The following is a 135,530-nucleotide window of genomic DNA, read 5'->3' on the forward strand; positions in this document are numbered from 1 at the left end:
CCTCCGTCGCCGTTGCCCGCTGTCGTCACCATTGCCAAGCCCGCCGCAGATGAAGACGAAGATGATGTTTAATTTTTCCTAAGTTAGGAAAAATTAAACATCATCATAATTGGTTTAATTATCCAATTAATTAAACCATTAGTTTTTATTTTTTTTGTTAATATATTATTAATTAATAATATTTAAAATATATATTATGTTTTTGATAAATTAATATATTTATTTATTTATTATGTATTTATTTATTTTTTATTAAAATAGTGAGTTTTAATGTTAAACTATATCTTATGTTATTACAGAATAATTTATTTATTTATTATATTCACTTATGTTATTTTTAATTTATTTTAAATAATTTATTCTAGTCACACGTAATTTGTATATTAATTTATAATAAACTATAATCATTAATTGGTTTAATTATCCAATTGTTATAATTAATTAAACCATAATTATTTTTTAATTTATAATAAGTTATAATCATTAAGTAATATAATATAATTTTTCATTAATTAAGATATTAATATATTCTAATACTACAAGTTAAATCACTTATAAGTGTAGTAACCACACTTATTTTTGTTAATTATATATTTAGGTATATGTTCTATTTAAGTATATTATAAAATGTTACTTATTCTCTTTTTTATATCATATTTTTCATTTGGGGGCACTAACACTGGAATCTGTTTTCCAGCCACTTAAACTCGTCTATACTAACACCCAAACATGAGTTGAAATAGAAGCAATTCATCTCACTTCAATTCAATTTTCCACTTCATTGTGGACTAACCCCCCCATAGTATCACAATAGGACATCTACCGAGTTGAGATATCCAACCCCCCATAGTATCACAGTAGGACATCTACCGAGTTGAGATATCCAACCACACAAATAGAGAGATTGGTAAACAAGGAGCAACTAACATAATTTCGTGAAATCAAATATACACTGTTAGAAATTATGTTACAAGGACAAAATTACATTAACACATTCAATAAACGCAATCGCTTATGTACAAGACAGTCATGAACAAAGAAAAGAGATAGGTGTCCAGCTGTGCCAATGGATGAATTGCGCCCATAAAAATGACTGTTCCAGTGAAAGTACAGGGACTAGACATGGAATGGTTTCCGTGGAGTAGGAGTTCTATTCTCTAGAGATTGTAATCTTTGTTTGAGATGAAATACCTCCACCTGCAATCCAGAGTCCATGAAACCAATAAGAGACATAGCAGCAAATATTCTTTGATCAACTTTTGAGGGGATGCAATGTCAGCTTGAACTTCATCGAGACACTTTTCTCACAACTAGTCTCATCTGTGACAAAGTTTTCGATGGCAATTGGTTCTTCGTTTAACTTTATGACCCCCAGAGCAAACCAAAGCTAGGAAGGTGGCTGGCCAGTGCTGATTCTAGCATTGGTAAAGCAATATCCTGTTTTTTGAAGGATGAAAGTTTAAACTTTACATTCTTTAACCTAATGTCTGGAAACAGATTGAACCCTCTTGGCCTACTGTTCTCCTAAAGAGCAGAAGAGAAGATGGTTGAATCAGTCAAGAGAGGAAAGCTTTCCTCTCTTGGCCTACTGTTCCTAGAGAGGAAAGCTGGAAGTTCACGAAGCCACACTGGAGGAACTCAAATTTGTTACCAGGAAAATATTAACCCTTGGGTCTAAATAGAACATAGCAAAATAATGAATCAATAACATTAGAGAGCTTGATCCTATCACCAAAATAGCTGTACCTGAAGCTGGAATGCTCTTGCTCTTTCTCCAGCAAGCACTCCTCTGGTTGAATGCAGTTCCTGCACCATGCAAATGAAATTGGATGGAATTTCACTGACAGAAAAAAGAGAAGGCAGCAAGATAATAAAGAGTATAAATGAATGAAACAATATCCATGTTAAAAACCAATTATTTCAAATCATTGTAATTTAAAGATATAGCAACTGTTAATCCCTCTAAAGCGAATGTCATGTAACCGAAGTTAAATCATCTGCAAGAGATAATCCACCAATGCTTTCAACATTTGGGAGGCTGATGAGTTGGTTAATTAATGGCTAGAGACAGTAACCCTCTTTGATAAGAGCAACATCTCTACTCTTTTTCTCTCACTACAATCTTCCAAATTTATAGATTATGATATTATGTAGCAGAGAATGTCATGTACCTTCTGAGTATCATCCAAAACTGCTTTCAGGAATGCCACATCATGTTCGAGTCGTACGTTATCCGAATGGACAATATTGGACAAGCTGTTTGCCTCTTCTTGTGCAACTTCCACAGCTGCCAGTTTCTCTTTGAGTAGCTCCATTTCTTTCAGAGCATCAGCAAGCCTTCTCTCTGTCTCCAGCCTACTCTTAATAGCAGAAGATAGATTCTTCTCCACAGTTTCACGATTAGTCAAGGCAGCATTCAGTTGCCCTTCTAGCAGGCTATTCCTTCTTAGCAAAGCTGCCATTTTGGTTTCATATAATCGGTAAACGTTTGCAGGGACCACTAAGCTAGAAGCTTTATTACCATCAGTGTCAACAGGTATCATGTCATCATCTGAAGGAAGGTTTTCATTTGCTTGCTTTGTATATGTTTTTGAGTTTTCTGGTTCCAAAGCAAATGCAATCTGCTCTCCCAAAGTCCCAATATTATCAGTCTGAACACCTACATCTTGTGGTTTACCTCTTGGCTCTACTACCTGAGATTTTAAAGTGAAAATTCACAATGACATATTGACAGAATAACTAGATTTAGAATGACAGGATGTATTAGAGCAAAAAAGTCAAAAGTTTTGCAAATATTTTTAAAAATGAATCAGCAAAAGAAAAATGTTTTACCACAACATGAAACAGTTACCTGTGAGGAAGGAGTGTTTGGGACTGGGACATCTTCTGCTTCCTTATATTTATCATCCTCCAGAATCTTCTGCATTTTAAGAGTTGAATTGTACTCTTCCTCATGCTGAAACTGCTTGTGGAGTGAAACATTAGAATTTGGGTTTGCAGAAAATTCTGAAAGAGATCTCCTAGCAGAACCATGGTGTTCCACACCGGCAGCTAGATTTTTTGTAGCAGCAGAATCAATGAGACTTCCTGAGACACCATTATCAAGATGAGAAGCAAAGTCACAAGTAGTTGATGAACACTTCTTGAAAAACAAAGGATCTTTATCAGGTATAGATTGCAGACCCAAAGATTGCTCATTCTTTACCATCGCCAATACTTCAACCTGGAAAAGAATCCATAGTTATTATAATATATTCACTACTTTGATGGAGTTAATGTTTCAAATTTTCTGTTTATGGGTATCCATTCACTAGCACAAATAACAGCCGAGAAAAACATTAAGTGCAACAGGTGGATTGAGCTTTTGGTTCAATGACCATATGATCTGGTTTTCTTCAAGGAGGTCTTTGATTCGAGTCACATAGATGGGGTAACTTAGATATGTGTATTTGTATAGCCAATATAAAACAAGCAAAATAAACTCTATAATACCTGATTTGACATCTCCTTCTTATTCCCACCGAATGCAACAAGAAAAACCCTATCTTTATGTTGGATGAGCTCAAGGCTAAATCCCTGTATGCATCAAATTTACTTCTTTTAGTGACCTTAATTCTATGAAATGATTGCAAATTGGAACGTCTCTGTGCAGTGCCATGCAGGACAAGATTGGCTTTTGTAACATGTCTTACTTTGTTGGTGGTAACTGATGAGGGAGATGATGTTACTGCCATACTCCATTCGACCTTTAGAACATCAAAGACCAAGGTTTCTGAATGCCCTGTACAAGCAAGAGATCATGTAGATGGATGAGAAATTAACAGCAACTTTGGCAGATGACACCACTGGCAGCATATTATAAAGCACACTCCTAAAGCAGTTAATGTATCTCAGTTGTGTGCTACAGAATAAGAATTGCCTTTTTATGTGGTTAAATAGTTAGGGATCACCTAACAATGATAGGAATGCCATCTCCAGTGGTCCTGAAGGTCCATTTTAGAATATTGACAAGTTATGTTGACGGAATCTCTGACAGTAGAAAAACTCCGTAGAGAATTATTAATATTTATGCTGTTAACTCTGAAAATTGATATTTAGCAGCTAATCTCAACCTAGCATAAAGGGTCATATTAAGTAGGCTGACAAGCTGTAAAAAACCTTTATACATCCCAAAACAATTAACTTACTTTATTATTAGATATAACAATCATCTTCAATTGGGTTACATCTAAATACTATTTTTCAAGTTTCAGACCTATCCAAAAGTATTTTTAAGAAAAAGTTATTTTTTGACAGAGATTATTTTCTAAAATAAAATTGAAATCCCAAAATTTGCATATATGATTGGTAGCATCAATTTTGTGCTACAAAATGCTATTAGAATTACATATGATTTTTTTATTCACAGCTTCTATCAAAATAATAGGGTGTGTGACTTAGTACAATGACCAACAAAATAATTTCTGTTGATAGCATTGACCTAGTGAGAACAAAAAGAAAAAAGTGAGACTAGAAGCCAACAGCGATCTAAGCCCTAAATAAATATTCCTTTACAGGAACAGAATAAATAATAACCGTTGCTGCCTAGGAAAAAATTTCGAGATGAATTTAAAGAGATGCATTGAAATGGTCAGTATACAAAGAGGTTTAATTAAGGGGAGACAATCAACAATTCATATGTTCCTTTTTCGCATATGACAGCAAGCAACCTCCAATAAGCAATAGAAGACTCCTGGATATGTCAAAATTTTAGAGCTTTGATTTAGAACAAGAAAAAAAAAAAAAAAAACTGGTCAGCATTTCACACGCATCTGTTTCTTTGCATGATTTGAGACCTACTCTTTTTCCTGCTTCCACCCCCTGCAATGTACCATTTAGAACCAAATAGAACTCCACGGCAACCAGCTCTTGGTGTTGGGTGAAAACCCTTGGTCTTAATTCTGGACCACACCATCTGATAAGAGAAGGTGATATATCAGTTATCTGTTAAACAACTTACAAGAGACAATGGCAAAGAAAGAAACTGAAAAATGTCAACAAGTGCAGCCCGTGAATGTCATACTGTTTCAAAGTCAAGTGAATACAAGTCATTAGTGACCCTAGACTTTGATGCTCCTCCAAAGATGAGGAGAACTTTATCTTTATAAAGAGCAGCAACATGGTTGGATCTTGGAGATGGGCCAGTTCCTCTGTATATTAGTAGAGACAGCAGGATAACTAACTGGATCAGCTCAAGAACGGCAAGCAATATGCAAATTGCAGAACAGTGAAAAAAATCATAAAATTCCACTCACGTGCAGTGCAGAGGAAGCCACATTAGAGACTTGAGATCAAACATATGCAGATCATTCAGCTTCCGTCCTTTTGGGTCTTCTCCCCCAAAGAGAATCAACATTGAACCTGCTCTTACTACAGTGTGACAACTTCTGGCAACCTTAAACAGAATTTAGCTTTAAGTTATTAATTACCAATCAGTAGAAAATACAGTTCGAGGAAGATAGAAGGGATGGTAAGAAAATTTTTGCTCTGAACTAACTGAACCATTCCATTTATTTATTGACCATAAAACCAATTCCGAACCAAAGCTAACAATTTCATGATGGGCTACAGTATACAAATTTCCCCTTTTTAGTTTCATTAGGTGTATGTTTTTTTTTTTTTTTAATGATGCTGAATTTTATTAAGACAAAAGGTCAAGAGAGAAAATTTGTTGCCGTGTTTCTTTTTTTGAAATGATGCTCATTAGGTATATGTTAGACAATAATTCTACCGGAATATCTCCTTTTGCTTCAACATGTGACCAGCATTCATTCTCCGTATCAAATGCCCACACTGAACATCAGCAAAGTAAAATGACATACTTCAGTGTCAGCTAAAGTAAATGGAAACTAGATAATAGTAATTGAGTACCATAAGTGACCAACCTGTGATCTTCTCACTTGGAGGGTCAGTTTTTCCTCCAATCATGAGTACCTTTTTCCCCCAGGATACCTACTAAGGCAATAGGAAGACAAGATTTAGGCACATTAAGTGGTGCAAATAAAAGTTGGTGAGACAAGCTAGATTCACATTATTCTAGCTCCAGGAACAAGAGAGAAGGTTATTGACAGGAGAATAAAAAAGGTCAACAGATCTAATGACATGTTCCAGTTCTGATCAAAGGGGAATAAGAACAGTCAAGAGATGCCAAAAATGGGAATGGCAGGAAAAAGTTTCAGAGAGCTCCAACTCAGAGGCCAATAGCATAGGAAATACACCAAAAACTTCAGCAGCTTCACAGTCAATTTTCTTGAAGAAAGACTCCCAATCACGCTTCTAGCATCTGATCAACAAAATGCAAATAGAGGTACCAGCAATTTACATTTGAATGATCTTAGGCTTGTTCTGCTAGGCATGTCCAATTGTCCATTACTTAAACATTGGCTTATTTGCAACTACCTTCAATCTGTAGGTACACAAGTACTAAGGGAACATAGTATCCTAGCGGTGCATTTTTACCCAGCCTCCCGTAACTCATACTGAGTTTCGTTGTTTAAATGGTTGTGATGCCTGGCTCTACAAAGTTTCAACTTGCCACTTGATGTTGTATAAAGATAAAAACTATAAACTACGGAGAGAATGGAATGATAGTATAAAGATAAAAACTATAAGCTATAAAGAGATGGGAACAGTAGTATAAAGATAACAACTATAAGCTACAAACAGATGGGAATGATGGAATTCAGATCAGGACAAATTTATACCAGGCAATGACCTTTACATCCAGGGATTTTCAGAGGAAGACTAGAAGGTGAGAGGTAAAACTTTGGAGAAGCAGCGGTCCAGGTAAGCTTATCAAAGTTAAGGACCTAAAAGAAAATGTGATTGTCAGAAAAATACACAAAAATAATATTTTGTTCAATTTGAAAAAGAAATGATGTTATGGTTATGACCTGAACATCCTCCAGCAGTCCATGACCAGATTCACCACCAACAACAACCATTTTGCTTCCAACCACAGCTGTTGCATGCTATTAAATAAACTGATTCAGATATTTATAACGGAGTGCAATGAGAGGGAAGAACCTGGTTAACTTGACTAGTTATTCAAGTACTTATGTAGTTAATTATTCCTGAGGCCGATAATGGACCAGCATAAAAAATCAATCTTTCCTCGACAATGCAATTATCGAACAAGAATATTTTAAGGCACACCTTGTTATCCAAACATCAAGAAGCTATGCAACCTTAGGAGATTTTAAATACGCTCATAAATGTGAAAAGAGTTATTTCAAGGGTAAAAATGGAAACAAGTTATCAGGCCTAATGGCCAACAAGACTGATTACATTGAAGCGAGGTGAAGGCTTCTCTCCCAGAGTTGACAAAACCATCCAATTCTCCGAGTTTCCAGATGTGCAGTTACTAGGATCAAGCTCAGATGACAGGCACTGCCAGTTATCATCATCCAAAGGGCTATTTGCTGACACCACATTTTCTCCCTGCACAAATTCAGGAGATTATATGGACGCCTAATACCATACAAGTACAAAGAACATATTATCTCAAAGGTTTTACAGTGGATTGGCTTAGTCTTTTGGGATGTCTGATGGGACTTTTAGTTCCTTGAGTAGAATCTGCAAGTTGAACTTTTAGCCTGAAAGACAAAATTAAAAAGCATATGAGAGAGAGAGAGAGAGAGAGAGAGAGAGAGAGAGAGAGATGGATTACATGGATAATGTTTCTAGAATACACTTAAGCAACTGCAACTATATATTCCATTGTTGGTCAACAGTATATTGCCCAGTTAGAAGATTCCTGCTCACGTTGATGTTAGCTTGATTTCCATACAAGAGACAGTTTCCCTAGAATTTTATCCAGAATATCTTTTCATTCATCTTAAACACATTGAACACTATGGGATTCATTTCATCATAAAACACACTACAGTTGTCGGTCCCCAAGAGAATCGACTCTAAGTTAGTGAGGGTTAGCAGAAGGGAGTTTTATAACTAAAAAAGTTGACAAACAGCTTCAAAAAGTAATAGGGATTGAAAGAGGACTTCATCAAGTAGCTTTTAAATTGCATGACTAATATATGCCAGATAAATTATACATTTGATTCAGTACATGTATAATGTAAGCTAGATGAATTACACATTTGATCTGTTTAAAATTTCCTGAATAATTATTTTCTTCTTTTTGATTCCTCTACACAATGGTTTCCTTCATCAATTCTGTTATCTTGAGTTTAATCTCAAGTACGATGAGAAAATACTAAAAACTGAGTATAGATTTCCAGAAAAAAAACTGACTTCAAAATATGAAGATGAACACAAATGAACCAACAAATAACTATTATTGTAGCCGAATTCATGTCAGGAAAATGCAACCAAAATGGTATAGATTCAGTAAAAAGTCATAAGTCGTGTTTTCTTCAGATGTTTCTTTCTTCCTATTGTCTTCAGATAAGACTTGTGCTCTGGATATATTATAATGCAAAAATAGAGTTGCATCTAGCAGGATATGATACAATATATGATTGGAATGCCCCTTTTATTTTCAAAAATCCTCTCTCTACGGAGACATGTGTTTGTAAGTTATGCTCTGAACAAAACATGGTAGGGCTAGTGCACAGGATATGATACAATGCTAGATTAGATTTGCATCTATCAGGATGCAATATAATATATGATTGGAATGTCCTTTTATCACTAAAAAAATTGTCTCCAGGGAGATTAGTGTTTATAAGATATGCTCTGAATGAGTACAGCTAGCGCACAGAGAGTAAATTACCCACTAAAAGGGAAGTGAAAGTTCATTCTAAATTGATTAGGTATCTCAAGAAATTTTAGGATTAGTATGAGCGTAGTGAAAGTGCCATGGAAAGTGTGGAATTACTTGATCTATTCAATTAAATTTAAGGTTGAAATGGGGGATATGATCATGTCACCTTATTTCACTTAAACTGTCTCAATAGAAAGTGAACGTGCACCCCTTTTGCAGAGTAATTTTTTTCTTTCATTTATGCATAAAAGAGATACTGTGAATTCTTTTAGTGAAGTGAATCCCCCTCATGCTTTCTCAATTAACTAACAAAATAATTTTATCTGCTTCCTAGAGAAAGTGAACTCTCTAGTTAGTCTCTCTTTGTAGCCCTATCTCTGAGGGGTTCACAACCGTCATGGCGTCATAATTCTTGCAAAATCAAACGAAGAAATGTAACTGCCGATAGTCACTCAAGCGAGCTGAGACCACATCCTAAGCCTAATGTGGTATGCCCAAATTTCTTCTCTACTGGGAATCCCTCCCAAATAGATGATCTATGCAGCAAGACGCGAACTTTGACATTACCACCGATTCAGCTGCATTCTTCATTTTACTTGGCAAAATAACTAAATGGCTGTTTCACCACTTCCAAAGAGACTTAACACTTGAGAAGAGGTTTCAAGTTTTGACTCCTCCTACAACTTTCTGTTTCCACCCAAAACACTTAGATACACGCTGGAGAGCCAAAATGACACTCCAAGAGGGGAAAACAAAACAAAACAGATAACCCAAATATAAAATATCGAGGCAAAAGGATAGATACCCATCACCTCCCTATCTTAATCCGCCGCCGCGAAAACCCAAACATCTTCACAAGAACACGGCCTTCCGCAGCGAAAACCACTTTCATGCAACAGGAAACAACAGCATTTGCCCAGAAACCCTAGAAACAGGTGTTCAAATCTAAAAAAAGAAAGGCAACACGGAGGGCGTCAACACTGGACACAAACAAACACCAGCTAGTCGGCTCAGTCACCTAACGAGGAAAAGAGACGGACGGAGCTGGCGATACCTAACAAAGATATCGGGATCGTCTAAAGGTCTACTGACAGACCACTCCCCTGATTCTCCTTTGTATTTTCTTCCCAAACTCTAACGCGTGAGGATAAGGAAATGGACTGCTACTGAATCAGAGACGGTGGCAGAGACTCAGATGGAACACGGATCAGTTAATAATTTTCCATTACAAAAGACGGTATTCATTGTTACGTACGTGAGGCAGTGAGGGGCTTGGCTCGGGGTTTTTGTCTTCCATCAGGGCTGCAGAGGACTCATCTCATGTGGTCCTCGTCCTCGTGGTGTGTGTTTTCCTTGTTTTTGCATGAAAAACAGTGGGTCCAAATTGGTGAGTCATCGTGAAAGTCCGCTCACTCGTTTGGTTTTACATCGTGGCGCATTCCAGAGAGGAGTCCCGAAAGTTATCGGAGACGAGTCGCTTTTGAAAGGAATACGAAAAAGATCTCATAAAAAGCCTACCTACTGATGTGATCAGAGTGTGGGCCCAGCCTTTGGTCCCGGTCACTCGGGATTTTTGACTCGCTGAGTCGACACTCATGTAGAAAGGTAGTTGAATCACGGGCAAAAACGGTAAAATTCCATATGGTAATATAAAAATCGGAAAGGGTGCCAAAGTCCCAAGTCCCAAGACAAGAGCATCCCAGTCATGTTAACTTTTATGAGAAACGTGTCTGCTGAACCTTTATGGAAAGGCCTTAACCATTCAGACCAACCCACAAATTACGGAAAGCATCATATACAAATGGACTTAAAATATTGGGCCATGAGTCTTCAGCCCAATACGTTGGATGCTAGATGCACCATGCCCCAATCTTCGTTATTGGTTCTTCATGTGACTAATGGCTGGGCCTGGGCTCAAAGAATGAGAAGCAATATTCATGTTTACGCGTGAACATAGGCTGAGATATTTCACTAATTTAACGCACAGAAAAGGAGACCAATAATAAAATCTTTTAAAAGTAAAAAACAGAAAGAAAAAAAGAAGACATTAACCTGAATGCCGTCAATCAAGTCAAACCCAGTGCGGCTCTCATATCTTTCTGCACCCATTCGCTGCTCAAATTCCCAAAAATTTGAGCGTACTTCTATACTGCTGATACGTGACCTAGATTACTAGGTCGCCGATCCGATTGGAAAGCCAGGCCAATGTCCCCTCGCCCTCGGTATTACAGAGACACGCGTGCCAATGATCGGCCGACCGTGGGACGTCGCCGGACTTATGATGAGAAAGACGTAACTCGGCTGATCTCCGCCAGATCCGACCCATGTTGTCTTAGATCATCCTGTCTCCGAGGTTGGCTCTACTGTTTCCTTTTTTCTAATCTATCTTTTTTTTTTATTTTGAAATAAAAATGCGACGCTCGTTTCAGATCTAACAATCGAGAAAAAAAAGAAAAAAGAAACAGACTGAAAAACGAGTGGTTGCAGTTAACGAGGCCACTGCTGGTCGGATGTCTTATTAATCGATCCGCTCGTCTCCGAGTGATGAGATTGAGTGAAACAGCTTCTAAGGATAATCACTGAGATGATGCAAGCCTGAAGCCTGAAAAAAATGAAATAAGAACTTCAATGTGTTTTTTTCTAGTTACGTTGGGAAGACATTCGGTAGTGATCAATATTATGTTTACTGAAAATATTTTTTTAATTGGAAATTTTTGCCGGAAAATTATATTATTTTTAGGTAAAATTTTTCAGCAAAGACGGGCAAGAAAATCATATGAAAATTTTTAAATAAGTATTTGACAATGGATGCTTTTAATACTTTCCACACAAGATAATTTTTATGGTAATTTAATATTTAATATTTTATTTTACTAGAAATTCATCAAATAAGTATGATAATGTATGCAATTGATTATTAACTTCTATTTATTTCACCAGAAAAATACACTAACAAGTCCATTTAATTTTACTTGGAAATTTCTAAAATTTTCTATGTAATTTTTGAATAAGTCACTAATAAAATTTTATTTAAAGATTTTTTGAAAATATGTATCTTAGGAAAAATATTTCTAGCTTTTTCTAGGATATAAATTTCCAATCAGGGACACAAACAGAGCCTCAATAATTGGTTAATCTGAAATAACTCTATATGAAAACATTTTTCCTTTGATGGCAAGGCATCAATGTCGTCCCTATGAGAGTGGAATCTCTACAAGCCAACTCCGAGGATGCAGACAGAGTAGAAAAAGAATAAAGGATCAAGAAGGATCACTCAGCCCTATCTTATGTGACACAAAGTTAGAGACGGTTTTTAGAGTTTGCTTTGTTGAAGAGGAGAGCAGACAAGGTTTTGGGGTTCATAAGTTGGAACCATAAAAACGGCTGGGTAGCAAGGTTTGTCATGATTTTTCCAAAGTTTTATCATTATCAAACCTACATAGGGACTTGGCTAGTCGAATCGGAGGTTAACTGTCCTCAAAATTGATGTTGTGTAACGAGCAATTGAATATGACTTGGATGGTGATTGGATGTGACATGAGGCCGAAATCAAAGTTTTGATCTAGAAGAGGTTAGTCAACTTGAATCAAGAGATGAATTTAAACCATATTACTCAATTATCTTCTGACGTTGTTAGTGGTGCACCAACGCCTGATTCAATAAATCAGATGAATCCAAAGATAACACCCACGGTTTAATTTCCGGATTTTAGATTCCATAATATTTTGCGAATCATCAGGATGAAACGAGCGGGACGCGTTGTCGCAGGAGGCCGAAATTTTTTTTCTTTCTCTCCTTCTCGTTTCTCCCTCTCTTCTCCCTTCCGGTCTATCCTAGCATCTCCATCACAGCACGCCGTTGTACCTTTCGGCCTCCCTAACGTCGAACATTGTCTTCATCGCATCACCACTTCCATTGCAGCGCCCCCTCCATCGTTGCCCTAGCAGCGCCCCTTTACCTATCAAACCACCTCTCTTGCAGCACCTGTGGCATAGTGGCGTCTTTGTTGCAACCCTCACAGTGCCCCCCCAGGTCTGCCTCCGTCGCAAAGCCCCTGTTGTAGCACTGTGAGGAAGATGACGCCGATTTAATTTTTCCTAAGGAAAAATTAAACCACTGGTTCCGCTCGAGTCTCAAATCGGACCCACCCGAGTTATTAATACTACGTAAAAATCCATCTTGTGTTATTAATAAATATTATTTTTATTTATTCATTATATTTATTTTGGTTTAATTAATCCATTTTTATAATTAATAAAACCAACGGTTTCAAATTTAACAGAAAAATATTATTAATTAATAATACATAAAAATATATAGTGTGTTAAAGTTAGCATTTGATTAATTCTTTTTGTTTAATCATTCCTTTTTTATTTTGAAGTATATCATATGTTATTAATAAAATAATAACTTAATTTATTATATTCATTTCTATTATTTGTAACTTTATTTATTTTTTTATAATTAATCTAGCACATGTAATTACTATATTAATGTACAATAAATTGTAATCATTAAATAATATAATATCTAATTTAATTAATCAGTATATTAATATATTTAAATTATACATTAAATTACTTATTCATGTAGTAATCATGTTTGTTTTACCTAATTTAGGGTTTAGGTATGATGCTTTATTTAAGTATATTATTACAAGTTACTCATTCTCTTATTTTTTATATTTTTTTCGTTTTGGGGCACTAACACTAGAAACTGTTTTCCCATGCACATGAACTCGTCCACACTAACATCAAATTTGAAGTTGAAGTTCATGTAGATGATTGAAATGAATTTGACATTGGTTGACTGACTAAACCAACCCCCCCCCCCCCCCCCCCCCCCCCCCTAGGGGTACATTTTGGGCCACCCTAAGCTCATCATGTTATAGGGGGGGTTAGTCAACTTGAAGGACAAGATGATCTTCAACCGCATAATGCCCTTCAACACTTGAAGTCGTTAGTGGAACGCAGATGAAGCTTCATCTCGATGCAGGGGATGAAGGGGTCCTTCATCTCCATGGTTTAATTTCGATCATGTGGAAGAAGGCCTGGTTTTGATCTTCTTTGAATTGAAGGACGGGCGACGCTCGGTTTTTCCCCTCTCTCTCCTCGTACCCCCCCATCGCGCGTCGTCATTTCTCATTTTTTCTTCCTCTCTCCCGCACTCCCTCGCTCGTCTCCCTGCGTCCCCGATGTCGCTGCTGCCAAAATCGATCTCGTCCTTCGTCTCCGGCCACCGTCTCAATTCCCTCTCGCCTCCGGCCTCATCTCTCGATTTTCTCTCGACCTCACCCTCTCTCTCGCACCCCCGCTCTCGTCTCCGTGACTCCCTCTCTTCTCTCGGACTCGCTCTCTCTCGCTTCTCTCTCTCTATTCCCTCCCGACCTCCCTTTCTTCTCTGTCTTCTCCCTCTCTTCTCCCTTTCGACTTCCCACTCCTTTCTCTCTCTGGCTAGTCTCCTTTCCCCGAAAATACCTTCCGATTTTGTTCGATTTCCCCATTTCCATTTCGATTTTCTTCGATTTTGGACATTTGGGCATCAATTGCTTAATATCTACTTCGATTAGGCATCGATTTCACCCTTCGACTTCGGATTTCCCCAAATTTCAGAAGGTATGCCTAAACCCTATTTTTTTTCATTAAATTAGTGTTTTATTTTATTTAAATTTATTTTCAGTGCGTAATTGGGGGTTATTTGTGCATTATTTTGGGATTTTGGGTTACGATTTATAGCCTAAATTCTTGATTCGTGTATGGATTATTTTTAGGGTTTTGCTGCTCGGTATTTAAGGGTCCAGTAATTAGGGTTTAGGGTTTATGGTTAAGGATTTAGGGTATTTTAAGGATTAGGGCTTTTAAGGTTTAGGGGGTTTAGGGTTTTTAAGGTTTTGGGAGTTTTGTGTTTTTAAGCTATAAGGTTTTTTGGGTTTATGGTTTGGAATTAGGGTGTGGGTTTAGGGTTTAGGGCTTTTAATGTATTAAGTTATGGAATTAGTGTTTAGGGTTTAGAGTTTAGTAGGTGATAGGGTTTTTAAGGTTTTGGGGGGGGGGGGGGGGTTTGGGTTTAGGGTCTGGAATTATGGTGTAGGGTTTAGGGTTTATGCGTTATGGAATTAGTGTTTAGGGTTTAGAGTTTAGTAGGTGATAGGGTTTGACTTTAGGGTTTGATGGTTTATGGTTTAGGTTTTATTAGGGGTTTTTTAGTCCAATTCAAACAAGGCTAAGTCGCCTACACAGGCGTCCATTAGCCAACGAAACCCGACCCCCATCACTAACGAGGTACAGTTCGTAGTGACTGCGAAGTTATATAGGGTTCTACCAGGGGTGTTCGGTGAATTAGGACTTGATGTGTGTATTTTCTCATTGTTTAGTGTAAATGCAGTAGTGAAAATAGTTTAATTAATTTTGAAATGTTTTAGAATGTTGTTGAGGATTTTTGAAGTGCTATGGAATGTTTTTGCCATGTGGTGAGGAGATTCAGGTGTTATACATATCCACCACATGGTATTTTCTTTTTTTTGTGATTTCAATTTAACCCTTCAGCTTTGATTTTTCTCAAATTCATAAGGTAAGTCTAAACTCTATTTTTTTTTATTAATTTAGTGTTGTATTTGATTTGCCTTATAGACAGCTACTTGTATCCTACTTTTGATATTGTTGAGAACTTGTTGCTAATGCCATTTCAACCATTGTTCTAAGATTTTGTTTTCCAATCTTATTTTTTTGGAGTATGAGACTTTTGAGTTCGGAGGCCTGCTTGAGAATGTCTCATCAGGACAATATTTATATCCCTATTCAGAATTTTTAGATTGTTAAAAGTAAACTAGTAAATAATTGGCCCTTTTTTTTTTTTTTACCATAATCACGAATTTATTCTGGATGTTCTTACTTGCATGTCAGGGCAATGCGGATGATGTAACAATTGCAGTATTGAAGGATTTGCCTCCTCTACAAAAGAAAGATCAATCAAGGGGAAGATTTGGAGATCACTTCATGGGGGGAAATGGGCGAGGAACAACTAGCATGAAGAGAAACAATTATAATTTGTAATTTTATAATAGATTTATAGTTTTTATTTGGGCGATTGTAAATTGATAGTGATATTTCATTTAATTTTGTTGTGTTTGATTATTGTATGGAGTTTATTTATAATGTTATGCAGTGTATGAAGTGTTTAGACTATTTTATGGAGTGTATATAAACAATTCCATGGAGTGTTTATGGAATGTATAGACAATTTTATGGAGTGTTTATGGACTGTTTATGCAGGTATTATGTATATTGATTTTGCCCAATTTTAAGTAGAGGTCATGCCGAATTTTATACAGGTATTATATACATGGATTATGCTCAATTATGTATTATATATATAGGTTATGCCTAATTTTATGTAGAGGTCATATCCAATTTTTTGTAAAATGTATACAGACAGCGATGATTGCAATGGTCTTGAGGATGTGGGTAGCCAAGTAACATGCTTTCAGAGGCAGAGTGCATTAAAATCCACAAGAACCGCACAATTTCGAGATGCCATATCGACTTCCATGTGGAACGATAAATGATGGTTGTATTTTATTACTTTTGAACATGCGTCGTTTATATGTAATAAACTTGTAACTTGATGATTTTAATAATTAAAGGCACGAACTCGTTATTAGAATAATTTTTTTTAGGTTATTAATAAAGTTGTATATGTATTTATTTATTATTTTTGTTCAATTTTATTACTATATTAAACTTCATATTTAAGTCTCTGGTAAATAAAATATAATTAAAGTATGCATTTGATTAATTAATTATTTTTAATTTTTTCAAAATATATTATTAATTAATACCATGTAAAAAATTTATCTTATGTTATTAATATAGTACTTTTTTATTCATTAACATATTTATTTTTTATTTACTCTATTGTATTAGTGATTTAATAGTGGTAATTAAAATATTGTTAACTCAAACACTTGGTTTAATTAACTTATTTTTATAATTAATAAAATCAATGGTTTTAAATTTCGAAGATGAAGATGAAGATGAACTTGTCCACACTAACACCCTATTTCGAAGATTTCGAAGATGAACTTGTCCACACTAACACCTATTTCGAAGATGAAGATCATGTAGATGCATAAGATGAAGATGAATATGAAGATGAAGATGAAGATCAAATTTCCAATTTGTTGACTAACCCCCCCATAGTTTTATGTAACTAAAACCAAACCTGAATTTTCAATTGGTTGAGTTCAGTTTTATATATGGGTTCGAGCATGGGTTGGTCATAAGTTGAAAACTGATACCGATACCTCCTCATCTCAATATAATAATTTATAAAATAATATAAGGCTTTTTTTTGTGCATTAAAATAAGAAATTTCATAAGATGATAATTGTCAAAAATAATTGAAAATAAAAATAAACCTGTTTTCATGATATAATATATTTAGTATTTTTTTTTGCAAAATGTTAGTATAATATAAGAAAAAACACCTTGCATATCTAATAACCTTTTGACTTAACCAATTTTCTTGTTCCAATAAATTGGAGTACATAAGAGAACTTATAAAGTAAACGAAATACAAGTTATGCTCATTTAAAATATAGGTGCAAGGTATGTTTACTTGATCAAACATTTTCATAATCTTTTCATAGTGATTTTATACTCTTTCATAAGAGGATAGTTTAGAGAAACAATATGTTTCTTAGAACAAGTCCACAACAATATTATGTTTAGTTCATTTAAGCATAAGAAGTCCATGATACTTCCACATAATATTTCGATAGCTAAGTCAGTGTGTATGCACCAATATGAAGTGAAAATATTTTATTTGACCTAATTTTTCTGTTGCTTGTCATCTTTGACGAGAGAAAACAAATTTCGTCTTGAGGCCTACTTTCCTATAAGTACAGGTTCAAGTGATAGAAAAACCGGTTTCTTATTATCTTATTATTTTTAATAAGTCATATGAGAACAATTTTTATATACAAAGGCCATTATCTCTCAACACTTTTCAGTTAATTTAAAATGAAATTAGCCTTTTTTAGAATAATTGGTTTAGGCCTCGTGATGTTATTAAACCTGACCTGATCATGGACTTGACAAGGTAACATGGTTCAATTATTTTATAAATAAAAAATATGGATTATTATTTTTATGACACTAGTTTAATTTTTCCTCGTCTTCCTCACGGCGCCTTGATGCATCATCTTCTTCACAGCACTGATAATGGCGAGAGACAACGGCGGGCCAGCAAGGAACGACGACAGAGGCGGCGCTTCGACAGTACGCCGAGAGGGAGGTCGAGAGGCTCTGCGATAGAGGTTCGACCTCCCGTGCTTTGCGATGGCGGCTCTGCGACGGAGGCCGAGAGGGAGAAGATAGAGGGGAAAAAATTCGAGGGAAGAAGGCCGAGAAGGGAGAAAAGCCGGCAGGAGAAAAAAAAATCGAGAGAGGAAGCAAAATGAGGAAAAAATTTCGTTCAGGGGGAGGGAAAAATGCGTCCCACATGAGATTCATGTAAATGATTCATAAAATAGGTATGAAACACAATTCTCCTGTTTTTGCCTGAAAATATTATCTGACATAATTCGAATGAAGAGGAGATTATTTTGAACTAAGGGAATGAACAGAGTAATGTAAAAATAATTCATGTCTGATTATTTTGGACTAACCCCTCCGTAGTGGAGGCACCCATATCTATGATTTCATTTCAATTTGCCTTCGTTGTCCTGACAAGAAAAATATGAGAGATGCATAAGTTTCAGTCAAAAAGCTTTTAGGTTTATATAATTGAGGTTGTATTATTATAGACTTCAAATATATAGAGAGAGAGAGATCGAGAAACTTGTCTGGAACAACCACAAAATGTCTCTTGCTCACGAAGGCAGAAGGAACACCCGTGAGCACTAAGAGACCCAATTCAAGATACTTCCCGCCACGTGTGGCCTGCGGTCAGGAAGTCTCTCCATTAACAAATTCTTTCTTGGATGTTGAAGATGCCGCAGACATATGCAATTTTGTCCCTCACCTTTTTCTTTTGATAATGATCAGGTAAAAACGAAGGTGGTGGTCACTGGTCAGGCCCTAAGAGGTTCTTCAAGGATTGCTCTAATCCTCCCTTCTCTCTCTCTTTCTCTCTAAAGTCAAGTCATAAAATGACATGATCACATCCCTAAAACCCGGACGACCTTTGCCCAAAGACAAAGCCGTGTCTTTTGGAGTCTGTGCCAAATCCCATTTCACTCAGCAACTCCAGGTTCGGGAGACCAGCAAAAGGCAAATCACCCCACTTTCTTCATTTTCCGTGAGCCGTTTTACTCATTATTTTTCCCCCATAAAGAGTAAAGATCTTCTAAACATCTTTTTAGGACTTGACTCGCCTTTGAATTTGAACAGGAATTCAAAGGGCTTTTCTCTTGGGAAAGACCCATCAAACTCTTCTGCTTCTGGGTTCCTCCTGTACTCACTAAATTAAGCAATTCTGCAAGTGGGTTTTTCTTTTCGGGCACCTTTCTGTGGGAAACTTGCTGCGAGGATCGGAAAGGAGCTCATTATATCTCCCCAGCTCCAAACCCTGAGTGGGGAAGTCAAGGGTCAGAGATTCCAATCAAAATCTTTGTTTGGTATTTGTTATTTTAATTCCTCTTTTGTTGTGAAAAATTAGGAGATGGTGATGATTTTGTGGAGCAGTATGGAACCTGAGAATTGCCAGAAATAAATCAAAGAGGTGGACCCATTTGAGTTAAAGCTTTGTTTGTGTTGTTCCCTAGGAGCAGAAAAAACAATGTTTCTGGAGATTGGAAAAGGAAGGATGCCATAACAGGTTCCATGTTTTTCATTTCTTTGTTGGCTTTTAATCAAACAGATCTGTGTTATATTTATAGTTCCATTGCTTCTTCTTTTGACCTCACTTCATTGACCTTTTTCCTTCCTTTTGGAGGCCACATGCCCCCTCTACTCACTTCACTTGACTAGAGAAACCAGGTCCTAATAGATTCAAATTATAGGCAGAAGCACATGGATAAGATTGAATCAGTCACTCACCACTTGCATCATTCCTGTGAGACATCAGTAGCCTGAATCCATCTCTATCTCATAGACTTGATGTAAAAAATCAAATAACTATTTCAAATAGTGCATTGGACAAACAGAACATGAGTCCAACTTGGAATTAGAAATTGAATCAGGGGGGCCATTGAGGTCTTTCCTGCAATGAAAACTTGCCTACACAGTAAGACAATAACATGAAGAAGATAATTTTGATAGATTAATTATTAGTAGTTTCAGACCTATCTAACTACTTCCGTTGAAAATCTAACCCAGACAAGAATTCGAAAGGAATTCTCGTTGATTACTTTTGCTTATTTCTCGGACACAGTGTGATTATGATGTAAGAATGCAGAACTGCTCACAGGCTCCTGTTTGGATTTCAACAAATAGTTGTTGTGCCAATCACTAACAGACTCAATTGGAGCAGAATGGTGACCTTCATTGCGATAATCTTCCCTGAGAGTTAGAAAAACATCGTCAACAGCATACAATCATTTGAATTTCACATTGAGAAAACAAAAACAACAGAAAAAGATAAACTTCTGCGGCAAATGGCAATAAAGAAATAGAGAAAAGCAAGGAGGGTCATCACTCGGTGACATCTCGGAGTGTCCTTTCTGCTCCCCATCGTGATCAAACCACACTCATTTAAAGCCCCCTTCCGAGCCTGTTCACTCAAACCCAAGCTCATTTCTGTCAACTTTCCACTTCAACAAATTCTCCTAACATTCCTTGCTCACCATCATCTCTGCACCACCTCCAGACACTCGGAAACAACCCATGGAGCCTGAAATGAACTTGTCAGCTCAAATGGGATTCACTCTGATCCACTCAAGCCCTTCCCCACCTTACTCAAACGAGAAGAAAGGCAGGAGAAAGCAAGGAGAGCCAGGGAGGTATCTGGGTGTGAGAAGGAGACCCTGGGGGAGATACGCCGCTGAAATAAGAGATCCTTCAACCAAAGAAAGACATTGGCTCGGCACATTTGACACTGCACTTGAAGCAGCACTTGCTTATGACAGGGCCGCACTCAACATGAAAGGCACCCAAGCAAGAACAAACTTCGTTTACGGTGACAGCTCCTTTTACCCACTCCTGACTCCTTATGAGACTCAAATCCTCACTCCACTCCCACCACCTTCCTCCGTACTCATGGCGCCTCCGGCCCAACCAACTCTCGATGAGAACAAGCCATGCGAGACTCACAAAAGCGTTACCACGGATACTACGCCACCCACCTTTGATACTGACGCCTTTTTTACTTCCGATCCCAGCTCTGGTTACTTGGAAAGTGTTATACCTCAGAGCTACTTGAAATCTTCATCAGGTACCACCCATTTGGGCAGCAACAGTTGGTCTAGTAACTTAAGCGTCCAAGAGCACAGCATTTCCACCGGCATCCCAACTCTTTCTCCGAATTTTCTTCAAGAACAACCCGACGTTGCTACATCATTAACAAGCAGTAGTATTTCGAGTTCTTCTGATATAGGAAGCTATTCGGCTTTCGGTGGACTTACAAATACTTTCTGGGCTGATGACCTCTGTACGGGTAATGTCCACCCGGTGATGGATGAAAGCTTAATGGGAGCTCTCAGCCCATTTCTTCGGACTTCTGTTTATGGGTTTACGGCTCAGGATTCAGAGACTTTGTCCTCATCTGTTGCTTCTGTAGGTGATGTTATTGACTTGGGTTATTCACTGTTCTGAAGCTGGATTCAGAAGTTGTTTCTAGTTGAAGCAAAGACCCATTGACATCATCCTCCCTGATGTTTAGCTTTCTATATATAATTTTATAGTTCTTGTCTTTTACCTCTTCTCCAGTTCAGGAGCGTGCGCCTGCGGGTATTACAAATTGGAAGAGTACTGACTCCACTGTTAAAAGGAAGCCCTGCAATTCGTTGCTCTTCTTACTTTTTGGTTCTTTTGTTCTGGTCATTAGAAGCTTCTCTGATACTGGAAAGGCAATCTCTATCTTGCTCATACTGATTGCTAGGATTCTTTTTTGTTTCTCTGTGATTGTTAACAAACCATAATGCACCCTCATTACTATCAATCTGACTCCCACATCTCTATAAGACTACATCTCCAGTCGAAATCTCTTTCACTCTAACTCCTGTACGGATCGAAAGGTGACTGCTCAAAAGCTCTTATTTGAGATACCCATTTTGAGTCCACCAGAGGGCTATAGGAATCGCGCATGGAGTGACTCATTTTAGATCATTTGAGAATCAAGGCTTTCTTCTTGGATGATTCTAATTAAGAAGAGCTTGATGCATTATGGGCTATCGTCAGTGAGATGGACATCGAGCTAAGCTTGATGGGAGTTGAAGTGCACCTCCTATTAGGACAAATGTGAATCAAGAATAGCTAAAACACAGCTTGCTTGGATAATGAAAATGGCTATCACATGACTTCACAATCTTAAATACTCCGAAGATACGTTTTCATTCAAAAGCAAGAGACTAATGCTAAGTAAAACTTGGAAGCAACAACCAAACCTAAAATCACTAGTCTGGCTTCCATCTTGTACTAGTCTTCCTTTCTTCAGTCCTAAAATCACTAGTCTTGCTTACATCAATTGTTAATGAAAATTGTAGAGTTTCTAGTGATATTGAAACCTTTGGTAGATAGATGGTTTATAATTTTGTAGATAGTAAAAAAATTCTAATGATCAATGCTTTATTTTAATTACACAAACTTAATCACTTAGGCAGAGATGACAGGAAAGTGAAATTGAAGAAAGAACAAGAAAAGCTTTTGATTTAAAAAAAAAAACAAAAAACAAAGGTGAGTTTGTGAACTCAAATCTACGAGTTCTCAGCATTAATGGTGGTATTGAATCGAACTAAGCTTGAACTTGTGTAGGTTTTGAGCATGGTTTTACCTTAAGACTTCAAGCTTGAGCTCGAACTCAACAAACATTTAAAACAAAAAAAATCACAACAATAAATAGAGGGAATTTGGTAATGAATTTAATACAATTAAACCGTAAGTAGTCTAAGACTTTACAACAGAGCATACTAATGTTACAATATCCAGCTTAATAGATCTAATACAAAGAGCAAACTTTTCCATCAATAGCTTTTTATTGCATTGGCAAACAAAACATCAAATGTTGAGGGACCCAAAAGGGTTGAACTGTCGAATGTCTTTCAGGTTTCAAGTAAATAAAAGCAATCATTAACCAACTAAAGAGGGAACTAATGAAAACAAATAGGATAAAGGGTATTTGCGAAAGAAAATCTCGAACTTGGTTTGTTATATTTAATGAACCTTATTCTAAACTTGAACTCGAGCCAAACTCAAACTCCAACGGGTTGTATATTAGTTTGGTTCAATGCGACTCGTCCTCAACATGATCTATTCTTGAAATCCTGAGTTTTTTTCTTTCCCAAAACAACTCTCTATCAAGCAAAGCTATCTTTTTTTTTTCTTTTCTTTTGTTATTTCAGTCGTTTAAAATGTTAGGCCAAAATTCTTATTTCCTCAACTAACCTTGTCAAAGCAAAATTTGTTATTAAACTTCTTCATTTATCTTTTCTAAAAGGTTCAAAGACTACAGGGTAATATGGGGGTTGAATAGACCTGTCTATATCATCCCTGAGAGGAGCAGGTCAAATTCCTTGTTTAATATGCACCATATTCATCCCTATGCATAAATAAGTGAATTGAGATCTCAAATTTTAGAAGGGCCATAAAACCTCTAGCTTAGATTTAACTTAAATAAATGCTAAGATACATGCAATTTTACCCTAAAATAAATGCTACTGTAAGTAAGCAAGCAATTTTCCTAGGTTATCTCAACTCGACTCTCTTTGTATAGGAAATCTTACTAAGCTTTTTGAGATTTTATAGCTTTAGTTTTGGGTACCCTCAATAATCTACAGTTGCAAGCAGAGAAAAACATAATGAAGCAGGAGGAGCAAATCAAGAATAATAACGTTGGAGGGCTTGTTTTATTTAAATAAATATATGAGCTCTTATCAAGCGTTCGTTACACATACACAGCACATTGTTCATTCATCCCAGACAAGGAAATCCCCTCTGGATGCGGTATCTCATCTTGTTTGGTCAATACAAGTGTCCTGCCAAAAAGAGGGAACAGGAAGGGGCTTCCTATCCCTTTCATGTTGGGAAAATAAAGCTTGGATTCTCCGATTATGAAGCCTGTTCCCAATAGAGTAATCGTGGGGATAAAAAGGAAAGCCAAAATAAATAAATAAAACAGTAAAACATGCTCACACTGTAGGGAAAGGGAGGAAAGATAAGAAAGAGAAAAGAGAAAAGAGAAAAATGTGTGATCACTGAGAACATGTTCAATCCTTCGTCCTTGTAAAGGACTGGTGCATAAATTGAGACTGGATATAATCAAGCTGGGGAAGATTATGGTTTTACCTTACAAAAGGAGTTCTCTACAATAGTTATTGAGTGAGGGAAGGCAAAGGTAGACAGGTGTTGCTATACCTTTGGAAGACAGACGGTTTAGCTTATTTCTGTGTTGAAGCTGTTGGCCGCAAACAACAATTGTTGGACCCGGATCAGGGAATAAAGGAACCTTGAAAAATGGAAATGGAGTTTTGAATATGAGATTGTACTAAGTTCCTTGCGTGTATGTCAAAAGTTTTAGAGCATATTTGAGGTTCTTGAGAATGGATCCAAAATGAGAAACTCAGAAGAATAAGTTCTGGGTCCTATAGTCGACTTGAACTATGAACTATGATTTTCACTGCCCTGACTACCACCGGAAACACCAGAGATCTGACCAGAGTGTTGACCATAAGATTGAGAAAGACTGCCACCACCCTTGGAGAAAATTGAGCCTACTGAGCCACTAGATGTATTTTCTGCCGATGGCACTCTAGTTGAGAAAGATGCATCCTTATGGGATATGCCAGCAATAAACTCAGGTCTTAGTTCTGACGATGAAGAGGATGGGGCTAGAGTGGCCAGTGATGAACCAGCAGGATAAGGTGTTACTGGCATATCAGCAAGAGAGGATGCAGAGGGGCAGTAACTCAGTGTTCCCATTGGATGGTCAAATTTGCATGTCGGCCCAAACTTACATACCCCATGTTGCGCATAGTAAGTGCAAGGAGGAGCACCCTGTCAGACAACCAGCATATAAGAAAACATATGGCTTTCATATAAAATTTTGATGAAAAACTTACAAATATCTAGCTCATCTCAATCGCTACAAATAAACAATAACTACTAACTGGTAAGGTAAATACTCATGAATTGAGAGAAGCATCTATTGCAGGTCAATTTTCAATCATTTAACACCATCACATTCTTTGAGAAATCGTTAAGCTACTTCAACATAAATATGAGAATAAAAGTGAGAACCACACAGCACAACTTTGCCAAACCAAGCAAAAACTACAAGAATTATTACCTACTACCAAAAGAAAAGAAACCGATAAATAAAAAATAGATACTAAATGAATCAGTATCATCACCGTTCTTCAATACATCATAATATGGAAGTCATCAAAACTACATGTGCATCTCACATGTTATTTCATGCAAGCATCATTAGAAACTACACCAGTTTAATACTGAATGCCTGCTTTGAGAGTTGATGCTACTCCTACATCGTTCTGCTGGGACAATCATGAAACCCAACACCAGATTCAAGGCCTGTGTTTAGAGTCAATGCTACCCTACGAGTTCACAAGGAACAGAAAATTGTATTATGGGTTCTACTTCCTAAGAGCAACTTTCAAATTCTACATTATGAGACTTTGGATATGGAGTCAAAATAACAGTCACAAGACATCTTCGAAAGTCACAGCCAACCACTTCTTGGAAAAGCAGAACATTATCCAGTTTCTCAATAACCATTCATCTTATGAATTTGTCTTGTGATTGTTTTTCACTGGGCTGCACTTTTTTCATTTCTTCTCATTTCCTTGACTTTTATTATTTTATCTTCTTCACTTTCTTTTCAATCATCACTTTTCCAGCACAAATTTGTAGTTATAAGGAAAGAGGTAACAAAATGCCCACAAAAGAGATCCCTGACAATCCTTGGTGAAGCATGTATCTGCATACCTCATAAACAAGTAGAACAATTCCAATGGAAAAGTTGAACAAGGCAAATTCTAGATGTTCCCAACCAAAAGATGTTGAGTTTATGCTTCTTCCTTCAAGCATGATTCACTCATAAAAAAACTCAAGACTGGAGACACATGGTAGATGTCATTTTGTTCTTCACAAGTTCAGAGATCAGCTTCTGCTTATACAAGCAAATGAGGCTGACGTAATGGAGGTCAAATCTACGCCATCCGTTACACAATAAACATGGGCTGAAACCACACCGTGGAATATAACCCCAAAATCTTGATCTAAACCACAAGAGCAGAATCAAAACCCTCGGCCCTATTCCATAAGAGAGACTCTTCAAACTGGCAAACACCATCAGACGACAGCTAAATCTGAGACAAATCAAATTTTGACACCACCAAGTCACTGCTGCAATGTTGTTACTGATAGAAGTTCAAGGAACATCTTAGATAAAACTTTTTGAGGATGAATCAATGTCACACTCAACCTTTTTTTTGTTTTGTATTTTTGAACGGCCTTACTCAGCCAATTTAACTACCAACCTGAAAACCAAATGAAGAATGAGAGTTTCAGATTGACTGCCAGCATATATCATTTATCGAATAATTTTTTTTTTTACTCTGTGAGTCCCATTAGGAGCCATATATGACATCCATTTTCATGCTAAAAGTATTGCACATCACGGCAAATGGAGAGAAAGAATTTTAACATAGGTCGGACCAGAAGTCCATAAGAAATGATGATAAAATGTACCCATCTAATAATCACAATATTCAACCAATCAAAATATCAGAAACCAATTGAAAAAAAGAAAAATACTTCGCACAAAAAATTACAAAGATAACTGCAGCAAACATTGTATCACTTTGATTCACACTGAAAATACATGCAATTTAATGATAGACATGGGCAAAGAAAAGAGCATGTGAATTTTAAAGAAGAAAGTTCAAGGTGAATTTCACATAAATAAACACGAGGTTAGTACTCTGGATAATAAAAAATTACATCTGAAAACATTTACACACAATAAATTATAGTATTAAAAGAATATTTCTTCCCCTTGTTCTAGGAATCATATTCCAGTTATGAGTAACCTTTATCTTCAATAAAGCTGATACACTTGTTAAAAAAAAGATGCATTTAAATTTTTTATTTTGGCTTAAGAGCAGCTTCCCCAAGGAGAATACACCTTTTCAGCATCCATATATAAAATAATAAACTCATTGACTTCGTAACAGAATATGTAAATTGTCAGACACCAATCAAGGTTTATGCCCAATAAATATGTCCAGAGAAACAATTCCAAACAACCCAGCACTGGAAAATAAATAATTAAAGATCTAGCACAGGTAAATACAAACCAGCAGAAACAGAAACTCTAAAGCTCAGATCAGTATAATTATTTGAAAATAGAGCAATAAATTGAACCTCCAGAACTGGATTTTCTTTCTTCTATTATGTAGCTAATCAGTTAATGCAAAAAGCAGTAAACAGTGATGGTTTGCCTTGGACAAGATAATAAACAAGCAACAATCCAAGCTTCACCAAGTTTACTTCATTGGAACTAGTGAATTTACCATTTCATGAATCCAATCTGCAAGGATTCAAAACCTATAGATATTGCATAGAGTTGTTCCTTTTATGTAGACAGAGACAGTCCTAGATTCGCTAGCATGTAGAAACTGAGTGCACAAGGCTATTTCATCCATTGTAAAATTAGTAAGAAGCTCCCAACATTTGGGTTCATCAAACTTGGAACCTTTTGTTCTGGGTTCATGGAAAAAGGGTAAAATTTCCAGAGAAGCAATCTTGCTCTTAGAGTTAACCAACAATATCTGATGCAACCAACTTACACTTGGGAAGACATCCAGCAAAAGATGTTAAGATATTCTTCCCAACAAGTTCCACTTAAGTGAATCAGCAGCTAAATGTTAAGATGTAGCCACAAATGAAGAAGTAAAACTACAATGTAAAACAAGTTCCGCTAATGGACAAAACAGCAGAATAAATACAGCCATCCTACAGGTACTTCAAGCACGAGAGTGATTAAAAGTCTGAAACAATATGTCAGACAATTTCATTTGACAATTAGAATATATGCTATATAATACCATTCTCTGGCTCATTTTCAACAGCTTCTGCAGGTAAGAAGGTGGGTATGTATAACTACTAAACTTGATGTTCATGTAGTGATCGTATTCAACCATACCTTCCTGATTGAACCCACATATTCCGTTCTCCATCACTAGTACGAAGCCATAACTATCTTTCATAGACAAATATTTCTCTTAGCTCTACGACTGTCTTCTATAAACAAAAAGATCTCATGGCTCTATGGCTGTCTTCTTCTATACAAAAAGTCACTTCCTTCTATGCATAAAAGTTTGAAACATTACTCGTGATGACGAGTCATGATGCTTCATTTGATTCTCTTATAAACAAGCATTTAGTAAAATATTCATAAACTTGGTCAACTAGAAAGCAAACCAGAAACAGAGGAACCATGATTCTACAGTTCAATGTTCTCAAAATCTAATATGCACATGTGCAGGTATCTAATATCTTGGGATTGTCACAGAAGGAGATATCAGGACTCATGCAACTTGTTGCCATAATGTGAATGCATAGAAATGAAGTTTAGAACTAGACAGAGTGGGATTTAGCCCATTCTTAAAAAGCACAACAAAAATTCAAGTCATGTTTTCTCAACTATTAAAGTATTATTTTTATACTTTTGCAATAAAATTAAGCATTCACTAGTTCAGAAAAAAAAACATTTTCCAATTATTCAAGTATCATCAAACATGACCAACAAAAGAAAAGAAAGCATGCACTTAAAACTGTTCACGGAAAAATAAAATTTATTCATGTACCACAAGAAGAAATTTGCCATACTTGAGTACATTAATATCTCATCTTCTGAAAATATATGCATACAATTGAAGAAACAAATGATATTAAGACAAAGGAAGGCATACCGGCCGCAAAGGTAGACCCATGGGGCTAAGGACACAGTTCGTTTCTGGCACCATCCAATCCTTTGGATGATGGTATCTACATGAGGAGCCAAATTTGCAGTCCCCTGTTCTCATGTAGAATTGGCACTCAGGTTCCCCTGGTCTTTCTGGGAACATATTTTCTTTTTGCCCACTACTTGAAGGTCTCATAGTTGAAGATGCTTGTGAATAAAGTCCAGTATATGCAGAAGCAGAAGCAGATAGTTGATGTGCTAACCCAAACGGTGAAGCTGTCATATGTTGTGTACTTGGAGAAACTACTGGGCTAACAGGAGGCTGTTCCACAACATGTAATGGTAGTATTTTTTCATGTCAAACATAGCAAATAGCAGAATTTTATAAAATAGGTTGCAAAGAATTTAGGAGAAAAAATCACCACTCACTGGATAAGTTGTCCAACCAGGTACAGGGACCACCCCTGGGGGAAGCAGAACTGGACCATAGGGTCCCTGCACATAGGACCCAGGAAGTAGTGGTGTTCGAGCAACTTGCCAGCTGGCTACTCCGCCATATTGAGGAGAAGGAACAGAAGCAGACTGCACCGTGGGATAAAATGCAGGTGCAGGAGCTGGCACGGTGAATCCCGATGGTGGTGGGTGATGGAATTTACATGTTACACCAAACTTGCACTGCCCCGTTTTCACATAGTAGGAGCACTCTTTCTCGCCCTAAATAATACGAAAAAGCAAAACTTGTCAATAGAACTAGAGGAAAATCAAATCCATGCAATAACCTCAGCATTTGACTACACTGAGTTACAAGAAGCAATAGTCTTCTTCAGAGAAAGCTTTGAATCTAAAAAAGAGACACAAAACCATGCTCAAGCTTTTAGACAAATTGTTAAATTCAATGAAGTTAGAACAGAGGTTGAAAGAATTCAGACCGGTCGTAATGGATATCCATAATAATTTAATGACACAGGACTGACTGATCCACCTCCAGATTTGGGATGATGGTATTTGCACGAAGCACCAAATTTGCAGGTACCAGTCTTCAAAAAATACTGCAAGTTCATACAGCTGATTAAGAAAAAAATCAATAAGAAAACAGAACAGGAAAAAAACAGAATTTTTTATGTTCACATTTTCCTAACCACTACAATACCACATTGTTCAAGATCAAGCACCAGACTAATGGGTAGTAAAGCCTTAAAAAGTGATAATTCAAGCATGAACAAACAATGCATACATATTACCTGACATACAGGCTGACCGACCCGCTCTGGGTACTCCCCTCCCTGTCTGACAAGTCCCGTAACCTAACAAAAACATAAAAATCCAAACTTCACATAGAGTTTAGGTCAAACTTATAGACTGCTCTGAAATTGGAGCTCCATGTGTCTAAATTAAGCACATTTCGCAGACTTAAAAGGATGAAGTGGCAAATACACTCAGATCAGACATTTCAGGCGTTACGCCTGAAAGGGAATTAAAGAGGGAAAGAGATTACCTGGGAACGATCAAGCGGGTGGTTGAAACGACACCTCGCGCCATATCCACAGAATCCAGTTCGCATGTAATAGAAACAATCCGGCTCTCCCGGGCGCTCAGGATAGGAATCTCGGCCACCGACAGTCAACTGCAACATGGATTCTAGAATGCAATATAGAATAAAGGATCAAACATCTCGTAGCAATAAAAACCCTAAATATTATAGGAATGAAAAACGTAATGGGGCTGACCTTCAAGGCCAGTCTCAGCCGCCGGGGCATTCCATTCCGTGGGAGGATCGGACAGCGACCCCTCCGTCGCCGGGCGGTTCCGTCCGTACATCTCCATAGTGAGATGGGTGGAGCCGGCGCGAGACGGAAGGCGGAAGAGTGACGGTGGAAGAGTGTGCAGCCTGCGGTTTTCTCTTTCACCTTTTTGACGCGCGCAATTTACAGATTCCTGAATCGTCCCGAATGTCCCGCGAGATTCCGATCGGAGGGGAGGATTGGCGGGGGCGCGGTTGTGCAACGTATTCGCTCTTCTCCTCTTTCTCTCTGCCAGGTGGATACTCTCCCTCTCGCTCTCTCTTCTCTCTCTGTGGTCCGATTTGAAAGCGTATGATCTTTGGGGCTCTTTCTCGGCCCCTTTTCGGTTGTTTGTTCAGTTTTTATACCCGCCAAAGCCAGAATTCGCCTGTGTATATATACTCCTCCCAATAAACTAATACCTCCCTTTTGGAATCTCGCGGAAAATTCAAAATATGCTCGCAATTTCACTGCAACACTGCCCTCATCCTTTTCTTAATTCACCTCGTTGCCACTGTCGGCTCTTGGAAACCTTTTTTCCGCAAATCTACCGTCTTGATACTCCATCAATTCAACAAGAGACGGCAGCAGCGAAGAACTGTCTAAACTCTAAAGGCTCTAAAAAAAACACCTTTCACTGTCAACAGTCACTCAAACACCCTTCCCTCTCTCTCTCCACTCAAAAGCTCTCAAAAGTGAAGACCAACCAGGGCGCCATGGTGTTCCAGAATTGGGGTGACCGTAGTGGAGATTGCTTTGGTCATTTTTAGAGTTGCAAAGGATGGGACTCTCTGAGTCCAAAAGGCGGAGTAAGGGCGGGCATACCAGTGACTGAGTCACGAAACCATGAATCGCGTCTCTGTCCTAGTGAGTCACATCATTCTTTCTGATCAGAGAGAGAGAGAGAGAGATTCATTCCTTTTTGGCCTGTGTTCTTAGCCAAGCAGTATATATAGCTCTCAACTACCTAGTTGGGTTCTCCATTACACAAAACGGCACGGCGAGTACAGTGAAGTCCTTCAGATTGTTCACTAAATGGGACCCAAAACAACAAAAAGCCTCTCTTCCCCGCTCGCCACCCTTGATCACTGTTTGTTTTTTTGCGTAGGAGGGTGGAAGAGATAGTTCTTGATGAAGACGGGGATAGTGAGGTAATTGAAGTCGGCAGTGAAGAACTTGGAAAATCCGGAGACAGGCGCGGAGAAAGCGGACACGCGAGGCGTGACACTTTGCGGACTACGAATGAGGGGAGGGCCACGTAAGAGAGGAGTAGGTCCGGGTGGCGGTGTCCATTAAATAACCGGAGAAACCGCGTGGGGAAGCTGGGCGTCATAGCCAGAGAAAGGAGGGGGAGAGGCTGGTTGGGAGAGTAGGTGAGAATCTAAAGCAATGACTCTCTAGCGTATGTCTTGTAGGGAAAAGAAACAGACAATATGCGTGACATTTAACTCGAGACGGTCATTGGCGCTGGTAACTTATCATGCCTTCCCAGCCATAAAAACTAAGGCAGAGATATGGTTAGTAATATTTTAAAATTGATTTTCTCTATCATTTTCTCGATCATTCTCCTAAATAACAGAAAATAACTTTCTCTCCCATTTTCGAGCTTTGATATTTCACTTCGAACAAGAACTACTTACTGTCAAACGTCTAGTTAATACAATCTAAAAAGACCGATCTGTTAAGTGCGAAAAACCAAGTATCTAACCCATCAATGGACCAAGGGTGAACAAAACCTAACCCAAGACGTAGCTCTGACACTTACTACCATTGTTGCTTAGGTATTTTTTCACTTAAATAAACCTATCATCACCACATAACTTCTAATGATATAAATATTTAGCTTTGTCACCCTTTTAATTTGCAAATGTTTCAACTATCATTGTTACTTTACTTTATTTTCTTAGTTTAGTTATGGGAAAGGTTGCACCTACAAACTTGTATTTAGCGGATTTAATTTTATTCGATTTACTTGATTTTTTATCTAATTTGTCTACAAATATAATTAAAAATATTTTACTTGACTAGAGACATAAATAGTTTTACTTATTTATCTTTAAATATTTAGTAAATGAAAAGGGTGTTCCTTATGACATTATCCAATCAACATTTATTGAAAAGGGTATTTCTGTAATTAGTAAATATATGTAAGGGAGATGTACTAATTCCATAATCCAAAAAATTATCTTAATTTTAATTTTTTAAATATTAAATGCTTAAAATATTGAATATAAAAAAATCTTAGGTTATGATCCTTATGGATTAAATAATATTTAATTTATTATTACTTAATAGGAGAGAAAATCTCCAATAAAATATCATAAGTTTGGATTTTGAAATAATTAATTTTATTAAATTTCTATAAATCATTAAAATACTCAATGTTTTAAGTAATAAAACTTTAAAAATTATTTAAAAATAATATAATCAATAATAATTTAGAGAACAATAATAATAAAAGAGAGGGGTAGGCCCTGTTGCTAGGCTCCACTATTGAGAGGGCCTTCCCCTACTTGAGTCCCCTTTAATGGTCACCCTTTATATATTTGCAAAGGACAACAAGAAGGGTATGGGGAAAGGGTGGAGGAGGGCCTCCCCTGCTCATCTTCTTGTATCCCCCTCCCTTCTTCTTCTTGGCTTCTTTCCTTGAAAGATAGATGCTTTAATCAAACAATGGTACGTGAAGTTGCATGGCCTTGCATGGTATGACAAGGACCAACTTTCTCATCCCCACCCTGAACTCAACCCGTATCGTTGACCCAGTGAGTTGATGGGTCCAATTAGGGGGAAGCCGGAACCCGACCCGCAGGATTTTATACCCATAAAATCCCTACTTAAAATTTAAATGATATATTGGTAATTAAAAAAGTGACTTTTTAATGGACTTTAATACCTTGATTTTTTAAAATAAATCCTAAGTTTCTTTCTTTAAAACATAGATATTAAATTTTATTGGAAGGATATTTATGGAAGAAAAAAATGGGTTTCGAAAAAGCCCGATTTGCCCCTTATCCCACTTTCCCTTTCGAAACCCAAAATTCCCCAAATCTTGTCGTCCATCCTTTCCCCAGTCAGTTGCCTTCCAATCGATTTCTCGCCATCCGTCCCCTCCCCAATCGTGCCGCCACCGCCCGCCACCGCTAGGTCGCCGGTTGTTACAGAGACGGTAAGTCCTTCTCATTACTCCTCAAATATCGATTTTTACCTTTTATTTAACTTCCATTCTAATATGTTTAGAACCCTAGCCGTACTTTTTTCCCCTCATCCTCGTCCATTCTTCTTGAGGGGGCGGGGATTGGTTGGTTTTCCAACCCCATTCGGGTTTTTTTCGGGTTGGGCTTTTGGGAAACCCAACCCGACCCCTACGCAACTCTAGGTCCAATCAAACCATGTTCAAGTGGGTTTCATCAATATTACAACCTTGTTAGCTATTGCCACTGACTACTCTAGAAATAATTCTTAAGGGAAATAGTTTTGGTAAAAGCATTCAAATACATTTATATTTCACTATTCTAAGGCTTCAAATGAATGATTTCATTCAAAAGTATGAGAAGAGACAATTAAACCAGTCTTCCTTTCTTGCTCCTTGATCTTTCAAACCACTACTTTAATTTGTAACTTAATATTCAATCTTTGGAAAGGCACTATATCTAAATAAATTGATACAAGTTGTGACACCAAACTTCTATGTTGTTATCATAATAATATGAAGATTTCAAATGTACAAAAACTTTGAATCTGCAGTGCATTTGGTTGTTTTATGACGAGGGTTAATCTAATACAAAAAACCATTTGGTGCGAAACATGTGAAATGGTTATCTCAACCATTCGATTATGACCAACGGCTATCTCAGTCATCCGATCATGATCGGACGGTTGAGATAGTCGTTTCGCATGTTTCACACAAAATAACTTTTCGTATTGGATCAGTCATGGTTCTATAAGTTGCAATTCTACTTGAACTACCCTTTGATAGAAAATTGGAAGGTTTTCATTTTAGTTTGTTTTTAAGTTTTAGAGCAATTCAAAATGAGACAAAGAAAGAGACAAATCTAAAAGAATGCAAGAGAGACGAGCTCACTTTTTGGAATTGACTGATTGTCTTCCTCGAGAGCGTAGCCATTGGGGGTCCCCCGCTTGTCCAAACGACGAATAATTAGAATAGCAGAAAGACAGGAATAAACATCTTCAGAAGCAAAAAAGGCAAAGTGGTCTCCAAAAGAAGCATAGCTGCCGACATTTCTTCGATTAGATTCTTCCATTCGTTTGATACTCATTCTCTGACCTCGGAAAACACTCTTTAAAGATTAAAGAAAGCTTAAAGCCTTAAAAACCCAGATGGGAGTGTCCAGTTCTTCACAGTTGGTCGCCTTAGAGTAAAAAATAGGGTTCAGCTTAATGAACTGACTGGGTTAGCAACTTCTAAATTGGGATGCTTGTAGAGGTGTTTTCTGCATACTCCATCCTCACTGGGGCCCTTCCCTTGACGATGTCAAATGAAGGGGGGACAGGGAACCCTTCTTTACTTCATACACGAGAAGGAGAAGGGGAGGAGGTCCTTTCTAACCCCTCCCTCGTCCAGAAAAATTTTAAATTAATCAGCTCTTTTGTATCAGACAGACAGAAAGAAAGTAGTCTTCCAAAAGCTCAGTTGCAGGAAGTTTGAAAGGAGTGAAAACGTTCAGCTTTTAAGATGAATGAGGTAGAGATATAATTTAATATTCATAAAGAATGAGCTTATTGCAGACATTACTTTTGTTGGTGAATTATATGCATGGAGTTAAATGGAGCAAATGGACCACATCAGCTCCTTGTCATCTTGTATGTTCTTCACAAAATTTATGGCCTGTACCCTGGGCTGCAAGCCTTAATGATTTTGAAAAACAAGCTGGCTGCAGCATCAAGCGACAATTAAACACCACCAATTCATGTTTGTTTCACTCAAGTCTCATAAAAGTGAGCCTTAAGTTTCTTAGTGGAATCCGAGGTTCTTTCCTAGTCAAGCATTAATAGTAATATCTCAATTAGATTAAACAACTTTTAATGTTGTTTTTGTCTTGCATGTTACGATGCTTATGATCCATGGAAAAGTTCTACTGGTGCCAGGTTTTAGATCTTGTCTTTAGGGAGCTGGAGTGGTAGAGGCACACCACCTGCAACTATTATGGCCATTATGGGACCCCTGCCTTCTATTGTAAAGCTTTCAATGGCATTATCTTAAAAATTACATCAGTTTGGTCAAATATGACAGTCTTTCTACTAAGGATTAGACATCCAAAATCGATGTTTTTATAGAGGCTTATCATAGTTAGTACTAGCTTTCTGTGTGAAGTTGGGTCCAAGGTTCATCCCAAAATGACTAGTAAACTTAAGAAATTTTTTTTTTCAACTAATAAACTCAAGATCTTTATACTCACTAATCTATGTAGAACTATTACTTAACACTCCTCCTTACATGTAGGTCCTTTTTTGTGGTTCTACATGTGGTAATTTGGGCGGATGCCTACATATGAATATCTTCTCCGTTACCATGTGAAGTTGGATCTAAAGCCTATGTCCATTAAAATAACAGGTTTAACTGAAATACGGTACAAGGTTGTTTGGTAGTAGTACAGTTAATTCTAGTTCTGAGATTTATAATGAGAGAGACTACTAATTAAAGATTCAACTGACTCAATAACAACTAGTCTTCATCCTTGAGATATGAATGCCAATATTGGTTGAGGAACTAATTTGCAATTAGTATCTATAAACTCTATATGCAACAGCATTAAGTAAGGAAGCTACCATTCTTTTGCTTGAATTAATTTTTAAAACTAACAATAGTTATGAAAAAAAATTAGTGTTTTGACACCTGAAAGCGTGCCCAGAATATCTTGATCCAACTTCTCTCCGGCCGGAGTCATGAATCACCTCGGCAAGTTGGAAGACGATCAACCCGTGAAGTCTTTACACAGGCAGTTGATCTCATCAGAGGCTGTAAATGGTCATTAAGGGGCAACAGAAAGAAGGGCTGGAGAGAGACTGAAACGACAGGCTGAGACTTAATCCGAAAGAGACCCAGTTGAAATTCGACGCCTCTGAATCTTATCGTGATCTATTTTCTTCAACAAAGACTGCAACCCCTTGTCCTTCCATTTCAGCTCGCCGCCTCGTCGGGCAGGAACGTCCAGGACTTAAGGAAAAAACTGCAAGGTTGTTGGTCGTTGATGACATAAGAGACGGAGACACCTGGTTCAGGTTCACACGGGGGGCTCCGGCGATTACGACAGGGCTAACGGAGACGGATGAAAGCATGGAAATTGGAATGGAAGTTTACGGGTTCACAAAGGTGACAGTTTGAACAGTTGGGGAATTTTTCAAACTACGGAGAAAAATCGAGGCATTGAATGTCAATGTTGAGACCCAGATATGAAACAATTTAATCAGTCAAACCTCGTTTGAACAAAGCAACTACTCATTTAGACTTCTACTCATCATTTTGTGTTCTTTCTTTTAGGATTTAGGCCTTCAAAAGGCATAATAAGAGAAATTAAGCTGTGGGTTGGAGTCTGCACGGCCTGAGCATTGAAGTTTTTTTTTTCTTAGAACAGTTAATATTTACTATTTTATTGTATTTTATCTTAAAATTTTGATTAAAAAAAAAATCAAATGAACAAGTTCTTAATCAATGAGATCACTTTATCCGTTCCAATCCAAGATTAAACAAGTTGGGGACGTTTCTCCATCGATCGGATACCATTTTTTGCTATCTAAAATCTTGAGCTCACTTAGTGGAAATGTTATTCTCAATAATCAAAATAAATATCAACCGCTTTTTATCTTTTATGGGATAAGATCTTAAATTTCACAACTTTAAAAAATTCATCATTATTTTGAAAAATTACCACATACTCTTACGTCTAAAGATTTCCATCCTCATTTTCATGAAAATATTAAAGGTGAAAATATTCTCATTCTCCGATTTATCAAGTTTCTAGACTTTTTGTCTAATTTAGATCTAGTATAGTTTACATATGATAATACTTTTATCTTTAGGTGACCATAGGACTTAATAACAATCATTTTCCAATGGAAACACTTCAAATATCTTAATATCATCTTAGTAGCTTCAAGAGGTATCTTTTGTGGGCGATCCATGAATTGGATGACCACACTGGTTGAGAATGATATATTAGGACAGGTAACTATAGTATAGATCAATTTTTCAACTAACTGATGATATAAAGTCTTATAATTGAGTTTATCACTATTCTCGTTGTGAAGGTCATGGACAACTTCTATAGGGGTCTCTATTGACTTTGCTCCTAATAGGTCATATTCCTGTAACATATCAGTGACATATTTTCTCTTATCACGTACAAGTCATGCTTTCCTTCTAGCTACTTCAATTCCAACAAAATACATCAAGGAACCCACGTATTTAGTCTAAAGATGCTTTGAGACATGTAATCTTACTACTTCAATCCCCTTTGCATCACTTCCCAAAAGGTTGATATCTTCCATATATACTAGCAGGACAACAACACTAGATGATTTTTTCATGACAAATGGAGAATGGTCACAATGACTTTGAGAAAATTTGTAAGACACAACTTGGCTGAATTTTTCAAACTACGCCCTTGGGCTCTGTTTAAGCCCAAAGATTGTCTCATTGAATCTGCACATTTTCTCAATTTTTTCGTGGCAACATATCGAGGAGGTTGGATCATATAAACTATTTCATCTAGGTCACTATACAATAAGACATTTTTTTATATCAAGCTGAAACTGTGGCCCGCTTGCTTGACAAAATGGATACAAAAATGTGTACCGAAGTTAGACAAGAAATAGGTGAGAATGTCTCAAATAAATCAACACCATATGTTTAGGTATACCCTTTTGCTATCAGCCAAGCTTTATATAGCTCAATAGAGTCATCTACTGTATGTACCCCGCAACATCCAACCACGTTGATCGAGCATTGACTATCTTCTTGATTTTGATGATAACAAAACTTAATTAATCTAACAATTATAATTCTAGTATTTTATATGCATTTCTTTCATGAGACACAAAGTCAAAGGTCTATGCAATGAACCAACAAAAACTTCTCAAATTCCTCGAGCTACATAATCATGTTAGAGTTCTTGCAGAAGCACCTTAGGAAAGAAGAAGCAATGAATTAAAGTTTAGAGTTTATGAAATCATAAAAATCACAAAACTCTATCTATGTAAGAGAGCAACCCCAAGCCTTTCAAACTTGAGTTACAATGATAATTTTTGGAGCCTTAGGACAAAATTGTATTTCTACATGTTTTACCGATGCATGCACACACTTTAAACATGTTATAGTCACTTAGGATTATTTCTATTGATGCTTTGAAAATCTACTTAGTGAACTGGCATCGGATTAGTCGATCAATAGCTGCCAATGATCTATCAACCAAAAGTGTACAAGCCAAAAATATAAAAAACATGATCAATCGGGTCAATTTGTTGATCAACTAGAATATGGCCAAACTGTGTTATAAATCATGATCAATCATTCTCAGTGGATTGATTGATCAATGGTGTCAAAACAATGTAAAATCATGTTGATTGATTGATCAACTTCCAAACATTAATCAATCATACAGAAGTTTATCAACCAGGGACATAAAACATGATTGATCATAGCAAAGCCATTAATCGATCATACTTGTTATGCATCGCCAATAGAAATTTTAACAGATCCATCATTCCCTATATATTGATCAATCAACTTAAATTATCAAACCCAACAGAAGGATATTGATCGATAGATTGATCAATAAGTCATCTTTTGACAAAAATATTATCATTACACACGATTGATCGATCAATACTTTGATCAATCCACGCAAAGTCAGCCTTTTGCAAATAGACAAAAAAGACTAGTTTGACTTAGCAAACTTATAAATACCCTACTAAACTTTATTTTGAGAAGTTAGTGACTTTTTATTGGCATACCCATTGTATTCAATTCTCAAAAACTTGAAATTCCTTCCTATGTCCATTAGAAAGAGTTTCTTTTGCAACACCAGCTCAATCTTTCTCGATCCTACTCCTTGCATTCATATAGTCAAACTCTTGAATCATCACCATTGTGCATCAAAGGTTGGGAGCTTGAACATTTCAATGAAAATGTCTATCTCTCAATTTTTAATGGTGTAAGTTTTTCTTTGTTTTGTAATTTTTTAATTTCTTTATAGGCTCATTTGGAATCTTTTCAAATTCGATAGAAAGACTTGTTAGAGCAAGAATCTAGCTAATCACATGAGAAATTTAATTGTAATCGTGTATTTGAGCGTATAGTGGCTTGAGAGAGCTACAATATGTTTCATGTAAATTCTAAGTTAATAGAGCTGATATTAGTGGAATTTTTGAAGCACGGGTTCTTGGGCAGTGAATTCTAATAAAGTAAACACCGATAAAAAAAAAACTTTGTGTTATTTTGGTGTGTGATTTTTTCTCTCTTCACAATCCCCTACCCCTCACTAATAAACCGCAATAATACCAGAAGGCAAGTCACATAGAAACCATGTGCCTCTATCACATAATCCCTCCATCTCAATATCCATAGATTTTTTTTTTTTCACTGGCTCAAAGTGTATCTTGCATAGAAGAAGGAATAAAGCCCAAAGACAAGAACAAGGCAAATCTTTTGTACTTGTGAGACAAGGAGTCGAATGAGACAAAGTTAGATAATGGATGTCTAATGGACTTATGTATACCTTTTTGGAGAGCAATAGAAAGGTTAGGATCAATAGACGAGAAATATTTTGGATCCAACAGGAGAGAGGGAGATGGTGTTGGGGGCTCAATAGCATATATTTTATGATATACTTGTAATGGCTTCTCTGCAATAACAACTAGTGAGTGGATAGGACCATCCTCTTTAGGAGATGGAGTAATAATTTCCTTGAACGTATTTGTCTTTGTCCCTATTTTTTCATACACTATATATATGGGTTAGGAGTTGATTTGAACCGTAACAAGAGTTTTTCCTTATTGGTTTCCATGTTCCCTCAAGGGGGTGATAACTTCACTAAAATTAGTCATATATACCAAAAAAAAAACTATAAACCACCACAATTCAATACGAAGTGATTGCCTATGTAGGCACTGTGGGCTACATTTCTAAAAAAGATTAAGGTTTGCACAATTTGAGCACCTATTCACCCAAAAAAATCCCCAATATCTTCAAGATTAATGACAACATTTCTGAAGTCCCACAAAAAAATCTCATGGCTATGGATGACATCAGCCAATCCAATGGTGATGTAGAAAAATCAAGCCCTGTAATAGGCTGGAAAGATCCTAAGATAATAATCGCACTCAACACTCATCAAGTCATAATCAAACCTCAATTTTCCCCTTGTGAGAGGTTGTTGGCTTCAATAGAGAAGAAGATAGAGCTTTAATCACTTGTAACAAAGTCTTACTGCTCTAATTCTGTTTGGATTAATGTAATAAAGAAGGTTGAGAGAGAGAGAGAGAGAGAGAGAAAGAGCAGGAAAAGCTCTTGTTAGGGTTCAAATTGACCTCTCAGTTAAGTGAAAAAATAATATACCCTTGCATACTTAAAACCCTTATAACTCCTATATTACACCTCTAAATTACATAAAACAAAAACTATATAAACTGTCAAACATGTTGAACAAGATAGGATATAGATAGGTCTAAGAGGTATAGAGTGTAAAATTACTAAACCACCCTTTATATTAATTTATAATAGTTATTTTAAATTTTTCGCCTTGAGTCCAGTTTTAGGAATGATTGATACTGTCAACCACGCATCAAGAGAAAATTTCCTGCATTTTCTGGAAAGTCTTCCAGATTTTATTTTCTGAATTTTGGAGGATTTTTTCGGATCTGCCAAATTATAGGGGTTTGTGGGTTTCTGGAAAAACAATTTCCAGAGAGAATAAGGGGTCAAAGAAACCCGTTTTTGGAAAATTAGTTCTTTGGGAAACTAAAGTTGAGAAACCAGTTTCTGAATATGTAATCTGGAAACTGGTTTGCAGTAACGGTTTTTAGAAATGCAATTCCTAAAATCAGTTTCGTTAGAAACAAGAATACAAGAAAGCTGATTCTTTGTTTTCTTCCTTTGTCTGTAACTGAAATTATGGACCGCGAAAGTTTCAAAGGGAACTTTGTATTCGTCCTTCCAAAATTTCAAACATAATAACGAACACTGATTTTGAGGAGGGGAATCGACGGATTAATGGGGACCATCAAGAAACAAAATAAAAAACTTGTCGATCTTGCTAAAATACTTGCCGAACAAGAACTAATATCTGTCAAATGACTTTTTTCTGATAGAGATCTTTCCAGACCAGGAGCCCATGGCTGATGGAAACGCTTAGTTTCAAGCAACAGCCATTGGGCTTCTAGTAACTGCTCTGATTCCATTCCATAATTGACTGGGTTAGTAATTTGTATTAGAAAAACGAGTTACAGTGGTTTTGTAGCTCACTATCAAAGGGATGCAGTGCAGTATCTTGACCAAGATGAAATTGAAAGTCAAGATGGATGTGAAGAAACAAGAAGAAAAGACTAACTTAGATTTTCAAAAATAAATGCCCAAAGAAGTTTGCTGGACAAGTGCACGTGATTCTAATAATCAACAATTGCCACTTTTGTTCCCCAGAGTCATTCCTGTCACTCCACTTACCCATCTATGTTGTATATTAGGTGACACATTTTTATTTTTGAGGCGCCCGGAAAGGAAAGGGGCTTCTAACCCACTCAATCGACTCGGTCGCCTCCCCGATGGTTTTATTATTATTATTATTATTTACTTTTTGCACTGTTTCGATTGTTTTGCATGCCTTCCAGAGATCTACAAGAGCCCAAACACCACATTTAAAAGCCCCCAAATTATCAGTTGGAACCAAACTTCACCACTGTATACAGTTCTAAACTGACCTCGCCATAGGAGCTTGGTTCTGATTGAGCAGAGCTTCCAAGGATTTCCTATCAGACACGGGCGCCTTGCATGTGAAATTATGGCAGACATGAGCCACTACGGTGTCTGATGGACTTGTCTTTGCCATTTGGGCAATGTTCTGATTGTAGTGCTCCCAGAACTCTATATCCTCCTCGCTTCTGGGGTCTATTTGAATCACCTGTATTTGCCAAGCACAAACAAAAACATACATGTCAATGACAGAGGCTCTTTTGTTCGGATATTATCTTTATCTAACCCGCCTTTCCTTCAGTTTTTATATGGACATTTAGTAGTTAGTCCCTGCTAAAATTGTTGGACAGACGAATTGGTGGAAACTTTGGACGTCTTTTTTTATTCCTGCCACCTCCACTAGAAACTCATCTAAGATGTGCATTTAGCTATCAGCAAATCTCTTTTCTGCTTCTCAACCAGAGCCAATTTGTGCACATTGCAATGGATTTAATGCAGACTATGGAAGATTCTCGTATTTACGTACAATTTTTGTTTTAAAATTATATTTAGATATGATTTTACTGAAGAAACTATAAGACTTGTCACTTACAGTTTTGTTAGGATCATATGATGCATGAGCAGCGACAAGCATGTCTTCAAATTCAGCACTACATTTATGGCCAACCAACACAACTTGTTTCCTTGAAGGAACCATGAGCATGTCTGCAGCACAGCACATCAAAGGAGTAGCCACAGCTTGATCTCTCAACCTCGATTCAAAGAGTGCCTGTAACAATACACATGATAAAATGATAAGAAGTACCCAAAGCCAATTAGTCCAGGGCTCACAACCATATAAAATTTTCTCTTATTAGCACCTAGTTCAGATAAAAAAGTTTGAACAGTCACTTTTCTTATGTACAAGATAACATCTCGAGAAGTTCATTACCAGAAGGTGTTCTGCCGTCTCTCTGTAGTAGGTAGACCTATCTTCAGAAACCATAGATGACAACCTTACTAGATTTATTGAAGCAACTGAATTTCCAGAAGGTTCAGCTCCATCATGGTCCTCTTTCATCCTGAGTAAAACAGAAGGATCTTCCCCGGCTGTGTTGAAATAACCTCCCCCCGTCCTATCAAGAAATAGGGTATCCTGCAAAGAGAGCATCGATTTTCAAGTTCAGTAAAGAACTTTTCATTAATTTATACGCACTGATGAAACAAGTTCAGACTAGAAGCCTACAACATAATACCTGAGTAGCTTGAAGTTCAATTGCCCATGATAGCCAGCAGGTCCGACCACTAAATTCATACAAATCCAGCAATCCTGCTATTAGAAAAGCATAATCATCCAAAAATCCAGGTGCTTTTGATGGACCATTCCTGTAGCTGTGTTGTAGCTTGCATGTCTGCTCATCATAAAGCCTATCTTTAATAAAAGATACAGCCTTTTCTGCTATTTCCAGGTACTCTTTTGGCTGTAGACAATAAATGCAGTAGGGTATAACCCAACAAGTGGTCGATAAAATAAAGCTTTCTTGCGGGAAAGAAATCACCAGGCTGAGTATTTGAATGACAAAATATCACTCACATTATTACCAATTACAGGGAAGTTGAATTTAATGTCTCCTGGTTCAGTCTTGAGAATTTTAGAAGCTCTTGCAAAGGCTGAGATTGCAAGTCCATTCCATGAAACTATGACCTAAACAAGCACCCATATGTCAAACACAAGCGAATAATTACTACTTGGCCAAAAAGATCAGTATTCCATATTTTGGGTTTGGTGTGATAAGAGGCTCGATTTGGCAATGAGAGAAACCAATCAGATAAATTCAGAATGCTGGCCAGTAAGCTCTCAATACCTTGTCATCAAGGTGTGGACACGGACGTTTTGCCCTTTCCATAAAAAGCTTCTCACGGAAAGCTCCCAAAAGAGATGAGTACTCAGCAACGGGCATATCCCACTTTGATGCCATGGTAGGAAAATTTTTTCTCTCGATCAACACATTTTTGCCACCAAATTCATTGTGAGGGTCACTGATTCTAGAAAGATCACAATTTCCTGATGGTTTTATGTAGTAATGGTCCTCGAAGATGTCTGCAGCATCCCCAAGTACGTCTTCTACCTTTAGTGTTTAAAAAAAAAAAAAACACAACAAAGCCACGGCAAGTCAGAAATATAGATTCTTAGAAATCCTTGCAAGTTCAAACAACTGTTTTTTTTTTTTAAAAAACAGTTGTTCAGATCGAATTAACTTACTCACGCCTGCAAATAGAAAGTTCAGACAACTGTACAACACATATTCGCACATAGAAAGAAGCAAGAGACAACTTTGGTAAGCTCCAGTCAAGTGTGTCTGGTGAGTGTATTGGGTGAAAAGATGGGATGTGTTCTACAGATATTGTACTGGTTAAGAGAAGATTTATTATAATAGAAAGAAAAACCATTAGAAAGTTATGGCAACAAACCTCAGCACTTGTCCAAATATAGAAGGCTCCTTCCTTTTTCTTTGAAGCACCCTCATATTCAGCACTATCTGCATCTTCAGCCGAATAAATTTCACCCTGTGCCCCAATCATTTGTCTCTTAAGATAATCAAGGATATCACGAGCAATAATTGAGTAGAAGCTATCTTTTGTGATGATGAAAGTGTCCAAATAAACATTAACAAGCTGACCCTGATCATACAGCATCTTTTCAAAGTGTGGAACTGAATAGGAAAAATAAAAGTTAAAACTCTACCTGAGAGGAAAGCACAATCACAAGCAACAAAAGCACAACACTCCAGCAAAGAAATGACAAAGTTTAACAAATACTGTGACAACTTTATAGCTAATGGTAAAATTTGCAAGGAAAATCTACAGAAGCTCACCATGCCAGCACTCATCCACACTATATCTGTGAAAACCACCCCCAATATGATCATGAATACCTCCCCTTGCCATACATTGCAAGGTGAAGACAACCATTTTTAATGCTTCATTAGCTTCATCTTCCTGTCCATTTTCCAGTAGCTTTTTGGACTGATAGAGCATAAACTGGATTTCAACGGGTCTTGGAAACTTAGGTGCCGGTCCAAATCCACCAAAAACTTCATCATAAGTTCTTTTGAGCTGGGATAGAATAACAAGCACAAAGTTCAAGCACAAGACTGAAATGCACTTCAAAGTTTTCAATGAAGATGGAACAAAGAAAGAACTACGACAAGAGACCATGTGAATAATTCTTGCCTGTTGATAACAACGCTGCAGTCCAGCTTGAGATGCTCCACCCTGCAATTTCTTGGAAGAAGCATTTGAAGATAGTGCTTCTGATAGCTGCTCAATTGCAAAGTTTCCACTCTGCTGCAGCACCTCTCTTTTAGCATCCCAGGCTTCCTTCACTCGCCTAACAAAAGAAATAAAATAAGAAAAGCATGACAGAAACCCATAGTAACTTAACTAAAACTCTGACCTTTGACATTGTTAACTTCACCTGAGCACTGTTTTGAAACCTGAACGACCATATTTATCTTCAGGTGGGAAATATGTTCCGCCCATTAGAGGCTTCAAGTCAGGAGAAAGAAAGACACTCAAAGGCCACCCACCTCCACCATACAGTGCCTGAACGTATGTCATATATACCTATAAAACATAGGAACATGAGATAGAAGCTGGAAACTGGCAAGTTGGTGCAGACCATAAGAAGAACAGAAAATAATGGCACCAAATATGCACTAGGAACTATAGAAAAAAAGTTATAATCTGTTTGCACTAGACTTATAACTTGACCTTACAAAGATCTGCAGAATCACTGGCCAGGTTACTTGCAATAAAGAAAAGAAAACTCAAAATGACCTTGTTGATTCCTAAGCAAAATAAAATGATTGTCCAAGGGCTAGAGGGGGCTGTTCATAGCCTCCTACAAAAATTTTAAATAGAAACTCACAAAAACTATGACTTGCTTAAGGACTTCACTGACCTAATTTAGACAAATCGAACTCTTTTTAATCGCTCCTTTCTCAAAAAACGAAAAAGTAAAACTTTTTAGAAACTACTAATCAAAGAATCTAAAAACCGAAAGACTATTATAAAACTAGAAACACTTATAAAAAGGAATTATTTACAAAATAGGAGAGCTCCAATAGAAATAAACTATGTGAAATAGGAAATTCCTAAAGTCAAAAGGAAAAGACTTTATTCCTAGAAAAAACACTTATGAAACTCCTAAGGATTTTAAGAATTATGCTTTCTGTGCCAACTGTTTTTCTGCCAGATTGTCTGAGTTGTATTGCATGAGTTTGACCCTTTTCAATCTGTTCTTCTTTTTTCCTATGCTGGATCAAACTGTTCTTCCCTTAAAACACATCTTATGCTGCATCACAATAGTATGAAAAAAGTTAAAATGTTCCATATAAGCGACAATCCCTGATCATGACTTAAATTTTCTGATTAGGTCAACTATCTAATGACCCACCTGCTCTAGAAATCCAGTACAAGTTGCCTTCACACTGCACTTGGACATTTCCAGTGAAAGAGTTCAGCCTATATCAGTACAAAGATTTATACCAATCAAAATTAGTTCCCCCATGTATATGATTCTGATATCTAGAGTCCAATAGTAGGTTGTGACATTCCAAAAACAGCCATACTTGGTGAAATCTATGAGTAATTTTTCAGTCTCTTGAGTTCAAAGTTTTCATAAGTTCATAATCGAAGAATGATGAATCCTACACAATTTGAATGTAATCACCCGCTTACATACAAAGTAGTCTCAGATATTATTTATTTACCCGATCAACATCTGGTCGCTCCTCTCTGTCTACCTGCAAGAGAGGAAAGATTTATACATCTTCACATTCAAATATAAATAAATTAAAACAATACAAGAGGAAATTTGGAAGTAGACAATAACTTCAAAGATCACATCGAATTAAAGCAAAATTTTATAAAAAAAAAAAAATAAGAAATATGTCACCTTGACGCTAACGAACCAATCATTGAGCATTTTTGCGACATCTTCGTTCTCAAATGATTCCTCTTCCATGACATGACACCTAAAATGATTTAACAGTGAACTAATGTCATATATAGTACGACACCATCCACCAATGCGCAGAAGAACAAGAGAAGAAAAAAGGTTTAAAAAAAAAAAAAAAAACAGCAACAACAACAACAATAAAACTCACCAATGACATGTACTGTAGCCAACTTGAAGCGAAGACATTTCAACACACACAAAATTACACCTAGTTAGCTTCCAATAAGCACGATAAGGACTAGCATAAAGCTTCGCAACGAAAACTAGCATAACTAATAAATAAAGTATAGTACGTAAACAAGTGATGCAGAGGAATTCACTCTCGACACACTTGACAGAAAGATCGGAACGTTTCTTGCACGCGCTGCTGCAAACGCTTCCTCTCCCCAGGGGTACCAATCCACCTTCAAGTACATAACAGACAGAGAATAACAATCAATTGTTACTTCCGATAACTTATAATACGACGTCCGGAATCATAAAATAAATTAATCGGTCTGCAGGAGAAAACAATTTGCAATATACAGTTTGTTCGAAAAGAATAAATGAAGGAACGACAAGGAGTACCGGATTATGCGCGTGCTGCAGGAGATAGGGGCTATGCTCCGAAGCGAGACGGTTGGTGTGTTTGTGCGAACGGGAGGACATATCATCCATGGCGAGAATGCGACCAATTCGAACCGTGCGCGTGGGAATGAAGAAAGTTGCTGGAATGATTTTGTTTGGAAATAGGCGACGAGTAGAAGAAGAGGTAAGCAGTAAGGATTTGAGCATAAACTGGAAGGAAAGTCGAGGTATAACGGAAATAGCAGAAAACGCTGGAAGCAACATTTTATAGAGAGTTTCAGGTGAAGAAGAAGCGACCGCTGCGGGGCGAGAGAAAATAGCAGACGTGAGTCATCTTACCGTCCGCGCACGCACGTATCTACTGGTTGGTACGTGCGTGTAATGAGCTCGGATTTACATATTAATCTTTGGCTTTGCTTCGACCTGTACTTAAAAAGAAAAAATAATTAGGATGAAGAATGAAAGAGAGTATTGTGTAGGTGGAGAAGGCTTCCAAACTATGAGTGAACCTAGTGGAGTTTTTCCATACTTTTTGGCTATATTGGGGTTCTTTTGCACTCTCTTTCATGTTTGCTTCCAATCCCCAATCTCATTCTCCCTTTTTTAAGGGGACATTTTGTTGAATTTATAAAAAAAGAGAAATCCTTCACTGACTTATATTTTAATCTAAGTACATGAACCTCTATTTATAATAGAATAAAATAATAAAGTCTAATTACAATTAAACTACCCTTGTCCCAATTACACCCAAACTCTAACATTTAAAGATGAGTCCTAGCATAATTAAATAACTCAACATAAATAGAAGACTAACCCCCCCTAATATAACTAAAATTTCTTTAAACTGAGACTCATGTAAACCTCACTTCCTCCTTTGGAAGACATCTCACGCCAACACGTTTATGGTCACCTTACTATGTGTGTTGATTCTCAAGACTCCATGAATTTAGCTCATGGAGAAAAAGGGAAAGAAACCCAGTGGGAGAAAACTGGAGGAAGAAGGGTTATGAAATTGATTTTCCTTACCCTCCCCCTGAAGCTCTATTTATAAATTTATGAAACTACTATATTATAATAATACCCCTTAACTTAGGATTTAGGGTTTTAACCTTATAACTTTAGCTTAATTACATCAATGTCATTTTTATGAAATGACCCTTTATTTACCGTCCTGCCATCAATGTATATGGGCCTATCAGTCTTCTCCTTGATTTGTGGGCCTTGAGCCCATCTTCTATTTCTCTTGGATCCATGGGGTCTTCTTTGGTCTTCTGGGCTTGAGCCTATCTTCTAATACACTTTGATATGTGAGCAATTCTTAGTCGTGTGGGTTTGGGCCCTATCTTCTAACAATGTGTATGTTCACCCAAACTCCATCATGTTATATTTCTACACATCACACTATTGTACACAAAAAAGATGAGTGTTTGCTTGACTTACCCACATGAAAGCCACTTGAAGATAAATATGATGCTCACAAAAATATAAACCCAAAATTCACTTTTTGAGGGTAGAGGAACGAGTTTTTGTGAGTTCCTAAATTTTCAAAGTGATAAATGTTTTCCACAAAAACAAAGTGGGAATATAAAAATTTTGTGAGGGTAAATAGTACCCAACAAATAAGGTGATTTGTCCTAGGACAGACAGTGTAATTCATTTTGGTTACAAAAGTTAAATTTCCTCCTTTGAACTATGTAATGTGATTCATCCCTCCAATGAATTTATCTGTAGATAGAAACCCTCTATCATTAGGATATGAGATTAATGCCTTGGTTTGCAAAAGTAGTGCTTACTATAAAGTCTATATTTTTGCGCGAAGTCTAGTGCAATTACAATTTTTTATAAATTTATCATCTTAGACAGTTATATTATCTAAAGTGTTCAAATTATGTTGGTCTTTACAATTTTGATGATAGAAGAATGATACTTTAAAAGTATGTAGTTGACAATTTTATTTAGTTAAATAGATGTATGCCTTCTAATAAGATTTTAATGGTCTATAGAAAGAGGTAATGCCAAGAAATTAACAACTCAAGTAGAAGTGAATGTGAGAGTTGGTTTCGGTCCACCTCTCTTGATTTAGGTTGGTTTTCGTACTTAAACAACTAGTCTTTTAGGTTGCAATGGCCAACCTCTTGACATGGTATTAGAGCTAGGTTTGGCATGTCCTACCTTTGAATCCCGCGAGGAGCGGTAAGGGGCGGGTTGGGTGTCAGAGGTAGTTTCGGTCCAACTCTCTTGATTAGGTTGGCTTTTCGCACTTAAACGACTAGTACTTTGGAGTTACATATGAAAAAAAATTATTGTGAAGAATTTGGTGTATACACAAGAGCACAAAGTCAACTAGATGGTTATGGAGTTGATTGAATCCATTATATAACTCAACTCATTTATTGGTTTGAATTGAGTTGACTCCATGGGCATCAAGTTGATTACATTTTTCGTTGTTAAACCTTTGCAACCAATTTTTGGCACATTAGGTCAACAAATGTTAGAGGAAGTTGACTCAATTCTTCGATGGTCCAAAAAGGGGTAGTTGATCTCTAAGCTAAGGACCCTATGTGGCCTTTTTTATGAAGAATAAGAGCAAATGATTGTCCAACCTCCTAAAATTTGAAAATTGCAAATCTTTGACAAAACATAATGCCCTAACTTTCAAAAATCATTTCCAAATGCTCCAAAGATCAAAATACTTAAAGTTTATCTATAATCAAAGAAGTTGAAGCTAGTAAAAATATCAATATGGTTGATTTATTTTGATGTTAATAATCATTCTCCATGAACATGAGTTAGCGAATGTGAATTTAACATATAACCACTCTTATGTACAATATGAAAGGTTGTCTATCACACTCCTAAATTTGGTGTTAATGCTTTTTACATTATGAACTTATAGACCGAGTTTAAGATATCAATGCATTATGAACTTCCATCAGCAAAATGTACCTAGGGTAGTACCTACAACTACAAAGGTATGCCTCTTGCCAAATAGACTATCGACTCTAGTTTGGCCCAAATAAGTCCATGTAGATCAATTGTAGTGGCGAAGCAGTGGACACTACTATCTCTCTAGTTGGGCACTTGTACTAAGTTTATCTTTAACCAAGTATAAATTTGATGCTTCATTGAAACAAGAATAATCGTGTTCTTCTACTCATCAACTCTGCATTTATCAAGTTCATAAGTAATAATATTCACACAAATCACAAAATTAATTAAAACTAAGTAAATTGTGCTTTAATTTACACATATTATAAATATTAAACATTGAGAATGAAATGTAACTTAATTTGTCGATTCTTAAACTCTTTCTTTTGCGATAATCATTAAAAGTCGCATGATTGTCTCCTTCGAGAATCAACTCAATAAATAATCTTTAGTTTCCAATCATGCCTCTCATTCCTTGAATCTTGAAATTGAATATTCTTGCACCATAAGAAATTAAGTGTTCATTTTTTACACCTAAACTAGTTTGGCTCTCCTATAAGCATAGTCAGCTCCAAGCTTATAATGCCCTTTGGAACCAAAAAAGGGCCTAACCCCTATCCTATAAGAAAAACGTTTATTATCAATTCGAAATTTCTAATTTCTAATCCTGCGAGCTATTAAAGCTTGCGAGTTTTCTAGAAAATCCTCATCCTGAGCCACCACACATCAGAGACTCTCCCCACGGAATTCAATTATCCGGTTCCTTATTGGCGCCCTCTCTCCCCGTTTCTCTTCCTTTCCTTCATATTCGCGACAATGGAAGCTCTAGCTACAGGCTTCATTTCTACGCTTCCTTCATTTTTTGGCCACAGACAAAAATGTTCTTTTGTTTCTCTCACATTTTCCAGCTCAAAACATGCAAAGATTGTCTGCATGGCGGTAAATTTTCTGCCTAAATTCTCTATTTTGAAACTCCATAAATTTTTCTATTTTTTTAATCAGTGACCGCAGAAGCAGATTGGTTTTCGTTCATGTATTCCTTTTCGTTCCAAATTTTTATTCAGGGTCTATTTTTTCTCGTGCTTCTTATTTTTTCGGATGTTTTTCTGTTCGTTTGATCTTGTTATTTTAAAGTTTCTAGAAATCAAGTTTCAGAAGAAGAAATAATTTACTAACACATCGCTAAGCATATTTTATAGTTTTTAGAAATCAAGTTTCAGAAGAAAAAATACGTCGCTAAGCACTGGGTATTTGTGCCTTTTAGTATTTTGAACTTTACATATTCATAAAAAGAGTGTCTATAGGCATCTCTTTTAGTAGAATTACAGATACTTGTGTATGTAGCTTATACTAGTGTCTACTAGTGCTAATAAGAGTATTTAAAAATTCAAACCTCCGTGACTCCTGATGTAGGTTCATTGTCCAACCAGATTTTAACTTCTGTTACGACAGATACCATGTGGACCTGGAAAGCATCTTTAGCTACTTGAAAGTCGTATGCCAGTGTAGGGGTTAACAAGATGAGTTGATCAAAGACACTTGAACACAAGAAAAAGAAGTAGTCTACACTAATTCAGCCCAGATATACTGGCTAGTGATTAGGATCAATTGCAGTAGAGAATGTTTTGTTTTATCGCTCATATCTGGTTTGATTACTGTAAGTCCAACATGTTTATAAGAAAAACTTGCTGAATCATATCTCTCTTAGTTTGATATATATAGTATTACATTATGTTGAATTTAGGACCCCATGATTGAAACCTTGAGCAAGATAAGAGAGGGAGAAGAAAAAGAGCAAAGAGAGAGAGAGAGAGCTTGGGTACAAAGGAGAGAAGAGAAAAAGAGAGAAAAAGACTTTAGGCTAGAGAGAAATTCTTCTACGAGTTGAGAAGTGGAGAGAGCTTGATTGAACCCTTCAACCAAGACCCCTATTTATAATATTTCCATTACATATTTAGGAAAACTTTAGAGATAAGTTAGGATCCCTATTATCCCTAATTACATCAATCGTGATTATCCAAATCTACGTAAATCAAGGGAAGATAAATCAATTACATTAATCAATGAAGATTGCCAAATCTTCCAACTCATGTGATAAGGATTCCAGCTCGTGTGGTCATGGTGGGTTTGGTCCCACCTTGTAACAGATTACATGTTTATAGGAAAGACTAGCTATTGGTTTTGTCTCCCCAAAAAGGTTAATGGTTATGTTTATTTGCTAGCAATTAGGTTCCCTTGGCATGTTCAAGTTACTTGTTAATGGAATATGTACTACTTGTAATAAGGGCATTTATGCAATTGTCATCCCTTGTATTTAAGATAAATAAAAGTGGGTTAAAGCGTTAAGCCCTAATACAAGAGAATGACTTGTTGTCTTCTCTTCAAAAATCCGTTTTTCTCTTCGTCATCATTTTTTACATGATATTATCCTGAATGGGTGACTGTTTTCACTTGTTTGCAATTCGAGAAAGTCTTGAGATTTTTTGTACTTTTATGAATATCTGGTTTGACTGGAACAGGTGAGTAGGTTCTTAATTTGTTTCTTTTGCCCCAAATTTGTTTGGTTGGGGTTACATTGGTTAATGGGTGATGATTAAATGTCTGTGGTGAAAGATAGTATGATTTGAGAGTGGGAAGAAAGAGAATGACGATGTTTTTGGTGTTTTTTGAAAAGTTTGAAAATTTATTTTTTGACGAATGTCAATAATAAGGTGATGATCGATTATTGTGGGTGGTCAATCGATCATTCAAAAGGTGGTTGAGTGAGTGTTGCTCAAGCAAAATTCAGTAAATGCTAGTTATAACGTGCTATTGATTGTTGATTGATCTTAGTTTCAAAGGTTGATCAATCATCATGGAGTGTTAATCGATCATAGTTTTAAAGGTTGATTGATTATCTAGAAATGGCTGCTTCAACTAGCTCTACAAGTCGGATATCTGGGAGTTCCCAAGATGTTGTGGACAAAAAGTGAATTTCTCATATTTAAAATACTAACACTAAATTGGACGTCCAAAATCATCTGATATGGTCTAGAGTTGTTCGAGTTTTCCTCAAAGCTCGGGAGAAGTATTATGTGTTAATTGAAGATCCATCCGGTTATGTGTCTAGGACTTGAAAGACAGATAATGGTATGGTGATGACGTGGCTCATAAATAGTACATAAACAAATCTTTAGAATTAGGTGGTTTATTGCAACACTTCGAAAGAGTTTTGGAAGGTATCAAAGATAGACTATTCTCTTGAGAAAAATTTATCAAAGGTATATGAAATTCATCTAAGGTCCCATCTATGTGGTGTAGTGTGATATACTATTTTGGCAAGTTAAATAGTTATTTAAAGGAGCTTCGAATTTGCCACCCTCATACTAATGATGCGCTATTGAGGAAGCAACAATCCGACTTGATGTTTCTCAGTTTTTATATATGTTGGGTCTGGAATAAGAGTGTATACATGCTCATATGTTGTCAAGTGTGGATACACCTACATTGACTAGTGCATATGCATGTGTTATCATGGCTGAGAATATTGAAGCCAAAACTGTAGATCCTTCCCCTCAACCTCCTTCCTCAGATAATTCAGCCTTGTTTTATTCATTTAGTGTTGGTGGAAAGGAGACTTCCTGTGAGAAAGGACGAGGTTATCGTGGTAGAGATGGAGGTACTGGTATGGGCTGAGATGGACGTGATAGGACATGTTACACGTGTGGTAAAGTTGGCCATGTTTTTGTTCAGTGTTGGGAATGATCTGGTAGACAATCTAAGTGAATAATCATATAGCTCTCAATAGTTTTGCTGGGGAAAATAACTTTGTTGATGAGTTGTCCAAACTAGTTGAATGTTGGAAGGGTAGTTCCACTGGCCTCCCTAGTACATCCGCTTAGTCCAGCTCTTCTGTCACCACCAATACATCATTTGTTCCATCAAGTACAATTGTTCTTCATTTTGCTCCTTCAAGTACTTGGGTTCTTGACTCGCCTCAGTTCATATGATAGGTAAATCTGTCTTTTCTTCTTGCCATAGTTCTTCTACTAGCGCATTAGTTGTACTTGCTGAATTCTCTAGTTAAAGGTGAAGGTGGTGTCCATCTAGTTACCTTCTTCCATCCTACTGTGTCTTTTAGGATTTGCAGCCGAAGAAGATGATTAGTACTGGATATGAGAAGGATGACCTCTACTACTTTGGTAGATGTATGGGAGCTCATCAGGTGTCACGAGCCAATTGTCTTCTTGCATATGACTGACATCTTCATTTGGGACATCCATCGATAGATAAACTTTGTCTACTTTTTCCTTCTACTTTATTTTATGAAAAGTTCGAATGTGATTCATGCCAATTGGACAAACATTGTCTGTCCACTTACTCTAGCAAGGGTGATAAATTGTGTCCTTCTCCTTTTTCATTGGTTGATTCTGATGTATGGGGTCGTTGACAGATTCTAAATCTTTTTGGATGTAATTATTTTGTGACGTTTGTGGTAGACTGTAGTTGGGTTTTATGGGTCTGTTTGTTGAAAGACAAGATTTCAATATTTGATTTTTTTTTTCATTTTCATAGAGAAATAAAAACTCGATTTGGTGTTCCTATCAAAATTTTATACACTGATAATGGTTCAGAATATATGAATTCTTGTTTTACACATTATTGTTCTCCCAATGGTATTATTCATCAAATATCATGCTTGTATACTCAATTAAATGGGGTTGTTGAGTGAAAGAAGCGCCATTTGCTTGATGTTGCTTGTTCTTTGCTGTTTCATATGAAAGTTCTTAAGTCCTATTGGAGTGAAGCTATCTTGACTACATGTTATTTGATTCACAGTTTCTTGTTAGACAATTTGATTCACAATTTATTGTTGTGGATACTGGTACTGCAGAGTAACTTATAACCTGCCATAATTCAATTACCTGTTGCAAAATCTGCTTAGACATGTTTATTTGGCTTCAAGAAATAGAGGCCAACTGAATTATGCAAAACTAATCAAGATGAGAACTTCTCATTTTACTAGTGGAATGTTGAACAGCCTACTGGCAAAGGTCATTGATTCCTCATGACATAAAGCTGTTTTTTTCTGAAGACACTGAATTTGAAAGGGCATATTTATATCATCTTGTTTAGGCTTTCATTTTATTTGGCTGATATAATTGGATGCTATGTCTATACTAATGCAGGAGCCCTATCTCATTTCAAAGCTGGATTCTGCAGAGAGGACATGGAAAGAATTATCAGTAAGCTTTATATGAATGTTTGAGACATCCAATGCATTTATACACTTTTCAAAAGAAAAAAATTCTATGCAATTATATTCTTACTTTTTCTTTTCTATTGGCTTAAATGTTACTTTAGGTGAAGCTGGCAGATCCTGATGTTGTGTCAAATCCAAATGAGTACCAAAAGCTTGCACAATCTATGGCTGATCTTGATGAGGTATTATGAATGGGTTTTTTTTTTTCATTATGGCAACTTTTTATTTTCAGAAGAAAGATCGTGTCTCATGAGTGTAGTTTGTTTCCTTCTCCTACTCTTTGTGCTCTTTCTCTATAAAATAAAGGTAGTATCAACTTACCAGAAGTTCAAGGAGTGCGAGAAACAACTGGAAGAAACAAAAGGTCAATAGCTTTCCTCCTATTGCTTTTGTTCTTGCTCTTTCTTAGAAAGGAAGATGAAGCTTGTACTTACACAGTTTTTTTTTTTTTTTTACTTTGTAATGTAGCTTTAGGAAAAGAGGATGACACTGAACCAGATATGGCTGAAATGATAGCTTTTGAAGTTGAAACTTTATCAAATCAACTTAAAGAGCTTGAGGAAAAGCTGAAGGTTTATTTATTTATTTTTTTCTCTTTCATGGACTGAAATCTTGGGTGTTTTTCTTTGGTTGTTATCTTTTTACATTGAAATCCTTTATATTGCTACATCTTAGACCAATTGATTGGTTACAGTCTTTTCTTGTTTCTTGGGTGTAACAATTTCTTTCTAAATTTCAACATTAGAACAATTAGATTAATAGAGAGGAGAATGTGAAAAAATAGCTTCTCAAAAAGAAAAGGTGAATACATACAGCACTAAGGGTCATGAAGTGGAGAGAAGAAGATTGGAGGAGGAAGAGATCGAACTGATCTCTCAGACCAGTCAACCTGGCTCCAACCCCCTTTTGAAGCTGTTACTTTGTTGTATAATTCAAAGTAGACTAATTTTAGAACTTCTAACTTTGTTCGATCTTGGTGTTTTCTATTCACAATCTAACTCAATCTATCATATCTCAACCAATACTGCTAACTAGCACGATGCCACTTTCTAAATAAAGATGGTACTCTTCTGCTGCAAGCTGAAATTCTTATGTCTGCTCCAATATAAATTCTGTGTATATCTCCTGCATTTTCTAACTTAAATGATTTCTTGTCTCTCAACTGAAAATGTTGATTCATTTTCTTTTCTTTGTTCATTTTAAAGATGTGCTGTTGATGTGCTGTTTATTTTGAGTGATAGGTATTATTGCTTCCTTCTGATCCCTTGGATTCACGGAATATACTACTTGAGGGTAGGTGTTTTTCCCTAAAAGCATATTGATGAGTACCCAGTGATTTTTTTCCAGTATTATGCTGCAAGAATATTGTTCGTGTGCTATTTTGCAGTTACTGAAAATGTTGAAGTAGTGGTTCCTCTTATGTTCCTTCTTTCTGCTCCAATTATTTTATTTGGTTGCAACAATGCAATGTTGCATTAGGAAAAAGTTGGGGAAGCCACGCATAAATGTCACTATAATGAATAAGTAACTGATTTTTTTATTTGTTTTGCAGTCAGAGCAGGTACTGGTGGTGATGAAGCTGGACTATGGGCCGGTGATCTTGTAGGTACATATTGCTTTTATCCATTCTATCATGGGCTGGAAATGTCTTAGGTATCTCTTTCTTTGTGTTTATTTATGATTTTTTTTCTCTTATTCTTTGGGTGTCTACATGTGTCAGTATTCAACATTTGACATCTTGTTGAATATTTCTTTCTAATTTTTGCCGCTTGTTTGATGATTATCATCAACCTGTTCAGCCAAAGTCTAACTCTTAAGTCTCTAATCTGTTTAAATTTCAAAACAAAAAAAACATTCCGTAATCTGTTTCAACTCATTCATGACAATTTCAACTCCTTTTTACTTCTATTTGTTTTTCACGTTTGCATTTGTGCTTTTTGTAGTTTAAGAATATTTTGTTGTAAATTCTTCAGGTGAGAATGTACCAAAAATATGCCGAGCGTAGTTCTTGGAAATACTCTCCTATCTCTAGTTCAGAGGTACTCATATTATTTTTTCTTTTTTCTTTTTTTATATTCTTTTTTAAGGAATAGTACCATATGGATTAGTGAGTACAAAGATCTTGAGTTTATTAGTTGGGAAAAAGACTTCTTGGCTAGTCATTTTGGGATGGGTCTTGGACCCAACTTCACATGGTATCAGAGCAGGTACTCTTATGTGGGCCTACACCTAAATTATCCATTTGTAGAGCCACAAAAAGGGCCTACACCTAAATTATCCACTTGTAGAGAGCTACAAAAGAGGGCCTACATGTGAGGGAGAGTGTTAAGGAATAGTCCCACATGGATTAGTAAGTACAAAGATCTTGAGTTTATTAGTTGAGAAAGAGGCTTAGTCATTTTGGAATGGGCCTTGGACCCAACTTCACATTTTTTATCTGTTTGGAGAATTTTGAGCAAGTTTTCTCTTTTCAGGCAGAAAAAGGTGGATTCAAGACTTACGTGATGGAAATAAAGGGGAGTTGTGTCTATAGTAAGTTGAAGTATGAATCTGGAGTTCATCGTGTTCAACGTGTGCCTCAGACCGAGGCACAGGGCCGTGTTCATACATCCACTGCTACTGTTGCAATCATGCCAGAGGTAGATTTCTGTTACACATTTTTACATGCCTCAATTTTATTTATTTATTGCTGCAGTATTCTGATTTGTTATAATCTTGATGGCACTGGTTGGTACAACAGCTCCCAAAAGTGGGTGTAGTTATATTTGGTGGGGCTGAGTACTTGATTTGTATTGTAATAGTAATCGTTACACAATCTGACTCCAGGCTGACGAAGTTGAGATAGTGATTGATCCAAAAGAGATAGATCTAACTACTACAAGATCTGGTGGTGCTGGAGGTACAGAATACAATTGAATAAATTGCCTTGTGATTTTTTTGTGAAAATAACACTGGAGATCTTTTATTCTAAAAATTGTAGTGTTATGCTCTGATATTTTCTGTAGATTTATTGAAGAAGGGTAATTTTTTTTTAATAATTCCATACTGTTATTTGAATTACTGCAGGTCAGAATGTCAACAAGGTGGAAACTGCTGTGGACCTTTTCCATAAACCCACAGGAATCCGTATTTTTTGTACAGAAGAAAGGACACAGCTCCAAAATAAAACTCGTGCACTTCAGTTATTGAGAGCAAAATTGTGAGTTTTTATTGAATGTCTCATATGTTCACTGCTAGCAAAATTGCAGAGCTGCTATTGGAGATTATGAAGGCTACCTTGTAGCTGGAATATAATCGTCTTTATGAATTTCACGTATGCAATGGAGTTTATGGTGCCTGAAATGATTGTGTAAGATGTTCACGGCTTACAGGTATGAGATCAAAGTGAGGGAGCAACAAGAGAAGATAAGAAACCAACGTAAATTACAGGTATGGCATCTTGAGCTACAAAAGATGTATATGTCTTTGGCAGTCAATTTCTCATGAGTAATTAGGTAGATGGCTCTATGAAAAACTTTAGCCTGTAAAATTGTCATAAAAACAATTTCTACTTGACTGGTGCACCTCCTTGGCAGTCATAGGTCATGAGCATGTCTTGGCACAGTATGCTAGGTTTTTTTTTTTTTTTGAAATAAGATGTATAGTATGCTAGGGTTGATGAAGAACTTTTGCAAAAAGTCCAGGGTGCTTTCTTGAAGAGGTAGAAGAGATAACCTTTTGTGTGAAGATATGATAGATATCCTCCCAGTAAGTGGAATATCCACTTAGTTAACCTAACTGTACAAAGAGGAAACTATAGAGGTACTCAACTGAAGGAATGCTCCCCTTGATGGACCATCATCCAAATTGCTCAACCATTTAAATGATCTGTGTGATTTGAGTAATATGTCCATTGACTTTCCAAAAATGACCCTCCTATGCAAATGTCTGCCAATAACTTGTTTTCTCTTATAGCTGTCCACATTTCAGCCCTGTAAAAGTTAACTGTTGCATTACAAATGGACAAATGAAAAAGTTTCTGTATGATTGTGGGCAGGTTGGTACTGGTGCTCGGGCAGAAAAGATCCGGACTTACAATTACAAGGTGCTTAATTTATCTGCTTATATATACTTAGGATTCAGGATAAAGGATCACTGATTCTATTGACAGATGTCTACAAATTCATAAAGTTGATTTTCACTATTCACAGTTCAGACTTTTTTGTTTTTCTGGCAGGACAACAGAGTTACTGACCACCGCTTGAAGATGAACTTTGAGCTCACGTCCTTTCTTTCTGGCGATATTGAAACAGCTGTACAGGTATGTCTTCAGAGATACTGATATATAATGACTTCAAGCATGTTTTCTCTCCTTTCTGGTGTTGCGAACTTTCTTCAAGGTTAAGCATGTCAACCTTTCGAGACGATTAGGATAATTCCAGATAACAAAATGGTACAGATGTGGTCAATAGTTTCTATGAGTTGGTATAGAAAAGGTATCTGATACTGTGACCTGGCAACAGAACTAAATGTGTTATAGAAATTTTGTCACGATATTACCATGGATGAGACAATACAAGGCTTTGGTGGGTACAGTTGGATGAAGCAACTCAAAGAAAAACGTAACCTTCAGCTACTATATAATCGTATTCTTTTTCGTTGTGCAGTCCTGTGGTGCCATGGAGCAGAAAGAACTCTTGGAAGAACTTGCCCTGTCAGTAAATGCATCTACATCTGCTGTATAAGGTTTATCATTTCTTCTGCGAAATCCACTAAAATATGAAGAGCAGTTATGTCTCCCTTGTGTAAATTGTGATGACAATGATGGTCGGCTGATATATCCTTCTCTAGTATCTTCTGAAAGCAGAAGTACGGCCTGGAAGAGTTTAATATGTTGGTAATCCAGTTACATGCATCTGGTAATTGAAATTTGTCCACTGAAAGTGAACTTGTTCCATGGGGAAGCCTGGTCCACTTGATTTTTTTGATGTTGTCCTCTGCATTTTCGTTGAAATTTTTTTGGTATCTTGATCTGGGTACTGCTGGATAATGTGGAAATTGTGGGATTAGTTTGATGCACCTTAACATGAAAACAGTGATATTACTTGGTAAGAGCTATTTACTTTTTCATGAGCTGTTCCTTTTATACTTCGTTGCTGTATCTAAAATATTTTACTGTCCTACCTTCATTTCAAGTTATGAAGTGAGGGGTTTTTGGTCATTTTGCACTCAAGTTATTACAAAGATTAGGGATCTTACAGGTAATAAATAGAATGCTCAAAATTCCTCTGGCTCTCTCATGTCTTCTCGTGTTTCTTCCTCCATCTCTTCTTCTACTCTCTTTCAGTTTTCCTCCTCTCTTCTGGATATTACCCTGCAAATAAGAAACCTGTCCCTTACTCTGCTACTGTAAATAAATATAGAATATGGGACCTCCAAATTATAACACCTGGAAAACAGAGAATAAAGAATGAAGGAGAGAGATTGTTTAGGTCTTACCTCCTGGTAAAGGGTATATTGGTCTTTTCAGTTTCAATGGCTGAATGAATATGATGAGGTAGAGGAGAATACCCTCTGTGTTTTTTTTTCAATTTTCATTCACCCAAGTCTTTCCTCTCTCTCTCTGCAAAACCCTGATTACCGAAATCCTCTCTTCTTCTATTCTATTTCCTCAAATCAAAATAAACCTAACCGCCGGCCTCTCGTTTATCACGGTATCAGAGCGACTCTTAGTTTTTATGAAAATTCGTGTCCTATTAGTCATCTTGAAGGTGCGGCAACCCAGAAAAATCAAAGTCTTGGCTGCAGAATTCTGGCAAAAGTGAGGTCTTGCATTAGTTGTTATACTCCAGATCTCTTATATCTCCTCTACTCTGATTTCTGCACTTTACAGAAGCTGCTGGAGTGAAAAGAACGGTGTTTTAAGGAGAACGAAGGGTTGTGTAAGCATGAACCATGAATTGTTGCTTGGATGGAGATTCATTTGCAGCATGTTGTATGTGTTTAATTTGTGAAGGGCAGTCTTGCATGTTTGATGTCTTCCCATGATAACTTGACGTGGTCCTAGGATTCATGCTTGATTTTGTCCTTCATTTCAGTGCATTTTATATGGATCAAGACTGCCATGTATGGATGTTTTGTCGATGTTGTTGCTGAAAAATGTACTCGTGTGAACATGTTAGCAATAAACTACAACCAGACTAAATTACACTCACAAACATCAAAGCAGTCACAAAATCTGAAAGACATGTCGACATTTTTGGAAAGTGCAACCACTTGCGTGAGCTTATGTGTGGGCTGCATCTCGATCAAGGCCATGAAAATTAACGAAAATATTTTTTTGACAAGACTATACATAAAGACGATTATCAGAGAAAGAGAAACAAGTTCTAACTACCAAAGCTACAAAAGAGAGAACATGACTTAACTACAAGTTTGATCAGTTTTGCCCTGTCACAATAGCATCATCAGTCCAAAGATGACTATGACGCTCTGAAACTCTAGACACAGTTTACAGCCGTTTACGGATTTGCCAGTCATGTTATTCCAGTACAGCGGCAGCCACTGCCCGGACAAGCTTGACCACATGAATATGTCAAGGTAACATGATCACCTGATCACGGCATATATTTCAGAAGCAAAGTGACTCATCTGTAAGTAGGCCTTCTACTCATTTTCATCCAACCAAGTGACCAGCATCAAAGAAACATGCTGTAGTCTTTTGACAAACTATTATGATTTCACACATAGTAAATCATCCCCACCTCAATAAGGCTGATGTGAGGGATATTTAAGGCCACAGAAGGTCCCCTGCAGTTCTTTCGGAGGAAAGAATAAGCCACATCAATCACAAATTTCTTCAAAAATGAAGAACTCCGCCTAGCTTTTATATACGAGTGGCCCATCACATATGCGATCCCTACTTGCTTAGCCTCTATGAGCTCCATGAGCTCTTCTTTGACTTGAGTGTCCATGTACTCCACATTGGGCAGCTCAAAACGGACACGCCGCCGCTGTCTGACCTGGGGTGATTCTTGTTCATACAAAGATTTAAGACTTTGCAGTGTGGTTGACTTGCTGCTTCTAACATATGTATCTTCACTATCATCACCTTCATGCCTTTCAGACATAATCAACCTTGTCCCATACCTCTCGGAAGTTCTCACTACTGCCATTCGCCCATCAATAGACCCCTCCAAGCTACTTGAATGAGTTTCCTCAGCTTCCATCTGTATGAACTCCGCAATACTCATTACAAGATTGTTCTCAAAGTTCTCATCATCTTTCTGCACATCTTTGTAACCATACCTCACAATGCATCTATACATCCGATAGGCTCGTGGACCAATACGACCCACTAGGTATCTTTCATCTGGTGACACATACGGGACTGGAACAGACTTCACACAGACAAAGACAAGAACCTGATGGAAAGCAGGAAGGTTTGTGACAAAGTGGCTAAAAATGGCTGGAACACCAGTGACCAGCTCAGTGTAAATTAGCCCAATTCCTGGAACGCGAACAACTCCAAGACTAGGGCCAAGCGTGAGGATCCATTTCATTGATACCTTGTTTTGAAGGTCAAAAAGATACTTGCGGCGAGTACCATAGTGCCAAACATACATGACAACCATGAAAATGGCAGATAGCACAAGGGGGACCCATCCTCCCTGAGGAACTTTAATGATTGCAGACGATAAATAAAAACCTTCAATCAACCCAAAGAAAATAAGGAATGCCAGAGCAAGTAAAACATGTTTCTGCCACACGAATATGATAACCAATCCCATCAAGCATGTGGTCACAAACATTACAGTCATTGCTGCAATACCTGAAATTCGAGAAAGAGGATTACTACTCAAAAAGTAAAATACGTACAAGTAAGAATGGTTTAACTTAAAAAATAAAGAAAGGGAAATCAAATTTGGAAACACTACAATATGGAGCATAAAAATCTCTGTCCAAATGTCTAGAAACCTTTTAGAACTTGAGAGGAAATAATAACAAAGTAAAAATGAAACATCTGCATATGACAAAAACTACATAATTGTTCAAAATTTAAGTACAAGGTAAAATTAAAACTTGTACCAACCAATTAATTGTAACATATCTTGATCAATACTTTTAAAACAGTCACTTATTTTTAACTTTTATCTTTACCAATACGTACTTTCTTTCAACGTGTCTAATAAAGAAAAGAAAATTCTCTAAAGTTTAAACAAGTTTGAATGGATCTTTCATGAATGTTTGTTGCACAACTTAAATTTTTAAGGAAATAAAAATGGATCAGACATTGGTTCAATGACCACCTTGGGGATCTATTATCAAGTCTCACCAGGGTTGAGGGCCTCACGCATGTGTGTGTGGACGTGTGTGTGTGTGTGTGTGGATTTGCACGCCGCATGCTCATGCATGCATGTGTATGTGTGTTTGTATGTGTAGTTGACAGTTAAAAGGGGGGACTTAAAAAGGAAAAAGGATTATTTTATAAGAATCCTATTTACTTTTTATAAACATTTCCTAATCTGCTTGAACTTTGTTCCATGCACTATATGTTACAAAGATGTTCTTCCAAACATTTAGAGCTTTGACATGTCATGTCTGCAAATGCTCATAAAATGTATCTTATTTTTAGGATACATACTGAATTTGAAAGGTTATAAGAATCATCTTCAGTTATTTGTTCAAATATAAAAATAACAACAATAATAGTAACCTACGGCCGTGTGGTCTGATGGTATTCTCTTTACAACCAGGAGCGTCAGGTCGCGAATTCGAATCGCGCCACACCCTCTCAAAAAAAAAAAAAAAAAAAAAAAAAAATAACAATAATAGTGATAATCATCATCATCATCATCATCATCTTAATCTTCAGTGGATTTTAGAAAAAGTTATTTGGTGAGATTCAAGACCTTTTTCTAGTCAAATACGTTCAATTTTGACTCTAAAAATGTTTCGTTACAGTTTGAGAAACTTCCTAGAAATTGAAGATAAAGACTCATTTTAATTTTATAGCAGGCTTCCGGTGGAAATTTGTTTCCTATCCCAACAAGGAGATTTTGATGATTGTGCTTTTGTAATAACATTCAGGAGCATGATTTTTAGGTCCAATGGAAAGTCATAAATAACCTTACCATAGGCATTGCCAATCAGGGTTGTGTCCCGAAAACCCAAAAGAACAGCCAAACAGAGAACCATCAGGATCCAATTTATCTCCGGAATGTAGATCTGACCATGTATCCACCTCGAAGTGTGGACCACCTTCACACGTGGAAAGCAACCCAATGCATGGCATTGCTTGATGATAGAGAATGTAGCCGAGATGACAGCCTGACTAGCAACAATTGCTGCTAGTGTTGCAATCACAAAAATTGGCCAAAATATAGGCTCTGAAATACAACCACCACAAAAAAAGACTTCGCAAGTTAGATAACAACCAAAAAGTAAGTTCTTCTGTTTCCACTCATTGGATTTGAAACTAACTTGGAATTGAGTCATAGAAGCTTGTATGGACGCTAAGGAAGTTTTTAGAGAGAAATGCTGCTTGACCCATGTACTGTACAACCAGACAAGGATATATCACACAGGCAAATGCAAGCTGCAGAAAGCAAGAATCATGATGCCGTGAATAGTTAAGCAGATAAAAGCAATCAAGAAGATCAAAATAAAAGAGAGAATTGAATTACTAATACTGATAAGGAAACATAAATAATAAAAAAGGGGAAACAATGACATTCTATGAAAAAGCACGACCAAATAGATTGGAGTAGGTTTTCAAGTTTTCACTAGGAAAGAAAATCAGGAGCAAAATTCTGAAGTTAACAGTTGAAAAAGCTAAAATAAAATAAAATTCAGGCATTACATACCCAAAAGGGTACAATTTAGTAACTCAAGTTCATGGAGAAGGCAAGGCTCTTCACCGGTAGAAAATATCAAAATTAGCAGTGGGTAATGCCTACATCTTTTCATGCCGCGCAAAATTCACGTAATTGTGAATGAAGCAGCTAATTCAGAAGTTATCAGGTGAAGGGAACCAGGTCAGTAAAATCATATGGCTAACAAATTAGATGATTATTATGTCCACCCAAAAGAATTTTTTGCAACATAGCCACGCACTCAGTATCCACAAGATCAGTGCCCCAAACACCTGAGGTGTCCAAAATACCGCTATATAAATGCACATGAGCACAGGCTCACAAGGCTTTTAGTTATTAATAAGAGTTGACATCAGATCTTTTTTTTTAAATGATGATTTCATTAGGGCTGAAGGATCAAGAACCAAACAAAGCTGGAGTCATCACTACAACAAGGAGTTGATGATTACCCCTTCCTTAGCTAAGTTGTCAGTAAGACTATCAGCACATATGTTTACATGAGACCATTTATAGACAACATTAGTTATTAGGTTACAAATCTTTAAAAAAGCTTTTCACTGTCTCCCAGGAGGCTGAAGAGACTTCATTCACCAGCTAATTACTGCCTTAGAAACCCACCTATAATGAATAGGAGTTGAGAGATTGGCTACCACTCCACGTATAGAACATGATAAATGTTCTATTTTTTTAATGATTCATAGCTAGACTTTTGGCTATACCAGAAGAAGATTTGCCTTTAAAATATGCAGACATATGCACAAGGATATCTATAGCCATGCATACAGAAACAGTTAAGATTCCATACCTTTATAGATCCATCAGTGAAGTGACCAAGGTCTGCAAACATAGCCTCAGTACCTGAGAGTGACAAGTTGACGTTAGTGTTGACAACAGCAAACATGCCAGTGATATTGAATATAATAGCAAACAAAGTTGAAGCCCAAATTCACCTGTTATGCACAGAAGTATTCCACCCAGAGAAAGCCAACCATCTTTACCAGTTGCTTGAAAGAACTTGTAAATATAATAAGGAGAAAGAGCACGATATATACTAGGATTCCAACAGATTATATTATATATGCCAATAGCAGCAATACTTATAAGCCAGATGATTACAATTGGTGCAAACAAGAATGCCACTCTGTGTGTACCACAATGCTGCAAAGCAAATAGGCCAACCAACACTACACACGCAAGAAGTACCACTGCACCTGTTTGCCAATGAAAAAGCAATCAAAATTGAGAAAAAAAATATAGCAATACTAACAAAGACAAAGTTTTGCATCATGGGAACAGTAATGCAGCACTATGGCAATAAGAAACCAGAGTCTCTAAAACTTAAGTACATAAGCACAGAAGATTGCACATAAGGGCATAACTGATTCGCCATTCCAATTCTTAAATGGCAATAACTATATCTTGGATATGACAAGCAGATTGAATTCTTTGAGGCCCAAAAATAATTCTAACCACAGTATGAACTTGCATGATATACATGACATTACAAACTTACCATCGTGTAATTTTGTTGCACGTACTTGCAGCCCCGAAATTGATGATAAAACTGAAAATAATGATTTGGGGTTCAGTAAGACCAGAAAGTTATGGAATGTAGAAGGTAAAATGGAAGCTTGAACCCAAGTCAGTCCTCAACTTTACACCGTAATCAACAAAACATAGAAAATGTTGACATCAATGATGAGGGAAATACCAGAAATAGCAGGAGTCAGAATACCATCACCAATAACCATAGAGGCACCAAATAGAACTATAACCAGCAACGCAGTTCTTAACCTTTTATGCTTCTCAAGAAACCTTTTCAGTGATGAGGCAGCTATGTTCCGATTTAAGGTTCCATGTCTGTAATATGTAGAGAGCTCCTCATCCGCTGCTTGTTGATTTGGAAGCAAACTAAACTTTGCATGTCTACAAAGTAGAGAGTACAAAGCAAAAGTTCCTCCTGTAAACAAGCAACCAATGATAATTATCTGAAGAAGAGCTGATAATAAAGAAAGAGTAATTATATAAAATTTACTCCATCTGACCTTCCCCATTGTCATCCGCATTCAGCACAATAATTATATATTTGAATAGTGGGATCATAGTTAAGGTCCAAAATATCAAAGAAAATGCCCCAAATACTGTCTCTTCATTTTGATAATGGCGCAGTCTCCCAGAAAATGTGCTTTGATAAACATAAAGAGGAGATGTACTAAGATCACCATATACTACACCAAAACTCTGATAAGCTAGCAGGAGCAATCTACTATAGTAGCTTTTCCAGTGAACCTGTACCGGTTGCAGATTCAATTAGAAGAAGAAAAAAAAGATTTGTTTCTCACTGACATCATAATTCAGTTAACAAACAAAAAAAAAAAAAAAAAATTGCAGCAAACTTGATAGTCATGAGGAAATAGTTGGAACCTCAGGAAGGAAGGAAACAGCTACACAATGAAGAGATGCACTGAGAGGAGTATACTGATAAAGAAACTCATTTTTTTTTTATGAGCATGAATTAGCATGGAGTGAAACATCCAAAAAAATAAATATTCAAAAAAAAATATATATATATATATATGTATATATATTAAAAGCTACATGCTGGCATGCGGATTAAATTTACTACCAAAGATTTCAAGCAGTTGCATGTAGAGTAGTTTCCTTACAGGCTACCAAGAAGCAGGTGCATGGCGGTATTCAGTCCTTCACAAGAAATTTCATATTTGATTCTCAGGGTACTGCTGCCATTCACCTTTTCTCCATCGAAAGATTAGGTCTCCAAAGGTTACAGAGTCACCTTAAGTTACTAACTTTCTAGTGCAAGATCCGCCTTAAGATAAAAGAAACGAAAGGGAAAGAACCAGTAAAACAGAGCTTCTTTAGCTCCCCGACGACTATTTCGTCCAACCAAACCCAAGCTCCTCTTATATATGTAGAATGATTTCTCCACTGTATTTGCAGTTTTCAATCAGTGATCACCAAAGATACGGCAGAGAGAAAAAAAACAAGTAAAAAAAAACTTTTCAAAACATGGTAAAAAAAAAAAGCGTCATCAAACCCATCCAAACTCAAAAAAAACATTAACTTACGGAGACAACACATAGGACATCAAAAACGTCCAAATGATGCACAAATTGTTTCCGATATCCCCAGTAGACTGACTTCATCGAAGGCAGACTTCCCTGCAATAAACAGTTTGCCCTTTTTTCTTTTTTTTCAAAAGAACCCGAATCCTCATAGGAAGAATAACGTCACTCTTTGTTGCATATATTTTAGAAAAAAAAAAGGAACTGAAGCGTCTAATCAAACAGCATAACGTAAAACAAATCAAAGTTCCATAATGTGAAGGCAATCCGACAACTCAATAAAGCAATCCCAGTCATTACCCGTTCATCTCTGGATCGAGAAGTGGAAGTGGAGAAGGCAGCTTCTCGGTCCATAGAAGCAGAAGCCATGGTTGAAGAAGAAAACAGCGAACAAGTGAGATTAGAGCTCAGTAAGGAAAGGAGAGGAGAGGCGAGAAGAAAATCGCCATGGAAAGAGGGCAGCTTGATCTACCCAAAATTGACGCGACGAAATCGGCCATTCGAACAACATAATGAGAAAGACGATCTCAGGGGTAGGTATGTCATTTCGTGTATAAGAAATCAAGGGGGCTCCTTCGTTTTTCTTCGTAAAATAATAATATTTGGGGAATTCAATCAGTAAGTAGCAACAGGACCCGAAGTAAAAGAAATCTGTTACTTTTGTAACTCACCAGAGAAACCGGAGGCGCTTAAGGCGATAATACAGACCACCATTTGTAAGGCAGCAATTCAGTTGCGCTGAACGGCCATGCACTTGTTGTCACTTATTTTTTCGACGCAATACTGTTTGTCTTCCATTTTTATGTTTTCACTTGCAGCAGCGGTCATAGGAGAAAGCCTAAGGATTTACATTTCTATTTCATTCGTTTATTGAACCAAAAAAAACAAAAAAGAGAGAGAGAGAGAGAGAGAGAGAGAGAGAGAAACCTGTTTGAGAATACGAGAAGGCGGCGGCGGACAGAAGTAAGAAGCTGGACTTCCCAACTGCTTCACTCCAAAGTCGGAAAGTCAAATTCCATCTAACAGCAGTGTACGCGCACGGAACGCGGCACTGCAACAGAAATCAACTTAATTTTAAGTCACATCTATCTTGAAACAAATGTGCCACCCTCCTTTTCTCAACCGTCAACGCTTCTCGATTAACTACTCTCACGAGTTATAAACGGTTTATCTCACTGTCCAAGCAGTTTAATGGAACCCATATGTGACGTGGCGATCCTTGCTTTTCCTACCACCACAAAGAAGAAAAAGAGTTCATTCGAATATTTACTTCTTCTTCTTTTTTTATTCGAATATTCGAATAAGAATCAGATAATTTAGTGGAGCAATTATGAACTATAAAATAAAAGAGTAAAAACAAATTCAAAGTTGGCGGCTCAAGGTGGGGCCACGCACACGTTAGAACGGCTTGCGACGTGCTACTTGGCATCTGAACTCTGAACACGACCAAGTCCCATGATACCATTCCTGGATCCATACGAGATTCCGATGTCCAAGGGTTTTATTCGCTTGTTTTGAGCGTTCTTCCGACCTTATTCGTTGCGAATTGGACCACTATGTACGCAATGGTTAACCAGAGCCTCAAACTGCAAACCTCGGAGGTTACGATTGAAGCCAGAGACCTTCACGAACAGGAAAGCGTGGTCCATGATATATATATATATATATATATATATATATATATATTAGATATATACACGTGCTTCCCCATTAGCATCTTATGTAGGAGAACGCCTGATTGAATCGCTTCAACATATGGCAGGACCCATCAGAATGGAGGTTAGAATACGGAGCACGTGCAATATTTACATAACAAAACGGCATTAAGCGTTTTACTCAAGTGTCCAAAATCCAACAATTGTCAACCCTTGGATAGAAAACGACATACAGTGATAGATTGCTGAACACGTTAGTTACAGATAACTGATCATGAAATCACAAACACTACTATAACATCCTCCAAGACCACCTAAACCCCTCACGACGATACTGAATCAGATGACTTTAAAAGTAGCTGGGAGCTCCAGAACGCAGCCAACCCAGTCGTGTGCCTGTGGCGCTGTCTATACTGCTAATTTGCATCAAATAACCATAAATCAAGCTCTTCACATCTAAGGAGGATGCATCAATTCTTCTTTTATCAGAAAAGAAAGAATAAACAAAAATAGTATCAGTACCCCTCACAACAGCCAATGATTGTCTCCATGCCACCGAGTAGTGCTTTCCTTCCCACCATGATGTTACATTTCTTCGTCCTCGATTTCTTGATGGACGTAGTCAATAATTTGGTAGGGCGCATGCTCTAATGGATTGATTGATAACAATAATTAATTAAAGAAAGACAAAAGGAAGAGAAGCAAATCCTCTCACATTTACAGGCCCCCTTGTAGCCTAAAATAGACCAGGCTATGACAAATAGGAGATTCCAATCGAACATGTTGAAAAATGATGATCAACCATTGATGGGCGACTTTCAGTACGACCATGGGTTGGGGGGGGATGCAGAGCTGCCAAAGCTTTTGGAGCTAACGAAGCAAAAACCTGAAAACATCACTCAAGGAAATGATGCCTTCCACCCGTTTGCTACCAGCCTCCACAATGATAAGGCGCCGAACCCCTGGAAAGCCATTTCATGTGGCGTGCAACTCAAAACGGAGATTATGGACAACATTTCAGTTAATCATAACACATGACAAGCATTATGCCTCACCTGGATTTGCCAAACGTTCCATCACTTTCTGTAGAGGATCAGTCCGCAAACACATTTGACATCTTTGTCCACTGAAGAAGCCATAAGGAGAATTTGCATCTTGCCCTAGTTGCAGTGCCTATCCAGCAGACAAAAAACAGAGAGAATGAAAAAGGCCCAATTGAACTTTTCATTTGGTTTTCCAAAGTTTCAAATTTTACAGCAGTTCAAAGAAAATGTCCACAAAATGGCAGTTTAGCAGCCAACAAGGAGAAAGATGTGCAACTCGTTCTGTGGATTTGAACTTTGGCTCAATGCCCACATGGAGTGATTTTTAGGGTGATGAGGGTTCAAGTCTCGCCCAGATATGGAGTACAAATTTCCAAAAACATTTTTTTAAAAGTGCTAATCAAACTTTTTTCTTTCTAGAAAAGTAAAAAAATAAAGATTCGAGTAGAGTAGAGAACAGTTTACATGTAACACTTCAACTCCAGATTAAAAAAAGGAATAGAAATGAGCCCCACAGAATACCACAGTTCTAATGATATATAGGTTAAAAACAATTAACCAATTCCAGGGCCTAAACATCTGTTCCCAAACAGGATATGAGCTTTAAAGGACACAATCAAATAGTGAATTCCACAGTAGTTCACAAGAAAACAATAAAATATAGGAAATAACATAGAAATTTAAATTAAAGGAAAAGAAAGATAGAAGAGAGTTTTTCTCTGAAAAGTAAAGATAGAAGAGATTAGCATCTAAAGATGTGTTTCTTCTAAAAAGACAAAAATGTCATACAAAGATAGCCATGGCATATATGATTAAATAACAAAAAAAAAACAATCATAGGTAACATCTGCAAAACCCACCTGTCAAACAAACATCATTCAAAAAGCGCTTATTAGGAAGATATTATTACCTGATGAATGCTCATTTCGTCAAGGTGGATCTGTGCATATGCCTTGTCTTTTGCCAAAGCAGTGATATCACTGTCAAGGAAATGAAGAAAATATTGTTAATCATTATTGACAATCCAGAAAAACAGAGTTGATTTATTCTGGCAACAAAAATAAGAAAAAAAGAATACCTTCGAGAATATACATCCAGTAACGAGTCATCATCATTAACAATCGGTATTGAGCTTACTTGGTCTGTGAAGGTAAACCAACAGAATAGCATGAGCAAGAATATCCAGACACATTTACTTCTAGCCTTAACCAAACAAATGAAAAGGGAAAGAAAAATCAAATTGCTTCCAAATGATCTCTGTGTAAAGAGGATAAAGATATAGAGAAGAAAAAATCACAAGAGCTTCATTCACTATGGTAACCAAACATAAAAATGCAAGATTATTGAAAATAGAAAATAAGCACTTTAATCTTCGAGGCAAACTGCCCATGAAATGGCAAGATATCAAATTTTTAAATTCAAGATAAGCAGTGGATCAGTTGAAGAAATCCTGGAGCTCCAGTTGGAAAAGAAACAAAATAAATAGAAGTCCAAAGAATCTTCAAATTTGAGACCAGAGCAACATGGATATAAATCCACTCAGTGTAACCAAATAAAAGAAAACTTAAGGTAGATGGAGGCAGAATACTAGAAAACAGATATTAAAGAGGCATAGACATTCTATATATAGCCTCTCTGACCAGAAAACAATCCAGGATTTAACCCATCAAATCATGGTCGTATTCTTCCATGACAACACCGTCTTAAGGATTAAGTTCCTGCTATTCAAAACTTACGAAGAAGATTTTCCTAATGAGTGACACCTTTTATATGCTGATAAGTTCAAACGACAATTGGATCCTTCTATTCTACTTTTTTCAGTGATCATCCAAATTTTGTTCAAAAGCTAAACATTTGCAAATATTAACTCATAGGTCATAGAACATAAACTTCAGTAAATGACTACTGCATCGTAAGGAAACAAGGAAGATACCTTGAACTAATAAAGTTAGAGCATCACTAAGAGAGGCATTTGGTCTTAACATTGCTAAACGTCGCTTATTTGATTCTCCAATTCGAGGGACCCAAGTACCCAAAGGAATTGCACTAATTGGTTGCTGTAGAATAGGTAATGAGCTGGAAGAATGCCGGAAGTGCCTGCAGATACCTGGGAAAAAATATCCAAAGTATCTGAGGAGAGACAAGAAAAATCATTATGATTGAATATTAGCTACACTCCAATGTCAAAGCCTACATTTCAAAATTCCTGATAGTGATGCTAGGTGTAGTAGCTGCGGAAATGACCCATCCTGTGAGGAAGAATGGATGATCGGCACCATAGACACCTCGTTTTGCAAAATCTTTAAGGCTACATCTTTCAAAGAATCAAAGGGACCAGCCTGCACATAAGACAACCATCAGGACTCCAATGCAAGATATAAATTAAATTTGTAAAACTAAACAGTTCAATTGCCAATACCATACACCAAGAAAAAGATACTTTTGGAGAATTTCCCTGGAAGAGGGCAAGAGGAAAATGCCATCCCTGGAAGAACAAAACCTCACTTACATACTCAACCAGAACTATAAATACTGTGAATACCTCACAGTACTTCTGAAGAACCTCTCTCAAATGCTAAACCCAAAAGCATTGATCTGATTATATCTTAATGAAAAGGGCTCGTGTTGACAATGGAACTTTTATTTTGAACAAAGCAAATTTTCTTAAAAGAGTGAGATAATGATTATAAAAGCAGGTCGAGCATCATTCATGCCAATAAAGAAGAAAAAGAATAAGCTACATTAAGAAAGTGGAATGATGCTTCCTACTAAAAGATGACATGGTTAGCTGAATAAGGAAAGTGAGACCAAGAAATGATAACTTAATCCTGCAATATCCTGAATCTTGCCATGATGTTAAAAATTTGCCCATGGCAGCACTGACAAGCCTAGTGACCAACTTATTAGTCCCTTAAGCAATGAGGGTTTTGACGATTTGTTCCTTGAGAGGAGCCCTCTGACCAATTTATAATAGTTTTGATCCCCTTACAGCAATGAGTGTTTTTTATTTCATCCTTGTGTATTCTGAAAACCCTGCATTAAATATCAAATTTTGTCTTACTCTGACTTTGGTCCCAAGAACACTTGAGTATGCAAAAACAGGTGATGCTCATGATTTAATATGGCAGCTGTCTACTCCATTTGTTATTCTATTAGAGCTAAATCAATGCAGAGCTTATATTCCCCTCCTGGAGGAAGGTCCAGGTTGAAATTTCTCCAGATGGGAAACACGGAGCAGTGCACTCCAAACAAGATCAACTACACCTGGCAAATCATCAAAATATATTGTTATATTTTTTCTTTTTAAAAATTATATTTTGTAAAATTTATCCTAAAGAAAATGGAAGATTTTAATTTGAAATAAGGTTCCAAAATACCAATGTAGGATGTATCTTTCCAAATATCAGTAACTTCTTAGCTAGTGAGATAGCATGGATTTGAAATTTTTGGCAAATTTATGACCCAAGTTTTATTGCATTTGCTCACGTCAATATATAATATGTTATGGAAATGATCCTGATATAAATATAATTTTGGAACTTTGCCACCTTTCCATAAACAAATTGTCAAAAAGGATCCCAAGAAAAAAAAAGAATGAAACAAACAACCTTAATTTGCTGGAATAAAAAACATATAGTCCAACGCTAAACAAGGATGATCCACAGAAACAACCTTAATTTGCACGGAAACAAAAACATATAGTCCAACGCCAAACAAGGATGACCCACATTAAAAAAAGCCATCAAATTGTTCACATATTTCTAATGTTAGATTCATTACCCCAAAGATAAAAGATACTTTAAAAGATTTCCAACTACGGATTACAAAACAACTCTCCCAATTACCCGTCAGAGTATCTTCCATTGATCAGATCTTTCCCCTTTCCATCCATTATCCCAACCTCCAGATTGTTCAATTTTCTTTCTTATTCAAGGAAATCAACTAGTCAGATTCTTCCATACACCCACTAGTCGGATGAATCCAGTGCATTTGATGATAAGAGCATTGTGAGTGCATTCCTTTTCTCCCCCTTTAAATAGTGGCTTTAACAGGCATAAACTATTTACTTTTTTTTATTACATAAAGATAACTATTTCTTCATTTTTGGTTATCATAAAGGTATTTTGGTCATTTCATTTGATCACGCATAGTAAGAAAAAATAATTACAAGGAATGATAGTTGTTGATTCTTGTGAATTATGACTCCCTAATTCTACAAAAGAGTATCATTTCTCTCACTCACTCTCACACATAATTTACAAGTTAGGAATCTCTGAATAGCAGGCCTCCTTTCAATATGATAACCTGTTCTAGTTTCACTTCTTTCTGAAATTTCTGATCCTCTATCTTCTTCCCACTTTATTCCTCTCCTAAAGACATTGTTATGCAAACAAGGCCTACTTGTGCAAATTCAACCAAGACCTTTTCAGCCACCAAGGCCTGGTCATGCAAATTGAACCAGGTCCTAAAGAAATTCATTTGATACTCTACATGAAAATAATAATAATAATAATAATATAATGAACTGTCACGTTATATTACAATCTAACAGTAAATTTAAAGAAAATGCAAATATTTGGCTGCATTGAAGATATTTTAAAGAACTGCCATTCCACATTCTAGTTTCAAGGTATTAGTGGAACACCCATTCGCAATCTATTTTTGAAAGATTTACCAATTAATGAGTCAGCAGTCAAATCTTAATATATCTACATGGCCCTGCAACTTCTTAAGCAGTATCCTCACACTTCTGTCATCAGATTAATGTTCTTTTGAGACAACTGTTACAAATGAAAACAGAACCAAGCAATAGGAGTGGTCATAAAACTAGGCCAACCTTCCAATTAGGAAGCATAACATAATATAGCATTCTTCTCTCCTTTGTTTTAAACATATTTCCCCACTTTAGCGGGTTTTTGTTGGTTGAAGTTTACTTTTTATGCCTTATTTGCTTCTTGTTAAGGCATAAAACAACTCAGTTAAAAAGAAAAATAAAAAAACAACTTGGGTGGGTAAAAACAAATTAGATCACAATTAGGAAAGGTGAAACCAATTATGCTGTGTACTAGCGAAGTAATAGGAGTGGGTATGACTTGAGGTTTTTGATTAAACCAGTATAATCTGTGAACCAGAGACACTATGCAAATTATATTTTTATTGAAGACCCACAATGGGGTTTTATTAGTGAATATTGTTGGTAGTGTATGCAGTTTTAATTGAAGCAATCCTTACATAGCGTTTTTTCTCTAAACAGTTATTTACAATCATCTGAAATTTGATTTTTTTTTTTTTTTTGGGTGAAACACTCATCAGTCATTCAGGGAAGGTGAAATGAGTATAAGAATAAAATAATCAGACAGAATCACAATAGTTAATGCTACTGCTCATGCATATTTACTTTAAAATGGTGTAAGATCAAAAACACATATTGTCCTATTGCACATAGATAAAGGAGACCAATAATGTGCAGTGCAGTTTAAGTATAATCAAGCTCCACCACCCCTAAATGTTTTACAGAACTTAAAGAAAGCCGATGGTCAGTAATCTCAGGTATAACCAATAGAGCACTTACATGGACTAGCCGCCGCCTTTGGAAAGATCTTGAGTGTGCATCAACTTGTCTGAGCTGTACTTTTCCCTCTTTCCAAGCAGATATTGTATGTGTCTCCAGCTCTTCCTCTGTGAGATTGGACCCATGATTCCCAAGCTGCCCTTGCCAACAAAAAAAATTATTGTTTAATATGACAGGCTTCTATCTAGAAAAGAAGATAAAGCTACAACCAGTGCTATACATAGATGTACAAATAACATATACATACATTGGCCTAAAGGAAAAAACAATACTCCAGCCTCAATCACACAAATGACCTGCTCAGCTTACAAACCATGCATATAAATAACTCAAGAACTGGCATTTTCAACTTTAGCAACATTAAGCTGAAAGACACAAACAAGAAATATGACTAAGAAAAAATGACCTGCTAGTACAGAGATAACTGTCATGCCCACCCTAAGCCTTCCCACTTGAAACTAGTACCACTATAAGCTACATACTTAATGTATGCTAGATCCAATGAGCACAAGGGAAGTAGATCAACATTAGTGTTGGAAAACAAAACTGTTCAAAATGCTACTAACCCACCATAATATGCAGTTACAACGTTCACACTTCCCTCAGTCCATGCTAAACAGCACAGATAAGTAAAATACCAATATCAATTGAGAATGCTACAAGAATATAGAACTATCAATCATAACCTAACACCAACTAAGATTGAAAAGTTAAAGCTGCTAGACCTGTATGTTGCAGCTTATATTTAACCTTGAAGAAGAATGGACACCACATACAACAAATGTGATGCATCTACATTCAGAAAATCTCAAGAGAAGATAAAGATTTGTTTCAGTAATCACAGATCTCTTTTGATATAATACAAGCCTTAAAATTTCAGGGATCATCAGACAAATATGTCGGTCATGGGTCAGATTTCCTAAGGTATACATGGAGCTACATCTACTCAAGAGGAATTTATCAACAGCTTCAACAATAATATCCTCCCTTTTATGCCCCTCAAACTAAACTATGATGGTAATGCTAGTGGCAATCCTGGCCCTGCTGTTTATGGGGGTGTTGTCAAGGATCACAAGTGAAAACTAATCCTATCATACTCTGTATTGATCCATTCAGCTCTTCCCTTACAGTTGAACCATTGATGCAGCAAAGGGTGGACCACTCCCCCAAACAGCCCCTCAAGGCACCTCCTCCCTTAGGTTGAAGAGATAATTGAAAGGCATGTCTTCATGACACCTCCTAAACTCACACTCTCTGCTAATGCTCTCACCAAGAAGCTGGCCAACTCTCTGGTATGGTAATTCTGACAGCATTATATTCTACATTGTCCTTGTTGTACTTTTTTGTTTTTACCAAATGTTGTCACTAATCCTATCTCTGGATCTCCCCCCTGTTGGGAGAGCTACAGTAGCTCTCACTCTTTCGAAATAAAACTATGCTCACTTTCCCAAAAAAGACCTGTCCTTAAGAAAAGCTGGCCAGAGAGGGTGCATCTTCTTGACAGTTTCTGGACTTACATACCCATGGTAGGTCGATGCTCTCACCAACAAGCTTGCAAAAAGGGTAACTCCCGGACTGGTATGGGATTTGACAGCATTAGTTTCTACATTGTCCTTAATGTATCTTTTTTTGGTTTTATGAAATGTTTAACTGATTTTCTCTTTAGGTCTCCCCCTTTTATTGAAAAACCTACTCTCTCTCTTTCTCTTTCCCTTTCTCTTTCTCTTTCTCTTTCTCTTTCTCTTTCTCTCTCTCTCTCTTTCTCTTTCTCTTTCTCAATAAAATCAAACTAGCTTTTCCCACAAAAAAAAATAAACACTGCGCTCAAGACCCTTATGAAAGTTGATGAGGTATCTTGTCTTTTAAATCATGCATGTAAACTTCAAGAGGAGAACATAAAGCAAGCCATTGATTGTATTTGCCCACAAACAAACTGAAACAGTTACAAATGGACTCTACCAAACAGAATCTCTCACTGAAGTTTTCAACTCCCTCTTTCCTCTAATAAAGTTTGTCAAAGCAGCAAAGCATCTTATTGGAATCAGTAAACCTAAATTTGAACATGGACGTAAAAAAGCCTACTGATCTAAAGAGAAAATCTCATTCCAAATCAGCACATTTATACACCATGTCCATTCATCATACGTGACTCATTTCCATGACAACAAAAAGAATACAGAGCGAGCCCATGGCTAGGGGACCTAGGGTCACTGCCATAACAAGGTAATAAATAATAATCATAACAACAACAACAAAAATAATAATAATAATAATTTAATAATAGTAAGGAAAACAATAATAATAAGATGAGGAACAGACGAAGAACAAGATCATAAAAAGAAGACTTGTGTGTTCTTCTATTTTATCATTCATTTTGAAACAAACAAAGAACAAATGGGAAGGTATGGAACTGTAAGCCATTGAGTTCAGGTACTGTTAACTCTACAATTACAAAGCATAGTTGCAGATATGTAATTTGTTCTGTTTACCAACAATGTATAATTGTAGTAAAGCAAGAACTCTCATTGCAAACACGATTTGAATATAATCTATAGCAATAAATTGTCTAGCCATTTATCAACTTTAGACATGCCCATTATGGTCAAAATGTCTATCAAATTTAGAAAGTAAAAGTTCCAGGCATACTTCTCTTAGAATAAGGATAAAATCCACTGCACTAAGTACACCAACAAATTGACCTTCATAGAAATCCCAGAGAGGAGCCACAGGAATACCCTGCAGAAGGCCAAATTTCAGATGGCAATCAAATGTGAGAAACATATTAAAAAGACACCCTCAAGACAGTAATTAGTGCATATTAAAATAATTAGGTCTTTTTCTAGAGAATTTATGGTAACTACTCAACTCAGCACAGACCACAGAAAAATTGTTCTTCAAGGTTAAACAAAGGCAATAGCAAACAGACATTACTACCAATTTCAAGAAAAAAATTATTATTACCAAGTTTTGAAGCCCAATAAAAAATAAAAGACCAAACAATGCATTGAAAACTACGTAATTTTTTTAGTGAGAAAATTAAATAATTTTAACAAGTTAAATACCACATCACCTCTGATCAATATAGTTGGCAATCTATATGACTTCAATGAATAATGACTGATCACACATATGACTTCAAATACTAAAAACAGTACCTGCTCGTACAGGATGTGGAATGCTTGCTTCACAGGCAAATTGACATCCAAGGCAATGACCTGAAACATGACATTGCAACAGCTCAGAGAGTGACATTCTCAACCTATGAAGTTTTAAGAAGCACAAAAAATAAACAAACAAAAGACCAATCAGAGAGAAGGGATGCAGCAACCAAACCTTGCCTGACTCAGGAAGCAACTCATATGCAGTATGTGTAGACAAAAATACAGAAATGCGATGCCGAGAGACCTCTATGTCAGCCTCTGAAATCCTTGGCACCTCCTGCAGTGTACCATCTGACAACGTGACCTGTTTGGTACAAAGGGAGTAAAGTGCAGAAAAATATTTAAAAAGTTAATAAAAAATAAGTCCAACATGCTCCACTTTTATGCCTTACAAAGAGACGCCCTCGTCTTACTTAATGCACTAGAAATTTTGAATGTTCTACACCTACTAATTCTCAGAATTACTTCACAAGTTAACATTTGACCACTGATCCCAAACACGTGTAAAGGAGGAGATTTCTGTCAGAGAGGTAGAAAGCTGGTGTAAAACCTCGCATACCCTATTGAGTTCTTTGCAGTAAGATGTGATCAAGTTTAGTTTTCACCAATTTGAAAAGTAACCTAAAGAGCTCATATCAAATACAAATGCTTGGTTGAAGTCACAATTAGCAAGTAGACTATAACATATTGGGTTGCCAAAGATTTGAAATAACAAATTAAGAGCCCAACTTTTCTTTTACATTTTCCATTTACACATAGTCACACAACACATTCACAAGGGAAAGTGAATCATCATAGAACAAAATTCAATGAGGAAAGTGAATCACCATAGAACGAACTACACTTTCGCTCTCCCTAGGTGAATTACTTTATCTGTTCAATGAACGCCTCTATGATAATCTAACATAGGAATCTGTGAACAGAAACTACTAAAAGAAAAATGAATCACCATAGAACAAACTACGCTTTCACTCCCCCTAGGTGTAATTTACTTTATTTGTTCAACAAACGCCCCTATGATAATCTAACACAGGAATCTGTGAACAGCAGCTACTTTTACTTCTTATTTTACATCCACTCTAATCTACAATTTGCATGCTCTGACCCCTCCCCATCCCAGCCAGTTTTTTGCATTGATTTTGTTTTGTTTTTTAATAAATTTCTCACCATTCAAAGAAAAAAAAAAAAATATATGTGCATGCCACTTGCAAGATGGTCCTCCGTCAAGCCTTTCTTCAGCACTCCCATCCATGTATTATCAGTGTTCTCTAGTCTTTTCAGCCCCTTAATCTAACTACACAACAACCTACACTGGTAAGTCTCCTTGGGACATGACAAAATCCTCTGAAACAACCACTTATCTTCTCCTCCATCTAACCATCTCTTTTACTTCCATTCCTGATTATGTATCTCGAGAATTTGCCTCAAATTCACCTCAATGTTCTGACATCCGACATGACTTTCTTCTCTCAGGTGCTTCTTCACTGTCAAAGACTTGACTCCATACAGCATGGCCAATCAAAAACTTGTCCCATAGCTGTTTACACATTTGCTTAACACATAGCTCTGTAGATGCTAATTTCCACTTCAGCATCTTTCTGAATTTTTATAAAATTTCTTTAACAAGAAGAAAAAGAAACTCAAAAAGAGGGGAAGGAAGCAAAAAATAATGGAATGGAATAGTCGTTAATTGTCCTTTTTTTCCTCATAGTTGTTCATTCTTTTTTTTAAAAGATTTGTCCGTTCATTTTTGTTAATTAAAACAACTTATTTCAAACAGACTTCACAAATTATCAAGAAATTAATTTAACATGATACAAACGTGATAAACTCCATGCAAAAGTATTATCACCAGTAACACAAATAAACATTCTAGCCTCAAAGAGTAGCTGCAAAACAAGCTTAAGAATTTACTTATGTCACCCACGAGCACAAGGTGCTTTTTTCCAGGCAGAGTGCTTTACACAGCTGTTACTTAATGAAAAAATGATGAAAAGCATAGATGTAGTAATCAAATCAAGAGTAAGGTTCCATTCATAATTTTAAAAAATAAAAAGACATACATAGAAAATCCTTATAACTCACCACACGTTGAAAGGCATCATTGTCAACATCCATGTTCATTCTGGTACCCGAAATCTCTTGACTCAACAATGGAGGAATGGCTTCAGGTTCCCTGGCTAGCAGAATGGTGTTCACAATCCCATAGTTTCCAGACACAAAAGGCTGTTGCTCATCATGCCGCCATTCGCCATCAACATAAAATTTGTACTATTTGTGATATCAAAAACAACAAACAAATACCAAAGATAAGACACTGCCTTAGTAGTAAAATAAGCACATGTAGTAAATGTTTGTCACCGTATGTTAAATGCAAAACAAGACAATTTCATGTGTACAGACAGTCTTTATAATAGCATGCAAACCCTATTAAATCAGATACTCACCCATGGGAAAGAACATATTATTGGAAAAGTCAGAACCAGATAAAACCCAATTGTACTGTAAGAATCAAATTAGTGTTTTTTAATTACAGTCAAACTAGTTTTTCCCAATAATCAGGATACAATCCCAATCAGTCTATGCATTTGTTACTTTCCAACTTTGTTATAGAAAACTCATTATACGAAATACTTGAGTTTAACTCCAACAAGAAAACAAAACCCATGAAATCTGAAGCAACATGTAAAGCCACCATAAATAATTTCTCCTATAAAGAACATATGTCCATTCCACCAACCGCCTAGTTCATGGAGTACCTGATGATACCCAGGTGTTAAGCGGTAAACTGTCTGGAAAACGGTAGGACAGCCCTCCACTGGAGCCATGGGTAATTCCAACCACCTGAGGAAGGAATAAAACAGAAATGTTATCATGAGTAAATGCAAAAAACTATTATTTAGTAGAGCAGACACCATGCTTTTTTTCTTACAATGAAAGTCAGAAAACAGCAATCTTGAATCACTCATATTCCTTACTTGCAATAACACATTAAAAATGGCACGTCTAGACCAAATGAAGCACGAGAGAAACTATCAAATAAAACTTGAAACAAAGTGAGCACGGTGGCGGGACAAATTAGCGGTGCAAAGATAATCAGAAAACCACAGACAATTATGTTGCTGAGTCTGACCTTGTGAAAGAGCCGGTGAGGAAGACTTGCCTACCCCCATAAGGCCATACAAACCTCATTGGCACTAACACCTGACCTCCAATTCCACTATTTTCAGACAAAGGATCCGCTCCTGTGGAATACATTTGCTCGAATCTATGAATATACTCCGAGGTAATAATTTTATTGTCACAGCGCACTTCACCGGAAAAGTCAACCAACCGCGCCACAACTTACTCGTTTACCAACCCAAGTCCTCCAAGCAACAAGAAAGAAGCACGCAAATTATTGAGGGTCGAACATTCGAAACTCACAACAAAAAAAACCCCAGATTTAGCTTCTGTCAACAGGGATCCTCTACTACGAGCAGAGGATCCCTCAGTGATCACACATTCCAAGTCAGCAGATTAAAATCTTGACGGCAAGAACCATCTACGCACAAACAACAAATTTATCCCAGCGAATCTCCTTCAAGAAAACCACCAAAACAAGTTTTTGAAGAGAGATATCCTAAAGCACCACAAGCGAAGAGTTCCACAAAACACAATTTGTCTCTTCCGCCCGAATATCAGACAGTAACCGTTGCCTCCTGGTATATGACCATATATTCCTTCACAAATTATCCAACCTCCTGGAAATCGCACCCCTCGGAAAATCAAGGAACACAAATGTCATGAAAACAACAACGGCACATGGATCCAAACCCTAACTTGGTTTCCTTCGGTACCCTAGCTGCGAAGCCCTAATTTGCGGATGAACCAGACACGCAGTGACTCGTGTAGAGCGCGAATAGGGAAAACATTCACTAGAAATTAGGCATTTCAGAGTGAGAGATGATACCTGCAACGAATCGGAGAAAGAGCGAGTAATTGCAGTTAAAGAAAATTAAAAATGAAAAAATGAAAAAAGGGAAGATAAAAGGGTTTTCTACTTTTCTTTTCTTATTTAGCTAATTTTCGGGAGAAAAAGGAAGGGGGCAATGGGCAGAGTCGAGAAAGCGGAGTTGATTGGACGGTTGATGTGGCGTACAGATTGTGGGCCCTGACCGGGATTCCCGGGCAGAGAATTTTTTTTTCTTTCTTTGGCAAATCCACCGTACACACGAAACGATTTTTATCGTCTAAAGTTTTATCGAGTTGGTCGGAGAATCTCCGGGAGCCGGTGAAGATGCCCTGCCACTTACATCCCTGAATCTAAATAAACTTTTTTTTTATATATATAGGAATATAAATATAAATATAATTTTAAAAATCAATTAAAGTTGTCTAAATATAAAAGATTAATTTTATGAAATTATAAATTATAAATTACAAGACATTGTTCTATGCCACAATGTCTTGTAGTTCAATTGTAAGTCCTAATATGACGGTTTTTTAGTTATTATTCAAATATTCAACTATAATCGTCTTCCAACTATTTCGGGACCAATTATGTTCATTTCCGTTTTCTTGTATGTCATTTGTTATATCCTTTATTAGGTTAATGTTTTTGTCGTTCCTTAGTCAATAATTTTGTCGGTCATATTTGACATTCTATTGGCGGGTGGGGCCTAGCAAGTGACTTCAAGGAAAACTTCTTCGCTGTTACATAATTAGGTCAACATCAACCAACAATCACTTTCTCTTTATTACCAATTGGTATCACTTGTAATTCTAAATAAGCATTTTATTTTTGTTACACAAGCATTATTTTTCCTCCACATTAACATTTATAACATTTTTTAAATTTTATTTTGTGATTTTTCAAGTGCATGTCTTAAGAAACGAGGGTGAGTCAATTAATACTACCGATATATCTAAATAGGTTGGTCAAAACTTCCCCAACAATATTAAGGAGAAGAGGAGAAATCGGATCACTTTGTCGAAGACCTTTTGAGCTTCTAGAATAACCACAAGTAAAACTTCTTCACCGATACATAATTAGGTCAACATCAAATAACTTATAATTTCATCTCATTGACTATTGGTGTCACTTAAAATTCTATATAAATATTCTATTTTCTATCGCACTTTAATATTTATTGTATCCTAATTTTGTTACTTTAAGGATACATCTATTTTATCAATATTTTTCTCTTTCGCATTGATAAAGATGCATTCTCTAGTGTTTGTATACTAAAGGCTTAAACCAATTAAATTTTGAGACATTAAGCTTTTACTAATTACATCCTTGTGTATCTTTATGAAAAGTTTTGTTTATTTACCATTATATCATATCTCTTGGGCATGTGGGGTTTTTCTTTGGATGTGTGGGCTTGAGCCCATATACCAACACTCTCCCTCAAACTAATGGTGAGAGAACATCATAAACGATCAACTTGTTGTAAACGGTGTATAGTATCTTCCCGTATAAAATGACAGTCTAACATATCTTCCAACACTCCCCCTTAAGCCGGGTAGTCTTTTTGTTATTTACCAAGAGACCCAAGTAAAATCACTCCTAGCTGTAAAGACAATGTTCTATACTCCAATCAAATAAAGTTTTTCTCTTGCAAGCTTTTGGTTTGGTAATCTTCTCACTAGACCGTTTCTACTTAATTTGTTCTATAGTTCCATCCCTACATGTTCTAATCTCCTATACATAACCAAGAATCATTCAAATCAACAACCAAACATATAACACTTATTGATGGTAGCGCTAAGATGTTAATGCACGAGTTCTTATTTTTATTTCTCTCTAACACAATTTCATCATTTTCATTTTTAATCGCGCATTTTTTCTTTTCAAACAATATTTTATTACCTTTGTCACAAAGTTGACTTATGTCAAACAAATTATGCAACAACTATTCTACATAGTAAACATTTGAAATGTAAGAATTAAGAGTACCTATTCGCTTCAATGTTTTCTTTGAATTTGGGTACCACACTTGTTTCACACCATACCCATTGCCAAGTTTGCATATATGTGCATAATGCCCTAATTTATTGCAATAATAACATTTAACACGAGACATATTTGTGTGATTATACATGTGACTACTCTTGTTCTTTCAATGGTATGTCCTTGGTACATTCTTCTGAGATGTAACATTTTTCTCATCAATTAGAGTTGGTTCTAAGTTACTCCTTATCCTACTTAGTGATTTTACCAAAACTCTTGAATACCTTTATCTCATCAATTATTTTGTGAGAGTTAAAGGGTCTATGTTTGATGACATGCCAAGTGTTTCAATCTATAGATTGAAGAAAAAGTTTTATTCTTATATTTTGATATGGATAATTAGTTTCATTAAACGTAGTTACTTAGCTGATTGCCCTTAAAAAATGAGCATTTTGTCTTGAAAAGTAATGAAATTAATCGAGCTAAAATATGGAAGAGTTTAATTGAAAACTCTTTCAAGCCTTATTTGATACTAATTGTTAGCCCAGGTGGCATCTCAATAAGAGATGACCAGAAAATAAAATTAAAAATCAAGTGCTTGGAATGTAATAATAAAAAAGAAATGGGTTAAATCAAAAGCACATGCGTACAATTGCAACCAAGCAAAATACTTTTTCTCTCGATATTCCCCTAGTGGAAATTACTGCTCAAGAATCCTTGCTCAAGAAAATTATCAATCTTACAAGAAAATTATATATTTTTTACTTTTAGTATTGTAATGACGGCTCCTTCAATGCGGTGGGATAAGTTTGAGTCTTTATTTATAAGTTTTCTAGCGAAACTAACTATTTTTTACCATTGTATAAAAACCGCTCTAGATGAATGATCGATCATTCTTTTTATTCCTCGAGGCCTAATGATCGATTCAACCTCCAATCATATTTTTTATAAAGTTTGACAAGTCTGAATGATCATTCATGTTTTATAGCCAATGATCGATCATATCTTTAGAACAATGGTGGACTATACCTTTAAGTAAGCTCTAACTATGTTATATAGCTATTTTGTTTTGATCGATTCCATCACATTATTGTTGTAACTTGACAATTAGTGTCGAAATCCATATATATCTTCAGGGTGAAACCAAAATCTGATTGTGAGAGGTCAACATCCCATCCATGACATAGTAACCATTCCAATTCTATTAGCTCACGTGGTTAGACCAAACATAAAGAAATATTCCTATGTCGATACCCACACATTGACATCGAAACTTTATCTTACCCTTGATTGAATTAGACTCATTCCACATCTTTTGAAAACGAGGTCACGCATATCAATCTAAACCAGTCCAATCTAATTAACTCACTCGGCTACATATCACTTATCTAAGGAGAGAAATCAGTCAAAGTGGGTCAGAAAGGGACCAAAAAAACCAGACCACGCGACCAAAACCCGAACCCACCCACTCGCAGAGGTCAATAACAAGTTGAGCCACAGATGGAGAATCCAGGGGAAGGGGACATAATAGTCATAAGAAATTAAAACGGGGGTGTTTCGGTACTCTTTGGGCTGTATGTCATGGAACAGGAAAACCGCGAGAGACAAGTGGATAAAATGACGCTCTTTTACCCACGCGCGTGGTCGGCTGTCCTGAGCTCGACCGATTGGCGTCGAGGCTATTTTAGGCATTTCATGTAGCTTGTCGTCGTTACCGAAGAGTCTGCTATTATATTAAATTATTTATTTTTTTTAATAGTGGGAAAGGTGGGCCCAGTGGCTGCTATAGGAATTACTGGCCGTTGGATAGGTTCGTGGGCCGCGATTGAGACTGGGATGAGAAATATATTCTCGTTGATAACTGAAAAAAAAAAAAAACTGAAGGAGGGAGTCGACAAGATTTTACGAAGAAAGCAGAGACCGAGAGCCATAGCGTCAAAGCTCAGGGGAGCTCGACGGGGAAAGGAGACGTGAGTAAACGGAAGAAATAAAAAGACAACGAGGAAGAAGAAGAAAGAAAAAAAAAAAAGAAGGGAAAAAGGTTTTGGTTTTTAATTATTAATATTGCTGAAAAACCCTTTTTCTCTCTTTTTGTCTGCTGGTCAGATCGCCCCTGGTCTCTGCGGCCTTGAATCGTTTCACCCAAAACGCACGAGGAAAAAAACGGCGAAAAACGCCATTAAATAAAAATACAACCCAGCTGTTCTTGCGATCTCTGCCTCGATCGCGACGCGATTTTTTGTTCCGCCAGTTGGTTTTGACGATCAGAGCGCTCCGTCGTCGGAATCGCTCTGTTTCTTGTATTTGATCGTTGGTTCGGAGGTTTGCTTGTTGTTTTTTATTTTCCCATTTTTTGGGTAATTAATTTTCTCAAGATTTGCTGTTACAACCGATCAGGGCGTTTATTGTGTGAATTCCTTGATGGGTTTACTTCTGGGTTTTTGACTGGTGTAATGGGTTGGGGAAATTTTGTCTTTTCGGTAATTGATGTTCTTGGACAAGGGACTTCTTCTGAGAGAAAGTGAGCATTTCCCTCCTGCAGCTGACTTTAATGCTCTCTTTGGGGAGTAGAGATGCGAGGAAGGGGTTAGGGTTAGGGTTCGGTGTCGGAATCGATATGGAAGAAAACGAGCTTGAAGAGGGCGAGGCTTCCTATTATCACGATGACGATCTTGGAGTCGACCCTGATAAAGATTTCTCTTACCTTGTAAGTTGCCTCTGGATTTTTCTCCTTATCTGGAAAGCGTATTTCACTTGCTTTTGCATTTGAATTTTGCGGTACTTCTGATTCCTGTGAAAGATTCCGTTTTGGCTCGATCAATGCAAATTTGCTACAAATGAGCTTAGCTGATATGGACGATATGGATGCCTGTAGTGTTTGGTTACACTCTGCTTGAAGTAGTAGAAAAGTGACAATTAACCTTTGTCTTTAATTTTATTTATTTGTTAATAGGTGTATCTTCCAAAATTTTGATTTATTTAGAAATTCCTGACTAATCCATAGAATGCCTTTGAGCAGTATGGGTGTGCAAGAGATGGTTGATTCTGGATACAAGGGATGACTTTGGACTTAGGATTGTTTTCTTTGATATCTTTCCCAAAAGTAGTTTATCATATGAATCCGTGTTTTGTACAGTTTAATTGGTACTGTTGCAAAGGTTCCATATACTTGCACCTTTTGAATTCTTATATGTTTTATGATTTTTTTACTCAATTTGTAGTTGGATTAAATGTTCACCAACATAGTATGCTGAGACCGTTGAATATAACTTTCCTTTCTGGGAATGCCCCGTGGCAAACAGTCGCGTAGAGGTTTCAATATGCGTTCCATGGGTGAAACTTTTTTCCTCTTGCGTTAGACCTATGTAAAAGGAAAGGTTTCCATGGCAACACGTATCGATTGCATGAAATGTTAAGTGACACACGCACTAACTTAGTTTTGCATGTAACAGATGCTTGCCATATATGTAACAGGTGTTTCTGGATTTTGTTTCGACTGTGATATAACCCTGCTCTCTTCTGCAGCAAGAACCTGTTCTTTGTGTCTGCAACAATTCATACTCTGTAGTGAGATTTTGGCCTTCTTTTCTTTCAGGATAAAAAAATTCATCAAGTCTTGGGGCACTTTCAGAAAGATTTTGAAGGTGGAGTGTCTGCAGAGAACTTAGGTAAGCTGTCATGCAGTAGAAATTGATATGCTGCATTTGGTTTGTGTAAATGTAGGGTTTTAGTTGTGTCTGATAAATTGTTTGTCTTAGCAGGAGCAAAATTTGGTGGGTACGGGTCCTTTTTGCCTTCGTATCAGCGTTCCCCTTCGATTTGGGCTCATCCTAAGTCCCCACAAAAGCAGACTACTGCTGCACCAAAATCTCCTATCACCCTTCCTCCAGAGGTACCAAATTTAAAGATTTAACCTTTCCTAAGCTATATAGTTAATTGGTAACATTACAGGTTAGCTACCTCATGGATGTTTTATGATTACAGAATGCCCATCAAAACCCTACAATTTCAGAAAATGGGTGCCAGTTCTTAAGGTCATGCCCTGGTAACGTGCAGTCTGCTTCTGCACTCTCTCATACAGAAAACAGTGCAAAAAGAGATGGATGTGTCTCTAATATAGCAGTTAGCAGTCAACATTCTCCCAAGCATGAAGCTGTGAACAAACCTGCTCATGGAAATGATCAGAAGACACTCAAAGTTCGTATTAAAGTTGGCAATGACAATTCTTTGGCCAGGAAAAATGCTGAAATTTACAGTGGTTTAGGACTCGACATTTCCCCCTCTTCGTCGTTGGAGGACAGCCCTGATTCAAGTGAAGAATTGTCTACTGATGTTCGAGTTGAACTTGATGAATCCCCAAGGACCATAATCCAGGCAAGTTTATTTTGTCTTGTTTCAGTTTCACTCTGTTTTTGAGTCCCCAGTGTGTTCAAGAGTGTTGTGGGCTCTTTATTTATTTTGCGCCTGTTTACATGTTTCAAGCAGATTATGACATCTCCACTACTGCAAGTATACTTTCTTTCACCTCTTCCTGAATGCCTATTGCACTTGACTGAGAAGGAAAAACTGTTTTCTAAAGATAGCAAGCCAGGGATAGTCCGAAAATTTGGTCAAGAAATGTCTTCTGTGCCTTCAGCTGAACCGCATTGTTCAAGGGAAACCAAAGGTTCCATCGAAAGGAAAACAAAGTCCACAGATAGAATTGATGTAAGCTCCATTCTGGACTTTGATGTAGACATTGAGACTCCAGCAGGCAGGGACATGGTCTCTAATGCACTGAAGATTCCCATCCTATCTGGCTCCAAGGCTGTTTGTGAAAGATCTGAGAGGCTGGTTAATGGTGACTTAGCAAAACTTGTTTCTAAAGAATCCAACAGAAGTGTGACAAAGGAAAGATCCTCAGTACTGGATCATCTGAAGGAGGAATCTCCTGAATCAGTGGCTGCTCAGGTCAATGCAAGGAATGATGAGCCCTTGTCTACCAGAGGAAAACTTGGCTCAAAAATGAGTTCGGAAGAGAAGGTTTGGGAGGAGGAAAAAGCAAATAATGACTGTGATGTTTCTCTTGATCATAGGAAAGATGGAAAATGCTTTGATGCTATCAGAGTTGACCTGGATGGATTTAGGGGGCGGAAAGAGCAGACTAGTGAATCTATGGAGCCTTCTAGACTGAAATCTGTTAAAAAAGCATCTTCTGTAGAACAAGATGCAGTGAAAGTGCATCAAGGGAAAGAGCAACTTTCAGGTGGAAAGAAGAAGGTGAAGGGAAGTCAAAGTAATATTGATCTGCCTGCTGTTGAAATGCCAAAGGAAAACCTGAAGCTTGTTTCATCTGTCCAAATTAAAGAGAAGAAGAGTGCTCAAACTCGAGAAATTTTTTCTGAGAATAAGAATGATCCAAGCCGATATCGCAAGGATTCCAATAAGACCATTGTTAAGGATTCACATAGGGATTTTTTCGGGGATTTGAAATATGAGCAGGCAGAAAGTGATAGAGACCCCCTAGAGGCAAATAAGGGTAGGTCAAAGGATCTACGGCTTGAGGAAACAGTCATTGAGAAGTCCAAGGAGAGATCTGGTGGTAAAAAGGTTGAAACTATGTCAACAACATCTGATTTATACCCAAAGGGTCCTGCTGCAACTGCTTTAATGAATGGACCCTCTAATGAAGTTGGTTTGGCACCTCTAGCAGCACCTTTTCTGGTTAAAGATAATTGGGTGTGTTGTGATCGGTGTCTGAAATGGCGTCTCTTACCTTATCATGTGAATCCTCAGAGCCTTCCCAAGAAGTGGCTTTGTAACATGATGGACTGGCTGTAAGTTTCCCACCTGCACCTGAAAAGTAAAGGATAAAAAAGGACTCAGTAAAAACAATAACTTATTATATTTTTTGAGAATTTTCATAACCACTAGTTTATACAACAGAACAAAGGTGCCCTGTGATAGTGTCAGTACTGATAAAATTCACTTTGGCTTTTTGGGAGGGGGTTTTGTTCACTATTAAACGTCAGTTCAGGTGAAAACGTCACACCTGGAATGACATTCTAATAGGTGTGCAGCCCACTTAACTAATTCCAAACTCAAAGTTGAACTTACCAGTTATAGGTCACTTGGGTAATAATGCAGGAATGTGATTCGTACCTCCAAAGATTAGAATCTTATTCCAACAATTTCCAGTGTTGAGTGTTGACAGGATGTTAAGTGTACTCTTTGGTGTTAATATGTATCTTGATTCACACATGGATTATAGGTGGTATTTCAATTTCCATTGGACATGCTAAAGTGATATCTTCTTCAATCATAACCTTTTATTTGTCTAAAAGATTAGTTGACTTTCCACTTTCCATGGTACTGTTCTACAAAAAGAGTGCCTCATGGAAAGTAGAGTACTGTTGAGTTCATTCATTTTTTTCTCTGGGTTATTCACTTTCTCGATGCACTAACTGCTTATGGGAGTTTGTATCGGTTCTCATATTTAGGCTCATAAATTTTTACTAACTATATGGTCTTGAGTGTGGTACGACAAACAGAGTGCCTCATGGAAAGAAGATTACTGTTGAGTTCATTCATTTTTTTTTTCTTTGGGTGATGCACTTTCTCAATGCACTAAATACTTATGGGAATTTGTATAGGTTCTCATTTTTAGGGTCTTAAGTTTTTGCTGACCGCATGGAATTGAGTGTGGTATGATGACAGTCATTCATCAGTTGAAGCAACTGCTTGGCAGAGTGATGTCCCATTAGTGACAATCCTGGCCCTGCAGTTGATTAGGGGTTTGAACTATATTGATTTAGTTTTGTATACTGTTTATGCTATGTTGGCATCTTGACTAGATGGTTTGGATCATTTGTCACGTGTCCAGGCAGTCTTCTGATGCTAGAACTGAATTTCTTGGACTATGGTTTTCTGGTTTAGAACTCAGTTTCTGTTTTAGGGCTCTGGTCTTAGATATAATAAACTTGAAAATTAGCATGAAATTGTGTTATTTTTTTTTATTTGTTTTTGAACATCATCTCACTATCTCCTATTGGTTCGTAGGCCTGGAATGAACAAGTGTTCTTTCAGTGAAGAGGAGACTACCAGAGCTTTGCATGCATCTTATCAGATCCCCATCATGCAAGATGGACCTTCATCTGGCGTACCTCCGACAGAGTTATGTCCTAATGATCAGACCCAGCAATTAAGCACACAAGCTGTTCTGGTTAATGGAAAGAAGAAGCATTGTGGATCTAAGGACACACCAAATCCAGCTAACAGCACTAGTTTGACTCATGTTTCAAATTCTACAAAAAAGAACCACCAAGTGTCTGTAAAGAGTAGAAGTATCAATGATGTGAACCAGTCTTCATTAGATTCCCATCCTGCTAACCAATCCAGTTTCTCACTTACAACCAAACCTAATGATCTCACTGTGGAGAGGTCTGGACATAAACATAAACAAAAAGAGAAGCACAGACAATTGGAAAGATATTCTGATGGAGGTATTTCTTAATCTCGTTTTTACTGTTTCTAGTTTTAGGATGAAAAATTGTTTACATTATTTTCTTTTTCTATTTGAAAATGCTGCAGGTGATTTTGTTGTGCAAAGTGGAAAAAGTGTCAAAACCAAGAGTAGCAGAGAAGCTGAGAGAGATTTTGATCAAGATGCTTTTAGAAATTCCAAGAAGATTAAGAGGGAAGACTCTCAATATTCAGTTGATGATGGGCATTCAGACCATGAACCAACTGGAAGGGCTTCTTCCAATTTTAGTAATGGTTTGCCGACCAAACTGTCAGGTAAGAACTCCCAGAAGCAGCGGAGTTATTCTTCTTCCAAGGACTCAAAAGGTGATGTGAAGGAGTATGTACACTCTTCAATTAAAAAACCAAAATCTCAAGTTGAGAGTTCCTTGCCTGTCAAGTACAATGCACAACTTGATGTTGATAAGTCAGATCTGGCAGCGAAGAAGAGGAAAGTGAAGGAGTGGCAGGAGAGTCAGGTGGCTCATCCCACTAGCGGAGATAACAACCTTAATTATGTCGTTTCCATGAAGGAGGAGATGAGTGAAAGTGAGAACAGGAAGGAAAAGAAGCTCAAACTGTCGAAATCTGATTTAAAAGAATGTAGCAATGTTAAGGTGGATGGTAGAACAGACAAGAAGGGGAGGATAACCAAAATACTCTTGTGTGGTAATAGAGATCCTGTGGTGACTAATATGGATGTGGAAAAGCGGAGCTTGGATGGTATAGATTCATTGAAGAAGGACCTTGGTTATAAGACTGAATCTTCTGTTGCAGCGACTTCAAGTTCTTCTAAGATTTCTGGATCTCGAAAAAGTAAAACCAAGTGTCAGGAAGTGAAGGGCTCTCCAGTGGAATCAGTTTCTTCATCTCCAATGAGGGTTTCCAACTCTGACAGATTCACAGCTAATACGAGAAGGACTGTCCCAGGAAAAGATGAAGCAACAAATGTGGCTCTGTCAGATGGTGAAGATGGTGGAGTTGAGCGGCATGGGAAGATAAGGAAAGGAAAAGCTTCCTCTGTTGTCCAGAACAATTCGTCTCTAGAGTCAAACAGGATCGCCGATTCTTTGATACTTGATCCTATGCGTGGAGCACGTGATGATCATCAGGATATGAGAGGTGCTGATCGGATTTCTGGGGGCAACTTCAAGGATAAAAAATTGCTGAAGACATTTGGTGGTTCTCATTACCACGCTTTTCCTCATGAAGTTCAAAATGTTAGCAAGGTGAATGGAGGTTCATCGTTTGACACCTTAGATTTGCATGATCCTTGTTTGAGTGACCCTATAGGTAAAGATCATGAACACAACCAGGACAAGCAAAATAACCACTATCGTGCTAATGGGTCTTCTCAGCGTAAATCATCTAAAAGTTCTTCGAAGTCCAAAGACAAGCCCAGGAGTGACAGGGATAAGAAGGTTTCTAACTCTCTGAGTGAGCAAGGGAAACCAGGTAAGGGTGGTGGGACCTTCCGATATGAGGCTGATACTGAGTCTCATGGTCGATCTTCTTTCCATGAGGATGATAGAGATGGAAAATTTAATAAGAAGTCTGATAAAGATGATGAAAATTACATGGTCAGGAAAGACTCAGCTGCAAAGTGGTGTAGTGATAGAAGGGAGAATATTCAGTCAAAATTTGGAATACCAGAATATTCTGATCTTCAAAGTTCTCCCATGTTGAGTAAGCATCAGACAGATCCCAGCTTGAAAAGTGGGAAAGCCAATCCACTGCTGGGCCTGCCTCAGGTATCAAATCATGAAGAAGAAAGATCAGCCAGTTGGGTTCTTTCAGAAAGGGCTGATCAAGCAGAAACATGCACTGGCAGAGGGAAATCTTTACCACCTGCTGATAAGCATGAAATGCAAGGTCAGCCTTTATGGGCAGTACCAGCACCGCATAAAGGAAGCAGATCAGATGTGTTGCTTGGTGATGCTGCTGGTAGTGATGCATTGAAGTTGCCAAGGCAGCCTAGAAGATCTGATAACCAGAATGGGGTTTCCAAAAGTGGTTTGAGACATCCAACCCCTAATGGAACTGCAGCAAAGGAACTTGATGCCCCCAGTCCTGTCCAGAAGGATTTGTGTCAAGTTGCTTCCAATGCTGTGAAAGATGTAAAAGACCTGAGGCACACTGCTGAAAGTGCCATGAGAGAAGCGAAGGATTTGAAGCACACTGCTGATCGAGTGAAGGTTTGCATATCTCTCCACCCACACTTTAAATTTTAAGTTTCGATCATGTTCTTTTAGTGCTTCCTGAACAGTTGGATTTATCTTTTTAGAACGGTGGTGGTCAAGAAAGTACCGGGTTATACTTTGAGGCGGCATTGAAGTTTCTTCACGGGGCTTCACTTTTAGAACCAGTATGTGCTGAAGGAGCTAAGCATGGGGAAACGACACAGTCAATGCAAGTTTATGCTGATACTGCTAAGCTCTGCGAGTATGTCTAGTCACACTATTCTCACTACCTTTTGGCATGTATTGTCTGTATGCTTTCTAGGATTTATATCTCTTAATTTATGAAGGAAAATATTATTTATGTGGCTTCTGTAGGTTTTGTGCACATGAGTATGAGAAATACAAAGATATGGCTGCTGCTTGCCTAGCATACAAATGCATGGAAGTGGCCTATATGAGGGTCATTTACTCAAAAAACTCCAGTGGAAATAAAGATCGACATGAGCTACAGTCTGCTCTACAGATGGTTCTTCCGGGTAAATTTTAAATGTGTTGTAGTAGTTCTCAAAGTGAATGCAAATGTAGATCCTTGATATTTTAGTGTTTTGTGTATTTACTGCTTCTAGTCTCTAACAATGTATCCACTGCATAACATTTTTGTGAAGTTGGGTCCAAGGTCCATCCCAAAATAACTAGCCAACTTAGGAAACCTCTTTCCCAACTAATAAACTCAAGATCTTTGATGTGGGACTATTCCTTAACACTCCCCCTCACATGTAGGCCCTCTTTTGTGGCTCAATAAGTGGATAATTTATTTGTAGGCCCTCTTTTGTGGCTCTACAAGTGGATAATTTGTAGGTGTAGGCCCTCTTTTTGTGGCTCTACAAGTGGATAATTTTTAGGTGTAGGCTCTCTTTTTGTGGGTCTCTTGCAAATATCCATTGCATTACATTTTTAAGTGGATAATATCTATTGCATTACATTTTAACCAAGCAAATGGTAGTCTCTCTTGCAAATATATTCCAACCTAGTAGTCTTCTGAAGTGCTGCATGACTAAAGATGTATCCTGAGTTTGAGAGTGCTCAGTTTATTGATGTTTTTCAAAAAGAAGTATCAAATTTTTGTTGTTACAATCTGCTAAAAATGTATCTTATCATTGTTCAAAAAAAGTATCTTATCTTATTGTTTGAGACAAAAGTCTTATTTTGCAGAGTTTATTTAATAAAATCACCTCTAGTGAAGAAAAAGGAAAAAATTTGCTATCAGATGCTGGGATTTCACATATTGGAAATAGTGCCTTTCTGTTGCGAGTATCTATTTACTCTTTAGAAGCTATGAAGGTACCTGTGTTCTCAGTGTAGATTGACCAACCCCGTATTGTTTACTAATTTCAGGTGAGTCACCATCTTCATCTGCATCTGATGTTGACAACTTAAACAATCAGGCTACAGTGGATAAGGCTGCTTTAGCCAAGTCTGTGAACTCTCCTCAGATTGCTGGCAACCATGTTATTGCTGCTCGCAATCGGCCCAACTTTGTCCGGCTTCTCAATTTTGTAAGTTCCGCTTTAACAATTTCTGAGCTAATTATTCTTATGTATCTTCTGTCAGTGAAGCAATTTTCTTGTATGGCTTCTATATTCATACCTCCTGTTAAAACTTACTGCCTATAATTCTAACTTAAACTGGTATATATAAATCACCAATTCTATTCAGTTTTGATCTAGATCAATGTGTTCTTAGATATAGTTGAAGTTATGGATTAGGGACATCTTAAGAGTACTTTTTATTTATTTTTGTTACCTAATGTAGGTACTGGATATGAACTCAGCAATGGAGGCATTACGTAAATCACAAAATGCTTTTGCTGTGGCTAATGTGAATGAAGATCCACGATATGGACCTGAGGGCATTCCTTCTGTGAAAAGAGTTCTTGAGTTCAATATACATGATGTTGAGGGTATACTTCGTCTTGTACGGGTTGCCATGGAGTCAATAGGCCATTAGGTGCATCTGATGAAGAGATCTTGTTCATTATTGTGAATAGTGTGTTTTTTTCTCGTTGCTGTTTCCTCCCTTGAGCTGTCACACATATGGAGAATATGAAAAATGGATGCAGTTGCATAAAAAAGAAGAAGATGCAGAGCTGGCTGGATACTCCATTGCATTAACGCAATTCTTCTCCTGAGAGGGATGTGTCATGACGGATTTGGTTCCTTCCTGTACAATTTGTACAAAAGAAAAAATTAGGAAAAAAAAAAATTAGCTTGCTGGTTTTGTAAAGTATTCTTTGCAAGCTTTCCATCTATTTCTAGACACGAGATTGAAGGACATGGTGTGCTTAGACTCGAGCTCTGAAGAACAGCATAAAAGAGGGAGCTTCCAAAAATTGAAATCTCCCTTGGCTATAGCAGGTTGAAGATCAAGAGTGTTGCAGATAGATAAAATCAACAAATACCCATGTCGGTAGAGGATTCAAGGATGAGTGATGATGATATAATTCTTATTATGTGAAGTTTTTGTACCAATTTAAAAAAAAAAAAACAAAAAAACGTCAAAGTAGGGGAGTTATGAATAAATGTATTCATGAAGTTGGTTGGATGCACAGCGGCAAACGACTGGTCTTGGTACTGGTATGTAACTTCTTGGACTGTCCTTGTATTTACTAAGAGTTTCTGGCATCTCTGTTCCTTGATGAAGTTGATAGACATATTTGGAAAATTGTACTTGTTTGCATGATTCTTTTTGTGGCTGAAGCTTGTTGAAGTTGCTTCGCCATGAGAAGCATTACTTATCCTGCTAACAGGTTTTCTTTTGTTCCTTTCTTTGATGTATTGAACTTCACTCCTATTAGGGACTGCTGTCTACTGAAAATTGAGGACGTGCTAGCTCACATACACTCAAAGATGTTTGTAGGTAAAGCTTTCTGGGTCCCTTGCTCATTCTACGTTACAATGTCTCCTCTGGATTAATTGATGTTTGACGGGTTAGCAGGTGCTTGCATGTTTATCCTGTCAGCAATGGCGTTTTGACCCTGTAGTGGCATCGAGGATGTCTCATGGGCTGTATAGAATTGACACTGGCATCTAAAATTTGCTCCTCCACGCGCCCTTTTCCCCTTTCATTTTGTATCATATTAACATTTTTTTCATATACTAATAAATTTTTTACCATTTATCAGAATTTTATTTCAACCCGATGTTCTCTTCCAATAAGCGTCTACTATCATGAGTTTTAATGAGAGATACTGGAAACGCTAATCATAGGAGGGTGATAGAGAGAGAGAGAAAAAATTTACCCTCCAATCTAATTTATTTTAATTTGCGAATCTAATTAGTTTGCGTTGGGTTTAACACATTCATGTACTGATTCATATTAAGTATAAATCAATATATATTTTTTTAATTCAAGCAGTTTATTTACAGATTGATAAAGTTTTAGGGGTTAAGGATGATTTGGATTGCGGATCAACTTGATCCAATTTGCCGGCGGTCACCCTTGGAACCATTCAACAAAAGGTTCTATTAGGGAAACGGCTACCCCTATAGATCATAAATTTTTTATCTGGGCCTTCAGCAGACCAATAAAATCCCATTTGTACCGACTGCTGTAACAATTGAGAGGCAGTTTGCTTCGGGTTCTTGCTAAGACCAATGGAGAGCCGAATGGTGATGAGCACAAATGAGAATCATAGGGGGCCAACGCAAATCATCGTGGCTAGGCATTTCTTTTCTTTCGCTTCAACACCGACGACCAAAAACGCATCTTCCTCCCACTACCGATCTCGTCCAACAACTCCAGAATGTTCAAAATCATTGCCGTGTAATCTCCGTTCATTGCAAGCTTTTCAAGTTTGGGTTATCCGGGGATATCTTCATCAACAATCACCTTCTGAACGGTTACTTGAAGTTTCGTAGAATAGACGATGCTCGTCGGGTGTTCGATGAGATTCCTGAACCAAATGTTGTCTCATTTACTTCACTCATGGCCGGTTTTGTTGATCATCAGCAAGCCCGCGAGGCCCTCTTCTTATTTAATAGAATGTCTGCTAATGGGACTATGCCCAACGAGTTCACGTTCGCGACTGCAGTCAATGCATGCTCGGTTCTCGCTGATCTTGAAGCAGGACGTAAAATCCATGCTCTCGTCCAAACATTTGGCTTCCGACAGAACCTTGTCATCACCAGCAGCCTTGTGGACATGTATGGGAAATCTAACAATACGGATGACGCGAGGCGGGTTTTCGACGAAATGGTGGAGAGAAATATAATCTCATGGAGTTCTATGATTTCCGCCTATGCCCAGAACGCTCGTGGCCATGAGGCACTTGAGCTCTTCCGTGACCTTCTCAATGAGTATTCTTTAGAATTACTGCCGAATCAGTTTACTTATGCAAGTGTTCTCAATGCTTGTGCCAGCTTGGGCAGTTTGGCAGCAGGCAGGGCTTCACATGCAGCAATCATTCGTCGTTTACACCACATGAATGAAGTTGTTGCGAGTGCGCTCGTGGACATGTATGCCAAATGTGGCCTGATTCGCTACTCTTGCGTAGTTTTTCGACGGATGGAAAACCCATCTGTGATACCCTACACCTCTATGATCGTTGGTGCTGCTAAGCATGGCCTAGGGAGATTCTCTCTTGACCTATTCGAGGAGATGACTGATAGAGGCGTTAGGCCGAATGATGTAACCTTCATAGGCGTCCTGCACGCTTGTAGCCACTCAGGTCTTGTTGACTTTGGTCTTGATCACTTGAACTCTATGTGTGAGAGATACAATGTGGTACCTGATGCCCGGCACTACACATGTGTTGTTGACATGCTAGGTCGTGCAGGCCGGCTTGATGAGGCTTATCAGTTAGCAAGCGACATTCCAGTGGGAGATGGTAATGATATAGCACTCTTATGGGGATCATTACTCTCTGCAAGCAGAACCCATGGTAGATTAGATCTTGTTATTGAGGCGGGCAACAGGTTAATAGAGTCAAACCAACAAGTAACAGCTGCCTACATTACAATGTCAAACACCTATGCATTGGTTGGAAATTGGGATTATGTACATGGGCTTCGCACAGAGATGAAGAAACGTGGATTGCAGAAGGAGCCTGGGTGCAGTTGGGTGGAGGTAAAGAGCACCATCTATGTCTTCTATGCAGGGGATGCCTCAAAGTGTCCACGGGGAGCTGAGGTGATGAATGCTTTGAAAGTATTGGAGTTAAGAATGAGGGAGAGAGGGTATGTGGGCGGCAAGGGGGGACATGGATTGGTGTTTGTTGATGTGGAAGAGGAGGCTAAGGAGGTAATACTTGGTCTACATAGCGAAAGGTTGGCTTTGGGATTTGCATTGATAAGCATGGCTAAAGGTGTAACTATTAGGGTGATGAAGAACTTAAGAATGTGTGGGGACTGTCATGCGGCTTTCAAACTGATTAGTGATATAGTGAGGAGGGACCTTGTGGTGAGAGATGTCAATAGATTTCATCATTTTAGATGTGGATCTTGCTCTTGTGGCGATTATTGGTAGTTTCCAGTTCATCCTGAAAAGTGTTGTATGTATGATGTATTGTTGGGTTGAACATCAAGTGCATGCAACTTTGGATAACTAGAAAAACTTAGTAATCTATCATGCAAACCTTGCTATTGAGGCAGACAGCAGGCTGATAGTGCCAAACCATCAAGTGAGAGTTCCATGTCTCAATGTTGAATACTTACGTATTGGTTGGAAATTAGGATAACAATCATGGGTATGGCTGGTATATGAAGAACGAGGGAAAGAGGCGCAAGTGGCTGGAAGAGGAGGGGAGGGGGGCAATAATGTCTGTAGTGAAACATTCGGGTGAAGAAGAACTGGAGGATATATGGGAACAATAATGTGGCTATCGAGCTGATATGTCATGTGGTGGTGAGGGACTGGCGGGTGAAGTCAATAGATTTCATCATGTTAGAAATGAGTCTAGTTCTTGCAAGGATAATTGGTAGCTCTTCCTAAAAAGTGTTGTCTATATTTACTTTCAGTCAGGCTCATGCGACTTTGGATTAGTAGGAAAACCGAGCAGGCTATCTACTCATGCAGACTTGATGTGAAAGCATATGAGGAAACAAAGTTGTCCTCTCCATCAAACATTTATGTTTCTCCTTATACATATTTCAGGTGGAAGAAAATGGTGCAAACATAAGCAGTCCGTTGCAAAGCTTTGGATCAACTTTCCTATCTATGCTACATTTTCACTGCCAACAGCAATATTGTGATGGGCTGTGAAGATGCTAATACTTTAAGAACATGCCTGCTCTACCATTGTGGTGGAGAACAGGAGTGGGATTCCAAGTTCAGTATCGCCACTAATACTTCTCTGCTAGGACAATTGGGATGACTATGGAGCAGCCGGCGGTTGCGACTGCCGGCCGTCCATTGACGCTCCTGTTTGTCATCCGCCTACCTGAAAATCGAAGTGGGGCGCCTCTCCGGCCGTCCATTGACGCTCCTGTTTGTCATCCGCCTACCTGAAAATCGAAGTGGGGCGCCTCTCCGGCCTCACTGTTTGCCCCATCAGACCAGATCTCAAGTCATGCTTCCAATGGGGGGGGGGGCTAAATAATTGGCACCCTAGTCTTCAAGCAACTGTTCACTGGAGCGTAATACCGCTGATTGCATCTTCCATTTTCCATCTCCTTGTCTCTTTCTGTAAAAGTGAGAGGCCCATGCTTCCTTTCCACTGTTCCCATTCTCCCATTGGGAGTCAGATTCCAGGAGAATCTTCTCTGGTTCCACCCACTGAGGCGTCAACTTTTATTTGGCAGCACTCGAGAAGCGACGGTCCACATTTAGGAATCATTTGCCATTTTGCTGAGAGCATCTTCCGAAGAGTAGTTTGAACAAATCATAATAGCCAAATAATCAAATATGTCATCACATTTTTTCCTCATTTTGCAATGAAAAGAAACGCGCAGCCTCATTGTTTATTGGGAATCATCACTTGATTCGGTCGATTGATACGGAGACAATTGCCTGCAATTTTCTCAAGCGGCCCCATGCATGACTTTCTCATTACGGGGCAACAACGGCACTTCCTATATAGTTGCTTGAAAGATTCCGTTCACTGGATTCCTCTCTTTTTACTTTTCGTCCTTTAATGGAGGTTTATGAGCTAATTTCAGCATTCTTTATGCTTTGCAATAATGTCACGGATACATCATAATTTACTGAAACGATTAAATCCCTGCTTTTTTTTCTAACAAAAAGACTGCTTAAACTAGTCTGATTCAAAGATGCAAAAATGCCCATAAACGTCAGAGAAACGCTGGTCTACCAGAGGTGCGGTTTAGAGTTATCGGAAGGATTTACGTGCCTCAGTTGTCAATGCCCAGTCTAATCTTCGGAAGATTTAATTCCATGAAACAGATTCTGAATAGGTATCCTTTGCCTATATAAGGGCATCTCCCAAATCAGAAGAGAGACGTGTAAGGTGCAATTTGACCAACATTCGAAGCAGTTGAAAGGTCAAGTCACAAGAGAGAGCCATGTCGCCTGTAGCCAGTTCTGCTCACTCCATTGTCAAAGTCGGCCATCTCGATGATGTTCAGGAGCTTCGAAAGTGTCGACCGACTGCAATCCCTGAGAGGTATGTCCGCGAAACAGCGGAGAGGCCTACACTTACACTCGCCGAAGCCTCCTTGTCGATTCAAATCCCTGTAATCGATTTGTCGAAGCTTGCTCATGGTGGTCAGTATCAGTCTCAGAAAGAACTGGAGAAACTCTCTGGTGCTTGTGAAAACTGGGGCTTCTTTCAGGTATGTGTGAGCTTTTCGTTTGAGGCGAGAGGAGCTTAATTTGTCGCATGAAACTGATTAGCTCTGAGCATTTTTTCTTCTTCTCTAGATTGTTAATCATGGGATCGATTCGGCATTACTGGAGAGGATGCAGAGAGTCACGGAGGAGTTCTTTATGCTCCCCTTAGAAGAGAAAGAGAAGTATCCCATGGCTCCTGGGACCGTTCAGGGCTATGGACATGCTTTCGTCTTTACGGAGGATCAGAAGCTGGATTGGTGCAACATGCTGGCATTGGGTGTGGAGCCTTCTTTTATCAGAAATCCAAAACTCTGGCCTACGAACCCTCCCAAGTTCAGGTACCTACTCATTTTTATTTTGGCCCAGGAAGGGACTAGATGCTGAAAAATTCCATGTTCAATCCTTACTTTCAATTTCATTACCTGGGTTTGGTGTCCTGTTTGCAGAGAGACCCTGGAATCATACTCGGCCAATATTAGGAAACTCAGTCAAACACTGTTGAGATTCATCGCCATGAGCCTTGGCTTAAAACCAGAAAAATTTAATGAAATGTTTGGAACAGCCGTGCAAGCTGTGAGAATGAACTACTACCCTCCATGTCCAAGGCCTGACCTTGTTCTGGGTCTGAGCCCTCACTCTGACGGGAGTGCTCTTACAGTTCTGCAACAGAGCATGGGCTCTGTGGGCTTACAAATCCTCAAAGGGAACACTTGGCTGCCCGTTCTTCCCATCTGCAATGCACTTGTCATCAACATAGGAGATACGATAGAGGTAAATACCAACCACTCTGTACCATTAAAACTTCTTTCCATGGCCATATGAAAGTATAAAACCTCATTTCCCAAACTGTTCTTCAGGTTCTCACGAACGGGAGATACAAGAGTGTGGAGCACAGAGCAGTAACGAACAAGGATAAAGATAGACTCTCAATAGTCACATTCTATGCTCCCAGCTATGAAATTGAACTCGGGCCATTAACTGAATTTGTTAATAAAAAACATCCTTGCATGTACAGAAGGTACAACCACGGAGAGTACAGCAGACACTACATCAATACCAAACTCGAAGGGAAAAGATCACTGGAGTTTGCAAAGATTCAGAACAAGTCCTTCTCTTAGACCCCACAATCAGTTTTCCTCCTGTTTGTACAGAGAAGCAGTGGACATGTCTATTGACCCCTGAAACACAAAAATAACTACTTGCTGTTCTCCCTTTTAAACAGTTCCTTTACAGAGGTTGTTCCTTACAGTGTTTGAGATGTTTTGGTGTTTCAGGTGTAAACAGTGTTAAGTTTGTAAGATTCGGTTTGCATCCAAGGTGATTGTTCAAATGAATGTAGTACTTTATGAAATATTTGTTTGCCCATTGATGCTTCCTTCCTCTCCTACGGAATTTGAACAGATTAACAGTCACTTCCATGGATTCAATCTAAGGTGAACTGTAAAAAAAGCAAGGTAACCAATCAGGCAGCAAACTTTCACTGTTACTTCCAGGAGTTTGAGCCTGACCAAACAACATCCCATCTCATTCTGAGCCTCCAATGGGGGACGGACACGCCCAGAAGAAACACAGAAGCCCTGCTTCCATTTCTTTTGAAGGTGGAGGGAGGGAGTCATGTTGTCATCTTCTGCATGTTAAGCTGATATTATTGGTTTCTCCAGAAGCACTGGCGGACCGCAGAATCATTTGTTGGCCCTCTGACGATGTCGTGACAAAAATGAGAATCAACTGGGCTCCTGACAAATGCGCCTGATGATGTGCTGCTCTGTTTTCCATAATTAGACTAAATTCAAAGTATCGTGAATCGATATCAGAAGAACAGACAGAGAGCTCTGACAAGGAGCAGCAAAAAAATCGGATTCACCCTTGCCATTGGATTTCTCCTTTCCTGGATGATTTATTAGCTGCAATCAAAAGGGTTTTGATACAGCTTGAGAAAAATTCAGGTACTTCCCATGATTAATACCATTATGGAAAGTGAAAACACAACGATTGTAGTGCTTTTCTCATTGATTTTGCTTAGACAAATAAAACTTGGTTCAATTGCCAGACAAGGCGACAAAATTTGTATCTATGAAGGACAAAGTGGCATATGCTGGGACTGTTTTTTTAACTAAGCTCTCTATTTCCTTTCAGAAACAAGTAAACGGCCATGAAAATAAGGACTTATAAAACTTTATTCCACCTTGATGGCGGAAAAAGAGAGAGACTACAAACAATTAGCAAAGATATATTATCGATTATGATTCCATTCTATAGTAAGCTTCAGCACAGGCAGAACCGTAGGACCCGAATCTTTAAAACACATTTCTCTGACAGTAAACACTTTTGAGTAGAAATCCAAGGCTCGACTTTGAAACCTCCACTAAGGGGAGTGACTTGAAACATGGACCCTATTCCATTAATCAGTTGAAGCCGTCTCAAGAAATACGTCATCGCCAGACAAGTTGAAAAACGAAGTCCAGCGTCTGCATCAGGGAGACCGGGGGGCCCGGAAGTGGCCAAACCCAGAAAAAGAACGTCGACAGGAGGGTCGGGCAGACTGCAGTAGTTGAGGATGAGAAGAGAGAGAAAAGGAGAAGCAGGAACTGGAAATGAAAAGAAAAAGAAAAAGGAGAGAATACAGTGGTTGTTTGAATGGTTGCGGAGAGAGTCGTCGACAGTGGGTCATCACCGTAATCATGTTCATGCAACTCCCCAGTACTGCTTTCCTTGTGCTGGATCCATCACTTACTCCAATGGATCGTCAGCTGATTTTAGATTCAGGGTCTGCTTCAAGAAGTGTGGTTGCTTCTCCAAAGTGGCTGGACACAGTAGTCCTTCGAGAATAGGGAAGTACTTAAGGGAGAGAAGCCTGACATCCCTTATCTCACAAGACTCTTACTGAATTAGGTCTGCATGCAATATAATTCTGGCTGTTAGGCCAGAGTTCAGGGAAGACCCACTAAGCAGTTTGAGTCGTGGAAGGAGAGAAAGCAATCGGTTCGGTTGAGGCGCACTGTGAGTAAAGCATTGCTACAATAATGGTCACCTCCATGCATGGCGTGTCGGCATCTCATTTGTGAAGGGAAAAGCTGAGTGGTAGGCAGAAAAGACTAGGAAGATTTAAAAACAGGTCAAGAAAGGAAGGTTTTGAGTTTTGTTTATTGTTTCCAATGGAACAAAGGTAATGTTCATGAAAGCTGCTTTCAGTTCAAGAATTAGTTTCAGGTGGGACTTTGCAGCTGAAGAGGTAAAGGACCCATTCAGTAATTATCATAGACAGAAAGACATTAAAGTGCCCGTTTAATTTCTAGGAAGAAATTCTGAGAGAAGAGAGAGAATCCGAATTCATGGATGGAGTTGTTCTTATTATGATCTAGAACATGACAAAAGATGTTATTCAACTCTAATCATAATATAACAAAGACAAAATTCTCTACGAAAAGTTTTCTGTGTCGTTTGTGATTTATAAGCTTATGAGCCCATGAAATTAAATAATGAATTTGCCAATTTTGCAAGACGCCAATCTTACAGACTTCGAATTGAAGAACTGTAAATTTAGACTTGTGGGAGTGTGAATTCCTTTCCGTAAACTAAGTCTAGGAAGACATATGCTGAAATGGATTATTGGAGAAAGCTTAAACAGTTCAGTGGACAGGACCTGAGGAAGGAATTCGAGAGGTCCCATTCCTAGAATCAATCTACCGAAGAGGCAGAGCCAAAAAATGTTGGAAGGAGGGGCAAGATAAACTGTGACAAGGGGAAGAGGTTTTACAGAGTGGGACAAGTATTTAGAGAAAAAGGGGAGGCAATCATTAAAAGAAGGGATAAGGGGAAAATGAAGAAAGGGCATATAAAAGCTTTATTTTCTCACTTCTTCATATAAAATCATTAAAAGTTTTTCCTATTCACAACCAAGAACTACCCATTAGCATGCTTTATATGTTTCCTCTAATTTGAAAAAATCAATCAATGATTTACCTTGAACTTATGGGGGGTTAGTCCACAATGAAGTGGAATGAATTTCCCTCCCACTTATGGCGTTAGTCCAGAATGACTTAAATTGAAGTGAGATAACACCATTTTATTCGCTCAGGCAAAAACGGGGGAAAGTTGTTTCCTACATATATTGCGAATCATCAGCTTTCCACGCGCGACGCGCGTTGCTTCCCCCCCCGGCTATTTTGCTCTCCCTCTCGTCGGCCTCTCCAGACGATCTCTGCTCCCTTTGCCCCCACCTCCGTCGCAGAGCCCCTCGGCCTCCCTCTCTTTCCGCCGCCCCCCCCCCCCCCCCCCCCCCCCCCCTGTCGGCCTTCCTTCCTCCCTCTCTCGACCTCCGTCGCAGAGCACGGGAGGCCAGAGCCCCTCGGCCTCCTGACTTCTCTTCTCTCTCGGCCTCCCTATTTTCTCCCTCTCGGCGCACCGTCGGAGCGTCGCCTCCGTCGCCATCGCCGTTGCCCGCTGCCGTCGCCGTTGCCAAGCCTGCCGCAGAGGAAGACGAAGACGATGTTTAATTTTTCCTTGGAAAAATTAAACATCGTCATAATTGGTTTAATTATCCAATTAGGAAAAATTAAACATCGTCATAATTGGTTTAATTATCCAATTAATTAAACCATTAATTTTTTATTTTTTGTTAATATATTATTAATTAATAATATTTAAAATGTATATTATGTTATTGATAAATTAATATATTTATTTATTTATTATGTATTTATTATTTTTATTAAAATAGTGAGTTTTAATGTTAAACTATATCTTATGTTATTACAGAATAATTTATTTATTTATTATATTCACTTATGTTATTTTTAACTTTTTTATTTATTTTAAATAATTTATTCTAGTCACACGTAATTATTATATTAATTTATAATAAACTATAATCATTAATTGGTTTAATTATCCAATTTTTATAATTAATTAAACCATAATTATTGTTTTAATTTATAATAAATTATAATCATTAAGTAATATAATATAATTTTTTATTAATTAGGATATTAATATATTCTAATACTACACGTTAAATCACTTATAAGTGTAGTAACCACGCTTATTTTTTTTAATTATATGTTTAGGTATATGTTCTATTTAAGTATATTATAAAATGTTACTTATTCTCTTTTTTATATCATATTTTTCATTTAGGGCACTAACACTGGAATCTGTTTTCCAGCCACTTGAACTCGTCTATACTAACACCTAAACATGAGTTGAAGTGGAAGCAATTCATCTCACTTCAATTCAATTTTCCACTTAATTTTCACTTCATTGTGGACTAACCCCCCTTATATTTGTAATCAAGTTATTTAGGATCATTTGAGTTGCTGATTACAATAACTAGGTTAGAATTTACCAATTGAGAGGCATTCGAATTGGGTTGAAGAGTAAGAAGTAACCCTTGCAAATTTGGCCAAACATCGTGTAGGTAAGACCGTCTTCACCTCAATTTGATTGAGTGAAGTTGTGTGTAGCTGAAAAGGAAATGTTGTGAGGCTTTACTGCTATGTGCCATAATTCCCTTTATAAGCAAGTGGTGTTGAAAATCTCATTCTTGGATTTAGGTTGGTGTGCTTAATGAGCGGCTGTAAACCCTATATGGGTTTAGGCTTGTGTAAATGCCTATGTGAATCTACCTTGCGTGTCTAATTTATTGTTAGATTCCTAAGTGAAGGTGAGCTTTTTATGTTGACGGTTGTGGTTAATTGAGTTGCACAAGTCCCTATATAAGTAGCATTGTCTTTAGAGACAATTTGTTGTAAGTGCCATTTTGGTAACCCAAACTCAGTGAATCTGTAACTCTAAGTGAAAGGTCTTTGAGAGTGGATTAACAATCTGAAATACGAATCCAGACAACTATAAAAACTTTGAGTGTTCATTGTGGTTTGAACCATGCTCTTTTGATTGTGAAATCAATTGCATAATGAATAATTGTTAATATTGTGAAAACATTAAAATTAGAAAAACACAAAAAATAAGTTAAAAATTAATAACAGAGTTAACAAACCTATTCACCACCCTCTACATTTGTTCTTCACCAGACCTAACAAATTAAAGGGTGATTTGAATTCTCTTTCTTTTACTTTTTTACTATTTAAAATTTTTATGATTATACTTGTAAAAAATAATTTACTAGCACCTACTATATAAAAGCAATGACATCATCCCACTCTCACGTCAAACAACAAGCAGAAAAAAAGAAAAAAAAGCCATCATTAACCTTATAATATTCCTAAGACCCTTCTACAGGTACTAGTCATTCTACAAGTAGAAATGAACATTAGTAAACATTGTGGTCACATAGAGAGTCATGGTTAATGTTAGAAAGTATGTGGTTTCGTATCTAAAAACTATTTTCTTAGACACTCTTCTAGTTTTTATTTTCTTAGAAAATTATGTGTAAAGGGGGGAAAAGGCAATTTTGTCATTGAATTTTTCTACAAGTTATAGGTAAGAATGATAAGTTTGTGCAAGGATAGGACTTTACATCCACTTTGTTTCCTCTCCAACTATTCTTCTCATGCTAAACCTTAAACTTTGATCTCTTTTCCATCCCCTTCTTCCTCGACATCTCCTCTTTGGCAAACTATTATGAGGTTATACTTACGTATGCATCTACTTGTTGTTGCATGAGAAGTGTAATTCCTTATAAAGGTTATGAAGTTTGGCTACTACATCATGGAAGCCAATTAATAGTTGCACGAAAGTGTTGACCGAGTTTTTGACAAACCTATTTTTTTTGTGGGAGTGACTGTGGTGTTTCTTGTTTAGCTTAGTCAGATATTTTTCTTGCCTCACAGATTTAGGATAACACCTTGTTTGGTTTTGTTGTTTGTTTTCTTTGCTTCATAGATTCAATATAGTTTCCATAAGTGTGTGTTCACGGTGGCACATATACAATTGGCTTGGCATAGACTTCTTAGAAAGTCGAGCACAAAGATTAAAGCTTATGCACTCAATCGAGAGTGGTCTGGTAGACATCTATGACTGAGTCCAATGGGGTTATTAACCTAGTTAATGATCAAGTTAGGGACGTATACTAATAAAAATGATTAATATAGAAACAATTCCAACTGTGAAACAAGATGGAAATAATTAAGTTATGTGGGCTAGGGTGATTGGAACCTTTTGAGTGGAAATCTAAAAGAAGGCAATGTATATATAGTTATGATGACCCTCTAGCCATGTAGACTTTTGAGTGGAAATCTCAAAGCCTATTAGAAATGTTTTGGCTATTAAATAGTATGGCTCCATACATTAGCAATCAAGTAATCTTTTGAAAGATTGATTAAGACATATGAGTTTCACTCCAGAAAATATTTTCTTAGGAACAAAAATTGTCTAGAATTTATGATTCATACTTTTAGTTTTTCACCATGTAAAGAGGAGATAAAGCCTCTTCTAGAACATGTAGGAGACATAGATAGTGTTTGAAAACAAATCATCAATTTTCACCCCTTAGTAATGGGTGAGGCCATCCTTGAAAAGCAAAGAGAAGTGTGTGTTACTCACTTCCTCCATTGGTTAACACTTATCTATGAGGCCATTTCGTATCCAAATATTGGTAACTATTGCTAAAATTTCCTTCAAGGGTGTTGTTTAGATAATTATGAGGGCTGAATTGGCTGTGCATACTTCAGGCATCAAAGAGGATGCCTTGGCTTGGTGACAAATCCACCCGCAACTCTTCAAGGAAGGGGAGGGGTTAACAAGGAAGAAATAAAGAACAAGAGGTGAGTTGATGTTGAGGTTGTCGGAAGAGTATTCATTGTGGAATAAGTATTAACCTCTTAAAAGTGTTGGGGTACTTTTTCAAGCCAATGTAGGTAAATAATGCTGTATAGAATCTTGATGTATTGGTAGTTATAGGCACTACAAAACCGAAGATGATGAGTGTTTAGGAGTAGATATGAAATAGCCTTACATGATTCTCATGGTAAAGAATTTCATAGAAGAAGAATTACATGACGAAGTCTTTCAAGAATTTCACAAAGAGTCACACCAAGAAGATCTTTTAGTGTTATTTATCTTTTGTTTATGTTGCAGTTTTTTACTTGTTTTAGAACTTAAATCGAAGAGATATACTTTGGTTATAATTGAGACGAAAGTTTAATTATCTTTTATAAGTAGAGGACCATTATGCTTACTTCAACACATAATCCATGAATTATTCTTCTTTCACAAAATTTCAATATGGTACCACAGCAAGGTCTGTAAGTTGACTTGGTTAACCCATTAGAGTTGATGAAACCGTTCTCCTTGATTTGATTACAACTCCTTTATATTCTTTATTAATTGCCATTTTTTTATTTTTATTTTTATCCCTATGTTTTTGCTTTCATTGCTTCTCTCAGTTCATTTTTTTACCATTTAGTTTAGTTATCTATTTCTTCAATTTCATTGCTTGCTGTTTGTCAAGTCCTTTCTTTTTGTTTTTCTGTTGAATCATTGTCCTTCGCATCTTTACCCCAACTGTGTCAAAGCCGTTGAGAATACATCTCTATCAAGCATCTATCCTTCGACTGATCAAAACCCACCTATTTTTGGGTTTTGATGAAGCCTTTCGATAAATGGATGGAGATAGATTCAACCACTTGCTCCTTATCGGTCTGGTTTATATCACTGTTGTTGTTGTTGTTGTTTTACTGGCAACAAAGGATTGTTCATGGCAAAGTTATTTAAAACAACTCACTGTCAAGAGCCATCAAAAGATGTTGAGATTTTTTTTCTGGGAAAAAAGTTTCAACCCCAAGAAATAAAAAGGAGCTTTCGAAATTGGCAGTTGAACTTGTGTTTTTATCTCTCCGAAGAAGAAAAGGATCTTGACAGGTCATATTTGAAGGGAACAGTTTTAAGGTGGACATAGCCTGCACGATCAGTCTAGTAATTCTGGATAGTCACTGAAGAACACCTACAACATGAACATGTTGTCAGTGATAAGCTCTAGTGATAAGCTCTAGCTTCACTATGACTCTTCTCTTGTTAGACTTCCGAGGCACGCCCAAGAGTTCATTAAAGCTAGGAAGCTTTCACCTACTTATTTCTTTTATTGGAGTGCCCTGAGAGCTGTGAAGATCATAGAGTTTGCAATCCTTGACTCGTCAAAGATAACACTATTGGTGTTATCCAGTTTTCTTGATGATCTAGGATAGCTTGCGTTAGCCGGAAAGCACGATCACCCTCATTAAGTTTAGAGGAGCAAAAAACCACAACAACTGGATTGGACATGTGCTTTTGCCCTTCAACGGGCATCGGGCAACCGTTTGGGTGGAGGATGAGCTAAGTGTCAGGGTTTGAGAGAAACACGCTTTGCCAGAAACCTCTTCCGCACTTCCAATATCAACACCGACATTTTGGACCGGAGTAAAGCTCAAGTTCATCACTGACAAGGCAACAACATTAAATAAGCAAGTTCACGAGGCAGGGAATTGTGGCTACACGAGGATGGATTCTGAGTTTGAAGTCTTTCTTTCTTTAGTCTCAGATTCTTTCTTTCTTTAGTCTCAGATTCTTTCTTTCCACGATACCAAGCTTCATCTCTGTTTAGGTTCCTGGGTCCTTTCTTCAGACAGGAGTTGGAAAACTTACTGATCCACTGCATTGGAATTTTTTGACTCGATTGAAAAACACTGGCATGTTGAAACTTGAAGATCATACAACATTTACAGAATACTATTGTTCTTGAGATTAAATGATTTGGGAGACATCTTTTGAATGTTATATTCTATAGTAGGGGAGTTGGATTTAGTAACTCTCTAGATGGAATGGTCTGGTTCGGTTTGGTCCATTTCGGTCCATTGGTAGTAATGCAAAACTCATTTTTAATAAAATTGTTATTTTTCGTTTTGATGGGAGATTGAATAAAGCAATTTGACCCAGGGTCTCCTCTCTGGTGTTATCTTCGTTGCTTGCTTTCATTGCCTATCTTTCGCGTCATTTTTTTTGAGAAATTTAACCTCTCCCAAAAAATTCTTTGACATCATACTTGGTCCAACTTATTTGTTAATTTTATGACTCTACTGTTGCGGTCTCTCCTAGAATTTTCTAAGAAAATAATTGGTCATTTTTTGTCTTTTAGAAATTCCAAAAATACCAAATTTTTTTTAGGGTATTATGCCTCTAGTATTTCTTGAATTTTATTATTGTTTATCACTTCAAGAGAATGTTTATAGATCCACTACTTATATAGAATAGGATTATACCTAAAATCCATCATGAGTCATTTTTTTTATTCATCCCATTAGTAATTTTTTTCTAAACTACCCTTAAAAAAGTGAATAGTCTCTTTTATAAATACCCTAAAATTGATGACAAGTTAACTATTCCTCGTACCCATATGATACAACATTTCTTGAGCCAGCCTTTCCACATCCCTGTTGTACATGGCAGATGGAGTCATGTGTTTTCTTTAATCTTCTTTGTTTGAAAGATGTAGTTAATGTCCTCTTTGTCAAAGAAGAAGTTGATGCTAAAAAGATGAGTCTTGGGATTAGACTCCTTCCCGCGTTAAAAGAAGACTTTGCAATGACAACTCGTGTTCCGCTTTATTAGAGAATTTAAATCAGATGGTGTTGCTAGTCTCTATCATGGATTTAACACCTCCTGCGTTGGAATTATAGGGTATAGTGGACTCTACCTTGGAACATACGATTCCCTTAAACCTATGGTTTTGAGGGGAGATCACACCAGGCTATTTGGCTTGGGGTTTCCTTTCTCGTGTTGGTTAGCTTGTCTACATTGCTTGTATATCTTTTGCATCGTCAACTCCAAAAAAAAATTAGGTTATCCCTAAAAATTCCTTGAGGTCATACTTGGTCCAATTGGTTTATTAAGTTATTTAGTTCTACTGCTACTTTCTCTCTTTTTTATTACAAACCTGCCTATGTTCGAGCCGAGTTTGATTTAAATATTTTGAACTTGAGCTCGAGCCTAAAATTATAATCGAGCTCGAGCCCAATAATTTTAATTGAGTTCGAGTTCGAGCTCCAACCTACATTTAAAACTTTGCATAAAATACATGTAAAATAAATTGTATATAAAATTATGCATACTTTTTACATAAAATTGGACATAACCTTTGTATTTTAATTATGTATAAAATTATCTATACACTATGCATAAAATTATTCATAAAAACTGCATAATTATGCATAAACTTTATGCAATAATCAAACACAAAAATATTCTTTTGAAATACAACGCTAGTTTTTTCCATTGTACTCTATCATATCGTTCTGATTCAAGGACTAGAAAACCAAATCATCGAGACGGAGAAAAATTTTAAGAAAAATGGTTTTGGATGACTTAATCGCATGCTCTTTTTCATTTTTTCTTCGGAGCATGGATTCATACAGCAGTAGTTTTGAAATACTACCAATCTGTTGAAAAACTTGAGTGGAGCTAGCATTAAGAGAGTACCTCAATCAATAAGAGGGGCTACACATTGCAGTTGCATCTAGCATCATGCAGCTTATTTACCAATTTGTTCCTCAAACAAGTTTATAAAAATTTTCAGCATTCCATAAAATAAGTGATAATGTTGAACCAAGTACCAAGGTGTAAGCATATTAACTTCATTGCTTGTAATAAATAAGTAAAGGCAAAAACCTTTTTTATATCTTTCGAGGAGTAGGAAAGATTTATGAAAGTACAGGGGGAAAGGAGGAAATATTTTCACTTACAAAAAATATTTCTACCACATAATATAGGAACCATAACAAGGTTATGATAGTATTTACAATAAAAAATTTCGCATGTATGTGCAGTTCAAATCTACAAGAAGGGGTGTCAAGGAAAAATATTTTTTCCTGACTTAGGTCTTCGGGGGGGTGGAAGAATAATTTGTCGGTCTCTCAATTCCGTCAAGACTAGCAGGGGGGCGGGACGATGGAGGTTGAGCAAAGTGGACGACAAGCTACAGTGATGACATAAGTGGTGGGGAGGGGGGAATGGGAGATGGAGACAAAAAAGAGGGAGAGAGGGGGGGTTCTGTGAGGAGTTGGCGATTTAGCAGAGAGGACGGTGGGGTGCGACAGTGACGGTGATGGCAAAAGCGCCGGGGAGGGGGAATGAGAGACGGAGACAGAGAAGAGGGAGAGAGAGGGGGGAGTTCTGTGCGGCGTCAATGATGGTGGTTGAGTAGAGCGAATGGCAGCGACGACGAGGACATAGAGCAACAGTGACGGTGGTAGTAGAAGAGTCGGGGAGGGGCGGGGGAATGAGAGACGAAGATAGAGAAGAGGGAGAGAAAGTTGCGGGAGGGACTTGACGGTGATAAGGATCGATGATGATGGAGGGGGAGGAATAAAGTTTTCGAACGCCGTTTCCCTATTCCCCTGATTCCCAAGAATTCGAGACGAAGACGAAGACACCTCCCACTCCAGGCTCCAGCCTGTTGGGCCTCGTTAAGTTAACGAGACGACTCACGAGCTTTTGAACCGAACCATGGTTCGGTCGAGTTCAGTTCGTTAACGTTAATGAGCCTGATTTGGATCTCGAACTCAGTTCGAGATCCAAAAAAACTGAATAGAACCGAGTCGAGCTTGAGCCGCTTGAGAACCGGCTCGATTCGATGCCACCCCTACTCCCGTTTACTTGTAGGCAAACCCCTTGGTGTGTTATCTAGGTTGGTTCTTTTTTTCCATATGGGTGTTTTTAAGTCCATTAAAACTTTTTATTGGTGGCCTTAAGTGGGTTTTTTGTCATCGTCATTTGAGTGACAAGCATTACCCCTTTTGGTGATTATTATTACTATTTTGTTCAAAATCCTTTGAGATTATTTTAGACTTGTTTATTTCTAGGGCCAAGACATAAACACAAGAGATCTCAATGGAAGGAGAGAAGAGAGGAGTTCGATCTTTTGGGAGATAGGAGAGAAGAAAGCAATGGAGAGAGTGAAGAGGAAAAGAGAGAGGTGTATGGAAAAGTTTGAGCCAAGAGGAAGATGCTTGAATGCTCTACCCCATGCCTTGATGCTATATTTATAGTTGTGTGAAGGTGTTTATAATAACTATAATGCCCTTAAGTCTACATGCTTCAAAAGAAAAAAGACATAAGAGAACACACCAACTTACATAATTATAATATTATGCCATCTCTATGAAAGTTCTCCTTATTTACTAGCCATGCCACCCCTACACACGTGGATGTCTTTTAACACTCCCCCTCAAGGTGGTGTTTGTAACTTCACTTGAAAATAATCTTGGTCAAAAAATTTGTGTGTTTGATTTTTTTTTATTGCCTTTGATTCATCTTCTTCTTGTTCACATCTTGCTTGTAGTCTTCATCTTGTTTCCCCTTTACTTGGATATTCTAGCCACATAAAACTTGATTACCATAATACACGGAATTTTCATTGTTGGTTACCTCTATCTTGTACTTCTTCTTCTACTTCTCTCCCTAAAGCTGGGGATCTCTTTGTTTTTTACCAAGTGACCCAACTTGCACATCATCGTGGTGAGAGAAGAAAAATCACTCCTAGCCGTACGACAAAACTCCATATACCAGTCAAAACAGTCATAATCTAAAACACACTTTGCTCAATTGAAAAGTCGGAAAAAGAACCCAACTATAGGACACAACAAAGAGATTACTCACTTTCTAAGGGTAGCTCAATCAAAAAAAACCTCTTGGGTGAAGAATAAAAGACTTAACTCAAACTGAATGTTAAACATACTCCTATACTTTTTACGTAGTGGATCTATATGTATTGTTTTGAAGTGATTTTAACAAAAAATGGATTGAAGAAAACACTCTGAGGAATTATGGGTGTGAATAAGAAGATAATAACTCTCATACTTCAAACGGAATGAGGTACTTTTAAACAAATAGTTGGATACAACTGACCAGGTTTTACACAAGAGGGAGGTAAAAAAATAATTCATCTATGAACATGATGATTAAGAAAACTTAAAAAAAAACAAATAATTTTGTTTTGAGATGGAACATAATAATGGAAACTTTCTAAACATAGACTTCTCATATAACACAATTACTTTTTAACACAACTTGACCAATTTGCAAATAAAATATTCAAGTGATAATTTCTGGAATGAGAGAGGTTTTAAGACACTAAGATTTGGAATTCAAAATAAGCAAACAAGACCTTCTATATCAAAAATTTTCCGACTTTGTCAAAAAAAGAAGCTAAACTCATAATGGGAAAGACTTCTCTTATGAAAATTAATGTAATGTGAAATCGACATTTTAAGGAAGAAAAGATACTCAAGTTGGTAAAATCTCTACTAGATTTTGAAAGCAACTAGGAAACTTAACCATTATTAGCAACTCAAAAAGTGAAGCAAAATTTTTGGCTTAAATTTTTGATTTTTGTATGCAACAGGATATGAACATGACCTTTGATTTTCGAATGTAGATATCTCTCTCTAGAAAGATTAGATTGAGAAACGGTTTATTGGGATATAAAGTAGACTCACAAATTTTTATTTTGAGATATAATTCTCAATATAAATCCTCAGTAGTATTGGAACAAACCGTTCAGGAATTTGAGTTGTTTTGCTGCTTCACAAAACTTTTCTGATACTGACCTTTGCTACTTCAGATGTCAATTTCTCTTTCTAGAAAAAAATGATTTTAACAATTATTTTTGAGTTGGAAACTAGACTCAAATATATTTCCAACGGTATATAATTTTCTATAGGAAATATTTGGTAAGAGAGTAAAACATCTAATAAAAAACAAGAATTGGGAAAGAAAAACTTAAGGAAAAACGAGAAACTCGTCTTTTTTCTTTTTATTTTCCTTTTACTTCTTCTTACTCCCTTTCTTTACCATCTTATTCTCCTTTTCCATCTCAGATATTTACCCATTCTAATACCATGTTGATTTCTGGGGCCAAGACATAAACACAAGAGATCTCAAGGGAAGGAGAGAGAAGAGGAATTCTAACTCTTGGGGAGAGAGGAGAGAAAAAACCAAAGGAGAGAATGAAGAGGAAAAGAGAGGGAGAGAAGGTGTATGGACGAATTTGAGCCAAGAGGAAGAGACTTGAATGCTCTGCCTTATGCCTTGAGGCTTTATTTATAGTTGTGTGAAGTTATTTCCGATGACTACAATGCTCTTAAGGCTACATGCTTCAAAAGGAAAAAAACATAAGAGGACATACACTAACTTGCATAATTAAAATTCTATGTTATCTCTATGGAATTTTTCCTTATTTACTAGCCATGCCACCTCTACACATGTGGGTGTCTTTTAATAAGACTCCTTTAATGCCCATATATATATATTTTTTTTTTGAGAGTGTGTCTGATGAATACTTATCTTGGGGACATCTGATAGAGGAGAATTATTATAACTATTTTTTTCAAGATGGGATCACTGCCATTTCCTCCCAGCTTGTGGGGAGAACAATAGGAGAAGCATGAAAGATTCTACAAATTGAATGAAGCTTAATCACTTCAATTACTCTATTGATCTGAATGAAGCTTAATCACTTTAATAACTCTTCTTCTTACTTTCCATTATTTCGTGTACGAATTTAGTTTGGAAGTTGAGGATGTAATGGTTGCACCTCCTTTAGGATTTGAAGTATGGGTGTTGCTTTCATCTGAGAAGAAGAAGTGCGATCTATAATGAAAAATTCCACATGTTGTGATAATCAAATTTTATGTGATTAGAACATCTAAGTCAGGGGAAATACAACATGAAGAATTTTTTCTTGAAGACCAATAATCTTTTTCATTGCAAAGTAAAGTTATAAACTTCAATTGAGGGGGAGTGTTAAAGAACAAGTATGAAATACTCTTACATGACTCTCATATCAAGAAGTCTCACAAAATCTGAATTAAAATGATGAAGTCTTGCAAGAATCTCACTAAATGATTTCTCATAGAAGAGCCTTAGTTAGAAGGTGTTTTAGTTATGTTAGTCTTCTATTTATGTTCAATTATTTAATTATTTTAGGACTTGACTTTAGGTGTAACTAAGAAATGGGTAATTTAATTCTAATCTTATTCTAACTGTTTCCTCTATTATACATAGAGGCTCATTGTACTTGGTTATAAACAAGTCAATGAATTATTTCTCTTCTCCCGAAATTCAAACATATTTTTTTGACTCATCTAGATCCTAAGCCTAATTTCAGAGACATGAGAACACTCTTGCTATTTCAATAATGTGATGACCGCCAGACTAACTTATTGTTCATATGAAAATGATCACGTCCTATACAAACAAGAATCAAATTGCTATTTCTCCTTAGGAGCTAGTTCCTTGTAGAAATTTTGTAACAAACTTATGTCTCTTAGTTTTGGATAGAGATGTGGTTGAGACTTCTAAGTGTATTTCTTAGCGCTCTAGGAAACTATTAGTTGCTTGGGTGCATAGAAGATGGACTTTAGGTTAGACATTAAGGTGATTATAACCAAGGTTGACACTATTTAGATCATTGTCAATAAGATTGCTACTTCTAATCATTTTAAGCTATTAATTTTAGGTCATGTCAAGAAGCATGGATAAAAAATGTGCATAATAGCATATCCTTTGTTTATTTAGTTATATGAGGGTGTACTTGATGGTGACATTTGGATTCCTCAAATAGTTGTTGTTAACCTTGAATTTATTAGAGTAGTGTGTTTTGTTTTGTTTTTAAATACATTGTGGTTCAAGTGTTGCCATGCATTGCATCATGCTTAGAAATATTTACAATCAACATTGTGTTGGCATAACATATTTAAGTGTTGTTCCCTATTAAAACATCAATTTCTAGAATGATTGGCCTTGCAAAATTTATTGTGATGTATTATATTGAGGTTGTCAAACTAATGGTTATGCGAACTGACTTTCTAAGGTATACAAAAGGAGTTAATATAGGATTTATATGAGTAACATCATTTGCTTCACTCGTATAGAGTCGGGGTGTATGGACCTTATCAACTTAGTAGTTATGAATATTTGGGCCTTTAGTATCTTAGGGTTATATGTGAATCTCTAGGTCCAAAATGTAGTAGTGCCCCATTTGCAACAGGAAGATTGGACCACAACTGGGTGACTAGGGGAGGATCATATGAACCTTGTTAGAACATTGGCAAGATGGTTTGGATCACACTTAGGACACAAAATGGGATATTTATTGTACCCTTTCAGAATGCCGATCGAGGGACAAAGATTTGAAGTTTCATAAATGTTGAAGGGACCAATGGGGGTAGATTATATCCAAATGATATAATACATTTCATATAATGACATTTGCAAGTTGTATAATAAATATACATTGCCTTGTAACATGATGTACCATGCCGTTTGACATTGCTATTTAGAGTTGTTTGGCTAATGACCATATAAGTACTCCTATGCTTAAGTTTGTATTAATTGGTCCTTACCCTCCATTACGAATAATACATGTTGACTTTTGTGATGATAATGCCTGTATCCTTTTTTTTTTTTCACCTAGTGGTCTCTATGATAAGTAAATATACATTGCCTTGTAATGTCAATGTACCATGCTATTTGACATTGCTATTGTTTGGTTAAGAACCATATAAATGCCCCTATGCTTAGGTTTGTATTAATTGGTCCTCAACCTCCGTTATGAATAAGACAAGTTGACATATAAGATGATAATGGTTGTACCTTTTTTTTAGAAATTTGCAACTTAGAGCAGTTTGGTTAAAGTTTATATAATTGTTATGTGCTATAAGTAGTGGCATATTTCCCTTAATGCTTGTGATGGATTAATGCACCTTTGGTTTATGACACTTTGTAAATTCCTACCATGATTATGACTTACTCGGAAATTACCTCCTTTTTGTGTTATTCTTTTTAGAGGAATAAGGAAATTGCTTAGCTTATTTGGTACACAAATGCAAAAGTATTTTGAAGCCCAATCCATTGGCAATTTGAGTAGGTTGACTAGACAAGTATCTTGCCCTAGGATTAAGAGGTGTTAGTACAAGTCCGTAGATATAAAAGGTGGTAAAATTATGGTAGGTTTTGTATACACTTAGATGTAAAAGTGTATACAAAACTTTATACTATGAAAGGGGTTTGATTCCAACTTAGATATGTATAAGGAGACTATCTAAATCTGACCTGATCCCATACCTAGTCATGTGAGTTTGCTATCACATGTGAGTTAGAAACCGACCTGAACTTTTAAAATCATCGTTGCAAAACAACTTCTTTTCTCTCGCTTCCTCTGATACCAAACGGTTTTCATCGAAAATTTTGCCTAATCCCATCTGTTTATAGTTCATTAAATTTTGTAGTCTGGTACTTCATCCTACGATTTGGTACACTAATGCCAGAAATATACACCTAAATCGATCTTCTTCTTAAAAAAATTAAATCCAAACTTTCTTAGTCTCCAATGTGCCACTTATAATATGCGCAGCATTTCACACTTTTCACTCTTCCTAGTTCAAAGCAATTTCTTCGGAAAACTTTGGTCTACGCAGACGGCACACCGGCCACAGAGACAGTAGCGGAAACTAATGGCGCTAGATCGGAGCTGCCCAGATTGGAGGCCCACGCTGATTAAAGCTCGTATTGATCGTAGATTGTGATCATTTAATGGCCGACTACAGATTTTTATGAATTACTAGATTTATAATAGAGAATTTTAGATACATGAAAAATAAATAAAAAAATACTGCAACGGTGAAGAGATCCCAAATTCAGGGCGAGACTCTATTGGTACTTTTCCTCTTGCTTCTCTTGGCCTCCCCTTCGATCAACAATCCTCCCCTTGGCAAGAGTCTTCTGCCAGCTCCTCTCTACTCTGCATCTTGCTCTATCATCCCAACTCTTCTTTTGATCTTGTTTAGGGCTTTGGAGAGTTGAGGCTTTCTCGTGGAGGCCCTAAACAAGGGCCGTGGAATCGAATTTTGATTTCCAGCTGGTAATCTCCGAGGTTTCTCCTTTTATGTATCGTTTTTCACCTCATCTCTCTTACTTAAGGTTGACCTTCCGCGATCTTCTGCCTTAAATTTAGGGCTTTTGATAATGTGATTGTTGGAATTGCTAGTTCATTTATTCTGCGAAAGGGTTTCCTCGAATTTGAACTGAGGGTTAGGTTTTTGTATTATCCAATGCTGGAGATGGGGATTCTGTAGTTGATGCTTTCTTATGTTGATGTGTCTGAAATATACTTTCTCATGGACTCGGTTTGTTTTATTTTCTTGTTGATCAGGATTCACTCTGGTGATGACCATGAACAACAACGATAGGAAGGTGATAGATCTTGACGAAGGATGGAAGTTTATGCAGAAAGGTATCTTAAAGTTGAAGAACATCTTAGAAGGTCTTCCGGAGACTCAATTCAGTTCGGAGGATTACATGATGCTTTATACGTATCCTTTCAATTTTTTTTTCTGCGTTCTGTTTTTGGTGGGTAGTATGTCATTTGATTGCGGTGAATTTCTTTATTAGTCTTGTGAGATTTTTTGTTCCCTTTACTCCAAGAACAGTACTATATACAACATGTGCACTCAAAAACCTCCTCACGATTACTCGCAACAGCTCTATGACAAATATCGGGAATCTTTCGATGAATATATTACTTCTACGGTGAGAGACAATCTCTTAATTCATCAGCTTTATGGGGTTGTCATGAGATCTTAGCTGACTGAAAGAAGAGTTGTAATGACTGTTTTAATTTCTCAAAACAAAATTCTAAGAAAAAGAAATTTGCATGTTGACTATGTGAACTTTTTATGCGTGTATATGTCAGGTGTAATTGAGGCTATCTATTTAAAGTTCAAATCTAGGAAGCCTCGGTTGGATCTTATTTATTTGCTTGCTTGTAACCTCTACTTTCGGTCCTAGTTCATTCTCTCTCTTCCTACTCAGGTCTTGTCCTGTAAGGTTGTAGCATAAATAAAGATTTTGTTGTTAACTGTAGACTAGTATTATTGATTCTGATGTGCTTTCTATTTGTATAGGTGCTACCTTCTCTGAGAGAGAAGCATGATGAGTTTATGTTGAGAGAGCTTGTGAAGAGATGGGCAAACCATAAAGTGATGGTCAGATGGCTTTCCCGTTTCTTTCATTATCTTGATCGTTATTTCATTGCTCGAAGGTCGCTTCCCCCTTTAAACGATGTGGGCTTGACGCGGTTTCGTGAACTGGTATGAAAGCAATTTATGTTCTTTCGTTATCTTAGTTCATTGTGTTTTCTTCTTGATTGAGATTGACAATTTTTTGCTTTTTATATTACTTTGAGTTGCTTATGTGTTAATGCATTTTTATCCTTTCTCCTGCATTAATCTCAGGTCTATGAAGAGATAAATGGGAAAGTGAGAGATGCTGTAATCTCATTGGTATGTATAGAAGTATTCACATTTGTAACTCCCTTTGCCTTTTATTTTAACTGACCATAGATCTTGGACCAGATTGACCAAGAGCGTGAAGGAGAGCAGATTGATCGAGCACTTTTAAAAAATGTCCTTGATATTTTCGTAGAAATAGGGATGGGAGGAATGGACCGCTATGAAAATGATTTTGAAGCAACCATGCTTAAAGATACTGCTGCTTATTATTCTCGGAAGGCTTCCAACTGGATTTTGGAGGATTCATGTCCAGATTACATGCTGAAGGTTATCAGTTACTGCTATAAGTTTATGTCTTATCAGCATTCAAAAAAAGAAAAAGAGCTGCTGTCTTTTATTTACTTTTTGCTGTCTTTTTATTAATAATATTTGACTATTTCCTGCTGAACTATCAGGCTGAGGAATGTTTGAGAAGGGAAAAAGATAGGGTTTCTCATTACTTGCATTCGAGCAGTGAGCAAAAGTTACTGGAGGTCTGTATTTGCTTGATGCTCTTTTATTTTCCTTTCATGATTGCAGCACTTTAATTAAAGTTTCATCATGTAAATGCATTTGTTTCCAGTATATGTAAAATTTTGTTACTTTGTCTTTTCAGAAAGTGCAACATGAATTGCTGTTTGTGTATGCAAGCCAATTGCTTGAGAAGGAGCACTCTGGATGCCATGCCTTGCTTAGAGATGACAAGGTATTAATTATACCGTTTAGTTTTTATAGATCCTTTCAACGGATTCTGCTTTACTTTTTTCCACCTCAAGCAATGTTTATGTGGGTTATTAGGTGGAGGATCTCTCAAGGATGTACAGACTTTTCTCTAAAATACCTCGAGGCCTGGACCCAGTTGCTCTAATATTCAAGCAGGTGAGCATTTTGTCATCCCAAATCCTTCTCTTCCTCTCTCTGTCGTTATTTATTATTAGCAGTCTGTGAGTGAGTTGTCTTTTGCAGCATGTTACTGATGAAGGTACGGCCTTGGTTAAACAAGCAGAAGATGCTGCCAGTAATAAAAAGGTGATTTATTTCTATATTTCTCTTTGATCAGATGTTTATATGCTAGTTCATATCATATGGTTCATGTGATTATTATTACATCTGCATTGCATTTTATTGCTCGTAAGTTTTGTAATTTGAAGCACCGCAAGTATTAAAGATGGGATTTGTATTTCTGATAGAAATGGAATTGGTATTTCTAATAGAACTTAAGCCAATTTCTTTTCAACTGTTATCAGTTAAAGAAGTTACTGTCTACATGAACCTATTTGTAATACCATTTGATAGTCACGTGTGCATCTTGTTCCCTGGATATATATCAAGGGAAAATTTTTACGCAGGAATTAATTAGATGTGAGTCATTGGAAAGTTGGAATTGCTTCAGGTAGTGCTCAGCTGTTGCATGTTGCAGAATTTCCTGAAACAAAAATCTCCAGAACCTTAGAAGTATTAGTCATATGATTACCTTACTTTCTTGCCTTACACACACACACACACACTCACATGCACACCCACCCCTGTAGTGCTCCCTCTTTCCATAACTTTCTTCTAAGTCTGAAACGTTCCATAAATAAATAACATTGAAATCTAAAAGATTTCACATGTTTCATGATGTGTAACCTAAAAGATGTACGGGTTTCAACAGTCCAGTGTGTTTCAGAGGTCCAAAACGCGTAACCAAATGTAAGATGCAGACATAAAGTACACCACAAACATTCAAATCTCAATCGTAAAGATCTATATTGGTTAGGAAATTGTCAAAGTTAGTTATTAATTCTTTTGCGGCATGTCAGGGAGAACAAGGAGTATACTTAGCTAATTATGAGGATACTGGCGACAGGAGTGTGTAGTTTTGAGTGATAATTAGCATGCTAATAATCCTTGAGGTGGTGGTTAAGCTCAAATGCTACTGAGCTTGACAGATGTTATTCCATGAGGAGGTGATGAAATAGCTAACTGGTGTTGATTGATGTAAGTGGTTTCTAATGATTAAGGATGAGAAAAAAAATACGTTTATGGTGAGACTTTTTTCATAGTGGATCATGGTTTTATTTATTTATTTATTTTGAGAAAATGGATCACGGTTTTATTTAAAAGTTGCCATCTTATTATCCTAAAAAATGTCATCTTATCCCCTCTACGTTACTGTAACTCCTATTTATCTATAACAATTGTTGAATAAATAGAATTTAAATTTCTTGATTGTACTGTGTGAAAACTTGACTCTGCTCCATCCTCTCGTATTTCGTTTCTGTTTAAATCATTCTGTACCATCCTCAGGAGTGCTTAATCAAGTTCTATTTGGGGTTTTCTAGTTGCTTTTAGGATTTTCATTTTCCTATTTTTCGATTAGATGGGTTGCAGTTTCTAGAACCTCAAGTTGTTCTTTTAGAACCAAGGTGGGCTTCATTAGATAAATGTTCATATGGGGGCTCTCATGGAAATTCTGGTCACTCTTGAGTACATAATGTACTTCGTTAGGTTTTATTGGAAAGATGACAAGATGGATTCCCATTTTTTGTACTCTTCTTCAATTCCAATATGACCTGTACTTTTAAATAAATTTCTGTCCAATTAGGAACATATTTTATGGACATTGAGATTGCTCAAAATTTTTAATTTTGCAAGATTAGGAGAATTTCTAATCTGGTCAATCTCCTTATTCTCTTCAAGGCCTATGACATGGCAGACATTTGCTAATGAAGGTGTCTCCCAAGAGTTGGAAGTTCTTTTTAGCCTGCTTGTCTGGTGTTTTTTACACGTTGAGGCGACTTATTTTTACTGATCAAGTGCTAGACTTTTTTTTTTGTGCAAATGAAGCTTAAGTTAGCTAAGATAGTGATCTTTGTATTGTGAAAGGGTGAGAATTTGTCCTTGAAAATGGCCTGATTAAAATTCTCAATTGTAGCCTTTGTATCTGCAGCCAAAGAAATTGTCTAATATTCACAAAATTTGCGCAAAACCTGTCTGACAGTGTATCTGTTGATTTTTTTTATTTTTTTCAGGCAGAGAAAAGAGATATTGTTGGTTTGCAAGAACAGGTAATCTCATGATATATGCTGGCTATCATGTTTGACTGATTGGCTGATAACTGTGGAGAAGCTAAGTCATGGTTGTGGCCTTTTGCAGGTTTTTGTTAGAAAAGTTATTGAGCTGCATGATAAATACTTGGCGTATGTGAATGACTGCTTCATGAACCACTCACTTTTTCATAAGGTCTTTGCTATTATATTCATTAAGTATATAATACTTTCCGGCATATTAAATTTGTAATTTGATATTCATAGTGTAATTTTTTCCAGGCCCTAAAAGAAGCTTTTGAGGTATTCTGCAATAAGGGTGTTTCTGGTAGTTCTAGTGCAGAACTTCTGGCTACTTTTTGTGACAATATTCTTAAGAAGGGTGGCAGTGAGAAGCTAAGTGATGAAGCCATTGAAGAGACACTTGAGAAGGTTGCTATTTTTTTCCTTATTTTCCCCATTACTAAATTTTTTGTCTTTTATTAATGTTTTGTGAGTTACATTGGTCAAAAGAAAAAAAAAATAATATCTTGCAAGTTAGCTTTTATATGTCTGTGATCTAGGTTTTTTTGTTCCAGAATATTAAAGCACTACAATGTACATCAAAATCATGTTTCTGGTGAATGAACAAGCATTAATCATTTTGTTATTATCAGTGTTGAGTGACAGAAGAGCCGGGACGTACAAGAGGGGTGTTGCAATTTCCTACACTAGAAATATTACCATTGATCTAGAAAGGATTTTTAGGTTCTTCTGAATTATCATTTTTCTTAATGAGGACTTCTGTTGTAAAAATGCTGTTGGGGCACCGATACTGTATTTAAATAGCTATGTAGTTATCAATTATGAAGGACTATTTAGATGTAGAAATGTATTTAAAATGTTCATCTGTGAATTACATTCTGTCCTAACACACCAATTTACTTTCTTTTGGATTTTTTTCTTCTTATTCTCTATGGTTTCTTTTTTGGATGTGTAGGTAGTCAAATTGCTTGCATACATAAGCGACAAAGATCTTTTTGGGGAATTCTATAGGTATATATTCTCTGCTATAGAAGCTTGTTCCAATTTTTAGTGTCTGCTGTAAGACTTTCATGTTTAGTTAGGTCTTGCTATTTGCAGGAAGAAGCTTGCTCGCCGACTTCTGTTTGATAGAAGTGCAAATGATGACCATGAGAGGAGCATTCTAACCAAGTTGAAGCAGCAGTGTGGTGGACAGTTTACTTCAAAGATGGAAGGAATGGTCTGTTATTGTTATATTTTAATTCCTAGTCTTTAACCTTCAAAATCTTTTTTATTTGTATTTTGAGTTGGATACTAACTAACTTGTTTTGGTGTGTTGTTGTTTGATTAAGGTTACGGATTTGACATTAGCCAGGGAGAATCAGACCTCCTTTGAGGAATATCTTAACAATTTTCCCAATGGAAATCCTGGGATGGACTTGACTGTGACTGTATTAACAACTGGGTTTTGGCCAAGTTACAAATCCCATGATTTGAACCTTCCGGCAGAGATGGTAAATGTTTACTTGTTAAATTTCAAAATGTGCAGGGAATCATCTCTATTATTCAACACTTGTTACTTCTGCAGGTTAAATGTGTTGAGGTTTTCAAGGAATTCTACCAAACGAAAACTAAACACAGAAAGCTCACTTGGATATACTCATTGGGTACAAGTAATGTCAATGGCAAATTTGATGTGAAAACCATAGAGCTGATAGTAACTACTTATCAGGTACCATGCACATAACAATCTTCCACATTCTTTGTCTTAGGAAATAAGAAATGCAAGTTTTTTGGGGAAGTTTTCTTTGAGCTTCATTATCTGTTGTGCATGTGTGCAGGCCTGTGTATTGCTGCTGTTCAATGCTTCAGATAGGTTGAGTTACTCAGAAATTATGGTACAACTGAACTTAACGGATGATGATGTTGTCAGATTGCTACATTCTCTTTCATGTGCGAAGTACAAGATTCTCAACAAAGAGCCAAACACGAAGAATATTTCTCCAACTGATATTTTTGAGTTCAACTCAAAGTTCACTGACAAGATGAGGAGGATTAAGGTAAGAGTTGTCTATAAAATACAAGAAAAACAGAAAAGAAAAAGTACGTTATCTAAGAAAGACAGGAAAAGTAAACGCATGCACTCCTTTCCTGCCCTTATTCTTCACTTATATTAAGAGGTGTTGTTTCTAAGATGCTAATGTTAGTCATATATTTGTGTTTAAAATTCAGATACCACTCCCTCCGGTGGATGAAAAGAAAAAGGTCATTGAAGATGTTGACAAGGACCGCAGGTATGCTATTGATGCGTCCATTGTACGGATTATGAAGAGTAGGAAGGTTTTGGGTCATCAGCAGTTGGTGATGGAATGCGTGGAGCAGCTTGGTCGTATGTTCAAGGTGTGTGATTCCATTGTTTCTGTATGAACCCATCACACTGCAACATTTTAATCAAAGAATGTGATTCTTGAGGACTCACACAAGCTTACTGTTGTTTGCTGTACAGCCTGATTTTAAGGCCATCAAGAAACGGATCGAGGATTTGATCACCAGGGATTATCTTGAGAGGGACAAGGATAATCCCAATGTGTTCAGGTACTTGGCATGATTACTAGTGGCAAAACCAGTCCATCGCCATGCCAACATGGGAGACATGTATAGGACAAATGGTGGGAGCTTAGTAGTGCCATATTGAAAAAGACAGCATGAGCCTTAGTGCAAAATGACCCTTGAGTAAATGACCCTTTGAATGTCCTCGTGTATTCTTGTACATTTCTTGTACTGCCATCCAAGGCCCCCCATTTCTTTAATAGGGAGAGAGAATCACAACTGTGTTAACATATATATGCATGGTGCAGTTTTATGGTTTAGCAGCTGCATCATGGTTGATGTTATGTGTCTTCTCTCCGGACTAGGAGGATTACTTTTTCATTTTTCTTCTCTTCTCAGTTTCGACTTAACGTTTATTATTGTAATCATTTTACTTTGTGATTGGTATTTGTTAATGTTGAGAGTAAAAACCGCTCTTAGTGTGTGCCCTGCATTTGTTCTTACATTGAACAATATTTGCAAGTGGCATATGACCGCTCGATCTGGTGAAGTTGACTATGATATTTGATCAGTGTATTAACCTCCTCAGGTCTAATCTCCTGACACTCAGTTTCATCATCAGTGTTACTCACATTTTTCTTTCAAGCATGCCCACTTTACAAAACAAATAAGGCATGGAAGAATTATGAGGAAGACAAGGAAAAGTAGAAAAAGATCAGTTTTTTACTCCTCCCTTCTCCCAACACTTGTTTTGAGTTATTTTGCACTCATCTTTTATCAAAGTTTTCTGTCGTCGTAGCCTCTCTATTTTCTTTTCTGGTACTCCACGCACGTCATGACTGGAGGTAGATTTTGATTAATTTCCAGACTGTTTCTGGAACTCCTTGGTTAATCATGGTTGAGTTTTGTCTTCTTACAACCTTGTTTGAAGTTGATTTGCATAGCTCTTCCACGAGTAATTCCATTCAAAACTTGCATCCTCTGCTTCTTCTATGTTGCTTCGAGGTATTTGTGAATTTTTTTTATTTTTTTTCTTAACAGTTATTGGTAATTCAATCATGCTTTAGTTTTATCTTCTACTTCTTTGTTTCTCGTGTTGTTGCAAAACGAGTAGCAGTAGAATCTGATTAACGTGCTTTGAGAATTGAGTCTCTATGCTACATTTTACCTCAAGTTTGTTCTCTTTGTTGCTGCCATTGATTTTGCTGATGGATCACATTACTGCTGGTTCCTGCTAACGATTCCAGCATCTCTCTTGTTATGAAAACTATGTTCTCTCTTGTTTCCCGTTGTTCATTTTCTCGTCTTGACTTTCTTTGAAGGGTTAACATTAGAGGTCCCGCTTATGTAAATTTTCTTTTATTTACTTGCACTTTTCTCTCTCATCCCACTCTAGGGTATTATCATAACGAGCTCATACCCTAACTCTCTCTTTCACACACTCTCCATCGTCTCTTGCGTCTTCTTCACCTTTTTGTTCTCCTTTCTTGTTTCCTTCACTCTTTCACCTCTTTTTCTCACTTCATACCCAAAGACAAAACTTTTAGAGACCCTAAAATCTGTTGAATTTCTGAAAAAAGTGAAAAACTTCACTAACTTGTAATTTTAAGTACAATGAGCCTCTGTTTATAATAGAGGAAATAAGTATAATCCAATTACAACTAAACTACCTTTATCTCAATTATACCCAAAGTTGAACACTAAAAGATAAATCTTAAAACAATTGAACAACTGAACATAAATGGAAGACTAACATAACTTAAATACCTTTAAGTAAGACTTTTCTATGAGCCTTGTTCTTGTGAGACTCCAGTAAGACTCTACTATAATAGTTTTGACTCTATGAGACTTCTTGTTGTGAGAGTCATGTAAGACTCCACCATACTTTCTCTTCCACACTCCCCCTCAAGTTGGAGTTTATAACTTTAGCTTGCAATGAAAAGATTATTGGTCTTCAATTTTATTTACTGAAAAAAATTCTTCATAGATGCAAAATTCTTTATATTTTGTTCTCCCCATTTCTTAAATATTTTGGTCACTTAAAAATTACTACAACATATGGAATAAAGTACCTATTTCTTTTACTACTTATTTCCCCCCTCAAACTGGGGATAAAAATGACATAGAGAACTAGTTTGGACCAAACACAATATGAGAGAAGAAAATTACTCATAGTTGTACAAAAAAACTCCATATACCAGTAAAAAATAGTCCTAGTCCGAGAAACACTCCGCTCAATTTTAAAGGCAGGAAAACGATCCAACTTTAGGGCACAACAAAGAGACTACTCACTTTTTAAGGTAGCTCAAACACAAATCACTTCTTGGGTGAAGAATAAAAGACTTGATTCGAGATGAATGTTGAGCACACTCTTATGCTTCTTAGGTAGTGGGTCTAGGCATTACTCTAAAATGATGAAAACATAAGATGATAAACTAAGAAATACTAGAGGTTAGTAACCGGAAGGAGGTGACTATACAATACTCATACTTCCAAACGAATCTAGAATGTGAACCATAAATTTGACTAAATATAACTTTTTTGGGAGTGAACCCAATTTTTTGTAGTTGACGAGGCATAAGATACACAAAGTATAAAAAAACCAAAACTTAGAAAACAGTATCAAAACAAGATATGACGTACCTTGAACGGGCACATCAATGAGTGATTAAGTTTGACCAAAAGTATTTAATTTGAAGAATTTTTTTACTAAAACACTAATATTATTAGATAATAGGAAAAGAAGAGATTTTTGGAAAAATTAACATTTAGTACTTTTGATATCCATATCTCAAAAAGTATATATCAGAATCACAAACGATTTGTTTCTCAATAAACTAGACTCAAATATATTTAATTTTATACCTAATTTGACATAAAAATCTTAGTTTTTGAATATGTTATAATCTCTTGACTCTCTTCATTATGTAGCTTAACCCTTGCCAACTCCAACGTGAATATCTTCTTATAGATAGATCAGATTGATATGAAATTTTTTTCTTCTGAAACTAGACTTTGATAATTTTTATTAAAGTATAATTTTTTTATAAAATATAATTATTTTTATAAAAATAATCTGATATATTTCAGACTCTGTAATCTGGTCGAACTAACTACTCTTTCTTCTTTGGTTAGCATGACCATTGACTCTTTCGATATTGATATCTCCATCTAGAAACCTCAGATTGAAAATTTATTTGATGGGCAATAAGTAGACTTATAGATATTTCTTTTGATATATAATTATCGATATAAAGTCTCATTTTATGGCATAAAATGGCTAAAAAATTGAAGTTTTTTTTTTTTGTTGTTTGAACCTCTCTTGTTGCCTGACCTTTGATACTTCAAATATCAAATTATCTTTGTAGAAAACTCTAACTTCTAAAATTATTTTTTATTTGAAAGTATACTCCAAGATCTTTCGATCAATATATATTGTGAAATATGAAAGCTTCAGTTTGAAGGTGTGAACGTGAAAGAAACAACGGGTACTGGGACAAGAAAGAAAGAAAATAGGTAGAATGTGAACCTAAACTACTAAAGATGACAAAGAAAAAAAGGATTACATTATCTTTGTGGGTTGACCGAGTCAACTTACAAAACCCACTCCAATACCATATTGAATTTTTGAAAAGAGAAAAACTTACTAACTTGTTGTAATTTGAGTACAATGAACCTCTATTTATAACAGAGGAAACAAGTGGAATCCAATTACAACTAAACTATCATTATCCCAGTTACACCCATAGTTGAACACTAAAAGATAAGTCCTAGAATAATTGAACAATTGGACATAGATAGAAGACTAACATAACTATGACACCTTTAACTGAAACACTTCTATGAGACCTCTTGTGAGACTCAAATAAGACTCCACCATAATAATTCTGGCTTTGTGAGACTTCTTGTTGTGAGAGTCATGTAAAACTCTACCATACGTGCTCTTCTACAAAATTTAACATAGTCTTAGAGCAGATTTTGTAGAGGCTTCTTATTATTGCCCAATGCTCTAACTTGTTGCTATTATAATCCCAAATAAAGTTTTATTTTTGTTGTGCTTCCATTCATCACTTAAGTGTTTTTTTTTTTAAATTTTAATGGAGTCATCTTGGTTCTCAAATGATTTTCTATCCTTTAGTTGAAAACTATGAATTTCTATTGGTTTGATGGGATCACATATTTACAACTATTCCATCTACTATTGTTGCTTAATATATAAAAAAAAAACATGTTTTTTTCTACTCCTTGATGAATTTCAAAATTCCTCTACTCTAACCTTGCTCATCCTTGTTCATCTTGCTTTTGAAATCTGAAAATCAAGTTCCATTTTTATTGTTGTATTCTATGCATGATAGATCATACAATTTAAACTCTTGTTACTATATTCTATTTGTTTGATCAACCTTGGTCACCCTGATCGATCACCCCTCAAATATGTTCTATGTGTTCGATCAACCCTCATAACATTGATTGATTGTAGGTTTCAAAACCCCACTACCACTCTCTACATGATTGATCATACTTTGTTCACATTGATCTATCATCCTTGTTAATTGAAATTTTTTAGAACCACATCTTGATCACTCCTATTGTTTGCTTGAGCAATGGCTAAAGAAATTACAACCAATATGTTTAAAAATGATCTTCTGAAAATTACTATTGTTCCTCTCAAACACTTGTCCAATTATTTGTCCTAGTTACAATATGTGGAAAGATTCCTAATTACTATGGATCTTGTTGAGCATCTAATTGAGCCTGGACCCACTATGGATACTGATGATGCTAGTTACAAAAATTCGCTCAAGAAATATAGCTAATAACATTGTTCACCTAGAAACTACAAAAATTATTTGGGATACATGTGCCAAACTATAATCTAACTTCTAATGGCCTACATAAGTTGTATGATGTCTTTCAGATGATGTTTTAGTACCAAAAAGGGGGACAATCTACATGAATTTTTTACTCGTTTTAGAGGGTTGATACATGAATATAAGCTAGTTCAACCATACTCCATTGACACTACCATTTATGAAAAAAAAAAGACTTGACTTGCCAATTTAAAGTCTTACCTCAAAGTAGACTAGACATTGATACATAGCTCTATAGCCTTACCCTCCTTTGATGACACCTATGCCATTATGCTTCCTACACCAACAAAAGATTATGTGCTTATAGAAACACCTATCGATAAATCTACACTGTGTGTCTAAGGAAGAGGAGGAGGTAGCATTGGCAAAGGTAGAGGAAGCTTGAGGTAGAGGAAGAGGAAGAAATGACACCAATTCCTTTCACAAAATAGATGGTCAAACTCGGGTGGGTATAAATCACCTTGTAGAGGCTTGTTGGAAGGTGCATGGCAAACTTCACTGGGATATTGCTAATCAAGCTACTATTGGAAATACATCCTAGGCTAAGGAGGTATTTGAAGGTAAACAATTACTCACAGAGGCAGATTTTGAAGTCTTTCAAAAACTAAAACATATGCTGAATTCAACTGGTGCTACTCCATCTATTACTATTGCTACGTATACTACTACAATGTTTCTTCTCATCCCAAAATTTTCTGAGCACTTGATAGGGAATATTGGTTTGTTGTCATCTTTGTTGTTGATCAAGGTTGAGCCTCATCC

General features: G+C 37.0%; 11 protein-coding genes across 17 annotated transcripts; 6 read left to right on the forward strand and 5 right to left on the reverse strand.

Annotated features, from left to right (window-relative positions):
- Window positions 1-922: 922 nt before the first annotated feature.
- Window positions 923-9,933, reverse strand: LOC137956458 (acyl-CoA-binding domain-containing protein 6-like). Of its 2 annotated transcripts, XM_068803968.1 has the most exons (18): window positions 9,819-9,933; window positions 9,577-9,709; window positions 7,556-7,634; window positions 7,327-7,479; window positions 6,933-7,010; window positions 6,744-6,848; window positions 5,925-5,991; window positions 5,771-5,832; window positions 5,295-5,434; window positions 5,063-5,189; window positions 4,840-4,954; window positions 3,693-3,781; window positions 3,493-3,576; window positions 3,184-3,223; window positions 2,852-3,087; window positions 2,172-2,693; window positions 1,747-1,806; window positions 923-1,197 (listed from the first exon to the last, which is right to left on the reverse strand). In XM_068803968.1, the coding sequence occupies exons 2-18, from the start codon at window positions 9,654-9,656 to the stop codon at window positions 1,117-1,119; spliced, it is 2,118 nt and encodes a 705-aa protein (XP_068660069.1). In that variant the 5' UTR covers window positions 9,657-9,709; window positions 9,819-9,933; the 3' UTR covers window positions 923-1,116. The 2 variants fall into 2 exon arrangements, with proteins under 2 accessions (XP_068660069.1, XP_068660068.1); XM_068803967.1 differs by having other exon boundaries at window positions 9,577-9,933.
- A 10,656-nt stretch (window positions 9,934-20,589) lies between these two features.
- Window positions 20,590-21,516, forward strand: LOC137955099 (ethylene-responsive transcription factor ERF086). The gene has a single exon (XM_068801973.1). The coding sequence runs from the start codon at window positions 20,590-20,592 to the stop codon at window positions 21,514-21,516; it is 927 nt and encodes a 308-aa protein (XP_068658074.1).
- Window positions 21,517-23,736: 2,220 nt separating this feature from the next.
- LOC137955973 (zinc finger CCCH domain-containing protein 32-like) lies at window positions 23,737-30,945 on the reverse strand. Of its 2 annotated transcripts, XM_068803221.1 has the most exons (7): window positions 30,574-30,945; window positions 30,342-30,484; window positions 30,088-30,150; window positions 29,776-29,895; window positions 29,276-29,560; window positions 28,854-29,168; window positions 23,737-24,912 (listed from the first exon to the last, which is right to left on the reverse strand). In XM_068803221.1, exons 1-7 carry the CDS (start codon window positions 30,668-30,670, stop codon window positions 24,517-24,519), a joined length of 1,419 nt encoding a protein of 472 aa, XP_068659322.1. In that variant the 5' UTR covers window positions 30,671-30,945; the 3' UTR covers window positions 23,737-24,516. The 2 variants fall into 2 exon arrangements, with proteins under 2 accessions (XP_068659322.1, XP_068659323.1); XM_068803222.1 differs by lacking the exon at window positions 30,574-30,945 and having other exon boundaries at window positions 29,776-29,911; window positions 30,342-30,471.
- Window positions 30,946-42,332: 11,387 nt separating this feature from the next.
- LOC137955659 (uncharacterized) lies at window positions 42,333-48,386 on the reverse strand. 2 transcript variants are annotated; one of them, XM_068802699.1, is made up of 15 exons: window positions 48,120-48,386; window positions 47,884-47,956; window positions 47,701-47,722; window positions 47,490-47,568; window positions 47,305-47,337; window positions 46,008-46,156; window positions 45,764-45,920; window positions 45,406-45,646; window positions 45,002-45,243; window positions 44,395-44,658; window positions 44,124-44,234; window positions 43,786-44,010; window positions 43,482-43,685; window positions 43,143-43,319; window positions 42,333-42,758 (listed from the first exon to the last, which is right to left on the reverse strand). In XM_068802699.1, exons 1-15 carry the CDS (start codon window positions 48,381-48,383, stop codon window positions 42,549-42,551), a joined length of 2,451 nt encoding a protein of 816 aa, XP_068658800.1. In that variant the 5' UTR covers window positions 48,384-48,386; the 3' UTR covers window positions 42,333-42,548. The 2 variants fall into 2 exon arrangements, with proteins under 2 accessions (XP_068658800.1, XP_068658801.1); XM_068802700.1 differs by lacking the exons at window positions 47,490-47,568; window positions 47,701-47,722; window positions 47,884-47,956; window positions 48,120-48,386 and adding an exon at window positions 46,989-47,056 and having other exon boundaries at window positions 47,305-47,314.
- Window positions 48,387-51,773: 3,387 nt separating this feature from the next.
- On the forward strand, window positions 51,774-61,398 carry LOC137956515 (peptide chain release factor APG3, chloroplastic). The gene is made up of 15 exons (XM_068804041.1): window positions 51,774-51,986; window positions 56,216-56,272; window positions 56,391-56,471; window positions 56,596-56,653; window positions 56,758-56,861; window positions 57,531-57,582; window positions 57,842-57,891; window positions 58,263-58,328; window positions 58,764-58,928; window positions 59,116-59,188; window positions 59,356-59,488; window positions 59,661-59,718; window positions 60,326-60,373; window positions 60,506-60,589; window positions 60,936-61,398. Exons 1-15 carry the CDS (start codon window positions 51,864-51,866, stop codon window positions 61,011-61,013), a joined length of 1,230 nt encoding a protein of 409 aa, XP_068660142.1. The 5' UTR covers window positions 51,774-51,863; the 3' UTR covers window positions 61,014-61,398.
- A 1,104-nt stretch (window positions 61,399-62,502) lies between these two features.
- On the reverse strand, window positions 62,503-69,720 carry LOC137955587 (probable potassium transporter 2). Its single transcript, XM_068802596.1, has 9 exons — window positions 69,530-69,720; window positions 68,189-68,432; window positions 67,855-68,103; window positions 67,657-67,707; window positions 67,094-67,354; window positions 66,949-67,001; window positions 65,752-65,866; window positions 65,403-65,657; window positions 62,503-64,099 (listed from the first exon to the last, which is right to left on the reverse strand). Exons 1-9 carry the CDS (start codon window positions 69,596-69,598, stop codon window positions 63,009-63,011), a joined length of 2,388 nt encoding a protein of 795 aa, XP_068658697.1. The 5' UTR covers window positions 69,599-69,720; the 3' UTR covers window positions 62,503-63,008.
- A 1,279-nt stretch (window positions 69,721-70,999) lies between these two features.
- LOC137955882 (sucrose nonfermenting 4-like protein) lies at window positions 71,000-84,630 on the reverse strand. Of its 3 annotated transcripts, XR_011113190.1 has the most exons (14): window positions 83,794-84,630; window positions 83,420-83,504; window positions 82,746-82,931; window positions 80,833-80,964; window positions 80,655-80,714; window positions 80,146-80,235; window positions 77,500-77,634; window positions 74,122-74,266; window positions 73,861-74,034; window positions 73,006-73,069; window positions 72,838-72,907; window positions 71,940-72,057; window positions 71,407-71,846; window positions 71,000-71,297 (listed from the first exon to the last, which is right to left on the reverse strand). XR_011113190.1 is itself a non-coding variant. In XM_068803082.1 (13 exons), exons 1-13 carry the CDS (start codon window positions 83,916-83,918, stop codon window positions 71,755-71,757), a joined length of 1,449 nt encoding a protein of 482 aa, XP_068659183.1. In that variant the 5' UTR covers window positions 83,919-84,630; the 3' UTR covers window positions 71,351-71,754. The 3 variants fall into 3 exon arrangements, 2 of the variants coding, with proteins under 2 accessions (XP_068659183.1, XP_068659182.1); XM_068803082.1 differs by lacking the exon at window positions 71,000-71,297 and having other exon boundaries at window positions 71,351-71,846; window positions 80,833-80,937; XM_068803081.1 differs by lacking the exon at window positions 71,000-71,297 and having other exon boundaries at window positions 71,351-71,846.
- A 3,858-nt stretch (window positions 84,631-88,488) lies between these two features.
- On the forward strand, window positions 88,489-99,471 carry LOC137955610 (cysteine-tryptophan domain-containing zinc finger protein 7). 2 transcript variants are annotated; one of them, XM_068802629.1, is made up of 13 exons: window positions 88,489-89,302; window positions 90,191-90,263; window positions 90,357-90,487; window positions 90,580-90,969; window positions 91,081-92,411; window positions 93,634-94,076; window positions 94,165-96,290; window positions 96,380-96,537; window positions 96,651-96,811; window positions 97,671-97,831; window positions 98,088-98,908; window positions 99,130-99,191; window positions 99,270-99,471. In XM_068802629.1, the coding sequence occupies exons 1-11, from the start codon at window positions 89,147-89,149 to the stop codon at window positions 98,280-98,282; spliced, it is 5,325 nt and encodes a 1,774-aa protein (XP_068658730.1). In that variant the 5' UTR covers window positions 88,489-89,146; the 3' UTR covers window positions 98,283-98,908; window positions 99,130-99,191; window positions 99,270-99,471. The 2 variants fall into 2 exon arrangements, with proteins under 2 accessions (XP_068658730.1, XP_068658731.1); XM_068802630.1 differs by having other exon boundaries at window positions 99,294-99,471.
- Window positions 99,472-99,956: 485 nt separating this feature from the next.
- On the forward strand, window positions 99,957-102,647 carry LOC137956927 (pentatricopeptide repeat-containing protein At4g15720-like). The gene has a single exon (XM_068804596.1). It carries the CDS (start codon window positions 99,957-99,959, stop codon window positions 101,796-101,798), a length of 1,842 nt encoding a protein of 613 aa, XP_068660697.1. The 3' UTR covers window positions 101,799-102,647.
- An 890-nt stretch (window positions 102,648-103,537) lies between these two features.
- Window positions 103,538-105,429, forward strand: LOC137956841 (protein LATERAL BRANCHING OXIDOREDUCTASE 1). Its single transcript, XM_068804479.1, has 4 exons — window positions 103,538-104,062; window positions 104,151-104,398; window positions 104,507-104,831; window positions 104,918-105,429. The coding sequence occupies exons 1-4, from the start codon at window positions 103,793-103,795 to the stop codon at window positions 105,176-105,178; spliced, it is 1,104 nt and encodes a 367-aa protein (XP_068660580.1). The 5' UTR covers window positions 103,538-103,792; the 3' UTR covers window positions 105,179-105,429.
- A 17,237-nt stretch (window positions 105,430-122,666) lies between these two features.
- On the forward strand, window positions 122,667-130,400 carry LOC137955562 (cullin-1-like). The gene is made up of 20 exons (XM_068802561.1): window positions 122,667-122,907; window positions 123,199-123,358; window positions 123,476-123,575; window positions 123,950-124,135; window positions 124,280-124,327; window positions 124,400-124,603; window positions 124,732-124,809; window positions 124,932-125,021; window positions 125,114-125,194; window positions 125,282-125,344; window positions 127,330-127,365; window positions 127,454-127,540; window positions 127,627-127,776; window positions 128,324-128,379; window positions 128,467-128,587; window positions 128,700-128,861; window positions 128,936-129,079; window positions 129,189-129,407; window positions 129,580-129,747; window positions 129,854-130,400. Exons 2-20 carry the CDS (start codon window positions 123,213-123,215, stop codon window positions 129,953-129,955), a joined length of 2,241 nt encoding a protein of 746 aa, XP_068658662.1. The 5' UTR covers window positions 122,667-122,907; window positions 123,199-123,212; the 3' UTR covers window positions 129,956-130,400.
- The last annotated feature ends 5,130 nt before the right edge of the window (window positions 130,401-135,530 follow it).

Source organism: Aristolochia californica, unplaced genomic scaffold (genome assembly GCF_029961685.1).
Source record: "Aristolochia californica isolate CCGP_79_NKW_82.1479 unplaced genomic scaffold, dmAriCali1.0.hap1 SCAF_2, whole genome shotgun sequence".
Lineage (NCBI taxonomy): Eukaryota > Viridiplantae > Streptophyta > Magnoliopsida > Piperales > Aristolochiaceae > Aristolochia > Aristolochia californica.

Bases quoted from the DNA above. Each gene is read 5' to 3' on its own strand.
- LOC137955587 (XM_068802596.1), bottom strand. From the start codon at position 69,598: ATGGCTTCTGCTTCTATGGACCGAGAAGCTGCCTTCTCCACTTCCACT. The intron at 68,104-68,188 runs GTCAGATGGAGT...GCTTGTTTACAG, and splicing joins TGCGGATGACAATGGGGAAG to GAGGAACTTTTGCTTTGTAC. The intron at 65,867-66,948 runs GTATGGAATCTT...TGCTTTCTGCAG, and splicing joins TCACTGATGGATCTATAAAG to CTTGCATTTGCCTGTGTGAT.
- LOC137955562 (XM_068802561.1), top strand. From the start codon at position 123,213: ATGACCATGAACAACAACGATAGGAAGGTGATAGATCTTGACGAAGGA. The intron at 125,022-125,113 runs GTATTAATTATA...GTGGGTTATTAG, and splicing joins CCTTGCTTAGAGATGACAAG to GTGGAGGATCTCTCAAGGAT. The intron at 127,541-127,626 runs GTCTTTGCTATT...AATTTTTTCCAG, and splicing joins ACCACTCACTTTTTCATAAG to GCCCTAAAAGAAGCTTTTGA.
- LOC137956515 (XM_068804041.1), top strand. From the start codon at position 51,864: ATGGAAGCTCTAGCTACAGGCTTCATTTCTACGCTTCCTTCATTTTTT. The intron at 59,189-59,355 runs GTACAGAATACA...GAATTACTGCAG, and splicing joins AAGATCTGGTGGTGCTGGAG to GTCAGAATGTCAACAAGGTG. The intron at 60,374-60,505 runs GTGCTTAATTTA...TTTTTCTGGCAG, and splicing joins TCCGGACTTACAATTACAAG to GACAACAGAGTTACTGACCA.
- LOC137955659 (XM_068802699.1), bottom strand. From the start codon at position 48,383: ATGTTGCTTCCAGCGTTTTCTGCTATTTCCGTTATACCTCGACTTTCC. The intron at 44,011-44,123 runs GTGAGTGATATT...TATTGTCTACAG, and splicing joins TCCCTGTAATTGGTAATAAT to CCAAAAGAGTACCTGGAAAT. The intron at 42,759-43,142 runs GTAAGTGACAAG...TGGCAAATACAG, and splicing joins CATATGATCCTAACAAAACT to GTGATTCAAATAGACCCCAG.
- LOC137955610 (XM_068802629.1), top strand. From the start codon at position 89,147: ATGCTCTCTTTGGGGAGTAGAGATGCGAGGAAGGGGTTAGGGTTAGGG. The intron at 90,264-90,356 runs GTAAGCTGTCAT...TTGTCTTAGCAG, and splicing joins AGTGTCTGCAGAGAACTTAG to GAGCAAAATTTGGTGGGTAC. The intron at 97,832-98,087 runs GTAAGTTCCGCT...TACCTAATGTAG, and splicing joins TTGTCCGGCTTCTCAATTTT to GTACTGGATATGAACTCAGC.
- LOC137956841 (XM_068804479.1), top strand. From the start codon at position 103,793: ATGTCGCCTGTAGCCAGTTCTGCTCACTCCATTGTCAAAGTCGGCCAT. The intron at 104,063-104,150 runs GTATGTGTGAGC...CTTCTTCTCTAG, and splicing joins AAAACTGGGGCTTCTTTCAG to ATTGTTAATCATGGGATCGA. The intron at 104,399-104,506 runs GTACCTACTCAT...TCCTGTTTGCAG, and splicing joins ACGAACCCTCCCAAGTTCAG to AGAGACCCTGGAATCATACT.
- LOC137956458 (XM_068803968.1), bottom strand. From the start codon at position 9,656: ATGAAAGTGGTTTTCGCTGCGGAAGGCCGTGTTCTTGTGAAGATGTTT. The intron at 7,011-7,326 runs GTAATCAGTCTT...TTTATTTAATAG, and splicing joins AGCCTTCACCTCGCTTCAAT to CATGCAACAGCTGTGGTTGG. The intron at 3,224-3,492 runs GTATTATAGAGT...ATTCTTTTCCAG, and splicing joins AGAAGGAGATGTCAAATCAG to GTTGAAGTATTGGCGATGGT.
- LOC137955882 (XM_068803081.1), bottom strand. From the start codon at position 83,918: ATGTATTCCACAGGAGCGGATCCTTTGTCTGAAAATAGTGGAATTGGA. The intron at 74,267-77,499 runs GTAAGTGCTCTA...TCTTATGTGCAG, and splicing joins AAAGGCGGCGGCTAGTCCAT to GCTGGTCCCTTTGATTCTTT. The intron at 71,847-71,939 runs GTGAGGCATAAT...ATGGCTTTCCAG, and splicing joins GGAACGTTTGGCAAATCCAG to GGGTTCGGCGCCTTATCATT.
- LOC137956927 (XM_068804596.1), top strand. From the start codon at position 99,957: ATGAGAATCATAGGGGGCCAACGCAAATCATCGTGGCTAGGCATTTCT.
- LOC137955099 (XM_068801973.1), top strand. From the start codon at position 20,590: ATGGAGCCTGAAATGAACTTGTCAGCTCAAATGGGATTCACTCTGATC.
- LOC137955973 (XM_068803221.1), bottom strand. From the start codon at position 30,670: ATGGAGATGTACGGACGGAACCGCCCGGCGACGGAGGGGTCGCTGTCC. The intron at 29,561-29,775 runs GTCTGAATTCTT...CGTATTATTTAG, and splicing joins ATGGATATCCATTACGACCG to GGCGAGAAAGAGTGCTCCTA. The intron at 24,913-28,853 runs GTATGCCTTCCT...GTTGTCTGACAG, and splicing joins TGGGTCTACCTTTGCGGCCG to GGTGCTCCTCCTTGCACTTA.